This window comes from Balearica regulorum, chromosome 9 (assembly GCF_011004875.1).
Source record: "Balearica regulorum gibbericeps isolate bBalReg1 chromosome 9, bBalReg1.pri, whole genome shotgun sequence".
NCBI classification, from domain to species: domain Eukaryota; kingdom Metazoa; phylum Chordata; class Aves; order Gruiformes; family Gruidae; genus Balearica; species Balearica regulorum.
In genome coordinates this window covers 29,324,394-29,435,237 of record NC_046192.1, presented here as the reverse complement: position 1 = coordinate 29,435,237, position 110,844 = coordinate 29,324,394, and the positions used below count along the sequence as shown (strand labels likewise).

At 40.4% G+C, this 110,844-nt stretch overlaps 2 protein-coding genes and 1 long non-coding RNA gene across 3 annotated transcripts; 1 reads left to right on the top strand and 2 right to left on the bottom strand.

Annotated features, from left to right (window-relative positions):
- Nucleotides 1–12,001: 12,001 nt before the first annotated feature.
- TM4SF4 (transmembrane 4 L six family member 4) lies at nucleotides 12,002–17,284 on the top strand. Its single transcript, XM_010307784.2, has 5 exons — nucleotides 12,002–12,408; nucleotides 12,669–12,758; nucleotides 14,893–15,026; nucleotides 16,682–16,871; nucleotides 17,163–17,284. Exons 1-5 carry the CDS (start codon nucleotides 12,235–12,237, stop codon nucleotides 17,178–17,180), a joined length of 606 nt encoding a protein of 201 aa, XP_010306086.1. The 5' UTR covers nucleotides 12,002–12,234; the 3' UTR covers nucleotides 17,181–17,284.
- A 1,126-nt stretch (nucleotides 17,285–18,410) lies between these two features.
- LOC142602972 (uncharacterized) lies at nucleotides 18,411–21,136 on the bottom strand. The gene is made up of 2 exons (XR_012836842.1): nucleotides 20,944–21,136; nucleotides 18,411–20,415 (listed from the first exon to the last, which is right to left on the bottom strand). It is a non-coding gene; the product is annotated as an uncharacterized LOC142602972 (long non-coding RNA).
- A 2,165-nt stretch (nucleotides 21,137–23,301) lies between these two features.
- Nucleotides 23,302–108,790, bottom strand: WWTR1 (WW domain containing transcription regulator 1). Its single transcript, XM_075761815.1, has 7 exons — nucleotides 108,087–108,790; nucleotides 58,921–59,057; nucleotides 40,429–40,628; nucleotides 28,955–29,091; nucleotides 28,293–28,405; nucleotides 24,782–27,221; nucleotides 23,302–24,750 (listed from the first exon to the last, which is right to left on the bottom strand). The coding sequence occupies exons 1-6, from the start codon at nucleotides 108,476–108,478 to the stop codon at nucleotides 27,037–27,039; spliced, it is 1,164 nt and encodes a 387-aa protein (XP_075617930.1). The 5' UTR covers nucleotides 108,479–108,790; the 3' UTR covers nucleotides 23,302–24,750; nucleotides 24,782–27,036.
- Between the last annotated feature and the right edge of the window lie 2,054 nt (nucleotides 108,791–110,844).

Genomic DNA, 110,844 nt, shown 5'->3' with positions numbered 1-110,844 from the left:
GTCCTGTCTTCCCTCCAAAACTATAGCCAAGAAATCCAAGGTAAAAAAAGGTAGCAATAGGCTGATAACAGTCAGATAACAGACGCGTCACTTCCTTGCCTCCATGAGCTTTTCTTTGGATTGCATGCCAACAAACAGCATACAATTCACAAAACCCCCAAGATGTTATACATTTACAACCGGTTCATAAAAAGAAGAACACAAACTTTCACAGAACTGGTGAGAAATTAGACTTAGTGTTGCATGATCTGTCTCATTTTTTAATCTATTTGTTAACTGAGAAATCGATGAACAACTACAACAGTTCAAAGGCAAACGGCTCAGATTCTGCTCTGCACTACAGCAGTGACTCAGGAATAAATCCACTGCTGGTGAGGCCACAAACGTGTAGCCACACGTTGCCTATAGGGATGAGCGCTCCAAGTCTGTGGAGCCTCATGCTGACAGCAGGAGGTACGGAGACTACAAGATCAAGCCACCAGTAATGTGAGACATCTCGGGCAAAATAATGCACCATCTTAATTGTGCATGAAGAAAGACTTTGGTAAGACAACTCGATTCTGCATTTCTTCTCCAACAAGGCTTCCCACAGAAGTCAGTGGAAACCATGGATACATACAGGGTATGTAACTAGATCCTTAATGTACAACTACAATTTAAACATTTTATTTATTCTGGAAAAACAAAGGTCACAATTGTGAGTCCTAGGCATCCCAAAGCTAAAAACCCAACTGGCTATTCCTTTAGAAATTCTTGATTCTTGCTATCAGAGGAGCTCAGCATGGAAGAAAATACTATTCAGTCATGAGAAAAAAATCTCTCTTTTGAACAGAATTCAAGCAGAGGATAGTTAAACAAACAACTGAAGAGGAAATGAAGTGTAAACATGGACTCTGACCCCATTCTTAACAAACGTCCCCACTGAAATCAGCATGGGAGATGGACTAGCCAGCTGGAAACATGTTTGTAGCTATGAGTAAGATAAATATGAGGCATTAAGCATCCCAGTCTCACACCCAACGGATTAAAATGAATGCAGTACATAATAGCATTCTTATCGTCAATCAAAAGCTGTACAGAATCTCGTCTAAGTACATGAGACACACAGCTTGGAAGATATGATCCACAGCAATTCTTAAATTTGAACAAATTAAAAACTGTAACAGTCTTTCAAATTTGATCCAAAATGGAAATGTGAATGATCCAGTTCCACTTCCACAGAAATGACAGCCTTCCTGCCTCCCTACACAATCAGCAATTTATGATCTGTAACAAGAAGTGCCTCATTTCGGACAGGTGATCCAAAAGTAAAACTGAATCTACCTATACTGTCCAGACATTCCAATTATCAATAGCATAACATAAGATTAACATTTTTTTACACGAGAGGAATTATTTCCTGCAAACCAGTGTCCATTATTTTCCTTTGTGACACATGAACCATTTCCACATAAGGGATTTTAGAGCAAAGATGTCTTTAAGGCAGACACATCCCTTAACAGAAAGATGGGTGGGAGAAGCAAAAGAGCCAACGGGCCACAGTTGTGCCATTTCCATGAAGCATGTGAACAATTCACCTGGACAACACAAACGGAGGATATGAAGCCAAGCAGCAGGGATGCAGCTGGAGAGAGAGTTCAGTTCGACTGATGTGCAGCTCCCATCTCCTCACTACCACAGGAGCCCAGGTGGTGGTGAAGAGCTAGCATATGGGGAATGTTGTTCATCAGCCACACAAACAAGCAGCATCCTTTGCTCCCATCTCCTCCAAGTCTAGAAAGAAAGATGAGAGAGACAGGTATTCTCTTCGAGGGTAAAAGCAAAGCAACTCCATATGAATTTGCAGCATTATTCCTGCTTTACATCTGGGGCCACTTTTAGGCCACAATTTGTTCCTAGGTAAGGTGAGTTAATGAATTCACAGGAGGATTTTTCCTCTTGATTGCACTGGTATCTAGCAAGGGAAAAGAACGCCCAGGCTTTATCTCTGCAACTTCCCTTCCTTTAAGACCACGCATGCACCCGATGTTTGCACCCCGGTAAAGACAAAAGCAAACTCCACCTCCGCCAGCACTGACAGGTTCATGATGCTGAGGGCAGCAGCCACAGCAGCATTGCGACCTTTCTTTCAGGTATCTGCAGTGGAGAGGCCAACCAAAATCTGGGTGGTCTGAAAGTCCCCTTGAAAGGAGAGTGGGAGAGAAACAAAAGCAGCAAAATTGTCCAGCCACTGCATGACCAGATAATAAGGATCTGAGTGCTTACAGACGCAAAGAAGGAAATTCCAGGTTCAGGGACATAAGATGTGAAAACTTCTCAGTTTAAAGATGTTTGTTGTTGCAGAATACACAAAAGTACAATAATTTAAAAAGCCAGACATAAAAAACCTATTAGAAACCACAATACAAGGATTAAATTCTGCCCTCACTGAACATCGTGGGAACTATGTACTTCAAGTTGTAGCCAAGATTTCACTCAAGCAACAGTAATTTAAATGTCTCATGTTTTCAAAGCTTTATAGAACTTGTATAAATGTTATTTACAACTGAAATTTTCTTGTGAAAAATCAGGTGCACTGACTGCTAGAAAAAGAAACTAGAAGCAGAACAAAGCATGAAAAACACTGCTTTTGGTGAGGATAATACACATGGAGGCACACTGCACACTACTGCATTCTTCAGAAACATACTGAGTCAGGATGAACACTGCTGGGCTATAAAGACATATGATGAGCGAGTGACAAATGGTCACTCTGAGAAAGAAGTTACAGAGAACCAAGAGTGGTGACAGCATCCAGGGATGGTTCCCTTGCAAGGCAGGAGAACCAGTTCATCCACTGCAAGAACAAAAGCATCTGGTAAAAATATCGAACAGATTAATCTGTTTCTCAAACTTGAAGAAACTGGCACATTTTCCCAGCCATCTCTTGCCTGTTTGCCTACTTCTGTAGGGTCAAGAGGAAGAAAAAACCCAACCCATAAATTATACTCAGCAAGAGAATGACGGTGCCTGACAGACAGTCGTGCACTTCAGCAGTCATGGTGACAGGAAGATTGCGTGACTGTAAACTCTGCATAACCTCTGTAGATAATTATGATCTTTTTACTTTGTGAGACTTGACAAAAAATCATATCAAAACTATAAAGTACATACACCCCTCTCCCCAAACAATTAACAGGTAACCCTGAAGAAAACAGTTCCTTTGTTCTCCCATTTTGGAAAGTACCTCAGGTGGAATTTTAGTTCTCAGTACCAATTGTTAAAAGTATTTCAGTGGTGCTTATGGCCTGCAGCAATATTGAAGTTAGTTTTGGTTTTTTTTTTTTCTGCTACAGGCATTGTGGTTTACAAAAAAGCGTAACAAAATACCTTTTCTATAAAGGAACAAAAATAAATATCGCAAGACTCAACAAATATAACAGTAGTAAAAAGAGGCATTACATACACATAGTTATATAATTTTTACTTCATTAAAAGTAATATAAATCAGAGAAGCATCAGAGACTGCGTAGGGGCCACACACCTATTTGCTACTGTTTGACAGTTACCTTTGGCCCCATGGAGAGAGTATGCCTTGAGGGGATTATTAAAACCTTAACAGGAGATGTTCCACGTAGAAAAGGATATTTGTGGGAAAGTTGGTGAATGGGCAGTGGAGGTGGGTAAAACGGAAAGTAACAGAAGGTGGCTACAGAACAGTAAAACAGCAAAGACGTATAAAGTTGCTTTACAGTAAAGCTGTAAAAGTCCAATTAGTAAAATAGATTTCTGTGTAATTTCACTTTAAATAAAAATATATGTCTGGCACCAATGGAAATCAAAACTGCTTTTCAATATTTTTCTCTAATAAGAAAGGACTAGGCTATCAGATATCAGAGTGATGTCATGGAATAAAAACTTTACTTGGAATAGGACATTAAAATCCAGGCTTCTTCATCTGACCTGTTTCCATTCTCAAGAGAGGCAGAAGAATCTCCCACTCCAAGCTGGCAATTATCTACCTATAGTAACTAGATACTCAGTGTAGGACCTAATTAATTTGATCTTTCTTGGAAGCTGAAATCCTATCTAAATCCTGACTATTGACAGCAGAACTGCCCACACAGGACGTGAATCCAGCCTTGGTTTAGCGCTAACCTGCCTTCCAGACCACTTCTCTTAAATACTCTTCATTAGCATACCTTGCTTTTCTGTATTCACAATGATATCAACGTGCAACTTGAAATACCACCTAGGCCAAGCTACATCTGCCACAAGCTTTCGTCTGAACAGAAATGTCAGGAAGAGAACAAAGGGCAGACAAGACACCAGGGAAACCGTGCACGTTAGCGGCCTGTCCTCAGAACTGGGCCTGGGATGGGAGAACACCAGCACAGGGAAGGCCACAATACCTGGTTTTCTCTTAGACATTTTCCCCCTTTCTGCTCTCACATGCCTCGCCAGGCAGCTAGCCCCAAGGTTTGACAGAGAAGTCTGTGCGTAGAAAAGGGAATGAATTTCTCCTGTGTCAAACCTGTGGATAAGAGTGTGAGGACAGCTTTTACTTTGCACACACACGGGCCCAGTTATGCAGCCCCACTCTTTCAGCATCTCACCAATACGCATTCCACAGAGGAGTGGCTCGTCTGAGTCACCAGCGAAGAGCAGCGGGGTCTCTCCCCTCTGTACGGCTACCTGGGTTCATGACACTGGTATCAAAACTTTCCTGTGTTCTCCAACGGACAGCTTGTACCAATGTGATCCTCCACTGCAGTGAAGACTGGGGTAACATGAAGGGAGACATGTTTCAGCTCATTCTTTTTTGTTTTCTCTCCAAAGAAAAGGAACTTGGTCCACAGTTTACCAGCCTCTCTCCAGTCCTTACTGGAATGGCACAACACAAAAGAGACTTCAGCGCCGTGTTAGGTGTGTGCAGAGTGATTTTATGCAAGAACTTCCTTCTGCATTTCTTGCTTGAGATCAATGTGTCACCATATATATAAGATATATATAAACACACTGTCCTGGTTTTTGTTAACTTTCACAAGAAGCTGGGAGGGGACACAGCCAGGGGAGCTGACCCAAACTAGCCAAAGAGGTATTCCATACCATATGATGTCATGCTCAGTATATGAGGGGGAGAGCTGTCTGGGGAGGAGGGATCACTGCTGTGGGATGGGCTGGGCATCGAGTTCCAGGTGGTGAGCAAATTGCATTGTGTATCACCTGCTTTGTATATTCTTTTATTAGCATTGCTGTTATTTTCCTCTTCCTTTCCTGTCTTATTAAATTGTCTGTATCCCAACCTTCGAGTTTGACCTTTTTCTGCCGATTCTCCTCCCCATCCCACTGGGGAGGGGGGAGTGAGCAAGCGGCTGCGTGGTGCTCGGCTGCCAGCTGGGGCTGAACCACAACACACACATATGAACAAATTTACTTGCAGCAGCAGAGGCTTGAACAGACCTGGTTTCAGCTATGCTACTGTAAATTCAATCCTACCTATAAAATCGTAGCAAAATCCTCCCTGGTTTAATTGGAGGCAAGATCAGTACTTCTCACAGAAGCTTATGAAGCTCCAGATATCCAAACTACATTAAGAATACGGAAGCAGCTACACAAATCACAAGAGCAAGAACTTAGGACCTTGAGTCATAACTGTCTAATGAGTTCAGTCATTGACACAAGAACTGATCCAGACACACGGATCTACAATTAAAAATTAATAGATACATCAAAATACATGTCGAGCCACATTAATCTATCTGAACAAAATCAAAATCTGATTACCAAGATTAGCAAGAAATCCATGGCAACAAAAAAAAAATGGAACTTCTTGTGATAATAGTACTGGTGGTGTCTCAGTGGTCTAGCCCAGGTACTGAGAAAAGGATGGTTAACTAGTGTATGCTGCATCCAGGATAATTTACTCTACTTTTCAGGTTACGATCTATGCTACATCTGGTTCTGCTTCAGGATCACTGCTTCCAATTATTGAACTTTCTCCTTTACAGCTACCAGCTACCATGCACTCTGCAGGTTTATATATAGCCACAGGGCATATAGCTGTATTTATATTTATCCTTTATATCTATCAAATTATCTGTTCCTGTCATTTCTCAGTCTCCTCGTAGTTTTCAGATCATTGCCTGTCTGTTTTTTAAGAAACCAGGCAAAGAATTGATGAGGTATCATCATAGCTTACATCCTCCTGAAACTACCAAAACTATCTGAGTGGCCTTCCATTCCTATTATTTTTCCATAAGGAAATATGTCATTTCACCTTTATCTGCACAGCATGGACTCTGTGTGACTTAGGAGATAAGGAGAGGAGGAAACACTCTCTCATAGCACACCAGAAAGGAGAGCCTTCCATCGTGACTCCACAATTGCTAGGAAAATGCTGTTGAACAGGACAGGGTGACACAACATTCAGAGACTGGCTCCACTCCAGTTACCAGCCCTCAGACTCTTCACAATGGAGTATTTATTCCAGGACAAGCAGTTGCGGCTAATGCTTGACAATGGGCTCACTGGTCCTCCTCCCAGATAGATGGCCAGAATTGGAAAATGTGGGCTAGAACGGAAGGGAAGAACTATTTTGAGAGGATCTGAGTATGCAAGTCACTCAGTTTTTCCCTGGAAAAGTTCTGAATCTTTGCCACAGAAGCAATAGCAGGCTGTAGAAAGCCGGGAAGACTGACTACATTGGCCTAACTCTGAACACTACGAGTAGACTGTCCTGTGAGTCAGGACTTCCTCCTTTGTTGCTCCATATGCTTTTCTGTTGCTGTCCTTCTTGGAATGAAATGTTAAATTTATGAGCATGAGCCTTTCAAAATGCTCTCCTCAGTGGTCACACGCACGTTGCTTTTACGCACACGGGACCAGATGCTCCTCTCCCCTTTAGGGGCCCAACTAACAGTCAGTGGCAATGCCTCCAACAGTCTCTGTTCTGTGAGGAGGAGGACAGGCACATCCCGCTCCCAGGTTAGATATGACACAGGCCGAAGCAGCGGGAAGCTCCCAGAGCCTGACAGAGCCGATTGCTCTGGCTGAGCAGAGTGGGATGTAAAGGGCCATGCTTTCCAAATGTATACCAAACAGCTTATGTCGTTCACAGCCTCTACCACTCCTAGCAAGACGGCTAAGAAAGGAATCACAATGACACAACAAGAAAAACAAATACAGCACAACCCCCAGAAACTGTTCAATGAATCATCAGTTACAGGCTCCTCCTAAAACTGCCTGTGCCAATAACACTGACTGCACAGGGATCTTCCAGTCTGCTGGGAACAACCGCTGTCACTGTCCAGCCTGTTCTGCTAGATCTGCTCTTCACACCAAGAACCTGTGGACTTCATTCATGTTGCCATATATTGCACTGGTTTTGACTGGGATAGAGTTAATTTTCTTCATAGTAGCTTGGATGGGGCTGTGTTTTGAAAGCAGTGCTGATAACACAGGGATGTGTTAGTTACCGCTGAGCAGTGCTTGCACAAGTCAAGGGCTTTTCTGCTTCACACCACCCCACCAGTGAGTAGGCTGGGGGTGCACAAGGAGTTGGGAGGGGACACAGCCGGGACAGCTGACCCCACTGACCAAAGGGATATTCCATATATACCATATGGCATCATGCTCAGCGTATAATGCTGGGGGAGAAGGAGGAAGGGGGGGACGTTTGGAGTGATGGTGTTTGTCTTAAGTCACTGTTACGTGTGATGGAGCCTGGCTTCCCTGGGGATGGCTGAACACCTGCCTGCCATGGGAAGGGGTGAATGAATTCCTTGTTTTGCTTTGCTTGCGCACACAGCTTTTGCTTTACCTATTAAAACTGCCTTTATCTCAACCCACAAGTTTTCTCACTTTTCTGATTCTCTCCCCCGTCCCACTGTGGGGGAGCGAGCGGCTGTGTGGGGCTGGGGTTAAACCGTAACATATATGCAAACTTGAGAAGCCATTGAGAATTTGTCTTACTAAATAACTGAATAAAACTCTTTTTACAAAGTAAACTAGTGTGATTTTCTCAGGAATCATGAGTCTGCACAGCACTACAAACGTGTTTGTTCCTAGGAGTGGTCCTCACAAAGGAACCATCCTCTGGTCTTCTTAATACACAAAAGAATGCGTATCATTATTTTGGCAGTGGTGACAATAATTTCTTGCCATCCTTTATTGAATGGGCTTAAGTATATATGATGTGAAATATTCTCCTTTTAAACAAAAACCCATGTGTGTTATCCTAAAATGTGGCATATGCCATAATTCAAAATACATCTATGGAAGATACATTCAGGTCTTGATTCATCTTCATCATATGACTTACATGTTTCATTGAAGAGGGCTATTAAAAATTAGAGCATTTCTAATTCAGTCTTTCCTGCAAACAGTCTTGTATGATGTAGCACAGTTTCCAGAAATCACAAAATAAATATAAAATCAACCTTTTAATCCCAAATATGGAGAAACACAAACTCTGTGGCACAGGCCAATAGAAAAAGTCTGTAGGCTTCTGATCTACACAGACTAGTCTGCCAAAGAAAAAGTCAAGTAAAGAACAAAAAGAGTCTCTGGCATCATCCCAGGGACTTCTCCAGGGACTTCTGATACTCAGGGGAAGGGGAGTTGTTTAAATAAGTTCTTAGTTTCTTGGCACCATAGGAATTCCTGGTGCCAGATGTATGGAGCTGATGCGAATCACACCACGTATTCAGTCACCCACTCTTTTGAAAGATGGGACCCACAGCGTCTTGTGTGAGCAACATTCATACAGCAACAGGGAAGGGTAACATTCTGTCCATGGCACCCCCAGCACTAAACAAACTGTGAGCCAGGTCCCCTTCCACGTTACTAATTGGTCCACTGACCTATTTTACTGTGTTCAGGCGGATTGTTCAAAACTGTAGTTTAGAGCTGGCTTTTAGTGTCATTAACATTTTACACTAGTGAGAGAGAAGGTGCATGACAGCTGTACTCCTCCTTCAGTACTGATCATAACTCTTAGCAGTGTTTCCTTCATCCAGGATTTAAAGGTATGACACTTTATTTGTGTGTCACTTAGGTGATGGAGCTACCTTGCAGAACTGGAAAAAAGTAAAGTGAAAAATGGCAGAGGCTGTGACAACATAAGGAATGGGATAAAAGCTGGGCTTCATTAGGACTTTTTTGGATAATTTCTTGACTAGTACAATATAAGGTGTGCTCCATGGTAACTTTGCTATTAGTTGTTTGCATGTAAGTCGTATCACTGTAGTTCTGTCTCTGCTGTACCTGTACTACACAGGATACAGTTCCCTGTATACTGCTGCACCCAGCTCCCACGCTTATTCCACCTCTTTCTACAGGCCTAAGGTCAGTAGACTGGTATTTCTCATTCTGCTGCAATCCAAGAACTTTCTCAGATTTGTGGATGTCTCATAAATGTCTCATGTTTGTATCAGCTGGTTTATCTACTGTGTGTGGTTTATGATATGTAAGAAGAATTTGGACTATGAGTATGTAATTGTAATAGAATTAACTTATCAACTAGTTAATAACCAAAAAAAACCCAACAAACCCCAACTGTCTTTATTCTCTAATATAGAATCATAGAATGGTTTGGGTTGGAAGGGACCTTAAAGATCATCTAGTTCCAACCCCCTGCCATGTATGTATCCAACAGAAAGTTGTCTTCTGCAAGACCTTTGATTCAGGTTCTTGTTAAAGGCAAAATGTCAAATAAGAGGTACTGCCACTGAACTGAGCTTAATGGCAAATTTTATACCCCTGCTAGCCCTGTTAGACACGAAAACTTCCACAGAATTCATTTGGAATTCTCCGTGTGCTGTAGCTGAATGAATGGCACAGACATGTCATATGTGTGTAGCTAAACGAATGATAAAATATTCACCTCTCATTGTCCTATGTGATTCATGAAAGGTCTTTCATGCCAAAGTGTAATGTCACTGCACAAAGTCAGTGTACAGCAGGCAGATCATAAAACAAGAGGGCATGCTGCCTACAAAAGTAAATAAATTCCTACATATAGAAAAGAAAAATTCCCTAAGAGCGGTTTTGGAGAGCTTGGTTTGTTTGGCTTTTTGCTTTGCATTTTTATAAACAGGCCATCTTAACTGTGTATAACAAGCTGAATAGGACTGAAATATGGATCTGATGTATTCTGATATGAAATGCATCCCTATGTGAACCTGATCTATTTCTACTGAAATTAGTGTTGTGGTTTTAGATAAGCTTGGGTGGAAAAGAGATGGATTTGACCCCGTTACTGTTTTTTTCCCCCCCATTTTAAGAGGGCAAAGACCTGATTTCAGCATTCTGCAATTCTAGTAATTCTAGGACTTATTGTACTCCCCACCTGGTGCTTCACTTATTTTTCAAATATTGTCCCACGTCTCAGGCCTTTTCAATGTCCTAGGTTTTTGCTGGTGTTTTTGTAATTTAAAAATTAAAAATCCCAAACTAGGTAAAAGGGAGGTAACCTCCAAATGCAAATCCCAAGCACACTATCTGCCAGAGCCAGTACCTGTCTGCGTTCAATCCTATCGGCACCTTCAGGGAAAAAGGCATGTGAGAATCCTCTCATAAGCTGACAACCCTTCCAGTTGCACCTCACAACTCGAGCACTGTATATATACTTAAATAGGATTTTAGTATTACAACCATCGCCTTAAAAAGATATTTACCTAAAAACATTAGGTCTGGCCCTCCAGTCTGACAAAACTGCTTTATGCCCTTCTGTTTCCGCAAAGAAGCCTAAAGCTGACAGGCTCAGGCTCTGGTTCCAAATACTTTTCTTCAGCATCAGCGATGGCTCGAGGTGTCCCTGGCCCTGCTCTGTCAGCTTCCTTGCATCCACACAACTGTCCGTGTGGCTCGTGACAAACCAGATGAGGGAATTAGTCTAGATGAACAGTGGCTTGGGTTTCTTTCAGCTGTGTCATTTCTATAAGGACGGTGGCTGCGAAAACCAGCTTATGCAGCATTGCCACTTAACCCGAAGCCATAGCTCTGAACGGTTCAGCACAGCTTTGGACACTTCAATATCATGTACTTCATGGGATTCTGTGGTTGTACAAGGTAAAATTTTAGATGTTCATGGGCTGCCTGTCTTTGAAGATTCAGCAGAGATCCACTATGTGGATGAAAACAAAGCCTCAAACATCTTTAAAAGAAGGCTTATTTCAAATTTGAATGAACATTTCCTGAGCTTTACCCTCTGAGTAAAGTGGAAACTGCTGTTCATTTCAAAATACCTGGAATTCTCATGTCTACACAGGGATGGCAATGGAATTGCATCTATCACTATTTGCTAGGAATGAAGATTGGTACGAAAATCATCCTAATGCAAGTTCTACAGGACAATATACCAAGTCTAAATATGAAAGAGAAGGTATCCAGTATCTGTTAAACAGCTGCAGAGCCTACTTTAAAAGAGGTGCATGCTTGAATAAAACGTTGCATGCTAAGCCAGTGAGGCTCTGCTTGAGTTCAGGAGTCTGTCTGCCATGTGCAGCATAATTTTAAGTGGAAATTTTGCCTGAGCGCAGATGAAATGCTGGGCTTTGAGGGAACACATTATCCTTAGAGAACACAAAATCGACACAATGTAAGGAGCAAGTCCAGTGAAGCTTTTTTGGTCATTCACCTTTATACAGAGATACCAGCTGCTAAGCACTGCCTCCATAATAATTCACTACCTATTACAAATCTACAAATTGTCTGAGTGCTTCAAAATAGCAAGTGACTACCTCAATTTTCCCAAAGAAAAGAAAATTCACAATAACTTTTCCATTGTACACAGCTGTTATTAACATCAGCTGATTCATTATGTGCTTTCTTGTCAGTATTTGCAAAGAAATATTCTGTAGTGTGAAGAAGGACTGTGTGCTGTAAAAATGACGATCCAGAACTAAGACAGATATCTACCCATGACCTCAGCCCAGATAATGAAGTGCCTCATCCACATTAGTAAAATATTAACAGAGGTTATTGGTTGTCATAGTAAAATGAGAGGCTGTACTGAACGTAATTTCATTTATGGACGTTCACAAAGTTGACATCATGGCTGCAAGAACGTATAAATAACCACTGCAGCAACATCTCTGAAGGAGGTATTCTACGGGCTCAGCTCCTCTAAAGGCACAGCAGAAACTGGATTTTGTAAAGCACGCCGAGAAGTTCCTTTTTATAAAACAGTTCTGACGTCTGACAGATTTTTCTTCCTCTGCCTTTAATTGTTTGCCATTTCTTTAAAAAAGCATGTGCACCGGAGGTTGTGCTAAGTGCCTGGGAATCACTCTTATCCCCCTGGCTGTGCTGTGTACCCTCGCTAACATCTTGTTGTTTTTCCCTGGAGGAAAAGTGGCTGAAAACAAGCTACACATTACAGATGAGGTTTGGTACTTCGGAGGGATCTTGGGATCTGGTGTATTGGTGAGTATATAAATTCAGACATTCCCACCTCCCCCCCCCACCCCCAGCATGACTTTGCATTGCTGAATTTCCTCAGTACCTCAAATGCAGGTTCCAACACTACAAATCCTTCTTTGATAAACAAGTTACAAGTCATCCAACAGTCTTGCAATAAATAATTTAATTTAGTGATAAGGAAAAAAAGATATGGAACTATTTTATTTAAAAGCAAATGTAACTTGAATTCATCCCAATTCAAACTGTATTTCTGTTATTGGTAGATGATCTTTCCTGCCTTGGTATTTTTGGGCCTTAAGAATAATGATTGCTGTGGATGCTGTGGTAATGAGAGCTGTGGAAAGAGGTTTGCGGTAAGTGAGAGGAAACATGGCAAAAAAAGTAAAAGCTAAATTGTTTCTGATATGATATATGTATCTTCTGCTCACAGTCACTGACAGACTAGACAGATGTCATCCAGAGTGTAGGACACAAAGCCCTGCCATTTGTCTGAGTGCTGCAAAGTAGAAATAGCAGGCTGCAAAAATTGTTTTATGCCTTTGATGTTTTGCCAGAGGTACCATAATTGTACTACCTTGTTGTATTTTGCTATAACAAGATATTTAAAGTTATCACAAAACTAATTTCTGAAAGATCTGCACTTTCTTTTGCAGAGCATAACAGTTTTTCCTTTCGCCATTTTTTGTTGGCAGTTTTCAAAATTAGTCTGACAGTTGGGCACTACATTCACAGCTCATTGCAGACCCACACAATGGGCTGTCAGTATCTCACCGGGTTCATAGGAAATTTCAGGTTGGAAGAGACCTCGGGAGGTCACCTAATCCAACCTCCTGCTAAAAGCTGGGTAGACCAGGCTCCACTTTAAATTTATAGCTTCCTTTCACACTAGAAGTGAAAAGTTTCAGATGGATACCTTCAGACACTAGTAAACATTTTGAGCATTTCAGTTTAAAAATGAGATTAAAGAAAAAAATAAATACATTTCTACCAGGAAAGTCCATCCTTTTGAAGTAAATTGCTTGGCTCAAGTAGATCATTATGCTTTTTTATAAAGGAACAGGTTTTCAATTGAAAAAAAAAAAAAAGGAAGAAAACAAATAGGAAAAGAATCACAACTGTGAGGTTAACAAAAATCCCCTGTCTTTGATGCTGTCTTCATGCAATCCCAACAAAGCAGGTGGAACTTCAGGAGGTGGGGGGGTAGGGGCAATGGAGCCACATATTTCTCTTGACTGCACTGTATTATCAATTTGCTGTTAGCAGTGAAGATGTCTAAGTTTAGCTTTGAAGACCACATATAACTCAGCAACGACTAAACCACTAACGTTTTGCTGCCAGGCTGCCACTCACACTTCTGCAATGCACCTGAACTGGGGGGTGCCTGTGCTCGTGTTGGTGTCTGTAGGCTAAACGCATGGTGCTGCCCATAAAGCAACCTACGTTCTGCAGGGCAGTACCTTGTTGACGACTCATGGTAGAGTGCAGCTGACTGACAGACTGGGAATATTAATACAGTTAAAAGCACTAAGTACACTGTACTAAAAGAGTCCTGGTGGCCTTTCCACAGCATGACTGAGAACTTAATTTGTTCTGGTATGTTAGCAGAAACACCATTATTATGTCTACTACATAAACATAATGTTTAAGTTAGCCCCATCAGATATATCAACATAAAAATACATGTCAACACTCAAGGCAAGAGTCTTGACATGAGGTCTAAATAAAAGCTCACAGACCTGAAAGTACATCTCGTTTTTCCCTCCACCTAAATCACTTTGATCCAATTAAAGACACTGCCTCTACCTACAAACTATTACGGCTACAAGTGCTTCAGAATTCAAGCAGGGCATAAATTTTTGCATGATTTACTTATATATTAGTACATATGAAAATGCTGTAATGGAAAGCCAGAGAAATAAAGACAGCCTTTCCAATCCATTCCACTTGCATTATTAGAACTAATGATGACAAATACCTGTGAGGAGATAAGGTATACCAATATGAAACCTGAAGGGGAGACTCAGGAAGGAAAAATGTAATTACTTAGTCCAAATACAACCAAGATACCAAAGCTAACTTGTAAAGGGTACTGAAGTTTTTTTTTTAATGTCTTGAGTGGTCCAAGACTTCAGTCTTAGTTATAATCTTTCAAGAAAGACATCCACTTCAGTGAAACACAGGACCTCAAACAACAACAACGCCTATTGGGTACATACTGTCTGAAGGAGAGGAGTGCCATCTACTGTGTCAGCATCGACCCCTTTTGTCTTCAGGCATATGGTGCTAGTTCTTTTAAAGCTTGTAAATACCAGTGCATGTATGCATTATACATCTATTATGTAATTGCAAAGTAATATGTTTTAGCTGTTCAGGAGTTGACTACTTTGACCGTTAAGAGCTGAATTTAGGAACTATACATTCACATTAATAGGGTACATTTCGTTGTTTGAATGAGAACAAAAATAACATTATTTTTCTCTTCATCAGATGTTTTCTTCCATAATATTTGCTGCAGTTGGAGTTCTGGGAGCTGGATACTGCTTTGTTTTGTCAGCAGTAGCCATAAACAAAGGCCCTAAATGTTACACTGGAACAGACTGGACCTATCCTTTCCAGGATGGGTAAGACAAGACAATCAGAAAAAAAAGTTATACATGTTTTAAGCTTGTGATACGATTTAACTTCCAAATCTGTTGTATAAAAATGGGAATTACACTGTTTATCTAAAACACAGAAGCTCTTAAAAGAGCCAGCAACGCACAGCAATACTAAATAAGGTTCAGAGCACAGATGTAAAGACTAGCAAGTACAATCAAAACTACTGAGTTTCAAAGGAACTGAGAAAGAGAAATGCACAGCCTTCTAGGTTATTCTTGGGATGATAAGCAGTATACGATGATGAATTCCACCTAGATGAATAGCAGTGACATCTTATATTGAAATTTGATGGTATTCAAATAATTAGTATGTATGTGTCATTTTATCTTGGTTATGGAATTTGGACGTTGTCTGTTCCTCACACTCTGCAACTCAAACATGTTTGCTGTCATGTATATTTATCGCTTTCAGAGAAGTGGTGTGAAGAACTCTAGAAATCCAATTGCTCAGGGCTGAAGTCAGCAAAGGTCCAACAGCAAACAGGGTGCAATGTGTCACCAAGGAGAGGAGGACAGATCGACAAGGCATGCAGTCAACCCCTCATCACCTCAGAATCTTTAATGCAGTCTTCCTCAGTCAAGAGTGACCTAGCAGTGTTTCTTGCATAATACACCACAGAATTATAGTTAGGGTTAAAAAGAAAAAAAAGAGGCATAACATTGTATGTTATACATTATTTGTTCATGGGCCAGTGAGGGCTGGAAACCAACTGCTTTGGTCTAATTCTGGGAGTACTTGGAAAAATATGCTCTGTTTCAAATACAGTTTTGGTTGCAGTCAAGGACTCACTTGACAAAAACACAAGAAACAAAACAGTATTAAGAATATGCAGTAAGTGGTTAACCAGTTCACAATTAAATCAAAATGTGAAGGTAAAAATTATGGAAAATACTTTTATATAATACTGCTGGTTTTTAGACTAGGCATCTGGCACAGCAAAGGTTGTTCTTTTCTGCTCAGTGGGCAAGAGGCAACTGGTCTTGTATCACTTGATGTTTTTTTAGGAAAACTGAATTTATTCATCTTTTCTCATACTGTTTTGAGAATTCAGTTGTTCTGTGTTTATGACAATGTAATACAGTAAATTAAGACAAACATTTAGGTGTAGGCACCACGCCACCCCCGCCCAAGGTTTCTGGCAAGGAGGAGTTATAAAAGGTGCCACACTCCCAAGGAGACCCAGTGAGTCCCATATCTGTAGGGGTACGATGCGTGGGTGTATTACACACCGCCAGATGTCAGCACTGCTTCATCAGCAGAGAACCACATCAGTAGCAAAACCGCCTTTGACAAAAGACATTGGCACAGGTGAACACCCATTTGGCACTTCCTCGGCTAAGGTCTCTTCTTCCCAAAATACCAGAAACTGTTCAATTGTATCTAACACATACTCATATCTGTTCCCTTCTGATGCCTTGTCTTTTCAAATCAATTGCTTCACTTGATCTAGAAACTCAAACGAAATCATGTTCTAGATAAGTAGCACCAGTGTGGTAATGGGAATTCTTTCTCACAGTACTGAGGCTAAGAGAACATCACAACAGTGACAATGTGTTAGCATGACAGACCCTCTCCCTGCGAGCTAATGTAGTCTTCTTCATTTTTGCTCCCTCCCCAGGAATTACCTCGCTAACCACACATTGTGGAATGAGTGTCAGTCACCTGAAAACATCGTCCCGTGGAACCTGACCTTCTTCTCCTTGCTGCTTATCATGAGTGGGATCCAGGCAGTGCTCTGTGGCATTCAGGTGGTGAACGGCCTGTTTGGAACAATCTGTGGGGACTGCAAATGCTGCGGATGTTGTGGGGTGAGCAACTGATGGTTTTCTTTCAGTGTTTTGTGTACTGATGATAGTTATATATACACCTGCCTAGCTGACAGTCTGAAGAACTAAACTGGCCTTCATTCAGCACCACGATCATGTTTTCTAAAGTACAGCTGGAACCCTACAGTGTTGCCAGGTGCTGAAAATATGATCTCAGTCTGTATTTATGGTGTTTATCTGACAGTTTCCCATAGCCACTGGGAAATAATAAAAACCTTTGAAAGACACAGGAATAGCAGACACTAAATTACCACTGTGTTTTTATTCTTCCAGGGAGATGGAACTGTCTAAAGAATAGGAATATTGCAGACAACCCTCTTTATCTTGGGAGGCTCCCTTTTGCAACTGATCCATAAAGCAGCCCTCAGACACATCCTCTCTGGCTAAGAACATGCATTGTCTCCAGCTAAGAAGATGAGAATGAAGGGCACTTCGCCCCACTAACATTATGAAGCCCTGACTCGCCTTCTAGCCTTCCAGAAACCCTTCAACATGGAATAAAATAAATGAAATACAACTCTCACATTCATATTTACTTCTGTAAAACAGCTTCCATTTAAAAAGAGGGTATTCTCAGGCAAAATATTTTCTCTTCCAAGTCAGCTTTCCAACTGGGGATCACCAAAAGCTGCTGGTACAAGCTCAGTTGCAATACTGTTGCATCTATTTTCTTTTGAGGTTTATCAGATGGAAATAACACAAGACTAACTTTTTTTGAGTACATGTTTACATTACATGGAAAAGTGAGGACTTCTCTCTTCCAGACCTGCTACAATTAAAATGTTCTCTATAAAGAAAGTCTCTGTTACAAAAGAGATTCATGATTCTCATGCTGAGGTCCCTTTTCTTGACTGTGTCTGACAGATGGGTGTATTCAGCAGCACTCTAAGTGTAGGGTCAAAGTAAGAGGCAAAAGAACAGAGCCCTCTGGATGCCTAGTTGGAGGCGTTATGAGTCATCTTGGACATGACGATACCCTACTTCACACCAATAATTCAGTGAGAAAGGCCAATTCACAGACATTTCTCAGCATGATGGGGATCTGGTTTCTTCACTAATCCATAAGGAATTTTCCTTCAGTGACTGTCACCAGAGGGAATGTAAGAACAGAGTATGGCTGTAGAAAAAGAAACTGAAAACAGAAAATATAAGAATACGGGAGGCTTGTAGAGAGACTTTCCCAGCCTACAATTCTTTGTGATCCAGGGACCTCCTGAGAGGTTCCATCTCTGCATTTAACTGTTCTTGAGGGATTCCTCCTCCATGAATCTCTCCAGTTGTTTCTTGGATCACAATATCCCTTCCATAGTCTAACTTCATACTGTGAGCAGAATCTCCTTTGTACTGACCCTGCCACCTGCTCCTTTTGTTTGATGCCTCCTAGTTCTTGCCTGCAAGAAAGAGTACACAGCCAGTTCCATCCCCTCTTCCCCACAATACCTAATTTCATGGGTTCTCTTATAGCTCTTCTCAGTTGTCTCTTCTTTTAGCCTGAAGAGCATTAGTATATTTAGCCATTCCTCATACACAAGTTATTTCACCTTTATTTGAAGTTTTTCAACTTTCCCCACTACACTCTGAGATGGAAGGGACAGAGCAGCAGTGTTCCATGGACAGGCACACAGCCTTAGTCATTTATTCTAACATCAAAGTTCATTAGCTACAAAGACAAGGATGAACCACAACCTGATTGGTCACTGCTGCAAATCCCACAGGTCTTGTCTTGTTAGACAGCAAGCCAATTTCTTATACAGAACATCATCTTCAAACACAAAATGAAGTCTCGTTTCTAGAAAATCAAATAAATTTCCACATCTCTGGTACAATATAAAATTGGTACCAACGGAAAGGGGAGGGACATACCCTATTTAAATCCAGCTATATGATGAGAAAACTTAAAACTTCAACATACGTATCTATTTATATGCTGAAATATGTCCCATACCTGTAGTCCTTGTCTTGAATCTCTCTTGTACAGAAACTGTATGCAATATTTCTTAATATGCAATCATGCACCCCCATGGTACAATGCTGTTCTCTTTCCGGTAGGCTTACAGAAAAGTCTTCCTCTTCACAGCAAACTTGTACATATTTGGAGACTCCTATCAGGTTTCAATCCTCAACTCTGACAAAATAAAAAAAGTTCACTTTTTCATCATAACCAAGGTTCTCTCATAACTCAGTATTCACCTCGTCCTCCTGCAAGCTTCTCCTACAACCTTCCAGAAGCTGAACACTGGACTTGTGACTTCAACACAGGTTACAATTTCTATTCAGATGAGTCAAGTAGCTCGTAACTCCTCTTCTTCCAGCTTCCAATCTACACAAGTGCAAATGCTATTTATTCATCTTTTTTGCAGAAGTTCAATTTACCTGTGTTTGACACAGTGCTATGAAAGAGATATGAAAGGCAAAAGAGAGTTGAAAGGCAAAAATACTTTTTAGAAAGAAGTAGTCTTTTAAAACTTAAAAAGAAAAAACTATTTCCCAAAGAAATCAAAGAGGAAATAAGAGGGATTTGAGAAGTTTGAGGGATTCAGATCAACTGATGTGCTTCTTAAGAAATACCTAAAACAATTTTTCACAAACCAGCTTGCCAGACTGGATGTCTCAAGAGTTCTAGTTCAGCAAAGTATTTGCCAAATCTCTTCCCAAAATTTTTCCTCCTGAAATAATTATACTGTGGCCTGTGCTTTCAGAAAATGTATTTAATGTACTCTGAACTCACACTAGAGATATCTGAAGAACTTAAAGTATTCAGAAGCACTAAAAGCTCATGAGCAATATGCAATAATGTTAAATAGTTAGATTTAGGTACCAAGAGTTACATTAATAAAAGCAAAGTAGCCTCAGTGATACATTGTGCAAGATGATAAAAGAAATTATAAAAAAAAAAAACAACCCTCCTTAGAAACAGCTGTCTTTCCCACCTGTTCTGCTGCATTGCTAGGGAACTTGAGAGTACCCTTTATATCACCACCCACTGATGCAAACATCTTACATCTACTCTTTCATCTGTGCCTAGCAGCTGTCCTGCACCTCATCTCGCATTTGTCTTGTTTTATTTATATGAAGCCTTTGGGAACATGGAATGTTTCTCATCAGCATTCAACAAAGGGATGGGTAGCTGCATAGCGTACAATTTTGATATATTAATAAACAGAATACACAAATCTTTGTGGGAGACTTGGGATAAGAAATAACAGGAAACTATGATGACAAAACCAATGGGTGCTTCGTGAGTCAATGCCCAACTACATGGTGGTTTTCTAACATAAACTAATACACAGTAGATACTGACAAGGCGCACACGTTTCATCTTATCTGGGCAACATTTGCACCTTGGCCACCTCTGAAGTTTTTTCTTGCCAAATTATTTTTTCATTGGGAGAGGACAAGGAGTTTAACTGAAATTACAAAAGCTCTGCCAATCCAACGGGACTTTCTTACAGACATCTTCATTATCTTGCACTTGTCACTGCTGATTTGCTGCAGGACCCTTTGCTGAAATACAAATGGCTCCCACCTGTAGATCCAAACAATCCAAACCGAAAAAAAATAATTAGTAGGCACTGAAAAATACACAGTTAATCTACTAATTAATTGTGCTAGTTAGAGTAGTCTATGGCATTAATTGGAGACTGAGAAGTGCAGAGAAAAGCGCCAGGAAAAGGCCTCCGCCGCCGCCCCTGCGTGTGCAAGTTCTGCCTGGGGTCGGGTTCCACGGCTGGCGGCAGGAGTAGGACCGACGGCAGCGCCCGGCGCCCCGTCCCACAGCGCTCCCTCCCGGGGCCGGGACAGCGGGCTGCAGCGCCTCCCGCAGCTCACCCAGCCGAGTCGCCAGCAGGGTGCAGCCCGGCCGGGATAGCGCCGGGTGGGAGAGGCCCCGCAGGCCCGAGCCCGCGGAAGCCAGGGCTGAGCACCGCCCGCCGCCACCCCAGCCCCCGCCGGCGCGACCCCGGGCAGCCCCACGGGCCGGCCCAACCCTTGGCGGGGGTGTGCGCGGGGGTCTGTGTACGTGTCTCATGACCCTCCCTCGCCCGTCCCCTCCTACTGTGCGCGGCTTCGCTCCTCCCGCCGCCGCCGGACCGACTCGCTTCTGAGGAGAGAGTGGGAGTTGCAGCCTTTGCGCCGCTGCGGGCGGAGAGTGCCCGGCCCTCCGGGCCCGGCTGGGCTCGCCTCCCGCCGGGGACCGTGGCGAGAAGCGTCCCGGGAACGGTCGCCTGAGGTGGGAGCGGGGGGGACCCGCCAGGCCGCGGCCCGGCTGGGCAGAGCGAACCGGCCTGGGCCGGGGGGCCGGCCCTCCTCGCCCCCGTCCGGGCCCTCCCGCACGCTGCCGCCTCCCGGCTCGGCCCTTGCTCTGCCCTTGCTCTGCCCGTCCTCACCCGTGCTGCGTCCTCATTCTCCTAATTCTGGGGAAATTCTGTAGACAACAGTTTACAAGAAAGCCTGTTTTTCAGAAGAAAGCAAAACACCCCCACCCCCCAGGTCTTAATTTTTCTGGAATATTGCATGTGATTCTAGCCATTGCATTTTGAAGTATTAAAAAATACCTGGTGGGAGGTGCAGGCATTGCTGACGATACAGGGAAAAGTAAACTTTGAGGACCAAGTAGAAAAAAAAGCGTAAGAAAGATTTTAACTGAAGTACCACACTGAAAATAACGTCGTCGGGATGCCCTCCTGACAGAACTCTATAGAAACGGATGTGAAAGGCTGAAGTCCCGGGATTGACGTATACACCGGCTCACCAAGAAGAAAACACCAGCACCGGAATCCTTTTCAGGTGTGCCATTGTCGGCGCAGCCTGAACTGACTTTCTGAACTCCGGCAGAAAAACGAGAAGGCCCATCAGTGGGACTGCTCCATCAACCTGTTGTCTGGGAAAGCCAGAGTTGTGACGTGCTTCCTCTGAAACAACTGGGGATTTCAATACATCACAATCTCAGGAAATCCCTCCCCGATGAACAGTTTTATCACACCTCTTAGGTAACAGTACACAGGAGCAGCAATCTGCACAGAGCACTGCTGACCAGCTTGGAAGGAAAGAGATACCTTCCAAGGTGTGAGTTGGCATCATTAGGAACAATCTGAATGACCTTTATAAACAAACACACATTCGGTGTTTATGCCAAAGAAACGTGACTAATATTTCTGAGTAAATATGCCATGAATTAACAAAGACATTTATCAAACCAGGGTCAGAAGCTAATACACTTTGCATTTCTGTTTGGTGGAGGTTCCAGAACCTTTTTATGTAAATGCAAGATATTGTTAGAAGCATTCTAACAATTAATTAGAATATATAAGGGAATTATTCAAGGAAGAGTATTAAAATTATTTAACAGTTGCATTGGATCTTAAATGCAATGCAACAGTTGCATTGGATCTTAAATCACCCATGTCAGGTACCATGACAGTAAAGACCAGATAGTCAAATACAAGCCCAGGATATTTAGGTTTCATGGCTTGTTTCTAAGAAAGAAGACAGGTATTTTCTTAACACAGAATTTAAGAAACTTCTTGAATAAGGGATCAGACTGAAAACAATGCACTATTTAAGTCCCCAAAACAGAACTGAACAGCAAATGGACTTGGTCCTAACTCTTCTGCTTAGAGGTAACTGTATTAAATCATAACAAAGCAGAAAGCCATGTCCTGGGCTGCATCCCCCCCCAGCAGCATGACCAGCAGGTCGAGGGAGGGGATTCTGCCCCTCTACTCCACTCTGGTGAGACCCCCCTGCAGTACTGCATCCAGCTCGGGGGTCCCCAGGACAGGAGAGACATGGAGCTGTTGGAGCGAGTCCAGAGGAGGCCACGGAGATGATTGGAGGGCTGGAGCACCTCTGCTATGAGGACAGGCTGAGAGAGTTGGGGTTGTTCAGCCTGGAGAAAAGGCGGCTCCGGGGAGACCTTAGAGCCCCTTCCAGTCCCTGCAGGGGCTCCAGGAAAGCTGGAGAGGGGCTGGTGACAAGGGCAGGCAGTGTTCACAAGGGAGAATGGCCTGAAGCTGCAGGAGGGGAGATGGAGATGGGATGGGAGGCAGAAATCCTTCCCTGTGAGGGTGCTGAGGCCCTGGCACAGGGTGCCCAGAGAAGCTGTGGCTGCCCCTGGCTCCCTGGCAGTGTTCAAGGCCAGGTTGGATGGGGCTTTGGGCAACCTGGGCTAGTGGAGGGTGTCCCTGCCCATGGCAGGGGTGGCACTGGGTGGGCTGGGAGGTCCCTGCCCACCCAAACCAGGCTGGGGTTCTATGATTTGTGTTAGTGAGTTATGAATTACAAGGTGCCACTAAAAGAAACAAGTAATGGTTGCACTGGGGAGCATGTTGTAAGCATTTTGAATAAAACCATAACCATCACTAACAGCCAGAACAACTACTAATAAACCGAAACATAATGGTAAAACAACCCATTTCATTTGCTAAGTGCTAATCATTTAATTCAATATGTATGCCTTTTGCATAGAGTAGTATGTCTGTACCTTTATTCCAAGCAGTGATATACAGTTCCCTGGGAAGCACATACTAAAATCCTCCAAAGAAAAAAAAGAAACAATTTTATAAACCAATATGCATCCAAAATGTTTAAGCTCATTTGTATTTGTTTTTCATGTACGAGATCAAAGAAATAAAAAAAAACAGAACCAAACTCTGGATACAACAGTTTGATACATACAATGTATTGCAAGGTACTCAAAACCAAATGCTCACACATGTCATATAACAAAATGAAAAAAAGTAAATAAAGTTCAAGCACTACCATGTACATGGATGTAGTATATTAGGAAACAAGTTTATTTGAACAACCATATTTTTCTGTATTTAAAATAGACATTTTTAATCCTTCCCCCAAACAGCATTTGTTCTCAAAAAGTCAAACCCAAGCCCTCCACAAGTTACATTCTAACAGCATTACCAGACTAGAAACTCTAATTAACAACATCCTATTACTTCTGTATCACCAAGACTCACCTATGCCACCCTCAGTGATGGTCAGCCATAAAACTGTCCAGCTGGCACATTTATTGTATTTATGCTACAAGTAGACAGTGTACACTTAGTAAAGTAAAAGTTCAAAACCTGAAATAGTACAGCAAAATATTTTCAGCCATAAATTTAGTTTCATAAGAATTACATATGCTTTGAATAATTAAAAGTTCTGCCATAAGCCTGTTTAAAGCCAGAAACTTAGAAAAAAAGAGAACTTTTAAAAACAGATTTTATTGTTGCTGCACTTCATCTGATACATCCTCTCCAATACAAATGAAAAGCTAACAGTGTAAAGGATCACTTTTAACTTATCCATGATTTGGTTCACGGATGAGTAAAGATCTGACCTAGGATTCTGGCAGTTGTTTTAACGCTGGAAGTAATGTTTCACATAGCGCTCTCCTGTTCCAAATCTGCTGCTGGTTTATTATGGAAGTAATATGGAAGCATAGTTTCTGATTTTTTTACTTAAGGTCTTTGAATCAAGACACTTAACCACCTGAAACACCAATGAAAGAGGAATCAAGTTTGTAGCTTCACAAAGGTATGTGACCTTACTAGAAAACTGCATCAGTTTTCATTGTAAGAAGTATGGCCTTCAGTTGATGAAAATCAGTGTAGCCACACAGAAGTCAGCACAGGTTAGCTAATGCATGCCAGCTGAGAACCTGATCTGCTTGGAGTATTTTTTGTTACGACAAAACTTAAATTTACAGTAGTACAGACTTACTAGCAAATGAACAAACTGCATTTTCTAAACATAATCTAATGATGAGCAATATCCACTGAATCATACTAGCGCTCAGATCTGCAGCTACTGTAAATTGTTCCAGCACCAATGGCTTTCAGTTTGCTAGGCCAATCATGCAGTGCTGACGAGCTGGCCTTACAAGTTGGCATCACAACCAGATGCCAAAAATTCTCCAATTCTTTTACCAAAGTCAGTCACATCACTAAAGAACAAAGTCTTAGGACCATCTGGTTTTTTTACATTTAGGCTGAAAACCCGAAGAAATCCTTAAAAGAGAGAGATTAATCATAATTACAGTAATATTGGTCAGCCCTGCCCGGTCCCCTGTTTGTTGAAAAGAAATTTCTGCTATCTCAACAGTTAGTGCTAGCAAAAATAATTTAAAAAAAAAACAAATAACCCCTCCAAAAGAATAAAAGAAACACAATGCCCATTTGGTAATTCAGTTCTGTGCAGACACAACTCTGCTGCCACATCTCATCATCTATTAAAACAAAAACAAACAAAACCAAAAACATAAAAAGAGCTACTTTTCCCTATGTAATACAACTTCATGACTTTAGGTCTTTGCCTTCCATCTCTTTTTTCAATATTTCGGTGTCTGTGTGCTTTTTGTTTTCCATCTTCTGATATCATGTACACTCAGCAATTCATCATTGACAAGGAAGTTTATTGTATCGAGTTCTTCTATTACGTTTTTTACTCAACACTGGTGATTTGCTTTCTGTGTATCCCTATCTGCAGCCACCCTTCCCAGCAAGGCTCTACATTTGTTACACAATCATTTGTCTTCCAAACCTACTCCATATTCCCATCACTTCATCTCCGACCTTTTCACCTACCTTCGCCCAACCAGATGGAAAAAAGTCTTTTGTGATCAATATTCTGGTGCATCGGTAAGATCTTCTTAAGTGTTATTAGACCTGGCAAACACACGTTTACACTGAGTGCTACATACATCTCTTCCTCTCTCTACATAGCCCGCATTAAGCTTAGAGAAAAGTTTTAATGCCTTTCATAAAAAGACATATTTTTCAATATAAAAAGCTTAAATTCCTAGATTATAAATAATATAATTCAAAATATTTAAGAATTTTAGGACTTCATTTGCATTTCAGGGGAACTGCAAGCTTAATGTCCTTGATGCCTTCTCAGTCCCAAACTGATAAAGAAGTATTTGTAGGATATACAATAGGTAGAAAAACACAGAACACACCCTGTGTCCTGTACACCAATTACAAAAAGTGAGCGACTTAAAACTGAGCAACTTTACCAGACAATTTACAATACTGCTTTAGTATTGCCCTGATAGAGTTACCATTTTTTTTCATGTATACAACTACATGTATTTTGACATCGTCAGTTAAAAACATTACTGAAAACACTATGAGCAAGGGTTTTTTCCCCACTGCATATGACATTAACAAGTTGTGCCACATTATTCAGACCTGATTTTAAAAGCATGTTTTTGCATTTAAGATACTTGGCACAGAATTTATATATGTGTGTGTATATATATATAAAAAAAATTGTTTGTTCATGTGTTAAGTTACAAAATTGTAGTGCTTAATATAATAAACATCAAAATCTAAGATCTTTTTAAAAAATGCTTGTTTATAATACATTGCTTTGTTTTTAAAAGGCAGCAGTCAGTACCAGTCTGGTTTATTTTGCAACAATATTGTAGTGTAAAAATGTTGCTAAACTATTCTGGTACTTTCAGATTGGAAGTATTTATTTTCCAAAAACTATACAGTAATATACTGAAAAAAGAAACTGCAATAGTACTGTTTGTGCCTTTACAAATATATAATGAGAATTATTGCAGCTGATATGGATCAGATTTAATCTACATTCCATACAGCACACTTTTACTAAGAAAGAAAAAGAGATTTTTAAAGCTTAAGTAAGTTGATAAGAAAAGCTTCTGATACTATTGTCATAAACTTACTAATAATGGTCTGATGCTGTGCACATGTTTTTGAACCAAGTGACCTAGTAGTTAGCTTTTGTGATTCATGAAGGGTTTGTGATGTTAATCAATACCTAGAAGATCAGTCAGGGACGTGCACAAACACCACCACTTTCTGTCCTTAAAGCAAAACATTTCTGCCTGGTCTGAAAAGGTAAAGTATACAGATGAGTAAAGTAGCATGCTTTTTTTTTTTAAAGAGGAAGAAATATAAATGCATACATGTATTTTTATATATATATGTATGTATGTATTTTATATTTAAGTTAATGTCAATCAAATCCAGGCAGAGATTAAACTGACCATAAAGATGATGCAACAAAAGTCATTAAGGCAGTGAATTGTATCTCTAGAGGATTTTCAGATATTCTACCTCTATCTCAAGAGGAAAAATAAATGTTGCATTGCATTGTAGGCTGAATTAGCATTGAATGATTACAGCCAGGTAAGGAAGGGCTCATTTTTGTTGAGTACTGACTCCACATCGTTGAGAATAGGGATCAAGTCTTCTGACTCCAGAGTCCCAAGATCAACATTTGTTCCTGGAAGACAGTCGAGGAAATCAGGGAAACGTGTTTGTTGTGGATTTATGTTCATTGTTGTCTGTGCTATAGTTTCTCCTAGGAAAAGTAAAGAAGAACTTTTGAAATACCAAACTCTTCTTGTGGGTAATTTAAAACAACACAATTGATATAAAAATTAGACTCCCCCTTTCCAATAAGCACTTGTGAGCATTCCTATCCTCTACAAACAGTACCTCAAAACCTATTTGCTTGCAGAATGCCTATTCTTGTAAGAGTTAATTTCATATCCTTACTTTGCTCTCAAAAGCACAAAAGGCCTTTCCCAGCAGTGTTCAAAGTAATCAGGCTCTGACCTTCCACTTGGGAAACATGATTGTTCAAAGTCCAGTAGTCTGCACAGGGAGCGATGCAATTCAGTCTTATGCAAACCCTCTATCCTGCTCTCTGCACAAGGGAGAATGCTGTCCATGGGGCGTAATTGAAAAAAAGTGTTTTACAGCAATTAAGCTCTGCAATATTATATTACTTTTTTCATAGATTAGTAATAACAAGCACGAAAATCTTTAATAGAGAAACCTTTCACTCTTTGCATTATTTAGAACTTCTGATGACTTCAAAAGGAAGTTTAGGTGAGGAAGTGCTGAGAATTTCACTATCTGGAAAAAAACTTGTTGATTTCCTCATAATTTATTTCAGTATTTTAAACACCACGAGGACACTGATATAAAAATAAATACATACCAAAACCTAAACTAGCTAAATACATTCTGTTTGAAGGCAAATTCAACTTTGCCACTGTGAGAGACTTATTAATGAGACTGATTTCCCAGAGTTGCAAACGCAGTGATTTGTACCAAGAACGTAACCCAAGAACAGATTTTTACTCCTCCTGCCTTGGACTATGGTATGAAAACACAAATTAAGACTCACATTTTCCAACTTTTACTCATTTTGTTTAAAATCAGTCTAAGGTAAAAGGGTAGAATCTGGACCTAAGTTAAAGCTGAGAACCTTCTAGGTACTAAGTACTGTTTAGGCATTTGCCCCCCCAGTCTCAGTCTGTTCTCTTGCATAGGAAAGTGAGAGATTATTGTTCAGTTATGCAATTATAAAACATTACTGGCTATAACACAAAGTTATACTTTAAGCTAAATCAGAGTATTCTACCTGTATCCATCTCATCTACGTTGCTGAGGAAATCTTCAGGTGTCGTTGGTATACTGTAGCATCCTAGTCCCAAGCCACTATCTGTACTCTGTTCCCTGGAATGGTATGGCCCACTATAAATAGAAACATGAAAAAGCCTCAGTAAAGATGTTCTGTTAGACATAGTCCCTGATCGTGGTGTTTGAAAAAAGACAGCACAGCAGGTTAGATATTTAAGTTAAATACTGAGTCATTAAGCCTCATTCTCAACTGTTGGCCACTAATGCGGTCATGTTACATCAGCCCAAATAAAAAGCAACTGAAGCGAGGCCACTCTTAAATTTTGAAATACACACATGTATATATAACTCTCTAGACAAACAAGCTTCTGAGGGTCTAAAAAAGTTGAGTTTATTTATATGTAGGTAAGGTACCTATTCCACCTAGTCTTCTACATACACCTACAGTACAATTAAAACCAGCTGTTACAATTTGTTTGAATTTTTTCTAAGATGCTTTCTTGAAGTATAAACTGAAAGACTTCAGGTCAGCCACTCATCTGTATCCCCTGATCACAGTAAGTACAAAAGAAGATGATATAGGAAACTACTTTAGAGAGACAGCTTTGGAAGTGTAGAGAAGGCAACAGAACCAGTTGCCTAATGACGAGGACATGAACTTGCCTGTTCAAGAAAGGATCCGATCCGTTATTTGTAATAGGCCTCATGTCTTGTGTCATGGCGGGTGCATTCACGGCTGTCTGAACTGGGGCCATGGGGCTTTCTGAGTCCATGGGAAGTTGTCTGCATAGGGCAGCTTCCTGACAAGGCAAATAAATACAAAGGAAGGGTTATTCCAACAGCTCAGAAGTACTGCAGTCTTGGAACAAGCAAACATGTAATATATACACATCTTCTTACTTAGGAAAGTAATTCTAAACAATATAACCGATGACTGTTTACACTGGTGCGAAGAAAATCATAATGTAGACAGACGGTGTCTTTCGCACCCACCCGTGCTGGCTTAGAACACTGCAGAATGTACCTCTCAGTTACTACCCCAGCTGGAAGCCAGTCCCATAGTTCGGACAGCAGGCAGATGTGTTTCAGGACTTTCTAATCAACATCACTAAACCAGAGATACTCTCTGCCTGTTTAAACTAGCCTTGCTCTTTTTGTGTCACGCAGATCACGAAACGCTCATAAAAATGGCTTTACTGGGGGAGCTGCCATATTGGCAAACTCTAGTGAGGGGCAGCGGCAGACAGCCCGGGGAGAGTCAAACCTTGATCGAGCACAACTACCCGCAGAACGACTGCACCTCCATAGCCTTGCTGGCCACACAGATAATCCCTCCAAAATCAAATTACTTATTTTATAACTTCAGACACCTCGTGTGTCACCTCATCATAAAACACTGGTAGGCCTGCGCATTACAACTGATTATTGACAGCCTGTCCACGCCGCATGGGCCAGCTAAGTCCAGCTGAGGGTTTTCACATGCATACTAGAGCTGTGTAACACTCAAATGACAATATCAGTTTACTGTTCGGTGAGGCCAAGTTGTCTGAGAGCTGGAGTAGCAATAATAAAGCAGTTTAAAACCTACAGACTCAAATTTATTCTCCCATGTATCTAACAGCTTACCTTAAAAGTGAAATTGCTCTCGGTTTAAACTGGTGCAAAAGAGAGCAAAACCAGGCACTGAAACTATGTGAGTTGCTATGAGATGACATAATTTGCTATATATCAAAGCAGAATAATATTACTTGCAACCATGAAGTACTTAACATGTTAGAAGAAAACCACTGGAACCAAGACTTTGACCCAGTAATCTTTAGAATGAGCCTTCTGCCTAATAATAAGCATCTGCGTAATGACCTGTTGCACGTACACTGTCTTTAGGATGACAAATGAGCAATGAGAGCCAAAGGAAACTTTTTTCAGAACTCTTCCTTAAAGATAAATTCTTCTAACATTATATTTGTGAAACAACCATGACATCTAGTGGTACAGAGGTCTATACAAAGGTTGTTTGGCCCCACAGGGATCTTCCAAACAAATATCCTAAGACCTTAAAATAATAAAGCATATCTGTTTTTTACCTAGCTTACTCAACTTTTTTTTTTTTTTTTAAATGAAATAAGCAAAGGAAATACTTCATTTAAATCCTAGTAGAAGACTTTTCTCCACTGAATCAGTCATTCAGTGTCCCAAGTACAGAAAAGATTAACATGTTTTTGAGGCTAGAATCACAGAATGGTAGGGGTTGGAAGGGACCCTTGGAGATCCAACCCCCCTGCTAAAGCTCCAGAGAAGGAGACTCCACAACCTCTCTGGGCAGCCTGTCCCAGGGCTCGGTCACCCTCAGAGGGAAGAAGTTTTTCCTCATGTTCAGGTGAAACTTCCTGTGTTCCAGTTTGTGCCCGTTGCCCCTTGCCCTGTCACTGGGCACCACTGAAAAGAGTCTGGCCCCTTCCTCTTGACACCCACCCTTTAGATATTTGCAAATATTGATGAGATCCCCTCTCAGCCCTCTCTTCTCCAGGCTAACCAGCCCCAGCTCTCTCAGCCTTTCCTCACACGGGAGATGCTCCAGGCCCCTCCTCATCCTCGCAGCCTTCCGCTGGACTCTCCCCAGTAAGTTCCCTGTCTGTCTGGAACTGGGGAGCCCAGAACTGGACACAGAATTCCAGATGTGGCCTCACCAGGGCAGAGCAGAGGGGGAGGAGAACCTCCCTCGACCTGCTGGCCACGCTCTTCTCAATGCACCCCAGCTACCATTGGCCTTCCTGGCCACGAGGGCACACTGCTGGTCATGGAGAGCTTGGTGTCCACCAGGACTCCCAGGTCCTTCTGGGATACATGGGAATATGATGTTTTACTATGTTTTCAATTGATCTCTTCACTGAGGACCGGTCTGGTCTCTTCATGAATAAAGTAACAATTATTCCTTGGGAATTAACATATATTGGTGCCCATTAATGCAATTTTTCCTTTATAATCAAATTATCAATATATTCACTGATAAATAAGAATTTACATTAGATAGTATAATTATTAATAAGTGTTAAGAATATTCTAAAGATTCTTAATAGCTTATATGTGATAGCTTATCCATGTCAGTACATTTGTCAAGTGACAATTCTAATGGTGATGTTTCTATTTATAATTAAATCAGCTGAAGTCTGTGAAAATGTACAAGCCTCAGAAAGCCGCAGACTGGCTTCTTTAACTGTCTACATGAAGATATCAGAAGTATTTTTAAAATATAAGAATAGGAACTGCAACAACACAAGCAAGGCTAATACTAGAAAGACAGCAAGAAAGAAAAAGAGAAAAGACAGCCAGAAAGAAATAAATACAGAAAGAGAAAGGAAGAGAGAAAAAAAGGGAGACAGATAAATTGGGGCAGGATATACTTAGGTAGGATTTTTTTTGTTGTTGTTGTTAAAGTCCAATCCAGCAATGAAGTTTCTGGTTTTGATGCTTGGGCAGTGCATTTTCAAATCTCACTGGACATTGTTGCACACTAATAAAGATAAGATCAGAATAGGGGAAAAAAAAAGCCAAAAAAAGTGCCTTACCCCTAGTTTGCCAACATGGAAAATAGATGTTGGTTATCATTCTAGTTGCTGTCATTTCTAAAAATCAAATGCTATTACTAAAAATAAAATAACTGAGAACATCCTGTTGAAAATCCAAGTGTTTGCCTCTTTCAGAATATTGTGACTAAGTCCTAATTTGATGGAAATGATTTCTCTTTGCTACTTTGCACACGTGTTAATGCACGGAAAGAATGCCCCAATACCACCCTTTTTTACTGTAAGAGTGATCTAACATTGGAACAGGTTTCCCAGAAAGGTTGTGGAGTCTCCATCCCTGGAGGTATTCCAAACCTGACTGGATGCAGCCCTGAGCAACCTGCTGTAGTTGACTTTGCTGTAAGCATGGGAGCTGGACTAGACGATCTCTAGAGGTCCCTTGCAACCTCTACTATCCTTTGACTCTATGAATCAAAGAACGACCGTGGGCATACGTACATCCTTCTGTACAAGATTTGCTTTTCTGTTTTGGACAACCTTCTTAATAATTTCTTGCCAGTTGATGTGCCTTTTTCTTTTTCAATTATCAGACTGAAATTCAATTGTATTGCTCAATACAACTGCACTGTATCAAACATAGGCCTGAAAATTTCTTGCCTGTAGGAGGTGGTGGAAAAACTTTTTTGTATCCAGCAACTTCTCAATGGATCATATAGTACAAATCAGCGTCTCAACTTGTTGGGGACTGTATGTGTGCGTTGGGGAGTAGGGGAGAGCTTGCCAAGCTCCCTGTTCATGAAAGAGAAAAACTGAACTAAAAATATGCTGCCCAGAAAAATATTAAAGCTGAAAAGTTGATAATAATGATTAACCACAGATGATGAAGGCTAACAATCAACTGTTCTACCAGAGAGCAGTGCCAAAGAAAATCTATGAGGGAAAAGTCATGCACCTGTAGAGAAGAAAGGTCATCATTTAAGGGTGTATTTGCTGGCAATTAGTAGGTGGATTCACAGCAAGAGTTTTGAAACTCTTCTGACTAAAAATGCCAGATGCCTAGCAGGGATGATATTCTAGTGCCTTGTGTTTCCAAAAAGGTAATGATGTACTGACAGCCTAAAGTTCTATCTAAGTAATTTATTTACATAATTGTTCTCACAGTACTGCCAAAGACAGCTTATTTCTGAGACTAGTGAATTCTATTACTCTGAAAGACCTGTATTCACTCTACTGCTTTCCAGAGCCATTGTAGAAGTACCGTATTTAAGACAAAAGATGTGTAGGAAGAAAGTGAGGAAGGGTTTCCAAACAACACTGAAAAATCTGTACAATTCCATGGAATTATTTTTAAATATAGAAATAAATCTCTTCTTTATGGAGAACATTTAATTAAATGATCACAGGAAATATAAGGCTTTTCTCATTCCTCCTTTGAGTTCATTACAGAAGCACAAACACACCTCTCCACCCTTAAGTCTACGATTCCTCTGGTAGCTTTCCAAAACAGCAAAACACAAAGCACTAATAGAGATTTCTGAACCTCCAACTAATTACAAAATGCTGTGCACATAAAATCAAAGTGCATTGCAGAAAACACAGCGCTGTTCACAAAGGATGTTTCACATCTTTAACCCTCCGCGAAATAAATATTCTTCCTCTCACACTGAACTGCACAGGAATAGGCAAGAATTTCCTTATAGTTTTTCATTTTTCTTACAGACTGACTCAAAAAATGCCCAGCCAAATAAACAACACTGAAAAGAGCAAATAATTTCTTACATCTACTGCAGCTGGGTTGTTGCATCTAGCAAAAAACCACCAGCCAAAACTGCACCTGTCTGCATTACCGATGTTCAGGTTAATACAAAGCCTGTGTGTTAAGGACACTCCTCCCAGAACAGCTTAAGTTCCAAGATGAGGTTTATCTAACATGGAGTAAGCCACTCAGCTACCAAGGTCAGTACGTTTTTCTGAGTGCTGAAAGCCCTGGGCACAACGTCCGAACCCTAGTGGAGGGTGTCCCTGCCCATGGCAGGGAGATGGAACTAGATGGGCTTTAAGGTCCCTTCCAACCCAAACCAGCCTGGGATTCTGTGATTCTATGCAGTGCAACTGCAGTGAGCATGCTTAGCAAGTCCAACTCTAACCTCGAGTTGTTTCATATTACACGAGAAGAGTAACTTTCTGATAATGCAATGTCTTTGCGACTTCAATAAACAGCTATGTCTGTACTTGGGACAACTAATTTTACCTAAGAAGGAGCCAAGTGACAACAGAACGGGTTGTATTGTGGGCTAGATGCCCAAGTAAGTGCCAAGGGCAAGCTTACATAGGCCAAGCTGAGACCTGTGCTACTTCAGTGCTGCAGTTACCGGCCGCCTAACCACAGGCTAGCCTATACTTGCTGCAACCACACATTCTTTTTACAGGATAGACACAGGCACTGCCTTCCTCCAGAAAGACACACAGATATTTCTATATCGTATTGTAAGGTGAAAAATCTAAAATGTTGGTAACTCCTGTAACTTACTCCCTGTTTCCACAGTAATTTAATTTCCAAAAGTAGCTCAGTAAGAATGAGGGCTCAGAGACTACATTACTCCTCTGGATCAGGTTGTTTATCCTATGGTCAGTAAGATGAACAGTTAGCCATCTGAGAAGGATTTTTGTTAAACTTGAAGGTTTTTCACTGAACTGCCTTCCACAAATAGGAAAGCATTGCAAAATGTCCATTCTTTCCAGGACGTTGGACTTACTGCTCCTGCACAAAGTGCTGTGAATTTCACATGTATTTGCAGACCTTAATGCTGGCTGTTTTCTGTCCTGCAGCTGAGCTATGCAATCAGGGAATTCTGATAGAGGTCTCTCTGGAAAAAATGGTGCCAACTGTTGCTTGGTCCAACAAGGAGAGATTCATACCCAGTTTCATTAATCATGTCCCCAGATACAGTAATTGTCCCTCCTAACTGCTAACTGCAGCAGGGCCAACAATCCATTCCAGGAATATTTAATCTACTACAACTTAGGCCTTGCAAAGCAAGACGACCTGTAAGCTGAAAAGCCTCCAGCACCCCAAAGAAAGATTCACACAGGCATTTAGAAAATCTAAGTTCCTGTCTCTTATTTGTTGCAAGAAACACTACATTTATTATGAAGTTACTTGACCTACTCTCACTTGGGGAATGCTGTGGCACCTCCCGTGTCTTTATTTCAACATATTGCATGTTGCTTATAATATTAATTGTGTACTTTATAATATGGAACAACAGACTCCTGCATACTGGAGTCAGAGTTAGGCTGGGGAAGCAGAGTACTGGCTCTACCATACATTGAAGTGTGCTCCTCCTCTGCTGCTGCCTTATGCAGGTGATTTGTTCGGAAGTCACATTACAATTTTAGTACTGCTACAGATGTTAGACTTCTTCACTTCTTTGGTATTATTACAGCAATTGTCAATAGTAATGGATCAATTACACAGTCACAAAAGCTGTGAGACAGCCAGTTATGTCCTGTTTTCTATTCTAAACATGACTACGAGGTTCTTAAGAAGACTGTTCAGGAATCTCCTACCCTAGGTTAAAAAGTCTGGCAAAAAATATCAGAGACCTCTCACAGCCCCGTGCATGGCAATATTACAGTTGCAACCTACAGAAACAGCCTTTGCTACTCGGATTAGCTCTTAGCTCTCAAATGCAGGCGTGCCTCCTGTTGGCCAGCAGAGACGGCCCGTAGCATTTCGTTCAAAAAAGACCAAACGCCCATAATGACCTGCTTGGCACCACAGCATATGCGATTTTAAAAACCCAAAGGGGATTTTCAAAATAAATAAAACAAAATAAATTTAAAACCCCCCACAGTACTCTGACATCACAAAGGCATGTCAAAAAGCTTCATCAGTGGTTATTTGCAAAAATCTTTAAAAGCTTCCAAGCATTGCAGTAAGTTAATTATTCACTGCCTCTGAACACAATTCTGATGTAAACCCCTTTTTAGCTGTATGCCAGACAAATCTAGAAATTCATTGTCACATTTCCTGCAACCCTCCTTGGCAGAAACGAACTGAGCTCCATGCTTAGTTGCCAAACAGTCATTTCCAGCTGGGGGAGATGAGCAAGGGCATTTTTATAGTGAGTTTACATTGCTAGTCCCTGCAATTTCTTTTCTGCCAGTTCTCAAACTTAGGGTGGAAAATGAGCCATCTAGATATTGCCTGTGCCATCAATAAATCAGACTATGGGCCAGACTGTGCAGTGCAAAAAGCACAGCAGGGCATTTTTCTGTTCAGGCTGTAGCAGCCAGCAAGGTTTTACTCTGCGAGGACAGAACAGTGATAAATCTTCCTCTGCATCTCCATACACCGCTCCTTCTAGTACATCTTTTGAGCCCCTGTATCCTTCCATAAATGTGCACCTATTTATGGAACAGGATCGGGGGATCAGAAAGGAACCTCTGAGGAAGTGTTGCCTTTTTGTGACTGCCTGTACCCTCCCAAACAAGATGCACAATGGCACTTGGGCACACAGAGAAGTGCTGGCACATCTTCCCTGGAGGACCCATTTCTTACTGACATCATCTCCAACTACTTCCATTTCCAAGAAGCTCCTGAACAACAAGCAGATTCTTCCTTTTCCTTTCGAAAGCTGACAAAACCAAATCAGTAAGAAAGAAAATTAACTCTTTCCAGAATGACAAAACTGAGTAAGGAAACATTTAAAGATAAGCTGTCGTACTGGTTTTCTGAAATGCTGCCCTTCTTGCACATATTCAGTCTGCAGTTCTACAGGCTTTACCAACTAAATGAAGAGGAGGACAAAGAAGGAAACAAATTCCGTAAGCAGAGAGCTTCCAGACCTGCATATTCCTCCTGGCTGGGTGTGCTGCTCCACCCCAGCAGCTGCAGCCAGGAATGGCTGTGGGGAGCCAGCAGCTGCTGCCAGGCTGAAAGGCAGCCTGTGACCCACCGAAAGAATTCCTCCCCTCTCACCCAAACGCTCTGCACCTCCTCGCAGTTGCTAGCAACAGTGTGCACACTTACTCAGCGTTTTTGCCTTAGATAGGTTACACTGGAAAAGCAAAAGCAGCAGTGAAGGGTCAGGGCAGGATAACTGTACTTGAACACTGATGACTCCAGAGGGATTCGTCGCATTCTTCTCAGCTGCCAAGGTTCAGGAGCGCTCAGGTTACTGGGAGGAAGTTCACAAAGTTCCGTTAGGAAGGATGGGTTTTTCCCAAAGAGCCACACCACTTCTGAAAACTTTAGTAATGCAAAGGGATACTGTCCTGCTTTGTGTAATACGGAGCTCAAGCACCATAGGTGCGGGGTGGTGCTGGGCACAGTGAGTTGGAGGCTTGATTAAGTACAGCACAGCTGCAGAGTGTTGTGCATGTATTAGTTTCAAAGTAAAACACAGTCAGCAGAGCAGGGAGACCAGCCCTTGTGTAAATGGCACAACTGTTTTGAAGCTTAATTTGCTCTTGTCCTGAAGCAAGAACAGAGCCAAAGAGAGTAAAAATAGCTAAACACGTTATTAGCACGATGACAATTATGACTAAGCTCATACCAGATATCCCCACTCTCTTCCCACACCCATCTCTGTTATGTTCTGAGCTCTTGATAGTAAAGGAGAAGGTATGCAAAAGACTTGATCACTGCTCAGGTCAGAGACCACCACCTTGAACGTCGTTCTGCACGCACAGGTAATGTATTATAATGTAACTCCCCAAAATTAAGGGTTATGACAACTAAAGATGGGCACAAGATGTCACCCCTGTTCAGCAAGAGCACTGAGCACTTGCTTAACTTTCAGCGTGTACACATATATTCAAAGATGATGGGAACAATCACATGCAAAGATATCCAAGTGTTGCTGCAGGAGCTATAAAAGCACATAATTCTAATGCTCTTTGTTTTCAGATGCAGCTAGATGGTGCTGTACAGTTTGAAAATGTATTAATGATTTTTTATTAATTACTTTTGTTAAGGAATTTTTTTAAAGTTCTTATACATATATTTAGAGGAAGGAGGTAAAAGAATAAAAAAATATAAACGAAGCAAAAATATTGTTGTGAAGTGTTTTTACAAATATTCTCACTAATGTTTTTACAATTCTACTCATCAGACATCCATTTTCATTTTGTTCTCAATCTCTCTTTTGCAAAAGCCTGCTACATGGTAGTATGTACATTCATCCTACATTTGGTCTTTCTGCGTGCACAAGATGAAGTTACTAAGGTTCCAGTGGTGCAACTATAGAGAAATTTCACTGACACATAGTTTGTACATGGGAAGAAAAGTACAATCATATTGTTGTTGTTAGAATTCTGTATTAGTATAAAGACCCACATCAAACTGCATTTTCTGTATATGAAGGAAAAAAAAGCACTTTCAATACAATTCTAATAACCTTTAATTTGGTGAGTGATTGCAATAATGTCTATTATTACTATTTGAAAAGTGATGTTTTTGGTAAAATGCAATTAAAAATTATTTGTTCTGAAACAAAAGCATGGAAAAAGAGCACCTCAAATTCTCAATCATTACAAACATTAAAGACCTTTTCTTCCATTAATTTTACTGAGATAGCACGTTTAAAAAACCCCCAAACCCAACATATTTAGCAAAACAAACATTCAAAGGCTGCAGAGAGGCCTGTTAGTTTGAGGTTTCCTCATGATTGCCGCATCTAAAAGATGACAAATCTTTTGTGAGCACATCTCCCTTCTGGTAAATCTGCTCTGCTCTTCCAGATCTCTGTTTCAGGCCTACAGGTTTTAAAGATGTACATGTCCCTTTCTTTGCTACCCACAAAGTCTGCCAGAGGTCACTGAGATGCTCCAGTCTGTTTCCATCACTCTCAGTCATTCTCCTCCAGACTTGGAAGAAAAAAGTGCATCACTTCATTGTGGTTAGTCAACCTACGACATATTCTCGGCTACTCCTCCTCAGAGGGCATCTAAGCGTGAGGATTTTCCTTAGGCTTCTTTTTGCATTTTACACAAGTTACTAACATTTAAAAACATTACAGCAACTTATGGTTCTCTAATAAATGATCAGAAAGTTCGGCCAATTGGTGTCATTAGTAACAAACATGCTGCAAAGAAATGTCATACTGTATTTCTAAATACAGTATAAACACGTTACCCTAAAATAACCACAAATTATGGTACAATCCCAAAGGCAAAAGGACTGAAGGCATGAAATAATAATTCCACAGAATTATTATTTCCAGAGAGGACAGAAGTAAGGATGGGTAACCTGGGAGGAATACAGACACGTTGTCCAAGCGCGCAGGAAGGACACAGAAAGCTGAAGCCCAGCTGGAACTGAATCTGGTCAGGGGAGTCAAAGACAAGAAGAAGGTCTTCTGTAAGTACCTAGGTGACAACAGGGAGGCCAGGGAAAATGTGGGCCCACTGCTTTTCCTATGAGGAAAGGCTGAGAGCGCTGGGACTGTTCAGCCTGCAGGTGAGAAGGCTCAGGGGGATGTCATCAGTGTCTGTAAATACCTGCAGGGAGGGTGCAAAGAGCACGGAGCCAGGCTCTTCCCAGTGGTGCCCAGGGACGGGACCAGAGGCGATGGGCACACACTGGCACACAGGAGGTTCCCTCTGAACTTCAGGAAACACTTTGTCACTGTGAGGGTGGCTGAGCACTGGCACAGGCTGCCCTGGGAGGTGGTGGAGTCTCCATCCTTGGAGATATTCAAGAGCCATCTGGACATGCTGGTCCTGGGCAACCGTTTCTGGGTGGCTCTGCTTGAGCAGGGGGTTGGAGACCTCCAGAGGTCCCTGCCCACCTCAACCAGTCTGCAATTCTGTGATTTTGTGAAAGTTACCATTTTTAAAGGTACTTAGAACTATAACTGCAGCATTTACAAGGCCACCAATAATGGTGTTATTCTTGATAAAACGTATTTTTGTTCACACTGTTCCTGTGAAAAATAGGTTATTTTTTTTTCAGGAAGCTGATTAATATGCCATGAAAAACACAACATCACCACTGGAGTTGTCCGTAACAGAAGAAACACAATTGTTAAAACTTTTTATTTCCTTAAGGCAGTGTAAACAAAGTTACATATCTGTTTTGTACAGTATGAGTCACTATATAGACCTGAAACTTAAGAAACTGAACAATAAACAAAACGTCTACAAAGAACCATCTCTGAAAGTCTTCAAATCAGAGCTATTCTTGTAAGATGTGAAAGTGATTTTATTTTAATTCAAAGGCAAAGGGTGCAAGTTTTAGAATTGGGATCGGAGTCAAGAACAACTCCATGTGTTCTGCCTTTATCTGCAGTGACGCATGAACATGGTCTACTATGCAAACCAATTTAAACTGAGAATTAATCAGTGATAGTTGCTCTAGATTTATAAACAGACGCAGAACGGAATTTGGTCCTTACACCACTATTACAGCTCGTAAGAAAGACTCCAGGTCTGTAACTCCTGACAGATGGCCATTTTGTGTTCCGTTCAAGGGTAGTTTAGAGAAAAAAAATGAAAAGTTCTATTTATATTAGCTTTGGTTACCCTTGGATACTCTTGCACCTGGTAAAACTTTGGACGCATTGAACTAAAGGCTCTTGAAAAATAAAAGAGTATCCTTGGTGTTACCTGTCGCAGTAACTCCTCCTGACGCATCCTAATTCGCTCCCTCTCCATCTGGATTCTCTGGAGCCTCAACTTCTGCTGCTGCTGCTGCTGTGTGGTCAGTGCACTGGGCAAGTTCAACAGCCCTGGCTGCGGAGTCTGGGGAGGACGACTCTGCTGCGACATGGCTGTGCTGGGTGTTATTTGGTGCTGGTGATTCATGACTGTGGGAAAGAAAATAAATGGTGGCTGGTTCAGTGGAATTGTATTTTAGGATAACAGAGGGCCTAGGACACATGTTGCTCACTTACAGCACAGAGCTATTAGAATTACTGTATTTCAAATGACTGAGATAACTACTCCATCTGGCAAGATCTGGTACTAGCAATTGCTTAATAAGTTATTTTTAATTTTTCCTATGTGTATAAAACATGAATACTTATAATACAGCAAGTATTTCTATTCATCCTGGTATGTTCAAATATTTACCTTACGATATGTAGTAAATTACATGCAAGTTTTTTTTAATTGAAAATTCCTCTACAGACATGTGCTTATAATATGCAGTAAGCTAGTAAAAATGTTTTCAATCTTAACATTTTCTTTATTGATAGATCTAAATTAATTATTGTAAGAATAATTACCAGCATAAATAAAGAGCACTGTGTGTTTTCCACCACTATGAAAGAGATACACGCTTTTTTTCAATGACACGCAGATGAGAGATGCGCCAGCTAAGAAGCAAACCTGGTAGGAGGTCCTGTTCCCTGGCAGGCTGCAGCCTTCCTGTATTATCATGCACAAGTCACAATCTCTGTGTACTCATTTATAAATGAGGGTTAATGTTACTCTTACATCTCGCAGAAGTGTTTTAAACACTCCTTACCTCACAAGCACTCACACATTACAGTAGTGAAAAGCAGCTTGAGAACTGTAACTGAAGAAAAAAAGTCCATCTAATGAGATCCAGCGACAAGCTGGACTGTCAGAAGTTACAAAAGCAATGCAATAAAAAGACACCAGAAACTATCACAAGGTACATCTTTCCATAACAGCCTTAATGTACTTTCGCTTACTTTTCAAAGCAGATGAAATGCAAGGAAAAGATAATGAAATTGAATCTGTACCAGATTCATAAATAAAAAAGCAAAGTAGTGATATTCACAGCTAACTTCTCTTTATAGATGTCTGTTTCTTTTGAACAAACACTGCCCTTTTTTCCAGATGGCCTCAGCCATTCCCTGTGTCAGGATGCAGCCAGTGTGAAGTTAGCTGAGTTCACAGTGTGGGAATTACTATCAATAGCAAAACAGTAGCAGCAAGTTACTAATACATTATACCAGTTTCATTATCAAACTCAGCAAAAATCTTTATCAATCTTGTACTGAAAGAACGGCTCAAATTCACTGCTGCTTTAAACAGTCACATTAGGCAAGAATCGAGTTTAATGAGTTCTTAAATGCAAGTCTGTATAAAATTTATCCAAAAAAAGATGCCAAGTTCAGGCCTGGCATAACTCAGGAGTTACATAAATCAGGTAAGGCTGAATTTACAATTCATGGTTTCATTTGCAAATGAAAAAAAAAATCTAATACATTAGAGATTAAGGTGTCTGATTTTAGACCTGATTTAACACAAGAGGGATTTGTAACTCTCACGTGAGATCTGGATATGCAAGCATCATATTGTACAGTTAATTTCTTACAAAGAAAACCAAAACAGTCTTTTGCACATTTGATTAGCAACTGAAACCTTATCTGTTAGGGTATTCAGATTTGGAAATGACCAGTAATTCCTCACCTTTGCTACGACAGTCAAAAGGTTTGTCTGGGGAATAACTCCATAGATGGCAGGTGAGAAACAGGACCTTTTGTAAGCAAACCTGATTTAAATCCATGTAAATCAGCTAAACCCTTTTGCTTGCAGACAGAAGGCTGCTGCTCAGACAGTTAATGTTGCTTAGACTGTTAATGCTACTTAAACCAACATAATATTTTCTGGTCAAATTTAGAAACTATAAATCAGGGCAGAATTCTCTGTCGGATGGGCATTTTTACTCAGCTGTTATGAAAGAAACTGCAAGTCTTTGTGCAGCTCCACAGTCACTCTGGCAATCATGCCACAAAGCTAAAACGAATCATTTGGCACCTTCGATGGCAGGTATCACTTGGCCATGGAAACAGAACCACCCCTTCTCTCTAGAAATGTTTCCCTCTTAGTGCTAGGCTTGGAAAAAACAGGAGGAAAATGAGACAGAGAGGGGAAACTGCGTAGCCTCTGCTTGTACCTCCTTTTTATTTTTGACTAAAACATATCAGTTCCCAGCAATGCAACCTAATACCTTTCCTGAACCGCAGAGCGAACAGTCCCTTCTTTTCCTTCTCCACTCTCGTATTTCCAGTAAAAAACATATACAGTACCTAAAGCCAGTCTGGATTCTAAGTGGTAGCCATGTGCTGCTTTAAAAAGTCATTGACATTTTTGCAAGGATTCTTTCACTAATGCGAAAACACCATAATTAACAAAGCTCTTATCTTTTAACAAGAACACCCCAGATACTAAAATACTCTCTAGAAGAGATACAGTCCAAAGGACTAAGATTTGTATCTTCCTTTTTACCTTTCACTCTTTGTTCTTACCATATGACACTGAAATCTCAACTCGGTTCTATGCTTCTCAGACCTGAACATATTTATGCTGCCTGCATGTCTGCCCTCGAAGGATACAGTACAGCAAGCACTGTTAAATGTGTGCATTGAAAGAAATGGGTTGATGATTTTACAGCCTGGATCAAATATATGATATACAATGCAAAATGCTGAACTTAGCTCACTCTGCCAGTTCCAAGTTAATTTTTTTTTTTTTTTTTGAAAGGTTGATTTTATGCTAGCCAGCTTTCTGCAAATCAGGTACTGTCTTGTCTTTCTGCAACTGGAGTAAGGCAGGTACACAGGCATTTGGCCAGCATAAACTTTGCTCCGCTTCACTTGACAGCAATATTTACATGTGCTCACATCAGATCTGAATCAGATTTTTCCTTCTGAGTGATCCAGTATCACACAGGTCCAGCATGTACGGACTACGGAACCCTTTGAGAGTGCAGCTGTACGATATTTTAGCTTCAGTGGCAAATCCAGCTGAAGAAATAATCCCAGTTAAAAGCAGCCCTGCAGTAATATAACCTTTTCACGGATTCAGTTTATGTGTGGTCCGCAAACAGCTGTATCCACACAAATGACATCATGCTTCCACATGAAACCAGAGTGTTGCTGTTTATCACCTCTTCCACACCCAGCTGCTTGTTCCTGCCCACACGCTACCCCTTCACTGAGCTGGCAAAAGCATTTTTGTGGCCACAGAGCAAACTAAAAATTGCCTGGGGATAATAAGAAGATAATTTCTGGCTAGATCAGGTCCCAGCAAAAGTAACTGGGTAGCCATGAAAATGCTTATGTGCAACCAATGTAGGAGTCCAGGTGGGAAAAATAAGCTGGTTGCAGAAAAGACGGACCAAAGCCAGCCACCGATCAGAAACTCTTCAGTGGTAAAAACCCAGAAAGGTTAGCAAGCTGCAGTGCTGAGAGGAGAAAAGGAGTAATGAGAGCTGGGTGCAGAAATCAAACCACTTTCATAATGGGAAAACAATATATGGAACCACATTTTCATATGCAGTGAATCTAATCTTACATCAAAATAAGTAAGAAATATTTAAAGTATAATTATATACATTATATCAGTGCAAATCTGGTGTTAAATTGCCAGGACTATAAGCACTGAGGCAGGAATTTAACTCTTCTCGTACGCATAAGCATATGCTTACATTTTTGGCATGTCAATGGTTGAGTGAATAGAACAACCATGCTAAGAATCCAGGCTGGCTGAAGGATTATCACAATATAATGAGTTCTCCATAACAAAACTGCTTTCGTCTAAGCAGCACATAGAACCAGGCAAAGTTAAGTAAAGATTAATAGCGTGTACGGTGTGTCTGGGATACCCTCAGGGCTAGGGCATGAGCTGTAGTACTATTTGTCATGGCTATTTGTTGCCTTTGCTATATAAAATACTTCCTTCTTCTTTATCAGCTGATTTGTACCCATGATGTATCACAGCTGAAATTACACAGGCAAGAAGGCAAAGAACAAGACAATGTGAAAATGCTGAGGAATATTTCTCCCTGAGCTATGGTCCCAAATAACCCTCCAAGTCATTTCTTCTCATGGGGACAGACAGAATATTTTGGTCCAATGAACTCTGTATCTTGGAGTAAATTACTTTTCTTTCAAGCAAAACTATTCGTTGTTACATACCATCAAGGAACCACAGGAAGCTCAGTACAATGAGTAAAGTAAGCATTCCCACACCATGACATTAGGAGTATGGAAATTATATCACACTGAATCTCCTACAAGTCAAATACGCTGTAAGTAGGCGACCATATTTCTAAGAAACAACAAAAATCCATTCTACTTCCAAAAAAGTATTATTTACGTCATCTGGGTTTGATAAAGCTATAGCTACAGCAAAGTTTTACAAGTTTCAGTGCAGGAGATGCACAGAAGGCAAAGGGGTAGGTAGGAGCCATCCGCAGCCAACTCCACCACCTGCATTATTTGGCTCTGCTCCTCTGTCAGTCAGTGCCTTTCTCCTCAGAGGTCTGTAGGTCTAAATCTTTGGCCACAGGTCCACAGAAAAATAGATCTGTTCAAAACTACCAGTAATTGGAATGGCTTTTAAAGAACCATTGATTTGGGTCATAGAGACAAACTTACTGAAGGTCATTTGAACCCGCTGACACCACATTTTTCCCCAGCATACGCTGCTTCAAGAAAAAATGGGATTCGGTTAACTCTCCATTCAGTTTGAACACCAGACATCTACTTTCATAATAGCCCAAAGTGGACAGACTCAGAAGCATTAAGTGTAGATGAGTCATGTATCTGTGCTTTCAAACAAGTACAGATGGTTTGTCAAGGTATCTGGACAGAGTATGTTTAAGATAAAGTGTAACAAGTAAATTAAGCATTAAATTGGTATGGTGATAAAGTCAATTTTCTTTTTTTAATATAATTTGAAACCAGTTTATAAATATGCAAATGCTAAGGCCCAAGTTTTGGTCCTAGCAACTGCATAATAGCACCATTCCACTTGAATTATTCTTGAGTGCAATCACGATAATGTCCCATAAGCAAATTTAGGACATATATGGTCTACTTTTGTGAAGTCAAATCTAGTTTTTGGGTGTGTGCATGCACACATGTAATGCACATTAAGTTAATCTAACATAGCTCAAACCAAATATTAACTGGAAATAAAAATAGTATAAAACATGAGACTGTTAGGCGATTCTTTTCTTCATATTTGTTATAGAAAACAAACCAAACCCAAAAACCAGGGCATTCTGCAGCACTTCCCACAACAACTGCTGCATTCAGCTGCTCTAAAAATATATCCTAAGGGTCAAAATGTTACATGTACAGTAATAAAACAGCTGACTCTGGGAACTAGTTAAAGAGCATTTAAATCATGCCAGATTTTGAAGTACTCTGGCACTGGTTCCACTGAAAGGCATTCAAATTATTATGAGCAAGCCTTCAGTTAATGTGTTAAGTTTTAGGGCTTTTCTATACCAGCAGTTCACACAGGACGGCACATGGAACGTGTCCTCTGCAAAGCAGCCTGTCCAAATGGTCCTCCAGACTTTTGAAAAGCACTGCCCATCACCGTCCTGAAACGCAGCACATCGTCTCCAGTTGGCAACACTCCCACAGGAACCACAAGGCCGGACACGCTGTGCACGGACGATGAAGCGCCTGCTCCTTCCCCCCCCCCAGTTAACAGCCACCCTGCAGCCACTGCCACTTTCCTCAGCACAGTTCTTGGCTCACGTCGGGTGCTTTGGGCGCAGTCGGACATCGGGGAAGCTTCTAGCAGCTTCTCACAGAAGCCACCCTTGTAGCCCCCTTGCTAACAAAACCTTTGCCCGCAAACCCAATACAAAACGCCATACAGTTTGTGCACTATTAAATACCCACAGGCAGCAGATAAATCCTTCATACGTGTCATGTTTCCCCGCTTGCTCAGCTCCCTGTCACCCGCCTTATCGTGCGGGAAACCATCTGACTCACTGGCCTCACGCTGATAGAAACTCTGGGGGTTCTGTGTGAACATGCACGCAGGCTTGCTTGCCTGCAACTGGGGTGTCACACTAAGCAACGCATCTTTGAGGACGAGAGGGGTGCAGAATGTACTCCTGAGGAGGCACAGCACAAGAAAAAAAGTCCAAAGAGCTCTTGCCTGCAGAAGAGCACTGCTGCTGCAGCTGTGCTAGGCAATGCTCTGCAAACACAGAATCAGCAATATAAAGATCTTACTTTGTATACAGAACTGACCGCAGAAGATGACAAAATGGTGGGAAGATTTTATTATCTGTGGGAAAAGTACAAAAATGAATGGGACAGTATTACTGGGAATAATCCCCCAAAGTAACGCAGATGTAGTAGATACACTACAGAGACAGCAATTTATGGGTAATCTTACATACATGAAGAGTCCCTGGTTCAAGACAGGAAACATTCATAGAAAGCATGATTGTGGCTCTCAGGAAAACAATATAACTGATAGCAAAATGGCTTCAGTACCACAGAAAATGTAACTGAAACATCCAGGAAAACGAAGAAAACAGTAACAGCCAGTAGTGCTGAGTAAGTGTATCAGCTCCAGCTAAAGGAGCTGTGAATTAAAGAGACAGGCTGACTGAGAACGTAGTTCGGTAAGCACAAGAAGAAAGACAGTGGTGAAAATTCCCAGACTGTACACTTTAAAATCTCTGGTGCCAGAGACAGTGGCATCTCACAGTGTTGTGTAAACGTAGTTATTGTCAGTATCAGTCGTTTTCAGTGAAGAAGTCCGGAATTGCACAAGCAAGTCGAGTACTTCTGATATTAAGCAACCCAAAGACACTGTATGGGCTCCTGATTTACCCAGGACAAAAGTTCTTCCTGTTTATGGTGCTAAGAATAGCATCCAGCATTGATATCCTCCAGATAAGCCAGCAGTGAAATACAGAGAATTTTCAAAGTATTAACTATACGGTTTGTTCAGAGTGCAGATTAGTTTTATTACTTATGTAGATCAGTACTAGCTGCATCGAACAGGCGTGGATTAGGGCCCTGCCAGTTTGGGACTAGAGGCAGCTTTACTGCCTGTAGGTGGTGCAAAGCTCACACTAATAAATCCTTCTGGTCCTTGTGGAAAGCCTGCAGGCATATCTAAACCATCTTTGCAACATGCTTTCAGAATCAAGTTTTCTGGAGAGTATAGCACGGAGATGCCAGTGTGTCAGAAGCACGCAGATGTCATTTCATCCCCCAGTTCAGTCTCCTGGAACCCACAGACTGCAGCACAGAGGCACCCACTTCATTTTGTGGAAGTATATTAGCACCAGCTTTAAGAGGATCATTATCAGACCTGGACTAGATCTTCATACAGTTTCAGATTTGGGATTCTCTGCATAATGCTTTCAAGGTAAAGACAGACAACTATACTACTGGAATGCAGACAGGCTCATACTGAAAACTGCAGCTTCCTACAGCAACAGCTGTTATCTCTGAGAAATCCTGACTGGAGAAAATCAGAAGACCTAATGAAATGTCCACATCAACAAACATAAAGAAAGTCTACCAATGATAAATGATCTTTCCATGTTCCCTGCAAACCTAGCGGCAGCTGGAATACTTGAGACAAGTGATGCACAGAAAGGAAATGTGGTGATGTTACCCAAAGCCAGAGGCATGAAGACAGGCACTGACAGTACTAATGTGAAACCCACAGCACTTGTAATCCTCCTAAATGAACTATCGGCCCAGAAATCATGCAATTTGGCAGAGCAGTTAAAGCTACTGAAGGATGCTTCAGAAACCCTGATGCGGTAGTGCTGCACAAGCTGCAACCAAAAGCATTTGCCATTGGAGTTCCGCAGACGGGGAAAAGGGACCTCCTGGTGAACTGAACACTAGGAAGGCAGCTGGCTTCGAGGCTTTAAGACGTTTGGCAGAAATCTGCACGTGCCATACAGTGTGTGTGAGTACACAAAGCAGATCCAACAATCTGGGGCTTACTAGGCATAGGTGGTTCAATATAGTGCAAATGTGCAGTAAGTTCATCCACAGTTTTTGAAAACTGCAGTTGTCCTGCTGCGGTGGACTGGGCCCCCTAGCCAGCAACTAAGCCCCCACACTAGCAGGCACTCTATTCTTCCACCTGCCAGCAGGATGGGGCAGGGAATTGGAAGATCAAAAGCGAGAAAAACTTGTGGGCTGAGATAAAAGACAGTTTAATAAGAGAGGCAAAGCTGTGCACACAGGCAAAGCAAAATAAAGAATTTATTCACAACTTCCCATCAGGAGGCAGATGTTTAGCCGCTTCCTGGAAAGCAGGTACTCGGCACATGTAAGGGTTATGTGGGAAGATAAATGCTGTAACCATGAACATCTCCCCTTCCTCCTCCTTTCCTTGACCTTTTATTGCTGAGCATGGCATTATATGGTATGGAATATCCCCCTAGGTAATTCACATCGGCTGTCTCGGCAGTGTCACGTCACTGGCAAAAACCAGAAAGCCTCGACACTCTGCAAGCTCTTCTCAGGCATAGCCAAAACACTGTTGTGTTATCAACACTGTTTTAATCACAAATCCAAAACACAGCACCCAGGGGCTGCTATGAAATTAACTCCATGCCAGCCTGGGAATAAACCAAAACACACCAGCAAGTGATTTGTGTTTTGCTACATATGAAAAATAACTTCATCCCATACCAATCTTACTGCAGAAAACATCCTTACACATTGTAAAATCAAAGGATCTGCTCATATAGGTCCTGTGTACACTTCTCCCTATTTCACGACAGAAAATATGATTGTTTCCTTCCACTATGGCAAAAAATATGGAAGTTTCAAATGTATGTAGTCCTGGAATGATATATATAACTGGGCCTTCCACAAAATACATTAAAACCAAGGTTCAGATTTACTGGAAATCTTCTCTGTGACATGTTTTTTGCTGAAAATCATTATATATTTTTACCTATAGTTGCAAAAATGACAATGAAGTTTACAAATCTGCACCAATTAAAACACTGCCCTAGACAGGACAATTCCAAAAGTAAGTCTCAAAAGAGTATCTGATTCTTGCTATTATGAACCTCTAGTTTGTAGATCAATTTATAATTGAGTGTACTTTTACAGGTAATTAATTACCTGCATCTTTCTAGACATTTTCTTTACAGAATCAACACCATTCAAATCTGTGGTCATATCTGTCTCTCATATAATTGTGCCAACACTTATGATCACTTAAAACGACTTCCCTCTTTTTTCTCTACTAATCTCACCCGCTGTGTTTTCTACACACAACACTATCTAATGTCAGGTAGGTTTTATCCTGCAATGCTATCTACTTGGGCAAAAACCAGCATCCGGGCAGAACTCCAGTCTCCTCAAAAGGAGTGTGGAAAAGTATGATGATATGGTTATTACAGGACCAAGACTTCTCACTGCTTTTGCATTTCCACTGTGCGAGTTCTTCAAACAACAAGGAGAAAAAAAAAAATGGAATAAACTGTAAGTTGCTTCTCTTAAGGGTAGAGCTACAAAGATATTCAAGGGGAAAACAGAAAAATATAGTACCTGGAATACCTTTAAGCATGTTTGATATGTCTGATATTGCCTAAATTAATAGTGAATCTTTAAATAAACTAGTTGGAATGAAAAGAATCCAAACAATGGAAAAATTACCCCTGTGGCATATACAAAAGCTTAGTTTGAGAAAAGTCTACCTAACTGCTTTTCCTGAACCAGAGCTGAACTCCCGTGGAGAACAGTCTGGTAACACTGTTTTTGAATATAGCTGATAACCCTTTGTCACTAAAGGTTTGAATGAGCCCAGTGAAGGCAAAGGAAAGTCTTGGGTCAACTCTACTGAGCAACTTAACAATAGAATGACATTCTACAAATCTCCATTCCTTATGATATAATCATATGGCACATTTCCTGTGCTATTTATGCAATTTTATTAATGCCTACTATTATTTATATTTGAATTCTGAATTTGTATTTCAATGCTATGATGGACATAATGGAGTTTGGGTTACAAAAGAAAAACCTGCAGTTCATGCTCCAACTAGACTACCCAATATGAATACTGGTTTCAGTACAATGACTGTCATCTAATAACTCAGTGACACTTTAACAACTCTTTCCAGCCTGTGGTCTGGGGAGCCTTAGGACCTCTGGACTGTTTTTGAGAGGTCAAAAGGTAACTAAGGAAAATCAACTGGTCTTCAGCAAGCTTAAATTCACTAGGCAGGGTTTGGCACTCCAGAGAAAAATTTCTAAGTTCAGGCAGGGTTTGGCACTCCCAGGGTAACATTTCTAAGGTTCTGCAAAGGAAAAATACAAAAAGCTCACATCTACCACTCTATGGTAAAGGAGACTGGATATAACATATTGGGTGAAAAGTATTCACCATGCTAGCAGACAGACTCAGGGTGGCCTTGAATTCAGTTCTCTTGGGGAAAAACAAATTTATTTTGCAAAATGAAATAAGTCTCTTCAATAAATAGCCATTACACAATTTTCCAGTTCAAATGAAAGTAAGTAAAAATGTGGAACTAAGTTCCAAACCTGGACTATGTGGCCACAGTTTCATTGCAGTGCATGGAATTACAACTATTCAGATCACATCTCAAGTGAGACCTATTTCTTTTTCTTTTTCCAGTTAGACGAAAAAAAAAAGAAATCTTTTCTTGCTTTTGTTTGCTTTTAAATTAATAATGATATTCTAGTGAATTAGGTTTTCTGACATTGTAGGAGACCTCTCTCTCTATGACTTTGCTGGATACATACTACGCAAGGATTATTTTGTGGGCAAGAGACTCTGCAAGTTGCAGAAGCCAAAACATGCAAGTGTAAATTGTTTCTCACATATGCGTTGAACTGATTGTACCGACATTTATTATTTTAGTGTCAGAAGTGTCTGGATGCAACTGTGGATCTTTTTCTCTACTCTGTTTAGAGGGAGCCCAGAGCCTAATTCATATGAACTGGCCAGCGTCAGGTGTCACGCAACACAGTCTGATGAAAACCAAATGTCTACAGAGGTTTAAAAAAAACCCTGAACCCAGCCATATTACAGTTTTGACTTAGTCACGACATTGTGAAGAAAAAAAGACTAGGCTCCCCTCCTTTTCTCTCTCTCCTGCTGCCAACAAAGAACTGCTTGTTTCACTTATTTCCCAGAAACAGCATTAGCCTTCCAACAAGGTCAGCAAAAAATGCTGCTTTTCAGTTCTGGTGCATTTTGTTCCAAAAATCTGTAAAGTATTAAACCAAAAAGTTGTACTATCCCAGTGCACAGAGACTCCTTTATTCAGATTTCTGGGATGAAAATAGCTGTACAGAAATTTCTCAACAGTTTCAACTGTTATGTTAAGTTCTGTGATATTCACATTTAACTAATCTTTTCTATCATCAATGATTCAAGCTTAAAAAAACCCAAATGAACAACCTGCAGGTGCAGCATCAAAGCTATGATTTAGCAGGAAGTTATTTAAAAGATTAGAGATTTAGTCTGTAAGCACTTTTAACAATAAATCAACAACAACAAATAAAGTAACAGTGGGGGCTGCCTGACTGGAGAGACAGCTTTAATGCTAATGACCAATTACAGATGACCATTTCTATTTAAAATATTTATTAAATTGTTTTTACTGTTGTTTCATGCAATCTTCAGCTTTTGCATTTCATTCACTTTGAAACTATGAAAATTATACTCCATTCTTGCACTGGCACATGTTCCCTTGAAGGGAAATGCTTACACCAACAGGAACTTCTTTGTCTTAAAATTAAAAATTACTAGATTTTGAAACAGTATCAACGTCTCTTTTGAACACATCAACCTTTAACATTTCAGATTTACTAGATAGTCAGTTGCTGGTTTAAAGGTGTGTGTCCTTTGAGATATCTGGATTTAATTCACCCAATACTGAAGTTAATTCCTCTCAGTCTCTGGAACTATTAGCCACTGTCCTTAAAACATAAATAAATTATTCCAGTTGAAATCTGCCTGATAAATTACTTCTTAGAGGTTTTAATTGCAAATAACAAAAAACCCCTCTGTTCTTTTCCAGAGCTGTGTCATAAAACTCTCTTCTCACAGAACGTGCAAGTCCACTGCAATGCTTTCAGCTCTCCTCTAAGTATTACTTCATTAACCAGAAGCAGGTGCCAAAATTAATTCACATTAACCACAACTGAATTGTGTCTGCTTCTTTCAGGATATCCAGCAATTAAAAATGACCTGGAACAGGAAGCCTTTCCACTGTGCAGGTGGTGCGAGGGTATGGGCTACACTGAGGGAAAACCCAAGTTCCTCTCAATATTACATATTTGTAGCCAAATTTCCAGCCAATGCAAACCAAGCCTTGCAAAATCTAGACCATTTCATGTATATTAGTTATCATTAAAATACATACCACCTGTTTTTAAACACTTTGGAAGCTTCTGCATTCTTACCTCCAGAGACTTACTTGGACAGGGTAACCAAATCTGCATTTTATCATCCTCAAACAATAGCAGCTACACCTCTTTTATCATGGCAGGATATGGAAACTTTGGTTCATGTGTTTATTGCTCTTAGACAGGATTATTGCATTGTTTTATTGGTTGGATTTCCTGGCTGACTAAAAAAAAAATGAAAGCAGAGGCAAAGTGCCATAACCCCCAGTCGTATCCAGACCCAATTAAATTACCGTTAGCAATCCAGCTGAAAGCTAGACTTTTTAGATTCACAGATGAATTTCTATAACACAAACAGTTCTCAGTGTAAGAGGTTCTCCAAGTTAAATCCTATTCTGTAATGCATAATGTCTTTCACCTTAGAGAAACAGTGTGTTTAATAGCTAAAACTATCCTGCTTATATCACTTGGATCATGATTACTGCTGGGTCGACAGAGTAAGCTCCTAAGGTAAGGAGTTTTTTCTTCTTCAGTAGGGGAAAAAAATAAGAATCAAGTAGTTCTTCATCTGGGGTTTGACAGTATAAGTTAATATGGTTGAACTCTCATGGTCTATGCCTACACTGACCCTATACAAATTAAAATTGGGCTTTCCACTGTTTTATGCCTGAGCCGCTTGATCTATAAAATGGAGATAAGCATTACCAGCTTCTACCACAGATGTGCAGTGTTGTTTTATTTTTCTTATACTCTGTATTTATACATGATCTGATCAGGTGAAAGTGCAGGTATCAGGTGCCAACAAAGATATATGTAGCACCCTTCTCCCTCTGCCAGAAATTGTTCTCCATTCTTAAGTGTGTATTGCACATTCTGAAACTCCATCACCTAGTGTTGACAATACAACACCCATGTTCTTTATGGTGCCAGTATCCTACCTGATGAAATCATGAGAACTGCACCAGGACCCTATAAACTGTCGCAAAGGTTTTCAAGACCTGATTGCATAAAGCCCTGAGCACCTGGTCTGATCTCACAGCTGACTTTGCTTTCAGCAGGAGGTTGAGTTAGAGATCTCCTGAGGTCCCTTCCCACCTGAATTATTCAGAGATGGCTACAAGCTTAAATTTTGCAAAGCCACAACCCTCAGCCATATGTGGAAACTCATCTAGCTTCTTTCCTTACCTCAGAATAGGCATCCTTACCTTTGCAAGCTTATAATGTTATTACTTACCCTCTAGCAGCTGTCCCTCAATTCAGTACATCTGAATGAGCTCAGAGTTTCTTATAATACCCCTCTGAGGATGCCACTAGCAGATAACTGATAAAAAAACAGCAGCACAGAGATAAATTAAAACAATCTGCTCCAGATACAGATAGAGCACGAGAATACTGGAAACCTCAGGAACTGTAACATTAAGCATCTTCATGGTGGTGTTTTTTTCCTGCAAATATACATATTAATTCATCTTAACAGAACCTGAGAGAACATATAGTTATGAGGTATTATGTCAGTGTTCAGAATTAAGAGTGATTCAGGTACATTTTCTGAAGGCAGGAGTAGCTGGGCCAATAGACACTATGCGCTAAGATAATAATTTACAAGTTATGAAATTATCAAGTTATCAACCACCATCACCATAGAAGAGCCCAGCTTGGAAGGGAACCTCGAAAGATCATCTTGTCCAAACTTACGTGGAAAATAATAGATTAGGAGGGAAAAAACAGACAAGGTAAGAGGGGATGGCTCAGCTCTAATGCCTATGGGATCTACACAAACATAGCTCTGCTCGTCTCTTTGCTTCACTCCTTGTCACTTCTACCCTGACAGTCAGCTCATACGTGACTGCAGATTTTAAAAGCCTTTCCCCCCATCAATCCCACCTCTGTGCAAAGTCTACCGAGTCACACAAGTTCTCTTGTGTACCAGAAGTGGAAAATGCAAAGTGGTAAAACCAGGTATGCATTTCTGTTACTGCTGATGCTGGACTGCCCACTGTGAAGAGAGAGGCAAAGGTGACATGGTAGCCAGGCACCAGGGAGCATCAGGGACGGCCAGCCTGGTCGGACTTTAGAGAGTTTAGTTAGACCAAACACACATTTTAACCACAGTTTCTAGCTAGATAAATGGAAAGCCCCTGTCCAGGCCCAAATAAACTCAAAGGCATTTTAAAAAGTGGCAGAGTGCCCAAAGCTCCCAAACCACCGAGCTCTGGGCACTACTTAACACACAGCTTAGTTACTCATACAGGAACTAGAATAACTGCGCCTTGCAGTCTGCAACTGGTATTTGCTGTAAGGCCTAAATTCTACAACCGACTGTACCGTGATGTATGCCACTTCACCCAGAAGGTCCTCTGAGATTTTTTGCAAATAGAGTCTGTTCTTTTCATATGAGCTTTTTAAGGAACTCATGCATATAAATGCAGGCTAATTTATATAGAAAACATAAGTACTATCAGAGGGTTTCATTATTTTATTTCAAAATAAGTTGCAAACTGTTAAACTTGAAAAACATTTAAATGAAGACCAGATTGTGCTCACCAACCGGATGAAGAGTACAATCACAAAAGAAATCTCTTTACACAGTTTGAAGGAAGCAGGATGAAAATAACAATGGTTTTGAGTGTTGCATAATGTACAATAGAAAGACTACAAAACAAGCAGCATTTAATTAAAAATTGCTGCAAAAGAAACTTTTATAAGGATCTAATTTTTCCCCTTAAATCTTGCTACACATAGCCAAAACCCATCTGCCACAATCTTCTTACATCAGTGACTGCCATTAAGGCAGATAGCTTCCCTAGCTACCTTCTGGAGAACAATGCAGGCATTTAAGTCAGACTGTAGTTTGACCATTACCCTAGGTGCACTGACACTGCTCTCTCCTTCCTTTCATTCTCAAGAGGTCCGTGGAGCTTAATGTCCTAATTCAGGGACATATCTTAGATGCTTAAAATAAGGGTGTACAATACCCCCACCCCCTCCTTCCACATATGGTCTTTGATTCTACCACAATAATGGAGTTGACCGGCAATAGATAGTTAATACATTATCAATCAGCTGAAAGAGACTATGTTTCAGAATTGGCAGAAAACTAATACATGTGCGGATTCATCACCAAAGTAAATGGGATTTATGAAGCACTCATGAAGATTCAAGAAATACAGTGTTTCTGGTTGCCTTCAGTCAGAGGCTGATCATCTTCCCTGCTGCATTCCAACCGCAAAATATACAGTTAAAAGGTTCTTGTTAATGTTGTTCTTTCCTTAGTATATTCATCTACAAACTGTCTTAGAAGAATAACAAAGGTAAAATATGCAGAAAAAGCAGAATGAACAAGGCTGAATATATGCTAACCTGCAACAATATCCTTTCAATTTCTGGGACAAATTTCCCTTTTCATTCATGAAACTTCATTGAATTTAGTAGTGGTATGAAAATGAGCATAGAAACCTCCCTAGCATGTATTAGTTTTCTGTAAATTTAACAAGATGCATCAATGGAAGCAATACCTTCAGAGACCTTTGTTATATAACATTTAAAAAGCAATGCTTTTCATGTAAGTGAGAAAACTAACACTGCTGAAGTTAGAAGAAAACTGGTATGTGTATATCATAAATAGACAACATAAAACCACAGTAAGAAAAAAGGAAGAAAAATACAGCGGATTTAAGGTATGTCCACCAATTTCAATCAACTTTCACTGTATGCTTCTCTACGTTTCAAGCATAGGCATACTATGATTTGGTGTCACTTAGTCACATTCTGTGCTTTTGACAGAATGTTTGTAAGTGCCTTTGTACATTCCCCAGCAAATATTGCTGAAAGGAGTTTATACACCAAAGCAACAAGCAGCAGGGAACAGAACGTATTTTCCATCTCTTCATAAGAAGCATAGCAAGGAAAACACATGTGTTAGTAATTGGAAGTGCAGACCAGTAAGCAGACCTGGAATACTTAAATCCTTTTCTTTTAAATGGCACATCTTCAAAAGAAAAACTTCTTTTAATTCCTACAGTACCCAAAAACACTAAGGCAAAATGCAGATGCATAGACTTCATTTACTAAAAAGTTACAAAACTATGGCCAGAAGAGTGGCTTAACTTGGTATCCAGTTTCCATTTCTCCTCTGATGTCTGTAAGATGTTGGCACAATCACTGCTGGCTTAGAGTTCTGACTGCCAGACCAACAAATTGCTACCTTCAATGTCAGAGCAGACCCAAGAAAGCAGGTTTAGCAGTAACACTGTTAGCATCAGAAAAGAGCAGAAAGGGCCTTCCTTTTGGCCAAGATAATTTCAAAATAGAGACATTCTACTTTAGTACTTGAAACTGCACTCACATGTATTATAAACTTTCACATGAAGTATTCGGAGGCTACTGTATTCTGTTCAGATCATTGCAATCTTGTAATTTCTGTGTGCATATATATGTATATATACACACACAGAGTTTCTAGATTGAATCTTTTAAAATATATTTTAAAATAAAATAGTGTCACACTTGGCGTATTCAAACAGGTGGATTGGAAAACCAGGGACTGTGACGCTGAATTTAATAATACAGTGCTAAAAAAGCTACTCAGCTGTGCAAACAGGTTTGCTTGCTCCCAAAGTGCCACAGCATGCCTTTAGAAAGCCACCCGAATGAGAAAAAGTTCACCAAAACATACTGACAAAATATTTTCTCGATTAAATAAATATTAACACTGTGGAAATTTTTACATACTATTTCTAGTGGGCTAATGTTTAGGAAATTCAGTCACAGATCTGAACCACTATGCCAAGCACTCTATAAATACCTACCAAAAAGCGGAACCTCATCTATGAATGTGAAGGGTACTGAATGAAATATAGTCTGTATTTGATGTCACAGATTTTGAAGCCTGTGGAAATGACCCTGCTGGGCACCTGAAGTCCCTTCAAGAACAGACTCTTAATTAGGTGTATGCTTTTATTTCGAACTCTCTGTATCTCGAGAAAGACCCTCCTCTAAAATTCAGTATACAAGCATTTCAGTACAGGATTTGGCTTTGATTCACTTCCACTAATAAACTGGGGGAAAAGCTTGCTGTACGCTGTCCTCATTTATGGTATCTCCTTTGTTTTTTAATTAGAGAGAATGTAACAGATGTCAACACAAGCTGAGGAGTTGGTATGAACAAAAAACCCCACTGTCCTATTCTTACCTCTTGGCCATTTCCGAATTGCTATAAACAGATTGACCTAAACGCAGCTGTGGTTTGAAGTAACATGCGCAGAGCAATCGTTAATTTTTACCATGTAGTATGACACACTGCAGTACACCCTAACCTTTTCGATTTTATTCCAGTTTCTTCTTCAGATACCTACTCTCATGACGCAATTTGCTACTGTCCACTGAATCACGTAACATAACCAACACCTTTTACTGAATATATTCAGTTGTTGAGAAAAAGGTAGAAGAAAGAACTGAAGTTAGTTACCTCAGGGGACAGCCTAGGTGTTTATTATAAATTTAAGACAAAAGTAAATATGTATATTGAACATATATACAGAACCCAACTATGCAAAAAAACCTCCCACCATAAACAAACAAGCAAGCAAACCAGCTACAACCTCTTGACCTGAAGAAACACAGGAAAGACTGTGGACAAATTATCTAACAGCACAATAACGTTTGAAAATTACATGGTGGGCTTCTAGAGGCTTTACACAACCTCTGAATGAAAGGAAGAGCTTATTTTTCTAGGTTCAATACTATGTTCAACCAAAAATTTGTCACAGAGACTCTAAAATAAAATGCATGAGATGTTAGAACTTCACCTCAAACAGCATGAATTCACTTGCTGCCAACTCTACAGAGGGAAAATGAAGTGGAGAACATACTGTTGAGCCTGATATAGCAGAATCAGAGCTACCCTTCTTGAAGCAAAAATTACTTTGGGAAATAAATTAGTAAAAGGTGGCTCTCCTCTCTCTTTTGTATTTTCACCACAGAGATGACAACCAGTACTCACCAAGATTTGGCTGAGACATAGCCATAGACCTCTGTGGTATTGGTGTGGAAGTAGCTGCAGGATGGTGGCTCATGTGATTCAGCGGTTGGTTCATAGTTTTTCGAGGATCTTGCCATGTTGTAATTTTTTCTATGTGACTGAGAAAGAAAAGATAAAACACAAACTTAACACAAAATACCCAAGTATATTATATACATGGTTAGGCATAATGTCACAAAAGTCCTATTTGCTCTTCTTATCCCACATCTTTCTACCCTTCTCGTCTCACCCTAACCCACTTGAAATTATCCGTCATCTTGTCATTTGTTTTTTCTTCTGATCTTCTGTCCCTGCCATTCTAGTTTCTTATGCACTACTGCTGAATAATCACTTTTACTTGAACAATTGATGAATTCTATTATGATACTGAAAATCTGTAATACACACTCATCTTCCAGATTATTTGTCCAAAAGTTGTTTACTCTTGTCCTACCAGTGTTTTTCTACATACTCAAATATATGGTCATTCTTCATTCAGCAATCTATGGTCATTTTGCTGAGTTTTGAAAAGACAAGTGTTTGTCTTGCCAAATCCAACTGCTTTCTTCCTTGCCACACTATGAAAACTAGTCTGTCGGTATGTCTCCAAGAATATCAGAATATATGAGAATATATTCTTGTCATCAAAAGGGGCAGATTATGTCCTCATGACTCATGTGTCAACGTAGGTCAAAAATGTTTCTACCACTCTAGTATGTAAACCCTCATGTACCTGTATTACCATGAAAAATACGGAGTGGTCTGTAAATCTGCATGAGATTTTCACTGAAATGCGTGTTTTGAAAGAAACTTATCGGGACAAGGATTTTGAAGATCAGCATGTAATTCTGTTTGAAAGAAGAAAAGAAAAAGGAACTGTCTTAAAGCAATCAATAGTCTGGTATCTATCTAGGCATTGCCTGGTTCCATGTCCAGCTTTCGCCCAACAGACTCAGCAGGCTACAGATTACTGCCTGGACATGGATGGGTTTTCCTCTATCAGGTTTTTTGCTAGAAAACTTTGAAAGAGGTAAGTCTGTAAGAAGAACACGTAAAGAAGAATAAAAATGTAAATATCCTGTCTGGAAAACCATTCCAATACACCCTTCATAAAAGCACACAGTCTAACATCATCTTTGCTGAACTCAGTCTCGAGCTCACCGTTGCCTATGTTATTAGCACTGCCATTAATGCCGTGACCGCACCACACCTCTGGACTCAGCTGGTCATCAGTACTACTTCACAAGCAAGCTTCTGTCTAATGTGATGTTACCATGTCCAAACTCTTTACAGTAAGTCTCTCATATTACCAAAACAATGTGAATTACAAGCAGGGAAAAAACCCCAAAACAACAACTTCTACCAATTTTTAAAGATCAGGAAAAAGCAACACTTTATTTAGTCCACAGCCATTTTCTTTTACTAATAGTTTACATTTAATGTACAGTTCCAAAACTGTAACTGAAGATCACACTTTCACTTCGATACTTGTCTAAAACTCAGCCTCTAAGCTGTCGAGTCACTGCCTTTCTTCACAGCTTCCAGAATATTTGTTTGTTATCATTCGCAAGGAAACTGCCCACCATTGCTTCTCCCTCGCATTAAATCACTTTATTCTCTCTCATGGTAAACCCTTATTATATATTAGTTTTTCTTCTTTTTACTCTTACTTTCAAGTACAAAAATTCTTGTATCCAGTTCAGTTAAATCATCTTTTTCCAAAATTAATAAATGTCATTCTGAATGAATGATGCTGCTATAACAAGAAGTTGGGCAATGTTTTCTGTTAAGTCCTAATTGTGCCTAAATGAGATGAAAAGCATTTTTATTTAAAGTTCCATTTTTTTTGTTTCTCTAGCATTGTAATTCAAATAAAGAAGATAGATACACTTAATCAAAGCTATGAATTTTGGAATACCAACACATGATAGAAAAGACTTTTCCCCAGATAGTGAGAAACATGCTTTTAAGCATGAGCTTTAGTGATTAAATAAACACTGACTTGACGAAGCTTATATCAAAACACATTTCTCAATTTAAAAATTTTTTTTTTACATATAAACACTGTAAAATTTAAGCAAAAAGGTTAAAATTAAATCAGACTTTTTTTTCCTGTAATGTTCATCTCTAAAAACTGAAAGCACAAATTCCTGTTAGGAAAACTTGAAGCACAAGTTAAAGTATTTATGAAGTCAGTTGCATTAGGCAATCTGTAACTTGTTTGAACATATTCCTCACTCTAACTACAAATCCGAAACGCTTCACTAGAACTGCAAATTATGTACAATGAGCAATAACAGGAAGTGCTCTTAACAAAAAGACACACTAGAATACCAAAATGGTCAATTCAAAATTCTGTTTTGTTATCAAAGTTCCTTTCAGCAGTAACATTCTCACATTTCATGGGCATTAAAACCCAAGAAAATATGATAATTCATTTTTCGATTCAGGTGAAAGCTATGAACATATGCAGAACTGCGCACATGAGTTTGTACTTGAGATTTTGAGGATCCTTCCGTTTTAAGTATTTAGGAAAAGAGAACAAGTCTACGCAGTACAGTGGTCAGTCGCCCTCAGTACGACAGTGTTTGCTGATACTTGGAGGGAACCTCCTGTGTGTCAGTTTGTGCCCATCGCCTCTGGTAATTAGAGAGGCCGTACGTAACAGCCTGTGGTGAGCAACGCAGATGGAAGCCAATCCATGCATTTCACTCTAGTGTCCAACTGCAGTGTGCAGCACAAGACAGTCCCTGGCAAAATCTTTAGTTCGTTTCAGGGAAAGAAAGACACGAGTCTTGCAGTTCATGCTGAACCACACTCAGCACCGTCAGCCACTCATGGGTGCAGGGTTTGGCACTGGACGGGTCTTCAACTCCAAAGGTGTGAAGTATTACCTTCAGTCAACAGGACAAACCTTCTTCCAGAATTGTCTTCAAACTCACAAATCTTAGCAGCAAGTACCACAGAAACCTTCAAAACTGGGCAGTGGGTAGGAATTGCTGGATTTAATTATTTTCTAACCTTTGCTGAGATCCTGTTCTTTACATTGTTGCTACACTTACCTACTTTCCCACCCCAGCACTGCCAGCTGTTCCTTGTTCTGTTTTGTTTCATTCATTTGTAGTACTTAACTGTCACAACAGGCAGCCACCAGCTCCTAGGACCAGCCCTGGTGGAGTCATGGTTGTGTCACAGCACTGGAGAACACTGGTGGTGGCCGTGTCACAGGGGAGTTGTGGGTGGCCCAGGACGGGTATAACAAGGGCTGTGCCAGGCCAGGCTGGCAGACAAGTAGCCACGTGAACAAGGGCTGAGAGGGGAGGGCAGGGGAGGGATGGGCCACTCATGGCGGTGAAGGGTGCCTGCTCCTCCTTTGTGGCTTCTTCCATTACAGCCTGATGCCTGGACAGGAAGCGACCAGACCAGGGCGCATTCCTGTCCTCTCCCTCCTCCAACACTCAGCCAGAGAGCTGCCAGCATGCTGCAGGACAGATAAGATAGCCCCGACCCATACACCGTTACGGTCTTACAGGGAGCTGGGAGCTCCCTACAGCCATGGCAAAGCCATGCACTTGTTTTCCCCAGGTAGCCAAGGGCTGGGCCACACAGGAGCTTCTGGCACCATTTCACCAGTTCAGGTCACAGCAGGGAAAATACTGGTGGTGGCCCATGTTGCAATGGGGTTGGTGATGTGGTTGGGCCAGGACAGGCGTCTCCTGTCCGTCAGGGAGACACGGGTTGGACAGCCTTGACATGAGGCTAGGAGAGCCCTGGGCAGGGAGGCAGGGCTGCTCCACAGCAAAGGGGGGTGGCTGCTCTGTTCTTTGATGCTCCTCTTGTCTTTGACAGCCAAATCAACATGACCAGATCATGGCACACACCTCTCCTTTCCTTCCTCTACCACACAGCTGGAGAGTGTTGCAACTAACAAGGACATTGACCTAAAGATGATGAAACACACATGTGTGAAACTTTTCTCAAAATAAAATTTGATATTCATGGGGGTTTGCTGGTGAAAGGGCTGGAAGGCATGTTGTATGAGGAGCAGCTAAGGACTTTGGGTTTGTCTAGTTTGGAGAAAAGGAGCCTGAGGGGCAACCTCATTGCTGCCTGCAGCTTCCTGAGGAGGGGACACAGGGAGAAAGGTGCTGAGCTCTTCTCGGGATCCAGGGACAGGATGTGTTTGAACAACTCAAAGCTGCATCAGGGGAGGTTTAGACTTGGCATTAGGAAGCATTTCTTTACAAAGAGGCTGGTCAAACACTGGAACAGGGTTCCTAGAGAGGTGGTCGATGTCCCAAGCCTGTCAGTGTTTATGAGGCATTTGGACAATGCCCTTAACAACATGCTTTAACTTTTGGTCAGCCCTGAAGTGGTCAGGCAGTGGGACGAGATGGTCCCTTCCAACTTAACTATTCTACTCTACTCTATTCAGTAGCTCAAAGATAGCCAGCGCTGAATTCAAAACATTTGCATTTTGTTCCTGCACTGCCTCCTGTTGAACAAATGGCCTGTCACATGGTCAGAAAAAAGCTCCACTTCTCTAGTCTTGAAGAGGCATCTTCAAGACGTTCTGAAATACCATGTTCAGGGATGCATTCAAGAAAAAGGGCCTTTATCTCTGGGAAAACTGGAATTAAGAAACCTGCCCAAGAAACTCAGATGATCAGGGAACTCATAAAACTGAAGTTTTCAAACCAATGGAGCACACGCTGGTTGTTGCAGTGTTTCTTCCTTGTTACCTTGTTACCTTCTTTTTTGCATTTAATGTTTAGTTTTTAACTCAAAATATTTTATACCTAAAATATATCTCAATGCTGCTATTACTTTATGCAAAATGCACTGCAGAAAAAAGCAAAATCAATCTGCTATTCTTTGCAAAATAGGTCAGCAAGTAGTGAAAGTAGACATTGATCAAAATATGGAATTTGTCATTTAGGCCTTGACCCTGAAACACTGAGTTTACCAGAAGTTTTGCTACAGATGCCAATGGAAAGTGGGTCATACCCTTTTAATTTTGCACAGATTCACAGCATTGCAGATATTCAGGAAAGAGCAAAGTAGCAGGAATGCTCGGTTGCAGTTGGCAGTCTATTACAATAACTATGAACTTTTTTGTCTTGCAGTTTTAATGCAGGGTCATTGGGTATACTTTATTGAAACTGTAAAAAAAATTAAATCATATAGGGTTCAGGTAACAGAAGTCATTAAAATATTCTTCAGCAATACAGTTTATATAGTGCTGACAGTAAACATTATCATCAGCTCAGCAAAATCTTGTCCAAATGATGACTTTGAAAAAAACTTTTTAAGAACAGTAGTATGTTAATATTATCCTCAATATACTTTAAAGGCCAGAGAGTCAAGCAATAGTTACTCTTTTAGAAACACATTTTGCACAACACTCCCTGTTGAAACACTTGGTTTCCGATCACCAAATTAGGATGAAATGAGCTGTAGTTGTAAAAGGGACGTTTTTCCCACATTGTACCATGAGACAATTCTCCATCTCTTTTTTTTTTTTTTTTAAATATGCCCACTTAAAATGTCCTGCCTACAAAGGATTACAAGGCAGAGCTCTGCCATTTGCTTTCCCTGAAGTATGTGTCTTTTCTTAATTATCAACATAGTGAGGCAGTCAGCATTAAGTCAGCACAAAACATGAAGAAACACATAATCTAGAATCAATTAACAAGGAAGTATTTTCTTAGTTAATATCTTTCTAGGATGTATCTTTATTGCCTTGCAGATTTTCTCCTTTTTCATTTGAAATAAGAGTTGCAAATTAAAAATATTCAATCAAGTTTTAACAAATTCACAGAGCCTCTTCTCACATAGAAGTCCTCTTAAGATAAAAATGTTCTGCAAATTGCTATGCAAAACAACCAGTCATGAAACTGTAGCTGAAAACTAACACTGCTTTTGTTCAAAATCTCTTTTATCCTTTTTATAGAGAAAACAATCTGTACTTTAATTACACATGTGAGAAGCAGGGCAATGACAACCATTTAGTAATGCTTCTTAACTTACAGAAGAACTGAAAAACTGATAAAAAAAACCCCTTAAGGATCACAGATCTTAAAGAATCCAACTGCATTTAAAGAAAACAGAAAAACCCACAGGAATTTTCTGTGTAAAACATGATAACTTCTCAGCAGCCAGAGCCAGGATCCACGAGTGGCCTTGCTTACCCTTCTTGGTGCCATCCTGGCAGTGTACAAACATTTCTTCATTAAAAAACATGCAGACAGAGTGTCTGAAACAGAACCCTCAAATATGGCATTGATATTATGATTCAAGATCAAGTAATAGCTGGTTGTTACTAGAATTTGTTACTATGACCAGTAAGCCGATTTGGTTTTATCCAGTTATTAAAGAAAAGGCTGTTAAACATTAGACAATGCTTGTTTAAGAACTTAACATAGTAGAACTGAAAACCCCCTATTCTCTAAAATTCCCTAAAATCAGCACTAAGATTCTAAAATAAAGGGCTTGGTTTCAGGCCAGAGAAGCCCCTGTGCGATTTCCATAGTGCATGTAAATCTCCCCCCCCCGCCCTTATTTCTACATAGGTATTGAAAAGGTTATGTTAAACGTCTGCGGAAACAGGTACCAATTCTTTCTACTTGAAATGTATTGGATTTATACTGGGATAACAGATTTTGGCCCAGTATGTTTTTATTTATACAGGAGAATAAAAGAAAATGTAGCAGTGACAGAAATTAGCCTTTTTTAGATTCTTACAGCCTTCTGGGTATCAGAACTGACAAAATTCAATTCAGAACAGCCTTGTTTTTCTTAAAGACCAATGGATGAACTGGTGGATTTTAAACACTAAAATGCAGACTACTGTCCTAAACTTCGGGACCTTCATCACTCAAATCAATTCAAAGGCAGTTACCAGTTTACAATCACCAAAGGACAGCAGCTCCCCTCCATAACCCTGTTACAAACACTCGGTAATGCACATTGCATTGAGCAGCCAGATCAGATTCAGTCACAACGAGCAGATGTAAGAGCTCTGGACTGTCCACAGGACTGGGTGATTTTTTTAAAAAGCGTGATACAGTTCAACGTTAGAGTCGGGCTGAAGCTGTGATTTCCTGACTGGCTGAGGACAACCCAAGTCCATGCTGCTGCTGAGAGGGGAAGTCCCACATCCCCAGCCGTGTGTTCTCATCCCTTTTCTTGGGCTGACAGTAGTGATCCCACAGCCACACAGTCTGCCAAACCAGGCTAAGCAAACCCTTATGGCTAATATTGACTTGTTATTCTTTTCCATTTCGCCAATTCTGTTTTTGCTGGACTCTCATGCCACGAGCTGTATGGTTCATGAGGAAGGGAGAGGCACGTCAGTACCTTAACGGCAGAAGATCACCATTTCTGATCGTGAAACCACACCCTTTGACCACTGTTTATTTCAACCCTGGGAAAAAAGTTATTATGCTCACACGTGTAAAATTTCATTGTGATGAAGACCATTTATTCGGCTCTGATATGTGTATCTGTACACAGGAAAGAAAAACACTATGGAGAGAACCCCTAAATATCCTTATCTGGGATTGTATCAATCCATCTGTTCCTTGGTTTATTATTTCCAGAACTACTAATCCCAGAAGGATATTTTTCCTGGCATATATCACATAGCCTACAACAATGAGACAGAAAACAAAGCTTCAGACAAAGGCAAATAACATAGGCTAGAAATCTTGCCTTCATTGCTAAACTGTACTACATGGGTGACCCGCTTGGAAGACAGCAAAATTTTTCCTTCTCCCAATATCTGAGCTTTACATTGTTACTGGACAAAGATCAAGCTTTTAACTTTCAGGATCACTGAGACAATTAGGTGTCACTGAGTTAAACCCCTGGTCTAAGTGTCCACTAAGGCACTGACTTGTATGCTAGTTTTACCCGCTTTATCACTGGAATTATATTATTATAAATCACTTTACACTATACAGAAGGATAACCTGTTACACTAAATCTGTCTAAATTAATACTTAATAAATACAACAAAACCATCTTTCATTCATTCAGTCCTAAAAGCTATATTCTCTTTCTGTAAGTTCTAAGAAGTTTCCGTTTCCCTTAAGAAAAAAGTATTTTTCTGTAATTGCTGGTTTATGCTTTTAATTTTTGCATAATTTTCTGCAAATTATAACATTTCCACTTTCAAAAGTTTTTCATAGAACAGCTCCAAAGTTATGTAAATAATATTTTTCAATTTCCTTTTCAATTTCTACTTTCCTTTTTCCCCTAAAAGGCAGGGGGAGAGGAAAATAGGAGATGGAGCAATAACCCAATTTTTGTTTTAAAATGTGTAAGAATAAAAAGTGCTGATCACATTTAAATACACTTTCTGTAACAAGTATTACTATACTGATTGCTCAACCGAAGAAGCAGCTGAAACTCAATGTCAGAACAATTCTGAAAAAGACTGATTTTAGGAGTGCTCTATATTTCTAATTATTTGCTCTTTTATTATTATTATATTCTACTATTATTAGATATCTATTATTACCTCTTTTATTGCATGCCATTTTCTGTTCATCATCTACACACATTATCCAAAGAGACAGCCTAAGAGTTTGGGAGAGAATTAGTGAAACAGTTCTTCGCTATAAATTTTGAAGATAAGTGTCTCCTTTACATGTATATGAATCCCAAGAGGAGGAGCCCCAAACTTTAAAGGTATCTTGCCTAATCTATAACATTGAAGCTTCACTATGACGTAGAGAGAATTGCTATGTAGAAATGAAATGAACTTTTAAGACCTGTTTTCATAAGATTCTTATTTGAGGAATATTCAAACTCATGACAAAGTAGCCCCAAAATACATATTCACATTCTCACTTTCAAGTTTTTCAGAAGCCATCTTTGCATTTCTTATGACTATAAATTCTCATATCAGAGCAGGCCATTTCTCAACAAGGTCTTCATTCATAAATAAGCAGGGTAGGAAAGAAGATACATTAATTTTAACTTCTATTTCTGCATCACAGATGAGACTGATGGGGGGTCTTCACAGGCAAACAAGAAGTTTTGAAAATAAGACTTTCAAGAATACTTAGCTGGGGGCTAATACTGTTCCCACTGAAATCAGGGAAAGTTAAATATTTACAACTCAAATGAGATACATCAAGTATCTGTCAAATATTACACAGAGCATGCTATTACAGGTGCTGCCCCCAAACTGCCCAAATCACGGCACTCACACCCATAAAGTCCTAGGAAGCAGAAGCTCATTAAGTGGTAAATTGTACCCTAATGGTGGCCCCTCACCAGAACAAAATTAAAGCAAAGCTCTGCTCTAAAAAACCTCAGTATTTTACTAGGACTTTTTGATTCTGTTTCACCTGTTGTACATTAGGCTTTTGTTAAATGCTTCCTGTCTGGGTGTCTGCTTCCCACTTTGAAATGTCAGTGCTCTTCAGAATTTGCGCTACTGCTGTGTACGGCGCTTTTTAACTGCTAGGCTCTAATCCCCAACTTCCAGTGCAGACTTGCCAAGACAGCTCAGTTGTTTAAATTAGCAAGCAGCACCATGAAGTATACTAATTGTCTTTCTGCTTCTACGAACTCCAACAACAAACGTATCTCAGTGGGTTCTATTTTCAGACTTTTTTTTTTTTTTTAGTATTAGGAAATTCAGATCTACTCATCTAAAAAGGTTTAAGGGGAATTGAGGAGGAAGAACTGATTTGAAATACATTATTCCATGAGCACGCTCTCGCCTGAAATAACACAAACCAAGTTTGGCTAACACTGCAGTACTTGTACGGGGTCCTTCATGGGGGCTTTGTGCTACGGGCTGAGGGACCGGATTCTGTGACTGAGCCACATCAAAGTGAAGCAGCTTCAGGGCAAGTGGGAAGCTGATGACTCATCCGCACCATCAACCCTCATCTTCTGACTCATTAACTGCTCCAAACAGGGCCACGGCTCACCCTGCCTTGGAGAACATCCAGCCACTCGCTTCCGGCTACACCACCATTGCCAAACATTGGGAAATCTGTTTACATCTCTGCGAGCAGAGCCAAACCATTGCCCAACTTTTTCTCTCTGTCCCTCTGTTCCTTGTAAACAAAAAAGGGACAAAAAGGAAGCTTGTCTCAAGTAAGAGTCCACTCACAGTGCTTTGATGCTGCATGACGTGGCAGATATGCTTTCATACAGATGGAAAGTTTTTTAAATTTAAGAAAATTGCCTTGGGGCCACAATATCCCAGCCTGTTGTGTGAGCTTGCTCACAGTACTGCAGTGCAATTTCTGGTAAAACTACAGCCAGAGCCAAACCACACAGTATTGCAGTAACCATTATCACGAAGGATCTAGCAGCAAAAGAGAAATTGTGTATCAGCCTTCAGTGCCTTAGAAACTAACTTTAAAACATGCTGGTATAAAAGAAGGTATTGACACAACCAGAGATGCTCCCAGTAAGAGCTTCCCCCTCCTGCCCTGCCAGTGGCCTCAGCCACGCTCTGCAGCAGGGCTCCCTCCCTCAAGGCAAGGTGGGTTTTCTCCCGAGTAGGAGATGGCAATCTTGGCCCTGGTAGCAATTTTTTATCACTGATCCTGATGAAAGCAACCATTAGTATCACAAGTCAGCTGGCCTCAGATTCTTGAGAGACCATGACCCACACGACACCACCACCACTGGTTCAGCGCAGCCTGAAGACCACTAGGGGAAATAACGAAAAATTCACGTTCATTTTTGTTAACACGTTCATCCGTGTAGGGGCCTAACCCACATGGGTGCTAAGCATTCAGCCCTTCAAAACATAAAAGATTCAGTGGAGTTTGAAGTCATCACCTGTTTTGCAGTACACTTCATGAGGCCAAACACCATCTCACGGTCAGTTCTGCACCTTGCTCATTCCCATCTCCCTCCTCAGTTCAGTTGCTACAACTGATTTAGGCTATGGACAGCAATTCAAATCAGTGAAGCAATTCAGATTAAAAACAGACCTAATCAAAATAATTATTAATATATTGGATCGATTTAGCACAACTTAAGGGTTGGTACAAAAGTTGGAGCGATTGGTCAAGTCAGGAATTCTCCACGCATTTCCTCATGGACTGTCACGTTGGGGCTAGATAAAACATCACGCTTTCCAGAGATAAGGCCTTCAGCAGAGACCTTCATGCAACTCCCCCCCCAGGCATCCTGACACAAGAACTCACTGTCCCTGGACATTCATCCCTGCACTCCCAGTGCAGTTTGCTGCCTCCCTCCCTCAGTTACGCTACAGTTTTGTGGGGCTGCACTATAATCCAGATTCACAAAATTAAGAGGGTTAAGAAGAACCCTGAATAAGGACGTGACTGTAGGCTCAAGCAGTTGTGTTTGCTTGCCTTTAAACGTGCAAAGTTCCCTCACCTATTTTTTAGCAACATCTAATAAGGTGACTTAGGGCAGAGAGGAAAGGAACCTGTACTATTACTGCCGTTTCCTTTACAAGACAAGCCAGGGCCTACTCAAGATACTTTGTGCCCTTCAGATCTTTCGGCACTCACTGCCTGCCCAAAAGGAGCTTAGAGGACTAACCTCACAACACAACAGGCAATTGCTAAATAGAAGTGCGTTTGCACGTGCTCCTGAATGCACATAAACCCGTTTATGTGAAAAAAAGAATCAAGAGTGAACTCTTTCCAGTTATTTTCTAAATTAACTTTATTTTAAAACTTCAGTCTAATTCAAATATTCAACAACTATTGGTCTGCGAAAAGATTCATACAGTACATTCGCATAAAAACCCCCTGAGTTTCGAGAGCAAATCAAGACTTCATATTGCATACACCAACTGAGAATTAACGTGTGTTAGCATACTCATTAATTATAGTGGTACCTACTAGCTGTATCTTCATTTGCACCAAACCATAAATGCCAATTGTTCACTGTACACATCAGCCCCAGTACCTTCATGCGTCTCTAAAAACACCTGTGAACTGGCTTAGGGCAGACTGTAAGCCACCACTGAGACAGTCCCCCATTTCCTCTCCCATGGAAGGGTACTGAAAAAGAGTAGCTTGCTTTCATCTTTCCCAGCACCTTTTATACAAAAGTATCTTTTAGCACATCGGTCCCATCTGCAAACAGTTCACTGGTTTTCTGTTACTCCGGGTTCAGTTCAAAATGACTTCTCATTTTAGAACTGTCGATGCACTTGACATAGCCAATTTTACAGTACTTTATCATTTAATTCCCCTCCTCAAGTCCTTACTTATTTAGCTTTGGCTTGATATCTCTCTCTCTCTCTCTCCAATTCGTCTAAAGCAGAAAATGTGCTAGGTTTTTTGGGAGGGTCTTTTTGCAACTCTTTCATTGAAAAAAACATCCTCTATGGCTTTGCTTTGTGAGGTCTCTCAAAATTCTTAAGTCTTTGCCCTACTTTTAAACTCACTTCACACTCTAGTTCCTTTCACTACGGTTTGACTTCACAACTGCACAAAATCAGCTTTAGATGGCATTTAGTGCAGATTGGTTTTAAAGATCCTATCTACTAAAAGGGAAACAGCCAGACAGATGTGGGAGTTTAGGGAGCTGTGCTGTACATTGGAGAGAAAGAAAATATCCTTACAAAGAAACAGAAATAAACAAACAAACAAATAAAAATCTCAGCTTCTTGCTAAATTACTTCAGAAAGGTTAAAAAAAAAGCAGTGTACATCTTGTGTTCTCAGTGGTCAGAAAGATCCTTCTTGGACTATAAACTCTGGGTAACTTTTCACAATCTTTGTTGGATTTGAGTGAGTTGGAGAACAGTTGATTTGGACTGTTCACAGATAATGAATCTGGAAGAGTCTGGTTTGATTTCACTTACTGTTAGAGACATCAGATACATAAAAATGTTTCTAGCTCCAAAACAGTTCCGACATAAAAGCTATTTACAAGAAATTTTCTGTCTACTCCCTGGGTTTTACTGAATGTTGAGTATTTATAAAAATACTACATGCACTGTAAATGTTATAGCTTTTTTTTCTAAGTAAGACATTGTTAAAGATATTGTAAAAGCTACTTTTCCACCTGCAGTTCACTTCAAGTGAAATTTATTCTAAGCCTTGGCATTTTTTCATATCACAGTTATTCCTTGCCAGGTAGAGTTATATGGCTTTGAAAAAGAAAGTGTAAAGGTACTGAAATTAACTCACTTACTTTTCATGGTAACACAGATGGAATCAACATTTTGAAAACCCAATCTACCCATTCTACCAGTTAAACTACATAGTACTTTGAGATTTTCAAATGCAAAATGAACTCAACTGGAGTGTGAAGTCATGATTTTTTAAAACGTGTTTCTTGAGAGCTGCTTCACTAGCCTCACAGAATGTTGTTCATCTGTAAAAGTCTAGTATCATCAACTTCTTAAAAATCTTAGCTCTGTTATTCTTTTTTAAGTGACGTTATGTCTTCCAGTCACAAATGAATAAAACTAAAGATAGGAATTGAATGGAAATGATTTTTAGATTTAGAAACAATTACCCTACGTGCATGTGTCCAGTTCCCACAGAAATTAAGGGAATTTGTGTGTGTATACAGATGATACACTAGTGTATTGAGCTAAAAAATACCACCAACAAAACAAAGTAAGGGCCATGAAAGTCCTTTACTATACTGGATCTTTGACATTGTGCAAGTGAGTAAGCACAAAAGGAAAGACCACAGATCCAATATTCTTTGTCATTAAACAGAGAATTCAGAACCCACCACTAGAATCTAAAGAAATGAAATCTTAGTGCAGTCTTAATTTAGAAAAAAAAATAGTAAGTCACAAGATTCCGACAACGCCCCAAAAATCACATGAAGTGACTTTCAGAGTTATGATTTTACCCCTCTAAGGTAAATGGAAAAAAGTGTGCACAAGCATTTAGTCCTGTGTAACAATTAGGATGAAAAAAAATAACTGTGCCTACAAAAATAGCCTTATTTTTCTTATGGAAACCTTTGATCTCATTTCCCTCACGCACTTCAGAATGATTTCCAGGCCTAGTGTCTGTTCCCAGGAAACTTCAATAGGAGAAAGGTGAGACCCACTGTGTACAGAGAAATAAAAATACTGTTTGGGGTAAAAAATTAACTCACAACTGAGTATTTTTAACTGCTTACCAGCAGCAGTCACATTTATCAGCATGTTTAGAAACCTCCAAACCCACTGTTCACTACAGAAACACCAACGGCTCCCTAAGGATCCGTTGCGCTGCTGTAACACCAGCATGAACGCCTTTTGCCTTAAGGTGGTTAGTTTGGACAAGGGTGGGGCCAGGAATCTCTGAAGAGGATGAAGAGGATCAAGGAAATTCTATAATTAAGCGGTATTTTACAGCAGCTTATGGCAGCTGTTAGAACCAGTGGGAGGACTGGCTGGGGGGTGCAAGAACAGCTAGCGTAATTCTTCCTCACCAGACCACACACAGCCTATCACCCTCAGCACTGTCCCTGCCCCACGTCCTACCAAGGTCACCCTATACCAACACCTGCTGCTTCTGCAGACTTGGGGATGCACATCAGTTATTGCTGCCATCTTTCTAATCCTAAAAGGAGGAGGAATTTATCGTTCATTAAAAAAAAGTGAGAAACATTTTAGATTGTCTCTAGTAAGAAAACTGTGGATACGCTATGTATGGGGTATTAAAGAGAATTTGTGAATGCTTCTTTGTAAGAATCCTCCATTAAGTACCACTCTTAATTATTAACAAAATACTAATGGATTACTTAATTCTCAACTTCAAGCAGTTCTAGTTTCAAAAGCAAACATTTAGTTTTGGATATTTTCTAATTTATATATACAAATATTTTCTATTTCTGTGCAGATATTTTGTCTTCTCCATGGCCATTATATGCACAAAAGAAGGGCAGGACACGGTTCAGTAACTGTATGAGAATACCCTGTTCTGTCCGTAGCATGCAGTTGGATTCCTCTTCCTCTGCCACGCTTCTTTTCCCCTTCGATCAGCACCGACTGGAAAATCTCAAGAACCAAGTTCTACCTCTCATCACAACATGAAAAGGCTTTACAGAAACTACAGCACTATGTTCTAACATTATGCACCCAGCTGTGCATTTGATAACTATAACTCATTAAGTAGACTGCAACAGTCCCCACAATGTGGGAACTACCTTCCAAACACGTAACAGACAGTCAGTTCTCTTAAAAATGTAAAGCTTGAAGATAACGCAATAATTTCAGTAGGACAGCCAAATTTTCATGGCTTGTCACTTGTTCACAGCTCTGCTAAATGCAAACTTAAGTGGAAATGAGACTGAGTTAAATAATGATCTGAATCACATCTTGTTAAAGATAACGAGCTTCACTCTGGCATGAGCCCACACAGAACATGTTTGGAGGAAAATCTTTATTGGCACAGACAGTTTACATGCCAGACTGCGTAGACAAAGCATCCATTTCATTAGGTTTGCAGTTGCCTTATTCTTTTCTGTTAGCTTATGTTTACATTGCACACACAAAAAAAGGAATGTGAAAATTTTAATACAATGAACCAAAATAACATACTCAGTGTCAGCTTCCCTTGGTCCTCCTATGTTGTGCATTGTGATACCATTGTTAATTATATCATCACACACCATTTTTCCCGAGAGTGCCTGTTTTACTTACTAAGTGCATTTGACTATATAAGGCTCAGTTACTGACGTGCTATTAGGTACTTTATCTAGCATGCAGCTTCCTTCCATATTTACTGCAAAATTCTCCAACTCAATTCTAGCAACACATGTAATAAATTGTCTGTAAAAGATAATGAGTAAATCATTACAGTGTAACTTCAGAGATTTCCGTTCAGTTTTGCAAGGCTGTCCCCATTTTACAGATCAGGAGTGCAATGTGTTTAGAAGTATCCAGTAATCTCGGGGAGCACTTTGAAACATCTAGGCCCTGATCTCACAAAATAGGTATCGCTTTTGTGTTTGAAACACAGCATCCAGTGACTTCAGCTGTCACTGTGAGTGCCTGGCATAGTTAGAAATCACAGGAGTAGGGGGTGTGCTAGCGTAGGTCAGGGGGTTCTTTCTCTCAAACACATATACCCTTTCATTCAGTTAAATGGAGATAAAAATCCATTTCCATACAGTGAGTACCAAAACAGATGAACAGAAGATGAAGGAGTAGAGCCTTTCTTTAGGCTACCTTGTGAAGACGCAGTAATTCACAAAAATGGCATTCCCAACAGACAACATTTATCACATCCTTCTCTTGTATGTAGCTTTATCACCTATAACAACCACATAAAACATGAATACTACCTGCAGAACGAGTATTTCTCCATTAGCCTGACATTTTCCAACATCATATAAAGAGAAGTTGATAGGCCTGCTTTTCTTCCAAGTACTCAAAGAATCATAGAATCATAGAATGGTTTGGGTTGGAAGGGACCTTAAAGATCATCCAGTTCCAAACTCCCTGCCACGGGCAGGGACACCCTCCACTAGACCACGTTGCCCAAAGCCTCATCCAACCTAGCCTTAAACACTTCCAGGGATCCAGGGGCCTCCACAACCTCTCCGGGCAGCCTGTGCCAGTACCTTCACCACTCCAACAGGAAAGAATTTCTTTTCTAACATCTAATCTAAATCGACCCTCCTTCAACTTAAACCCATTCTCCCTTGTCCTGTCACTACACTCCCTCATAAACAGTCCCTCACCATCTTCCCTGTAGGCCCCTTCAGGTACTGGAAGGCCGCAATTAGATCTCCCCGGAGCCGCCTTTTCTCCAGGCTGAACAATCCCAACTCTCTCAGCCTGTCCTCATAGCAGAGGTGCTCCAGCCCTCCAATCATCTCCGTGGCTTCCTCTGGACTCGCTCCAACAGCTCCATGTCTCTCCTGTCCTGGGGCCCCCAGAGCTGGACGCAGCACTGCAGGGGGGTCTCACCAGAGTGGAGTAGAGGGGCAGGATCACCTCCCTCGACCTGCTGGTCACACCTCTTTTGATGCAGCCCAGGACACGGTTGGCTTTCTGGGCTGCAAGCGCACACTGCCGGCTCATGCTGAGCTTCTCATCAATCAATACCCCCAAGTCCTTCTCCTCGGGGCTGCTTTCAATCCATTCCCTGCCCAGCCTGTAGTTGTGCTTGGGATTACGCCGACCCACGTGCAGGACCTTGCACTTGGCCTTGTTGAACTTCATGCGGTTTGCACGGGCCCAGCTCTACAGCCTGTCAAGGTCCCTCTGGATGGCATCCCTTCCCTCCAGTGTGTCGACCACACCACACAGCTTGGTGTCGTTGGCAAACTTGCTGAGGGTGCACTCGATCCCACTGTCCATGTTGCTGACAAAGATGCTAAACAGTGTCGGTCCCAGTACCGACCCCTGAGGAACGCCACTCATCACTGTTCTCCACTTGGACATTGAGCTGTTGACCACAACTCTTTGAGTGTGACCATCCAGCCAATTCCTTATCCACTGAGTGGATGAATTCCACAGTCCCCTCAGAGAGAAGAATGCCATTACCTTCTTTCTGATACACACAAGTGGAATGTACATTTATTTTTAGATGGGTCCCATTTCCTCTAAGAGGATATGTTTGAAATATCTTCTAAAAAAACCATAGTGATGGTACAACACAAGAATCTAGACTACTGGTGTACGTATGGTTGGCTAAGTACAGACACAGAGTATTTGTCTGGCACTGGCCTACGTCCAGGGCCATGCTGCAAGTGTATGGCACGTACTGCTGGTAAACTTGGCAAATGGACAAGATTTTCCTTTCATGGGACAATACTCTGAAGTAGGAAAATCGGACAGTTGCACTGTGTTCCCTGCTATTTTGCACAGGTGACTTGACTAACATATTGATGCTTCTTGATGTTTCCAACCCTCTGGGGCAGACCATGGGACACCTGGGCTGTTGCAAATTAAACAAAAAACAGATTTAAAGTCTGCTCTGTTTTTCTGTGGTTCTAAATTACAAACAATACATGAGGCAGTTTAAGGTCACAATTCAACCCGGGTAGATTGCACTAAAAACCCACAAGCAGGTAGCCTAGGCTTGGCTAACGGAACATCCCTACAGCACTGCTGAAAGGGGTGGCCTACGAGCATGGCATGCTTTCACTGTTTCCCTTGTGTCAGTCCCAACAGCCATGTGGAGGGGCAAGGTGAAATGAATGAACACCTTGGTCAACTTGTGGAACCTATGGAAACAAACCTTGCTGATTATTTCAGATAGATTAACAAATTGAAAGACTGACCCTGCATCCCCATGACTGCTAGTCAAAACAAAACAGAAAAAGGTTTGGAAACACAAGGGCAGGATCAGGCCACTCCTTTCAGCAGCACCCTGCAGCCAGAACAGCTTCAGCTGTGAGACAGTTGGGTTAGTTTCAGCCTATTTCATATTCAGTTGTGGTCTAGTGATTTCTAACAGAGGAGAGAGGAACAGGAAAGATTAATGGAAATCTACAACAATATTTTTATTTTATACCAAAACCAGACATCAACAAACACATGCATTACTAGATTTTTAGTATGAAGAACTTTTACAGCTTCCCTCTCCAAAACGGAAAACATTTGCCTGTTCTTGGGGCGCTCTCAAATCACTCGTTGGCACTTGCAGCAAGCTAGTGTAGCTAGTTCCCATTTACAGCTGTTGCAATGCACTCCGGGTGGCCCCTATAGATATCCTTGAAACAACTGGTGGTAGGCAGCCAGAACAGCTGTTAAGTATTATTTTCTAACTTCAGCATTTTAATTATCTGTTGACATTATTCACTGCTAATCAGGAAAGGAAAAACGTTTGCCTTATTCAAAGTGAAAATGTTAACAGCATTTTGCAAAAGATCATTTGCACAGTATATACATATGAAGAGAAAATACCTATTAGGCTGAAGAGCTTAAAAACTGCCTGCTGTTGATTTCATTTATACAGTTCACTTCGACAGCTGGAAAGAATAAGATTTTATCTTTTGTTATATCACTAAAAGCACACAAACACATATAAAAACCAGTATCTCTCAATCACTTCTCCTTTGAAAGTGCAGAAATTAATAACTAACATTCAATAGTTCAACTATTCATTACTGTAGTACGTTCAATTGACTGTCTACAGTGCTTCAACCTGCAGGTTTAGCTAATAAAATTCATGGCACTTGCTTTTTCAGATACCAATAATGTTTCATGAAAATTTCATGAAGCTTTAACAAGGAGACACAATGTAATTATTAAACTGATTGAGCCATGGACTGCATGTTCATCGTAATTTCTAATCTTGAAGCTGGAACATTACATAAGTATTTGAATATTTATCATCCTATGCTAAGTACTAATTAAAATAACTTCTTCAGTGAAAAGAGTTGCTCTTTTCCTGAATTAGTTTCAGCATTATTTGCTACTGTGAAGAGAACTTTAAGAATGTCCTGCTAAGCTTCCCTGTAACTGACTGATTCCATTGTTAGTATATGCTAGGGACTTAAAAAACATTAAACTAGTTATACAAATGGTAACAAAACACCCTTTGAGTTCTACTGACAACTTAACCTTTAGAATTTGGACAAAATCCAATTCTTGAGAGAAAGGAAAAAAGGGTACTGAATGAAAGTATTATATAGAACATTGTTATGGGATTTTTAATGTATATAACATATAATGGCATTAATGCATTTGTTTACTTGATGAGTGCCTGTAGCACTCCTATTTAAAGAGACATATTAATGATTCTTTTAAAACCATGTTTATTTTATTTCGGGGGAAAATGTAATAATCCGAAGACAAAATATTCCTTTGTGAGAGATACATGACATTTTCAGATTCATGAAGTTACAGAAATTGTTAAATAGGTTACAGAATGAAAGATAATGTCTTCCACATGAGCTAGAGGGCTGTAATCATGTTTTGTTGTGAATGCCTCTATTTACCAAGAGAAAAGCCATGTCAAAAGTGACCATACTTATGAACAATCAGGGTTTACATACATGAAATATAAAATGGTGCTGTGCTGTGACAAGAAAGGGAGAACCAGCCCCAATTTAATAAATATTCTTTTACTACCAAGCTGGCATTTAAGACAAGCTGTTATTAATTTAAAATATTCTGCATTCCAATAAAAATAAACAACAAACACAAGAAACCCCCTTTCAACTACGCAAAATCCCCTATAGGGAAATAATCAAAATCGTCCCCAGGCAAAGAACAGACAGAAGGACAGGCAAACAACCTAAAACAAAACAGGACATAAAATCCCATGAAGTTATAGAAGAATTCTCTTTTAAAGTTGTATCCCACTGCATTGGCCAGAGGCAGAGAAATGTATGACACTGCAGAATTCTGTCCCAGTATTCTCTTCTGCAGTCTAGATTTTTATTTCATACTTTGCTTTCTGAGTCTGTCAGGAAAATCACCATTAATGTTTCCATAGCATTGTACATTCTGCATGTGCATAAAAAAAAAAGAGATTTTTTCTAGTGCCAGTGCCCTTTTTATCAGAGAATTAATAGGGTTGAAACTCATTATCATAACACCATAAAACTCTGCTATTTGTGCTATTTAACTAAGCACCATGTACTGTTTTCTCTTGAAAAATAACTGTCAAGTGCTTCAGATCATATATTCAAGCCATATACTCAAGCACACTTTTATAAAAGGTTTTGTTGCAGAAATAAATTATTTTCTGCTCCAAAAGCAGACACATCTGCAATTCTCCCTACCTTCTGGTTTTGATATCATACAGGAAACAGCGTTTCTTAAAAGACAACAAAATAGTATTACCACAGTCTCTAGAACTTCTTTCCACAAATGCACAGCAGTTGTTCTAAACTTTTTCCTATGACAAGCTCTCTCTTTCCAGTTCTGCTTGGTCAGAGTTTCCAACGATAACATGAATTGGCTTGAGGAATACATTTCCCAAACAGATGATTCTCCTCACTGGAAATTGAGCGCTCTGGCTCAAAATACACACATTTGTGCAAAGCAGTTCCTGGTACTGCAACTCTCATTCAGAGAGCATTCTCACAACCTCAGCTTTCAGGTCAGTACATTATATTAAATTCCAAAAAAAAGTCAAATAGCTTCTGCTCTCTGAACTTTACAGGCAGCAATCTTTATATTTAATTCAAATGCCAATGGCTACAGCACAACAGACATGCAGAGCCAAACTAGATCCTAAAATATATATTTTTGTTTTTCCTCAAAGCCCCCAAATCCCTAATTCTTTAGGCCAAGATTTACATTTGTCATTAAGACTTTAACTAGTTTGCCAAAATGACTTTGGCAAAAGCATTTTCTCCTATGATTCAGTTACAATATAAGAAATTAAAAATAATGTTTAGGTAACAAGCTTCATTCATTTTATCACATATATAACTATTCAGGTGAATAAAATTACTTTGGATGTATATTTATCTACCACAATAGTGACTATGAGGTAGCTAGAATTATTTTAAATTTCAAGCCCTCAAATCTCTCAGTGTTTCACAAAAACATTTTTTTTGTTATTGAAAAATTGTCAGGGAGAACTTTGTGACTGTTAACTGTAAGCGATGAAGTTTTATCAACTTGCCAGTGATGCAATGCATCGCACTTTTGCAGATTTACTTAAGGAAAGAAGCAGACACTGAAAAAAGGGCAGCTTGAGGTTGCGTTACAAGATTGCCTGCTGCCTGTGGAAGCAAATCTACTGATTTCACCAGGAGTGATGCTTATACAAGAAGTATGGAATTGCTTAGAAGGATAAGAAAGAATCTGTGCTTCATGCTGCTTATCTAACCACCAAACTCCATTTTTGGGTCCCCGCTCTTCTTTCAGTGTTATACAGTGTAGAATAAGAAGCACTCTTTCAAACCGATGTGTCTGAAGTTAACCACTTCTAAATTTCTTTTATAATACATAATATAGAATCATAGAATGGTTTGGGTTGGAAGGGACCTTAAAGACCATCCAGTTCCAAACCCCCTGCCATGGGCAGGGACACCCTCCACTAGACCACGTTGCCCAAAGCCTCATCCAACCTAGCCTTAAACACTTCCAGGGATCCAGGGGCCTCCACAACCTCTCCGGGCAGCCTGTGCCAGTACCTCACCACTCCAACAGGAAAGAATTTCTTTCTAACATCTAATCTAAATCGACCCTCCTTCAACTTAAACCCATTCTCCCTTGTCCTGTCACTACACTCCCTCATAAACAGTCCCTCACCATCTTCCCTGTAGGCCCCTTCAGGTACTGGAAGGCCGCAATTAGATCTCCCCGGAGCCGCCTTTTCTCCAGGCTGAACAATCCCAACTCTCTCAGCCTGTCCTCATAGCAGAGGTGCTCCAGCCCTCCAATCATCTCCGTGGCTTCCTCTGGACTCGCTCCAACAGCTCCATGTCTCTCCTGTCCTGGGGCCCCCAGAGCTGGACGCAGCACTGCAGGGGGGTCTCACCAGAGTGGAGTAGAGGGGCAGGATCACCTCCCTCGACCTGCTGGTCACACCTCTTTTGATGCAGCCCAGGACACGGTTGGCTTTCTGGGCTGCAAGCGCACACTGCCGGCTCATGCTGAGCTTCTCATCAATCAATACCCCCAAGTCCTTCTCCTCAGGGCTTATATGTGTATAAGGATGTGGACATGTGGTTACTTGAAAGAGTTGTACTGCCCAAGCATTTTCACAAGGTTTGAGAACCCTGCCCTCCCGCACCAGGGTCTGTACTAACGAGCCTGCTAGTTCAGTGGTAACTACACACGATATTCTTGCAGACAATCACAGCCAGAGGGGTGGAGGATCCATACATATTTAAAAAACAACCAACCCAACAGCTTGCCCCTGCCCCCAACCCTACAAACCAAAGCTTTTAGATCTGATTCATACAGTGGAAAAAAGTTAGACTCTGGACAATATGGGCAGAGAAGGAGAGTATCAGGATATCTTTGACATTTCCTCCATAAAATAAATTCAATGGGAGAAAATCTGCTTCACTGAAATAATACTGAGATACCCATGAACTTGAACGGATCAGGACTTCATCTTACTTCGCCTATTTGGACCATTTTTATCAATACAGAGGATACGGATACAGTAAGGACAAAAGACTATTCAGCATAAACATAACTTTTAACAGACAGAAGGTAGAACACAATGTTGCCCTCTTCGTAAGTCCCCTTCCCCTCACAAGGTGAAGAAAAGCAAAGCAATCAACCAAAATCAACTGATGTGTGCTCAGGAAAATGGAGCACGGCTCTCTTCCCTGTAAGACTAGGAAGAATGTGCAGTACAAATAACCATACTAATCGCTAGAGTTCAGAAAGTTGGCCTTTTACAATCTCAAACTACTGTGTATCCAGGAAATCCTGCCAGACAGTCACTGTTTGCAAATGGTTGGGAAATGTGATCGTTTGCCATGAAAAACAGATGAAAAGCAGGATCTGGTTAAAAGACCAAGCCTTTGCCCAAACAAAACCTTTCCAAAATAAAGAAACAATGTCTGGTAGCTGACAGTTGACCTCAGCTGAGGAAGGGTGACAGTTCTGCATTGGTGCTCTCTGTACGTAATTTGAGAATTTTAAAATGAGGCCAGGATTTGAAGCAAGATTTAGCTGAACATAAGGAATTGCCGTCAATTCTGACACTGTAGTAATATTCTGATCAAATGTAGTCTATTTGAAAGGAAATCTACCTTTTAAAAATTTAAGTACAAATGTGGACAAGCAAGATTTCCCTTAGGCTGAGAATAATGTACATCAGATGCACATAATGTGCATCTCACCGATTTACAATGGAGATGCAGTGTTCAATCAGAAGTGCAAGTCCACATTTTTTGGTACAAATATGAGAAGCTGTGTACATTTCAAAGGAACATACTGTGCTGTATTTAAAAGGCATAATGCTGTGATACTGAAGCAGCACATATTAACTACATTATTAGCAGTTCAGACACAGGTCCCAAGCCTATTTATTCAGTAATGCAAAAGAGAGTGACTGATCAGGAAATGTTTAACCTATACATTAAATTTGGCTAACAAATATAATTTCAGGGTGGGGGGGAAAAGAAAGAGGCCTGCTATCCTCAGAAAAGATGTGACTATTTTTTTAATATTAGAATGCTATACCACAGCTATGAAAAATGCTGACATCGATTGAAAAAAACATTAAAAAGGCAGCGTCGTAGAATGCTGTAAAATTTCCTAATAAACTATTTAAAATCTAGTAGGAATTAAATATTTTAGACCAGCTTCTTACCTGGAAAACAGCCTCCCTGTATTTCAATTGGTTGTCTTATTAAATAAATGTGGAATTATTTCATAGAAACATAGAATATCCTGAGTTGGAACGGACCCACAAGAATCAAGTCCAACTCCTGACTCCACACAAGGCAACCTAAAAGTTAAATCAGGTATCTGAGAGTTGTCCAAACTCTTCTTGAATGACAGCCTTGGGGCCATGACCACTTCCCTGGGGAGCTTGTTCTAGTGTTTGACCACCCTCTCAGCGAGGACCTTTTTCCTAGCATGCAATCTGAACTTCCCCTGACGCAGCTTTAAGCCATCCCCAGATGCCAGGGAGATCAGTACCTCCCTCTGCTCCCCCCATGAGGAAGCCGTGGGCAGCTGTAGGTCACCCCTCACCCTCCTCTTCCCCAAGCTGCACAAACCTAGTACCTTACCTGCTCCTCGTAAGCCATGCCCTCTACTCCTTTCATGACTTTGTTGCCCTCCTTTACAATTTCACATTGTAAATATTTTTGATAGACTGTATTTTACTGAGTTCAAAGCCTTAAAATCATTTATGGTCTTTAAAAAAAAAAAAAAAAGGGCAAAAAATTTGTAATATCCAAATTCAATGAAATAATAAATGAAAATGACCCCTTGACCAAAAATAAACTACTAGGAGGCAAAAGAAACTTTGTGAGAATGCAAATTAAGACGACCCGCAAGGAGCTCTGTCATCTTAATGAAGATTCGTGATGTTTTATTGGCGCACTCAGTTCAGAGGAGAGCAATAAAGCAGTCCTATTTAAACAATTATCTGGTAAAATTTAACCATATGTTGGCACTTTCATAATTTACAATAACGAAAGTAATCAGATTATTACCTTACTGAGAAGTAAGAGCAATCATCCTGTATTTTTGTTTCCAGTTCAGCTTCTATCAGCCAAAACAAAATCCCGGAGTCTTTTACTTTGGGTACAACTGAATCGTCACCAGAGATATACATCAGATATCTGCCCCTACAGCCACAACTAAACACTGATGACATTACTGTCCTTGACACAGATAGCTTTGTGCAGTTGTCTTTGTTCTTGCATATAACGAAGCCAGAGCAGGGAAGCGAATGGAGCTACTCCCTTGTCCCATCAACCAGCCTCTGCATCAGGGGTCATACCAGACCAAGGGGGGTGGGAGGACACTTCAATGCCTGGATGCTTATCAGTCCCTTATCTCCATTAGTGAAACCAGCAGCAGGAAGGAAGACCAAACACAAGAGCAGCTTCTTGGTCCCACCAAGGAGGGAACCGAGCAATGGCTGAACAAGAGGCAGAGTATAAGTAATCTGAGGGGCAGCCTGTAGGCCGCTGCCAATTGTACCACCAAAAAGAAGGGTAAAAATTACTTTCCACACTTCAGTTTTAAAATCCGCTCTCGTCTCACTCATCTACTGGGTTCAACTGACTGTACATACTTTATTTTTTACTTTCCAATGCATCTTCCACTACCAAGGATATTATTGTGCTGTTATTTCCGTTGAAGTCAGTATCAGTATGTAATGCTAATTCCCGTTAGACAGACTGCATCATATAATACAATCTTACGTACTGATTTGTTGACATAAAGCATATAAATAAAAACATACAAGCGCAGGAAAGAAAACAGAATTGCTGTTTTTTTCTCATGGCAACTCATTGCTTTCTGCTGCCACAAACTCCTGATCCCGGGCAAGTGTGAAGCCATCAATCTTCTCTGGACCTTCCAGACTCTAAGACATGAAGGTTAATAAATGACCTGAGACAAAAGACAACTTTTCAATATGATTATTGTTCCCCCCTCAAGCTCTTCTGTATGCTCTCTGGAAACACTGCAACGATACTCTAAAAGTATGAACGTGCTAGACAGACACAAACAGGCACAACCCCACAATATTACACTCCAAGTCATTTCTTACAGACGTCTTCTTCAAAAACAGGTAAGTGCATGTTTTTCTACCAAAGCTGAATATATGGAGAAAAAATACCAAAACAAAACAAGAGTTTTCTTCCCATTCAATGTGAAATGAACATTACATGTAACAGCTTCTGCTGGAAACCCCTAGACTTAAAAACATTCTGCAGGTCACTCAGTTACAGAACTTGGCTTTGAAAGACTCAGCTGAAAAATAAAACACTATTTTGTGCCTGTAATTTACAAGACAGTTTTGTCACTCACAATTAAATGTTATCTTAAATTAGGAATTTTTAAGTATACAATTGCCTGACTGTGCCCACAAATCAGACAGCCAGATTATTAATTCCTTTTTTATTTTACTAGAGACACATTTGGAACCTCAAAGCTGGAGGCAAACTACAGATCCAGCCATTGTTTCACAGGCACTCTCTTGTTACCAGGAAAAGGACTGGACAGATCAGGAAAGTGTACAAGGTTATCCGTAGGACTGGCACAGCTCACCAAAGGGCACCACAGAAATGCTAACAAAAAGATAGTATTGCTGTCTTCAGAACAGGTTCAGTAGTGTACAGTAAGGAAGGTACAAGAACACATGAAAGGAGATGAAGTAAAGCACCTAGATGTTTATTAACTATGAACTTTTCATCTTGCGTTGTGAATGAGTCAACAAGCCTGGGAAACAATACGCAAGAGTTTAACTAAAGACCACTGTAGCTGTCAAAATAAAGGGGTCAAAATAAAGGTTGTGCAGGGAAATAAAAACTGGACCTAACAATGCAGCAGGAATTTTCATAGAAAAAAAATTAGGTTAATGGGCCTGGTTACCATAAACACAAGTGACAAAGGAGCCGAAGGAGAAAGGTGGGTTGAGAACACTTAATTGTTCAGGCACTAAATTGCCTGCAAGCTATACACAAGTTTCAAGTCCCCCTGTTCTCTTTTCATGTAGAATGCATGTCTGGCTTCTATTTCTAAAGAAGTGAGTTGGTAGCTATACAGTTTGTAAAAAAAGGCTTAAGAGGCCAGCAAGCATCTTCACAGTGTAATCAGCTGAAGATCAGTAAGAGTTATTCACTACACCTTGCAGCAAGGAAAATTAAACTTCAATGAGTTTTGCATAACCATGGCAGCATAACTCATTTACTGCAGTATTTCACAACAGGCAGTCAGCTTGTTAAATCCATGGAGCACTGCCTAAGCAGATGGGAACTTCTGTATGCCTCGCTGAGGTGCATCAGCTTCAAGTACTAATTCTGGAAGGGGCATCCGACTACAAAACCCCAGTGAGAGAATGGTGTCTTTGGCAGAAAGAAACATACTTTGAATTTCACTCCAACCATGTGGCTACAACTCTGTGGTCACAGAAATAATGGTGGTTATTCCCAGAACAAGTGATTTTCACAGATGTTCCTAAAGGACAAGTTCTCATAACGCATGACGTACTCTCTGCATCTTATATGATAGAGGTCCCTTTCTTTTTGGCACCTGTGATGTACCTAAACACAAGACTCATACATACTCACATGCCTGTTCAGTTCTTCAAACTAAACCCATTCCACAGTCCCACCTTGCATCAGCAGAAAGGAGCGGGGGCGGAGGGGAGGAGCTGAGCCAAACTCCAGCAGCAAACCACTTTCCCCGAAGCAGACCTGGACAGTATTCTCCAGCAGTTATGGAAATCAATTAATTATCCCCTAATAAGGCTTACTTTTGTCTGTCTGTGAGCAGCTATATGAACAATTTCTCATGAATACTTACACTTCTCTTTCATCTTTCAACAAAGCAAAATCCCCTCCAGGTAGGGATCAGCTGTTTTCTCTCAGGTGCCAAATATTGTGGACTTTAATCCAACACTCCAACTGATTTCAGTCAATATTTTGCTTAGTGAGAGCCAAAACCACCAACTCTTATTAACCCATTAAACAAATGCTTATTATTTTTATTAAAGAGATAATCTAGACATGGCTATTCTGCTGAACTCCCCTGTCTTACTTCTACTGAAGTGAATGACAAAACATCCCCTGCAGAATTATATAGTCTTAAAAGAATGACTGTTATTTGTCGACTGTCAATAAAAGAGACATTTCCCAGGTCTTCATTAACAGCTCCTTCATTAAAGAAAAGCTACCAGTTAACAGTAACATGACTTCTAACAATAAGATGAACAAGTAAGTTAAACAAAAAGTGTAACAATTAGATACTGCATTCATCAGCAATCAAACAAAAATCTTTTAGGTTGCAAGTTAGTGAGCTCTTCAGAATTTTCTCGTAAAGATGTACATAAGGTACTGTAAAAATGTAAGAAGTGCTTCAAATGAGAAAATCTCACATTCTCCCTCTTCAAGAAAAGCCTTTAAAGGCATTAGTATTCATTTATGTCACTAGCACAGACTGCATCACTTGCACTAACACTGCAAGAATCCCAAAATATCACCTTCTATTTCAGCAGAGATGCATTTAATGAGGCCTGAGAATCAGCCCTCCTACAAATGTTAGCTAGAAATGAGTAAACTATTCAAACATTCTGTAAGTAAAGAGTTCAGGTCACAAGCAGTAATTGTTTAAAGTGGGTAGATGTCTTCAAAAAGGGACCTTCTTTCACTCACTCCCATTTAAGGCATTTAAACTAAAATATTCTTCATGGATAAATCTTTCTCATTGACACAGAAAAAGAAACTTTTTGTATCTTAGCAGTTCCATTTTTTACTTGCCTCAAGAAAAATATTCTGAAGATTTTTGTAATAATGGTATTATTGAACAGCAAAAAGAACCTGGGCTCCACATGCATATGATCATGTCATTTATCAACTCTGGATTTAAATTTGTATTCCTTTTTATGGCATAATTAGCCCCGATATCTGAGGTTTGACCTCACGCAGAAAAGAAAGGCCAAACCAGCTGTGTGAACTGAGGAACAAGTATGTAGGCCTCGCTTATGTTTAAAGTGATCATCATCTTGCTTTAGATTATTTTAAGCAGATAAGCATTAAGTGCAAGTAGAATTAGCTTAATAATGCTAACAGATTTAGGACTAAAACACAATCTAGTCCCTACACCTGTTACAAATGTCATGTCAACAAAAAAGCTGCTATTTTGACCTCACCAAGATGATATATAATACAAAGAAATGGATCTGTTAAAGGCGACTCTCAAAATTACAAAGTAAAAATAATGGATCATATCTACTAATTTCAGTGACAGTTCTATAAAGATCCTTAGATCTGTTACAATGATCAATAATATTCCACTCACCTAGCACTTTCCAGTTAAATACCTCTGGGACTCGGCCACATCCAGATCTTACCAAGAACCAAAAAGAAGTATGGAAATAGAGACCAAATGTTGTATTCGATCATCGTGCAGTGATGACTGGAACAGAATGCCCATCAGCTAGCTCTCAGTCCTGTTTCAACCACTGGAAACCAATATGCTAAAATATATTAGAAATGCTTTCACATTGGACTAACAGTCCACTACAAAATATATTAAAAGACAGTCTTGTCATCAACTTCTAATGCTTATTTAAAATGTTTGCTACTAATCTTCATTACAACTCACATTTTTTTAATTCTGAACACATGAATTAAAGACAAAACTCTTTGTATCGAATAGTGAAAAATGGTACTTCTATTGCCTACTTTGTGCATGCAGATTGCATTAAAACACATAGGCACTTTTTCCATAAAAGTTTTTCGTTCCTTTTTTGGAATAAAACTCACGCATATGATATTTCTTTCAAAGCAACCCACCGTACAATCTAACAAACCTACATATGGTTTGCGTTGTGCATTTCTTCTTTAATATTCACGAAAGCAAAACTTTGCCTTGTAAAATCCAAACTGTCTTAAGAGTTAAACCAAATCGGTAAGCTTTTTTCCTTTATTTTGAAATACCTGTATTTAAATGTTTTACATTGAGGTGATCTTACCAGGATTTTAAGTTGAAATAAAATACATGTTTTTAAAAATGAGAATTCAGTATAAGGCAAGAGTTTGCAGGATTTATTTAGGTCTAGCAGAGATGATTTGGCAGGTCAAGACTCTTGCATATCCCATCTGGAATTACACTATCAAAGGAATACTCATTCAAATGACTCAAAGGAATGAGTCATTTGTAAATTGCAATCTCTCGGCAGTTAACTTTTTTTTTTAAAGCTGTGGTTTAGGTAAAATTTCATGTATCGATTAAAATTTTAAAAACTGGCATAGTTTTGTCTCAAAGACCCTAAGGTAAAACACCAAAAGCAGCCTTTGCAACTTTACTTTTTTGTAAAAATCCTGGACACTGACTGACTAGAAAGCATTTCCCTTCTGCCAGTATTTAAAAGGCTATCTAAAAAGGCAACCTGCAACACTGACATGCACAACAAATGCATTTGTCAAGACAAATGTCATGTTTGTATCGGGTGGAATTTTTGCAGTGATATGCTCTTTCTGTATGGCCCCAAGAGGAATTTTTTTTCTTCCCTGCTGTTCCTAATACAGTCATCAAGAAAAAAATAACACTTCAAAACAGCCAACTGTATTTATTATGAGAAAATTAGTGTTCTGCTATCAAAAGCCTAAAAGCAATTTTTGAGCTTGGTATCAAGATGCCTTGGAGAGCTGAGCTGGTACCGGTCAAGCAGGTCGTTGGTAGTTACAAACTATCAAATATATTTGAATTGTTTTGTGCAATGAATCTGCAGTGAACTAAGGCACCGCTCCTCATCTGGATACGAATCTACAGTTTCTCCCAGCACTACCTCAAAGGCAGAGACTTCAGCTACACAGGGTCAGATTAATTTCTGATGGTTCTGCACTGTGCAAGCGCTCTTTAAATACAGTCAAGATAACCCTTCCACAGAGTATTTTATTGGTGTTGGGTTGACGGTTGGACTTGATGACCTTAGAGGTCTTTTCCAACCATAATGATTCTATGTTTTATTTGCAGAAACAAAAAGTGAACTTCACATATTTTCAGTACAGCTATTTCATTACAGTTTTTAGGGAGTTCATGTCATATCTGCCAGAGGGCAAAAGCGTGAGAATAACAGAAGTTTATTAACTTTTCTTTTTCTCAGGAGGCATTCCTGTTAGATTTCTAAGCTTCCTTCCACTGTCACGGATACTAAAACATGAAGGCCTAATCTTTAAGTTTTAACAATGCTTGTGTTAAGGGAATAATTTTTCACCAACAGACTGCAACAGTAAAGACTACTGCCCCCAGGGAAAAGGAGTAGTAACAAAGGTATGGGAGTGGAGGACCAGGTTATGTGCAGCAAGGCAAGTACAAGACCAGTAGCAGCGATACACCAAAGTATCAACACCTCATCACTTAGTTATTGCTTGGGATTGCGTACACTTAGAACCATCATCCTACTGCAGTGGTTACTCTGGTATGGGATTTTTAACACTCCACTTTCCTTTCAGCATGCAGTCATTCTGCTTTTGAAAGGTGCAAAATGTCCGTGGTTATTTCCATCATACAGGAAGGCCAATGTAACACATCTGTATGCAAATCGGAGAAGAGTTTGCCTCTAGGACTAATCATTTCTATAGCAAAAATAGCCATGCTTAGTGACATGATTATTAATATGCAAGGTTTTCAGTCCAGTAAAATTAACTGGAACATTTTATCCATGTGATTCCATTTCCAAAACCTCTCAAACTCATACAAGCCAGAAAGAACTTTCAACTCAAATTTCCCCACTTGGTGTTTTCTCTTGCTTTGAAAAGCACTTAATTATAGTCAGAATCTGTACCAGCCACAGTGCAGCAGCAGTACTCGGCGCTGTGATAGGTAGCACAGCTCACAAAGTTGCACAGACTGGATGTTTTCAAAATACATGCTGCTGTGCTGAAGCTGCCTTAATTTGAAGATTTCATATGTGTAGGTGTTTCTTTGGTTTTGTTTTTTAACAAGTTCATCTTTAATTGTTCTTCACATGAGGTTTAGACAATATGAGGAAAACAGTAAAACTGTAATATCCCCTCAGTATCGTTATAATGAGTTACTTCCAGTTTGCTTTATACCTTTACAAATTAAATTGTAAGTAAGAGTATGCATTTCTTTTTCAGTCTGTCTTCTTGACAGCTTCCTGTTTTTTCTTGAAAAATGAATGAGACATTTGTTTCTCCAAGATAAAAAAAGACTACTGAAAATATTGTTCTAGTAGAGGCCATCCTAGCAGAAAAAGGAAATGTTCATGAGACAATATCCTCAGCAAAAGGCATGCTTTTAGTAAAGCAAACCAGACAGTAGCCCAAAAGTACTCAAACAAATGCAAACATATGTCTGGATCTACAGGAAAAGTAGCACGAATGGAAACTGACAGTGCTCCTGCATTCTAACTGCATCCCCATTTGGTTTATATGCAAGGTTACGCTTCTCTTTCACCTTTTAATGTAATATTCTCTGTTACAAGAAAGATCTGTGATAATTGCTAAAAACCAGTTTGTCAAAACCTCAAAATTTAATGGAGGTTTTGAGAAGTATTTGACTATAAATATACTGCACCAAATATTGGAATCAATTACAACGCCTAAATTTTGGCGATTATTTGACAAGAAAATCAACGCAAGCATCTCCATATGATAATCCAGGGGGTCTCTAAAATCTGAGGCATTTTTTAAAAAGCAGACCATCAGACATGAATAGGATTATTCTTTTTATCTAGCACAACCCCAGACCATGCAAGAGTTGCTTTCTGGAACGTATAGCACCTGAAATACTTCTGGTGTCATAGACTGTTCACACATTGCCATGCTGCAATACAAAATGGTGACAAACCACAGCAGCATGAAACTTCATCCAAATATTTGGCAATGGAAAGTCATGGTAAGTCTGTTTCTGTCAAATAATTCACAAGAAATAGTACATCTATTGATATAATTAAACACAATGTAAGGAATGCCCCTGGCTCCCTGGCAGTGTTCAAGGCCAGGTTGGATGGGGCTTTGGGCAACCTGGGCTAGTGGAGGGTGTCCCTGCCCATGGCAGGGGTGGCACTGGATGGGCTGGGAGGTCCCTGCCCACCCAAACCAGGCTGGGGTTCTATGAATCAAAGTTAGATCATCCCTCTGTCCTCAGAGGGAGTCTACCATGGAAAGAAAAAACCCATAATGATATGACTCATTCAGTCACTGCAAACGACTGCTTAAAATAATGTTTCTCCATAAATTTGGGTGAGTATTGGCATGGTTAATGCCAAGAGCTATCCTCCTCTCTATAATCTGTGGACTAGAATTGCAAAGTTATTTGTGAAGTTACTGTACATTGAATTACAGTAGACAAATAGATATAGAAGCCTACAAATTTATACTCCTATCGTAATATTCTCCTTACACACACATAATAACACTCATTACACACTGTAAAAAGGCAGGATATTAAAACAAGATTTATTCCTATCAGAGAAATTTCTGCAACTGCGTTAACAGGAAGAGCAGGGTCAAAAAAGCTTAGGAACTGGTTTTTAAGAAATGAAAGTGAATTACATGAAGGAGTTGTCTCTAATAGAAGGGGCCTGGACTAGATTCCTACTACATCCCATGCTTCTACAAAATAGTCATTGTAAATCAAAATTTACATTAAGTAGTCCCATGGCAAAAAATTTTTTGCCGAACTGTTAAAGTGTCAATGACTCAGATTTCCTGTTCTCAAGAACACGAGGGGTTTTTTAATATTGTCACAAACAAACAAGTTTGACAAAACTCTCCTGTAATTTACTTACATGAAAAAACTTAACTCTCAACATTTTTGCAAACTTTTGGTCTAAACTTTTTTTTGGGGGGAAGCTATAAAGGCCCCAGCTGCTCACTTGAAGTTGGATGACACTTTCCATCTCGTTAGAGTAAGCTCAGCTTTAAATCTCTTCTTGTCCTAGCACTGCCTTCAGTGCCTTGTAGATGTCCCCCTCCCAAAAGAAAACACAACAGGAGACCGTGCAGATGTAGATCATCATTTCTGATGATACTGTGCTAATTTTAAAGACGGAATGTTTACATGCCTTTTTCATTTTCATTATTTCTGTTTCAATAGCAGTTGTCTTTCCAGTCAGAGAAATCTCAGTTAAAAAGCCCTTACAGTGAAGTAATTTTACAAGACTTACAGAATTTGAATGGGAAAGACACGTACATGGTCACAATTTGGATGATTAACCTTGGGGCCATCAATGCAATTTATTCAGATGAACTAGCTACTGAAGCATTCTGCTTTTTATTATTTTCATTAAAGTAATACAGCAGCCCATATTTTGAGAATTTTAAAGTCTTCTTCAATCAAAAGCAGCATGATGATTGGCCCCATAACCTGCAGGTGCACTTCCAAGGTGTTGCATGCTGCAAGGCCACGGTGAGCTATAAAACCCTCTACATTCCTGTACTACTGTTCCAAGATGTTGCTGGCAGGGGTCCACACGCCATATACTACTTCTATCAGCACTAGATTGGTATTTGCTCTGGAACCTGAAACGTAAAACTTCTACACATATTTTAGCTTCTTTTCCTTCTATTTTTATTCTTTCTTCTGTTCATAAGAAGTCCAAAATAATTCTGTTTAAAGCAAAATCAGGTAAAAATCAATTAGAGCATGTTTTCCAACAGCGTACCTCTTAATGTGCTATTTACTTATTTAATAAGTTTAGGAAAGTGACCGAGCATTTTTTGAAAGTCCCTTTTTGGTAGCCTAAAGTAATTACATTAATTATAATAGTCCCATCATATCAAGTACTTTGCCTATCCTAAAATAAGAATGTTGCTCTCACAAAGAGAGATAGTGCAAAGAAGAAACTGTACATTTGTTGCTTATATACTTGTGTTTGTGTGTTCCACCTCTGAAAAAAAATCCACTGAAAATCTGAGGAATGAGAAACCTCACAAAAGTAAAATATTGAGGCAAGAACTATTACAGCATGCTAAGAACGGAACTATTTTTTTCTCCTAACAAGATAGAATCCAAGGGAAAAAACCTTACTTTCTAATCATTGTTGAATAGGAGTTATCTAACAATATGCTGTGGCTGGGTGAGACAAATGGAGGCATCAGTGAACAACATCAGCTTATTCATCATGTCAACAGGGTTATTTTAATTAACATCAAAAGCCAAGCACATCTGGTGAAAGTCCTAGCTAAGAGGTCTCCATGCTGGGACAGCTACCGTACACATCAGTACACAGATTCCCTTACTTCAGCTATTTGCAGGAAAAAATAATCATTACTTTTGGTACTAAAAAGAGAAATTCCAAAGGGAAAAACCCCGAAAAGTAAATTTTTGCCTCATCTTGGTAAGCAGTAAGCATTTAAAACAAACTGTTCCCTACAGAAGTTATGGAGAGTTTGTCACCTCTCAGATCATGAACAACAATCTACGACTTTGAAAACCATCCAGTGATTTTTGAGACTCTCATTGGGATAAATGATGAATATTGGCAGTATCAGATAATAAGAATTTGAAACAATATTTGGACTACTAAAAAAGGGTAAGAAATACTCTTATTAATCCTCCGAGGCTCTTTTCTCTCTGGGAAGACGAGAGATGCAATTCTTTCCATTGAATTTCCATTGAAAGACATATTCTGCCCAACTCAGGCTCCAAGCAGGAATTGCGACATAGCGGAAGAGTCCTGACCCACGCTCCACGGTCACCAGCAGCTCAGGCACCCGCACAGCGATGCACTCTGTCACCTGGCACCCCCGCATACCAGATGCAGGTAGTCAGGCTGCCTGATCTACCAGCCCTTCGTCATTGTGGGACCCAAGAGAGAGAAAAACGGGTAGTTGAGTGTTCCCGCCGCGGTCAGAAGTGTCTCTCCAACAGGACCGCACACTGAACAGAGCACCGGTGGGTGCTGTGATCTCCAGCTACTGCCTCGCGCTGCAGCCTTCCACAGTCACGTCACCATCACAGGTAAATCTCTGCCAGGTAACCAAGCACGTCTTTCAAATCTTGTGTTTCACACCTTTATAAAGCAGGGAGGCTGGAGTCCTCTGCTTCTGGATTCAATCTTGAAAATGCTTAATTAAATAATTCCTACTCACAAGAGTAATCTATCTCAGGTATGGATTTGTGAGATCAAACTTTTCATTGGCAACAAATAAAATCAGTGTAACAATCACCAATTTCATTTTACAAAAGCATCTTTTGGAAAAGAGATGTTTCATTGTACCAGGAAATTATCTAATAACATGTTTTGCAACAGTTTTTTTAGATTGTAGAGGTGATAAAGACACTTTTAAAACCTATCAAAACAGCTAAACTTCTGCCTTTCCATTACATCAACTTGTTTTTTCCTGCTGACTTATAAAATAAACAGCCATAGAAGACCAAGTCCAATGGCACTTTTCAAGTGCACATTTCAAGAAACCCCTCTGAAATTGTCTTTTTAAAAAAAAATTAACCCCCAAACACTAAAGTGAACTATTAATTCAAAATTAAAATATTTGTTCAATTATGCTTGGCTGAGTGTGACACTGAAAAAAAAGTCTCAAGCCTTCCCAGAGAACCTTATTTTCCCTTTCTGGATGTAAATTAAAAGCAAGACAAAAAGAACAGTAATAAGTGATCCCAAGGGTGGAAAAACTTACAGAATTTTCGATGGGTGACCTTCAGCTGAGGCTCCACTATAGGTGATCCACATCCACAACCTTCGTACCAACAATCTTCTACAGCGGCCTTTACAAGGCTGTCAGAATAACTTTGAAACTGAGCTTTTTATATTCTTAACCTATTTTTGGAGGGAACTTAGAGCAAATCATATTCAAAAATTACACTAATGTAAACAGAACATAATCAAAACAAAAGTCATATGAAATCAGTAGCTCCAGAAATTGTGATAAATAGATGCTTTTTTTTTTTTTTTTAAATTGGAATTGCACCCCTCTTTCTTTCTCTTAATATGTTGACTGATTCAACATTTTTCTGCTTTCAAGTTTGGCAGAATTTTAAAAGGATGCTTTTTTAATCCTGGGAATGTCAGAAATCTCAAATCTTTCCTAGCTTTGACAAGACACCTTTTACAACATACATACCTTTACTGACTACTCTTATACTGAATCTTTAGCAAAACCTTAAATTATCTTAAATATCAATCATTTCATGTTCCACTTTCAACAAGCTGTAAATAGTCTCACCAGAAATCTCTTTTACTCTAGTTATTCAATTCTACATTGTCCACTCTCTTGCAGTGGCATAATTTATTAATTCTCCACTGCCATAAAGTCTTTCAGTAGCAGATAAAGATCAAAATGCCAAATATAAAACACGAATAAAGAAGCACAACCCTCTGCCACCTCTGCAAAAAATTAGTTTTGTCTAAAATTATAATCTACCAGTTAGGTGATGTCAGGGCCGAGAGACAGTGATGGCAGCATCTGTGAGATCATCCCATGACTGGAAAAGTCTCACTAAAGGAATGGCTGTTTAAAAAAAATTATACTAGGTACATCCTCTGCAGTAATGAAGGGATGGTAAGAATCACTAACATCACTACAAACCCTCCTGCTAGCAGGGCTGCCATGGCAGTTCGAGGAGTTGGAGATTGCCATATACACACATTTATTCACCATTAAATCTGGTCCACAATTTTTCACATTAACTTCACATCAAATCCTTGTTTTTGACATGTGCCTATGTAATTAAGCCATATCCATTTGCAAAAAAATGTTTTTTCCTAACCTCTCAAGGCAAAAGCAGTTACTTTTCTGTTTAAATATATACAGTAGAATGAGTAAAATGACAAACATGACTAGGAAAATGTAGTGTCAAAACCAAATGTGAACTAAAAAAACCTTTTGTGAAGAACTCCCACACTAAATTCTGCTCTTGTAAGCTCAAAAATGTTGACCTTTTACTACATTCCCCACAAAGCTGTACAGTGATGATCACAGAGTGCAGGCTGTACCCATTTACTGATGCAAAGCCTGCTTTGTTTGAGTCCTCAGATATCTAATCTAGGTGAATAATGGCACTGGCAAGAGGCTGCAGAGAAGTGTATCCACACAATGTAAGGTCCTATGTGGCTGTAAAAGAAATCATACACAATTGACGTTAAGATTAGAAAAGCTACCTTTGTCCAAACTGTCCAACTAAGCAGACAATGCAAAGTCTTTCTCAAGTGGTAATTACTTCTATTCTTGAAGCTTTTGAAAATACCATATTTTGAGAAAATTCTGAAAACATCATGTGCGTTTGCACCTTAATGCGTAAAAAAAGGCTGCTTAGGCAATCAAATGACACGAAACAGCTTGGGTTGTTCTTTTTTCTTTCTTCCTTTTTTAAAAAGGAGACTAGAAACCCACACCCCCCAAATGATTTATCAGGTAAAGAGACCACTGAAAATATGGTCTGTAAATCTAACAAACTCCAGTTGGGCAAGCTGCCCTCCTCTCACATCTGTGAAGTCTGCTCCTATGAAAAATTCTGTTCCACTTCCAAACCTGTTTGGAGCATTGCTGTAGTTTTCACAAACTATAGCTAGTTTTTACAAACAAGTCCACAGGAGAAGGATATTAAAGAGCAATCTGTAGTCCTCTCCAGGGATTTTGAACTCATGCTGCTGATAGAATGGTAAAGGATCACCAATGACTGCACTATTCTGGTGGTTAAAGTCTGAGCTGCCCTATGGAAACACAAGCTTTGTATCCCATTAGAACGGTAACACTGCAAAAGGATGTAAGCTTATAATATAAGAACTTCCATGGAGCAAATCTGCTTCAGTACACAGAAATTTTTCATGGACAAGAACAGACGCCGATGCGTTTTTAATGCATATGCCCTGCATTATCAGAATCACTATAGATACTTCTGAGTTTCGTGCTAGTGCCTCCAACTTTAACGTGCTATTTCACATGAACTACTAGAAAGTGGGAAAACATATTCTTCTAGTTCTACATACCACAAATGAAGGCATAGAGAGGTTACGTGATTTCCTGAGTCACACTCCGCAGCACAACAGGAACTGCACTGCTGTTTCCTTCAACCTAGGTCAGCTTCCCAATGACTCCTACTTCCTCCTTGTCTGATGCTGCTGTATTTAGGGGCTTCACAGTGAAGGTGAAGCCTAAGAAAACATGTCAATCAAGGTTTGTGAACTTCTTAGAAAAATAACCCACACAGAATTTAAGACTGCTAGTGACCTTTAAGAATCTCACAAAAACAGAAATCTCACAGTTCAAACACAATTTTTGGTTTTGGAAACACAACACACTTTAATACAACCTTTAAGAATTTCTTGACAGAAGACTGTTACTTCATCGTGTAACGCTTGCACCATCATTCACCAATCAACCACTGAAAAACAGGAACGTAGAACGTAAAAACTACAACAGTGGGTAGACTAGGCAAATCAATCACAGGTAGAAAAAAGCATTACGTGTGGTACGGATTAAAACTCAAATGTACCATTCATAATCATAGAATCATTTAGGCTGGAAAGGACCATTAAGATCACCAAGTCCAACCATTAACCCAGCACTGCCAAGCCCACCACTAAACCATGTCCCTAAGCACCACATCTACACGTCTTTTAAAGACCTCCAGGGATGGGGACTCAATCACGTCCCTGGACAGCCTGTTCTATTCATAAACCTGAAAGACGGTCACAATATCGAACCCTAGAAGGATTAGGGACAGATCAATACCCAATGAACAAAAAGGAGCATTATGACCAAGTGAGGGGCCAGCAGATGTTGCACATGGTATGGGCAGACAAACAAATTACTGCAGGAAAAGCTGTGCCTGGACTTGCAGCTCTACCACTGCTGCGCTTATGCTGTTAACTGCCTATGTGCATGCTATGAGCCATGAGGAAATGCAAGATAGCCAACTCTCACATCTCCCCTTATATTGTAGTAATTTGTGGTAACACTCTAAGTGATTATTTCAGTTTTAACACAATACATTCTGTTCAGTTCTCTAAGCAAGCCTGTATCTGTCTCTTCACCGTAGCTTCAGTCACATCTGCCTTAAAAATAGTCATAGGTAGGGAACACTGCAGTGCAGTGCTACGTTCCAAGTTTTACATTCTGAAGAGTTCATACAACAGTCACAGGCATTAGCATTCGCCCTAGATCTGGACTTTGATTTAATCAATGTAAAAAAATCCCCAAACCAACCCCCCCCCTCCACACCACATCAATCCCACCTCTCTCTCTCTCTCTCTAAAATGAAGGGGCAAAATGCCACAAGTCTGTATGTCGAAATTCAGCCCACATGACATTTCCTTTGGATTTAATTGCTTCCATACAATTTGTATCTCCTAGTCACGCTAGGCCCCTGAGCGCTAAATATGCTGTTACAAAGAAGCTCTTGTCCTGTAATAACCTCCTTAATCAAAGAGACGGAATTATGGGTAAAACCAATTTTCAACTTCATCCAAAGCATCCGAACAGGAAACAAGTCAAAGCGTAACCACCGACTCTTCCAACATGATTTGAAGGAGTGAGCAGTAAAAAGCCAGAAAGGACAGACTTTACAGATTCTACATTGTCAAACCTGTTCAAAGTTGGACACATTCATCAACTTAGGAAGCAGACAGCTCTGTGTACTGTTGCCTATTTACCAATTACAGTGTGAGGCCGGTCAGGCAGACCATCTTTTTGATATTGACTATAGCAGCTCACAAAAATTATGAAAATAAACCTACTGCTCATTTTTCTTTCTTTGAGCAACCCAAACCATTAGTAAAGCCAATAACCTCTCAGATGGTTCCAAAAACATTTTCATGGTACCATTCTTAATTAACACCTGTACCTATTCTATACACATCTTTCTAAAAATATGCTAATTGCTATTCTTTTCTAATGATTAATGCATAAAGCAATTGTATTTTCAAGTTGTATCATGAGATGGATGCATGCCACTTGTCATCCATTAATGCACAAATACTCCTGGACTTTGGGTTTATCACTAAGAATAAAGGATTCATTTAAGACGAATTTCATTAAACCAATGCAATTCTCTGCATGCACATTATTCATTTATTAGCCTCGAAGTGTATATCAGTCCAATATATCCAATTTTATATCAACACAATAGTGTGTATAGCAGTGTCATCGATTTCCATAAATCATTTAGAAGTGCACACACCTATATTTAGTGCTACTTTTGTGTCTAGACAGTCCTTTACAGTAAGTTTCTTAAACAGTGCCTCAAAGGAAAACCTTCTTGGTAACTCTTCTAGGGTCAGCGTAGCCTTGCTTAAAGCCTTCTTCACTGGCACTTCACAGCTAAGTCAAAAAGGTAGCTTATATCCTAACTCAGAAATCCCAACAAGAGAGGGAATTGGATCACATCCTGTAAATTGAAGGTGTCCTTGAAGCAATTTTATTCCAGATCTGCTTTCATCCTCAGATTTTATTAAGCATCATATTTTAAGCACCAATTAACCGCCAAATTTTCTTAAGTACCACAGGGGACGTGATTTTAGATTCTGAGAAAATAGTCTATTGATCATGAAAAGGCACTGTCTTGGACCAGAAAATGAATAATTATTAGCTTTCATCTGAAACTCCGCAGCAGTTCCTACTACCAAATTCAGAGGGAAAAAAGTAGCTTATAGATCCGTGGTGGTTTTTAAAGTTTTTAAGAGGGACTCCAACATCAACATAGAAATTAGCTTAATTTTTCTTTTCAGCTATGCTTTATAAATTTATATCAAAAGAAGTTATTTGTCTATCCAAGTCAAAATTTCCTTCAGTGAATCAGTCTGATTTTAATCTACTCCAAATATTTGTAATTGTCAATGGGAAGAAAAACTTTAATTTCCACAAAGTTAAATAAACATACGAATAACTTTTTTTCACCTCACTGTAAATTGTAAGCTTAAGCACAGCAGATCTTACTGGTAGTACTCAAAGCAGACTTTGTTAAACAGCTCATTTACAACCAGCGTCAATGAACAACATCCATCGCTCTGGCTGCAGCAGATCTGCACAGTCGGTCTAAAACACAACAACTGAAACCACCAAGTTCGGCTCTTTTCACCAGCCCTTTTCAGTCAAGATCTAAAATAGACACCTATCAGTCAGTAAGATGTGACCAGCTCTGAACAGGACTATCCAAAGACACTAGAAACAGGATCACTGGATTTCTGCTATAAGGCCGTTGTTGTTGTAACTAAATCTGAATGCCTGACACATTCATGTGCCTTCAGCAACAAATGCAGTTACCTCAAAAACAGTGGGATAACCAAACCCAAACCCAAAATTTTAAGCTCATGAACCAAAAGTGGTCCATTATATGTTAAATTAAAAATATTTCTGACATTCTGATCTTTAAAAATCTGGGTATTGTATTACAAAGCTCTTTCCATAAACTACTAGGCCACCTGGTGTTTCACTATTTAGTTTGAAAACATGAAGTTTTAAAACACTGGCACAGGTTGCCCAGAGAAGCTGTGGCTGCCCCTGGCTCCCTGGCAGTGTTCAAGGCCAGGCTGGATGGGGCTTTGGGCAACCTGGGCTAGTGGAGGGTGTCCCTGCCCATGGCAGGGAGTTGGGACTGGATGGGCTGGGAGGTCCCTGCCCACCCAAACCAGTCTAGGATTCAATGAAAATTAATCTGAAGATATTAGGTGTAAACTACTGTCAGCAAATGAACACATAAACTTACTCTTAACTTCTGTATTAAAAAATATAATTTGGGTAAATAATTATCATAGCCCAACAATTATCAAAATGTAAGCTACAGAAAAATACAAAGAACAGATAGTCTAACATATATGGCACATACAATGTCCTGAGACCTGCTTTGCAATTAAAAATTTCACCATAGGATCAGATGATGTATGACAGAGCCTGACTCCTGTTAAATAGAAGGATGTTCAGTTCACCAAATTCAATCGAAAGTCAGTGAAAATGCTTCATAAGCTCCATTCTGCTGTGAATGAAGATGCAGTCTATATTTAAAGTTGCATATATTTTACAAAAGACATGATTTTAAGTCCTTACCAAGTTAAATATATGCAACACCAAATATAGGCAAAACTTTTTTCATACACAAAATGTGAATTTTGACTTGATCACCAGAAAAAAAGTAAATGGTTCAGCCCTACTTCTCCCGAAAAATATGTTAGCAAGTGTGCTCAATTAAAAGCAATAGAACTTCAAAGATTACTCAAAATGCAACTTTCAACCCATGAAACAGTTCAGCCAGACAATTCACTGTAAGAGAAAAGAACTAATTACACCTGTTTCACTTTCAACTTTATAACTTACAGTACAGAAAACCTATCCAAGCTTGCACTTTGTGCATAACACATTGATCACATTTATTATCCATTCATTTTGCATACTACTTTATTCTTTACTTCTCAGTATTGCACTTCTATATATATACTCCTTTGCATTGACAGAAGCAAAAAAGCAATTAAATTACTACAGTCAAACTTTTTTTTTTTTTTCCTTCCCCTGTGGGGACCATTGCAGTTCTGGTTTTAGTTCAATTCACTACTTCTAATGTAGCACTGAATATGAAAGTTAATCTATTAAACCTTTCAAATCAACAAAATAAAATAAAAAAATAAATTAATAAATCCATGTTGGTACTGTTTTACTGATGTACTTATGAGCTAATCATACAGAATTTTCTTAGGCAGTATATACACTCTGATTAAATGCACTTGTAAGAGTTCATCTAAAATCTAAAATTAACATCTTCAAAAAAAAAAAGCCCAAAAAAACCCAAACCAAACAACCAAACCAAAACAAACAAAAAAAACCCCAAACACAAAAAACTAGTGTAGGCTTTCAGGTGGTCACATGAACTTTACTGTTTGCTCTGTCTGAACATTCCTATCAAGTTACATATCAAGCTGAATACAATCATGAGCACTTACTCATTATTTAGTGGAAGATACCGATAAGAAAACATTATAAATCAAAAAGGCACCTAAAACTACCCAGAAACAACATTTCTTTCAGGTAATATTAAAAACAAAGATCTTAACTTTGTACGCAGATTATTATGAAATAATTATGGCTATACTTTGCCAGTGTTTATTATTTATTTGCCAAGTACAGTAATTAAATTAAGCTTATACAGAGGTATCTCAAATATGGTTGCATTCTGTACATACATATTAAATTGAGACACTTTTAAAGCTGTGATGACTGAAATGCAAGTTGTGACTGGAGTCATAGGTATGCAATTCTAATGAAGCCAAGCAGACTACGAAGTATGTAACAGCAAGAATATGGCCTAGTGTCTATGGCTTTTATTAGTATGTTCCAATAATAACTTTCAATATCAACAGTTCTTTAATAAAACTTATTAAATATTGTTGTGATTACCAACTCTATCGTCTCTACTTTAAAATTTACACACCTAATTTTGGGAGCATATTAAAATTTATCTATCTAACTCTCCCTTACCAGACATTTAGACAATATTTTGTACTGAAACAAAACAGTTATTCCTGAACAACATATAAGGTCAATTTCTGAAATTCTTATTCTGTCCTCAATTGGGCAAAAATCCTATCAAGGCCTGATATTTGCAATAAACTAACTAGCAAACTAACTCTCTGTTTTGAGAGACAACTTTGAAATTCCATTATTGTTGTTGCTTGTAGATAGTACCAGACATGATTAAATCAGGAGAATATAACAATTTATTTCTGATCTTAAATTATTTTCCTATGTTTGTATTTCATGTATTTCATGTTTTAATTTGTAGGAATTAAATGACCTAACTGCATATGTCTGAGGAGTTCACGTGCTGACCCTCTCTCCTATTTGATTACACTAGAGGTCCCTTAGACAAAGCCAAATCACTCAAGTTTTGCCAAAATGAGATCTGGCCCAACCTCAGAATCAAGAGGCTGAAATTACTCCATATGTTGTGTTGATCCCAGGAAGCAGGAAGATAAAAACCAATTCTCAATTGCACAAAAATGAAGGAAGTTCTCTGGATTTATAACATCATCATCAAAACAGCATTTGAACCAGAGTTTCCAGTTAAAGGAGCAATCAGATAGACCTCTAATGCTGTTAATCACAGCTTGCAAATTCAGTTTTGATGCGTACGTTCCAATCTCAGAACTTCCTAAGCACCTGTAAAATGAGTTACAAAGGTGAGCTAAAGTTGAATTTCATCAATTAAGCTTTGGTATGGTATCACAGCTTTCCTGTCTGTCAGGAACTCTTTAAAATAGTGGATACATGCATTCGGTCCAGATAAAAGTCATTAGTACTAATACATCTCGACACCTGCACATTGTAACTTACTCGTAATAAAGGGATGTTGGCAAGAGGAGCAGTTCAGGCACTAAGTGCCACTTGAAAAATCCACACGAATCCCTGCAAGTGTGGATTAAATGCTCTAAAAGCAGCATGCCTTTGTAAATGTCTCTTTCTAACACATGACACCAAAACCAGCGAGGACACGCGGCCTCTTGCTTTGCACCGTTTTTGGACAAGGACTAAAGCAAGCTACCTCGGTGTAAGCCCCACCTGACAGGGCATGCATCACGTCCATGAGCAACTGCGGTCATAACTGTGGAACACTACCGCAAAAGTGTCGTACGAAGGTGTTAGTGTTTTCCACATTTTTATCAGAACTCAACAGAGTAACTGTCTCATGCATTGTGCATCTCCTCCCCCATGTCTGAGGCAGAAAAGTATCTCCACTATGAATACTGTACAGCATCAAGCACAACATCAATACAAAATAATAACAATCTCTACAGAACTAACGCAAAAGGCTTGCAGGGAAAGCCTATATTTGGAAATCACTTGAGCACTTCAACTGTCTTAATATTACTTGTTTTGTCATTTTCAGGAAAAAAAGTATTTTCATAGTGTTTACATTACTTTCCTTCTCCTGCTGTCCTGCTGAACATGCTCAATAATACAAAACTGACCATGTGTTAAATCGAGCTCCTCCACCAACAGAACCAGCAGTAAAAATCTGAACACATCAAGTAAACAAAATATTAAAAGTAATTAGCCCTCTTCCCCCTTGAGCAGGATTTACTGACAAGTATGTCCTGGAATGGCAAATGTTCACTGTAGCATTTTAAAAAACACACTGTGATAAAGATAACAGCGGCAACAGTTTCACAAATCTGTTGCGTGCAAACGCCTACTCTCTATATTCTGTTTACCTTCTGGAATGAAATCAGAGTCTGACCAAGAAGCACTGTACACACACTGAGAAAACATTAAAACCTTAGTCTTCATTTGAAATAAGAGGCCGTTCCACCGAAAAACAAATCGGTGGAAAGTAATACTTGAAAAATTCTTTTTACAGAATATGTGTACACAGCTCAGCATGTGGATCAATACGCAACTGATATTCCCACTTACCAACATAAGAGCTACGCAAGGCAGTTTGCCTGTCTTTCCAGAAACCCTTTTTATCACACTTAAATTTTTTTCCACACTGCACACACAGAAAAATGCTTTAGATAACACTGCCGTAAGTGAGCGTTCATTAGTCTGTTTTCCATCCCCCCCCCACTTTTGCAGTTTGGTATTTAATTACAGGGTGGAGTGGTCCCCAGGCTACTTATGTTTCTTCCAGTCACAGCCAGAAAATTTCTGCAGGAACTGACACGCAGGAGTGCGACTGCTTCAAGTTATAGCTGGTTCCCGGTCAACAAGGTTAGCTCACTGTTCATTGAAAGTCACATCACTGCTTTTGTTAAATAATTCTTGAAAATATGTTTAAATACAACAAATTGCATTCTAAACTTTAACAGATAATAAAGGCTGTAACAGGACATAATTTGGCTATTTGCTTTTAAATCTCCTCGATTTTCTTTGGTAATGACTATAAACAAATCTTTATCATTAAGCTGGAAAGAAATGGTTTGTTTTGTTTTTTATAGACAGGCCTTGAATATAGGAAAATGTAACCTTGTATGCCTGGTTTGACCAAACAGGATTTTCAAGCACATGATCTAATCGAACCCTACGTATTATTGCACATAGGTTTAAATGCTGCTTTCCATAAACAATTTTAAGTTTCTTCAGAAAATTCTATTTTCACCTGAAAAACATTACACCACTTGCAAAATATTGTAATTCATATGTGATTATATTATAGCTAAGTATTACTCCCAAAAGCACTGAGGTATAAATAGATACATTATAGGTATAGAGAGATACATTATTCCAATTCATTTTTATAGAAATGAGCAAAGTTTTGTTGGATAAATAAAACTAGGGAAACAAAACAAAGACTAACCTAGGTAACAAATTAGACACACAATGAAAATTTTATTTTATATATAAAAAGGATGCTGATAATCAGAATATTACTGTTGATAGGATTTGGAAAAAAAATGAAAGACGCTTTGGGTTTTTATCCATAGCTTTTTTTTTTGTTTTGTAAAGGACTTGCATTTTTGGCCTAAGCAACAAGAATCCATCAGCTTGGAAAACTCCGTCTCTATGTCAGAAATGCGTGATAGGGAGGTGAAACGAGATGAGCTCATTTTGATATTTGTCAAAAACCAAACAGCAGACAAAGAGTATGTTATGTAATTTTTAGCCAGAGGTATCTGAAAACACCTGCTGGCCAAGCCCTAGTGAGAATTTATATAAAATATTTATTTACGAATGATCTGTTACAGCACTCCTATCAGTCAGCTGCTGCTTCTCTGCCCTGTTCCATTGAGAAAAATCTATGCAAAGTGCAGAGCAACAAGATCTTCTCATTCAGGTGGTAAACCAAATCAATAAAAAGTCCTAACTCGGACCCTGGTACATGTCCACCCAGTATTATAAACCATATAAAGTAACATACAGAATGGCAGAAAGAAATGAAACGTATTTTCGTGCTTTGCTAGTAAGTCAAGAGTGTGATGAGAGGCAAAAATCTAAACTCTGTGCAGAACAATTAGAAGACTGGGGCTCTTGAGTAATCCTTTGGAGATTCCAAAGCCACAAGGCCAAGAAATCATTACAGAATCATGTACATGATGCATTTACTAATTTTTCTAAACAGTGAACATTCTCTTTCCCAAGTCCCATCGTGCACTGTCTATATGCCATTTATAATGGCTGAATACACATACGCACATGATTGAATACGAACTCAAGATACGACTCTTCTGATGGGGAAGGCTGTAGTAAAGGAGTAAATGATCTCCTGTAGCCCTGGCAGTTTAACTCCCTCAAAATCCTTGGGCAGATGCTTTGTCAGTAAATGTTTTATTTCATTGGTAAACATTCTGTCACTGCATATTCACCAGGTTAATTCAGTGCCACTCAATCTGCAATGAATCTGGAGCAGAGATACAGAATCTACCAAAATAAGGTACTGTTGCCTTACCACATATAACAATTATTACCTATCTTCAGGCCTAGTAAACTGCTTTGAATCAAATTCCAGATGTCATAAATACAACACTCTGACCAAAATTACTGGCCAGAAGGGACAGGCAGCTATGTTACCACACTTCTCAAAATCTGTCACTAAAATAAGGAAGCCTCCTCCCGTGTCCCTAAAGATATGGATGCTATAAATATAATACACACCGCTTGCACTGCAGCGGCGCATTCCGCTGTGAAAAGCCGCCCAGGACCCGAACGCGGCGGTTTCACCGTTAAAGCCTGGACTGGAGACCCGGGTTACGCAGTTCCCCCATCCACAGCCCCTTTCACCTCCAACGGGTCAGTCTGGAAAACCCCCTGCAACAACTGCTACGGAACTTATTTTTAAAAAATTAGTTTCTGAATCTTGGACGTGTGGCCAAGCAGGAGAGAAGTACGGAACCGACAGTTTACAGGCAGGGCTTTTCCTCCCGCCCCGCAGCCCGCGCCCGGCGCCTCGCTTCACCTCCGTCCTCTTCCTCCTCCCACCCGTGAAGTGGGAAGCAGCGTCTCGCACGCACCTCGCACTCGGAAAGCCGCGGCGCTGCCTCACGGCGCTGCCTCACGGCGCTGCCCCCCGCCCCGGCGTCCCCTCACGGCGCAGCTCGCGTCCGGCCGGAACGGCGACACCCGCCCCGCGTGGCCGCCAACCCTCCCCCGGTGCGCACCGGGCCGCGGCAACTCCAACTCCCCTCCGGGCCAGGACCCCGCGCCCGCCCCGGGGCTGCAGCCGCCCGCCGAGCGCAGGAGCTCCCGCCGCCCCCTCACTTGAGGAAGTAGCGCTGTCCCGTGTGCGTGAGCGCCATCTCCCAGCCGGGCGGCAGCGGCAGCTCGTCCGTCACGTCGTAGGAGCGCTGGCGGAGGTGCGCGTGCTGTTGCGCCGCGCCCGAGCCCACGAGCGAGGCGGGCGAGGAGTGGGAGCGGACGTGCTGCGCGGCGGCGGGCCGTGGCGGCGGGCCGCCCGAGTCCGTGCTGGACTGCCGCGAGTGCGAGCCCGAGTCGGGCTCCTTGAAGAAGGACTCGGGCAGGATCTTCTTCCTCCAGGAGCTGGGCTTGGGGTTCATCACCGCGTTGAAAAGCGCCTCCAGCTCCGTGTCCAGGTCCTGCGTGACGTGGATCACCTGCTGCCCCGGCGGCGGAGGCGCGGGAGCGGGGTTCATCTTCCACCCGGCGGCGGCGGGCGCAGACGTCCCAGGGGCAGGCGGTGGCCGGCCCGGCCCCGCTGCGAGGCCGTCGCCGAGGACGTGCCCTTCGGAGCCGAGCGGACGGCTCTGCGGGAGCGGCGCCGCTCAGCCGGAGCGGGCGGGCGGCGCGGGAAGTGCCTCTGCGCCCCCGCCAGCAGCGTCGGTGTCCCGGGCGGCCGGCGGAGGGGCGGGCGGGTCAGCCCCCGGGCAGCGCGGCGCCCTCCCCCCGGGCCGGGCCGCGCCGGGCAGCGGCGGGGCGAGGGCCGCGCCGGCCCCTCCCGCCCGCCCCTCAGAGGCGCGGGCCCGGCCCCCGCCCCGCCCGCAGTTATGCAACGGCCTCGGAAACTTTTGGCTCTCGCAGGCGCTGCGGGACGGGGGCGGTTTTCCCGCGCAGCAGAGGGGTCCTCGGGCGCGGTGGGGACACGGCCTGGGCCGGTTCAGGCCCGCCGGAGCATCCCTCAGCGCCCGCCGGCACCGGGGGCGGGCGGGGTGTTCCTCAGAGCCCGCCGGGGTCAGGGGCCGCCGAGGTGTCCCTCAGCGCCCGCCGGTGTCCTGGCATCCCTCCGGCCGCCGCTGCCCCCCGTCCCGCACGAAGTTAGCGGGGGCCGGGGAAGGCGGTGCCGTGGGGGCCGAGCGGGGCGTTCCGGGTGAGCGCGGCGGCCGCGGCCCCGCTCGCCGCCGGCCCGGAGCCCTGCGCGCAGCGGAAGGCCCCAGGCGCTCCCCAGGGAGCGGTGCCGGCGCCTTGGCGGGGCAGCTGGCCCGGTCCGGCCATCGCCCGGGGCCCGCGGCAGGCCGAGCAGCTGCACCTCCCCGTCACGCAGGGCAGTTGAAAGCGCTGCTTTAGTGTTGAAGGAATCTTAGAGCGTTTTCTCTCCTGATGCAACTGAATTTCTGTCAACCTAGTTTGCTTTGCTTTGAAGCCATTATTCAGGAAGTTTGCGGGTGATACTAATTTCTGGAAGCGAAATTATGCTGAAATTAGTTCACATGCAAGCTTCATAGCATAACTTAGTGATGCTATGGATGGCAGTGAGTGGCCACGTAATGGGGAAAAAAGGAAGGAAGCGTTCATGGTGACATGGACTACAACTACTTTGTTGTAGTTTAGGCAAGGTTTAGCCCTTTGCTGACAGGTATGAATTCAGTGCAGAGCTGTATCATCAATCCTTTATGGATACTTTATGGATCTATCCTGACCGCCTATTCACAGTCACTTGTCTTCTATTTAGTCTACGCTAGAAGCCAGAGCTGTAATCAAAATGCATGCCCGAGGCTTAAATGTAATACATACAATTATATTCCCATTTTTTGGTGCGCTTGGAACAACTTTTGAATGGTGATGTGACTCAGAATTTGCTTAAATTCAGTAGCTGCATCTGTAAAGAATAATATTGTTCACTTGCCAACGTCAATGCTGGTTTTATGACTACACACGTACAGATAATCATACATTGGCTATACAAACACAGCACTTCATTTTAGTAATGCATTTCTTCATTTTAATTCTGCATTTTGGACAGAGTCCAGGCTATACTGACAGATAAGAATACATGCTCCTCAGTAATCAGAGTCCACACTAGAAAAGTCTTAGGTAAGTCATTTTTTTCTGAACTTACTTTGTCCCTTGATCAGTCTTACATTTGGTATTGGTAACATAGCTTCTGAGATTCATAGTTTAAGCCTGTACGTGAACTCCAGATTAGGATCATCTAGCTCTATGGAACAGATCTTGTTTGTGCATTTCCTGATTTCCTTGCTTCAACAAATATTCTCTGTCATTTGTTTTTCCTTACGTTTCCTGTTCATGTTTCCATTGGCTAGGCAGATCTCCTCCTTGGGTTTTTTGTTTTGTTTTGTTGGGGTTTTTTTCCCCACATCTGCTATATTTCTGGTCAGGAAACCCAGTACTCCTGAGACTTGTTTATGCTTCCCTCCCTGAGAATTTTCCATGCTATCTTTTGTACCATTCTCCTACTGTTTCCTTACTGGGTCCCTTGCTAGCATTTTTACTAGCTCAGATAGCTGTGCTAATTGCAGCATCTGCTCCAGGTTTATGCAGATAGTACATACAATGTTGTTCTGGATTTTTTGTTTGTTTGTTTAAAACCTTTGGATATTAGATGATTGTGTGTGTGTGTGTGTGTGCATGTGGTTATTGTACTGATAATGATCTGAACATGAGTGATAATTCATACAGCCTTTACAAGCGCTTTTTTGCTTCCTCCAGGCCTCTGTATCCTTGAGTAAAGACACACCCATCCACCTATTATATTCCTTTCCAGATGACATGCCTATTCCAGGCAAGGCTCTGATAACCTCATTCTTGGTGCCATTTCATCTAC

What these genes read in the sequence shown, in the direction of transcription:
- TM4SF4 (XM_010307784.2), top strand. Translation starts at nt 12,235, where the DNA reads ATGTGCACCGGAGGTTGTGCTAAGTGCCTGGGAATCACTCTTATCCCC. An exon ending in GCTGTGGAAAGAGGTTTGCG is followed by an intron (nt 12,759 to 14,892) that starts GTAAGTGAGAGG and finishes TCTCTTCATCAG; the next exon opens with ATGTTTTCTTCCATAATATT. An exon ending in ACCTATCCTTTCCAGGATGG is followed by an intron (nt 15,027 to 16,681) that starts GTAAGACAAGAC and finishes CTCCCTCCCCAG; the next exon opens with GAATTACCTCGCTAACCACA.
- WWTR1 (XM_075761815.1), bottom strand. Translation starts at nt 108,478, where the DNA reads ATGAACCCCGCTCCCGCGCCTCCGCCGCCGGGGCAGCAGGTGATCCAC. An exon ending in GGACAGCGCTACTTCCTCAA is followed by an intron (nt 59,058 to 108,086) that starts GTGAGGGGGCGG and finishes TTTCTTTCTCAG; the next exon opens with TCACATAGAAAAAATTACAA. An exon ending in TCGGATCCTTTCTTGAACAG is followed by an intron (nt 28,406 to 28,954) that starts GCAAGTTCATGT and finishes TTCTATTTATAG; the next exon opens with TGGGCCATACCATTCCAGGG.